Source organism: Rhinoderma darwinii, chromosome 1 (assembly GCF_050947455.1).
Source record: "Rhinoderma darwinii isolate aRhiDar2 chromosome 1, aRhiDar2.hap1, whole genome shotgun sequence".
Classification (NCBI taxonomy): Eukaryota; Metazoa; Chordata; class Amphibia; order Anura; family Rhinodermatidae; genus Rhinoderma; species Rhinoderma darwinii.
This window is the reverse complement of record NC_134687.1, coordinates 173809991-173954169: the sequence shown is the minus strand read 5'-3', so window position 1 is coordinate 173954169 and position 144179 is coordinate 173809991. Positions and strand designations below refer to the sequence as shown.

At 41.8% G+C, this 144179-nt stretch overlaps 1 protein-coding gene across 6 annotated transcripts; it reads left to right on the top strand.

Moving 5' to 3' along the window:
* Window positions 1-46455: 46455 nt before the first annotated feature.
* NPNT (nephronectin) lies at window positions 46456-142824 on the top strand. 6 transcript variants are annotated; one of them, XM_075849754.1, is made up of 15 exons: window positions 46456-46786; window positions 66518-66618; window positions 86926-86979; window positions 101299-101391; window positions 106542-106634; window positions 112097-112216; window positions 112774-112893; window positions 116100-116234; window positions 116494-116616; window positions 119027-119077; window positions 119207-119638; window positions 134415-134501; window positions 136276-136374; window positions 139132-139391; window positions 141788-142824. In XM_075849754.1, exons 1-15 carry the CDS (start codon window positions 46716-46718, stop codon window positions 141878-141880), a joined length of 1932 nt encoding a protein of 643 aa, XP_075705869.1. In that variant the 5' UTR covers window positions 46456-46715; the 3' UTR covers window positions 141881-142824. The 6 variants fall into 6 exon arrangements, with proteins under 6 accessions (XP_075705869.1, XP_075705871.1, XP_075705866.1 ...); XM_075849756.1 differs by lacking the exon at window positions 119027-119077; XM_075849751.1 differs by having other exon boundaries at window positions 119027-119638.
* Window positions 142825-144179: the final 1355 nt, after the last annotated feature.

The following is a 144179-nucleotide window of genomic DNA, read 5'->3' as shown; positions in this document are numbered from 1 at the left end:
TTTTATAGTTACATAGTTACATATAGTTACATAGTTAGTACGGCTGAAAAAAGACACATGTCCATCAAGTTCAACCAAGGGAAGGGAAAAGGGAAGGAAAAATTTCTACACATAGGAGCTAATATTTTTTTGTTCTAGGAAATTATCTAACCCTTTTTTAAAGCCATCTACTGTCCCTGCTGTGACCAGCTCCTGCGGTAGGCTATTCCATAGATTCACAGTTCTCACTGTAAAGAAGCCTTGTCGCCTCTGCAGCTTGAACCTTTTTTTCTCCAGACGGAGGGAGTGCCCCCTTGTTTTTTGAGGGGGTTTAACAATGACCAGGATTTCACCATATTTTTTGTATGTGCCATTAATATATTTATATAAGTTAATCATGTCCCCCCTTAGTCGTCTTTTTTCAAGGCTAAATAGGTTTAATTCTTTCAATCTTTCCTCATTACTTAAATTCTCCATGCCCCTAATTAGCTTCGTTGCTCTTCTTTGTATTTTTTCCAACTCCAGGGCATCCTTTCTATGAACTGGAGCCCAGAACTGAACTGCATATTCTAGATGAGGCCTCACTAATGCTTTGTAAAGTGGTAATATTACATCCCTGTCCCGCGAGTCCATGCCTCTTTTAATACACGACAATATCCTGCTGGCCTTTGAAGCAGCTGATTGACACTGCATGCTGTTATTGAGTTTATGATTTACAAGTACACCCAGATCCTTCTCAACAAGTGAATCCGCCAGTGTAGCTCCCCCTAGGACATATGATGCATGCAGGTTGTTGGTACCCAGGTGCATAACTTTACATTTATCTACATTAAACTTCATCTGCCAAGTGGACGCCCAAACACTTAGTTTGTTTAAATCTGCCTGTAATTCATGAACATCTTCCATAGACTGAACTATATTACATAGCTTGGTGTCATCTGCAAAAATAGAAATAGTGCTATTAATCCCATCCTCTATATCATTAATAAATAAGTTGAATAATAGTGGTCCCAGCACTGAACCCTGGATTACACCACTTATAACTGGGGACCATTGAGAGTAGGAATCATTGACCACAACTCTCTGGATACGGTCCTTGAGCCAATTCTCAATCCAATTACAAACTATATTTTCTAAACCTATAGTCCTTAATTTACCCATTAGGCGTCTATGGGGGACAGTGTCAAATGCCTTTGCAAAGTCCAAAAACACTAAATCCACAGCGGCCCCTCTGTCTAGACTTCTGCTCACCTCTTCATAAAAACAGATTAGGTTAGTTTGACAACTTCTGTCCTTAGTAAAACCATGCTGGCTGTCACTTATAATGCTATTTATTGTCACATAATCCTGTATGTAGTCCCTCAATAGCCCCTCAAACATTTTCCCCACGATGGATGTTAAGCTTACTGGTCTATAATTACCTGGGGAAGACCTAGAGCCCTTTTTGAAAATAGGCACCACATTTGCCCTGCGCCAGTCCCTTGGCACTATACCAGTCACTAGAGATTCTCTGAATATTATGAAAAGGGGGACAGAAATAACTGAACTAAGCTCTTTAAGAATTCTAGGGTGTAACCCATCTGGTCCCGGGGCCTTGTGCACATTTATTTTATTTAATTTAGCTTGGACCATCTCTACATTCATCCAATTCAGTATATCAACTGATATATTAACAGCACTGGCAGCGGCTACATCAGCTGCTCTTTCTTCAGTTGTATATACAGAGCTAAAGAACCCATTTAGTAACTCTGCCTTCTCTTGATCCCCTGTGATCAACTCCCCATTACCATTATCTAGGGGTCCTACATGTTCAGACCTTGGCTTTTTAGCATTTATATACTTGAAGAATTTTTTGGGATTTGTTTTACTATCCTTGGCCACCTGCCTTTCATTTTGTATTTTTGCTAATTTTATTACATTTTTACAGATTTTATTAAGCTCTTTATATTTTACAAAGGCTACAGCTGTACCCTCAGATTTGTATTTTTTAAATGCCCTTTTTTTGTCATGTATTGCCCCTTTCACAGAAGGTGTAAGCCATGTGGGGTTTAATTTGAGTCGTTTATACTTGTTACCTATAGGAATAAATTTTGCACTATAATAACTCAAAGTAGATTTGAAAATCTCCCATTTATCATTTGTTCCATTATTTGACATTAGTTCTTCCCAGTCCATATCCTGAATTGCAGCCCTCATCCTGGGGAAATTGGCTTTCTTAAAATTAAATGTTTTTGCCCTCCCAGCCTGCGTTTGTTTTTTACAGTATAGGTAAAATGTAACTATATTATGATCACTGTTACCGAGGTTTTCACGAACATTGACATTCCCAACAAGATCTGCATTATTAGAAATGACCAGATCCAACAGAGCTTCACCTCTAGTCGGGTCTTCCACAAACTGGCCCATAAAATTTTCCTGCAACAGGTTGAGGAAATGTCTCCCCTTTGCAGTTGAAGCCGAACCATGACACCAATTAATATCCCGGAAATTAAAATCTCCCATTATCACTACAGTACCCGCCTGTGCAGCCCGCTCCATCTGTTTATATAGCTGAACATCCATCTCCTCAGTTATATTGGGGGGTCTATAGATTACACCAAAAGTAATTTTTTCAGTGTTTACCTCCCTTTCTAGTTCCACCCACAAGGTTTCAACCTCCTCACAGTCTTCACCCACTATTGTCTCTTTCACACTCGCCTTCATATCATTTCTCACATACAGACATACACCACCACCTTTCCTATTTGTCCTGTCTTTCCGAAAAAGTGTAAAACTCTGTAGATTTACAGCCCAGTCATGTGAAGAGTCCAGCCATGTTTCAGCAACACCAACTATATCTATATTTTCTTCCAGTATCAAGGCCTCCAGCTCCCCCATTTTGCTTGCTAGACTTCTGGCATTTGTGAACATACACTTTAAGCATTCTGGACTGATTGCAGACTTCCTACAATTGTGCGCGCACTGGCCCTTTAAGGCCGTGCAGGTGCGGGTGCGCGCGTCCTGCAGATGACAGTCTCAGATCCAGGAAGTGAGTGCCGGAGGAAGGGAGACGCCGCAGAGAACCCACGTATCCATGGCCGTGGCCGTCGGAGAGTAAGTCAGAATGACTTTCTGGGATGCGTCAACTTCTACTGGCAGTTCATCCCAAACTTCTATTCACTGACAGCACCCATCTCTACCCTCACCAAAAAGGGCATGAACGCCAAGGTGTGGAGGCAGAATCTGCGTTTAATAGCCTGAAAAGTGCCTTCACGTCAGCCTCAACACTCCATCATCCTGATGTGTCGCGACAGTTTTCATTGGAGGTGGACGCCTCCTCGGTTGGTGCAGGCGCACTTCTGTTCCAGAGAGGTCCCAAAGGCAAGTCAGTGGTATGTGGCTATTATTCAAAAATGTTCTCTTCCGCAGAGCGGAACTACTTGATTGGGGATCGGGAGTTACTGGCCATCAAGTTGGCTCTGGAGGAGTGGAGACATCTACTGGAGGGTGCAGCTAACCCTATTCTGATATTTACCGACCACAAGAACCTCACCTTTCACCAGTCGGCCCAACAGCTGAATCCCCATCAAGCCATGTAGTCTCTGTTCTTTGCCCGGTTCCAGTTTGAGCTTCACTACCGACCTGCCGACAAAAATGTGAGGGCCAATGCCTTGTCCAGGTTGTTCGAGACTGAGGACGCCATGGATTTTCCGCAAAACATCATTGATCTGTCCTGCGTTGTCTCTGTCAACCCCCTGCAAGACATCCCTCCGGGGAGGACTTTTGTACGCCTGGTGGACAGAAGAAGAATTCTTCGCTGGGGACACACCTCCAAACTGGCAAGTCACGTGGGTGCCCGTAAAACCCGAGACTTGATTGCCCATAATTTTTGGTGGCCCACGCTACCCAAGACAATATGGACTTTGACTCGTCCTGCACGGTGTGCGCGGCTAACAAGGTTGCTCACGCCAAGCCTGCAGTCCTGCTTCAGCCACTACCGGTGCCCAATGCTCCCTGGCATCATATCGCAATCTACTTTGTCACGGATCTGTCCCCTTCTGCTGGATGCAGTACGGTCTGGGTGGTGGTGGACCCATTCTGAAAAGTGGCTCATTTTGTTCCACTGACTGATCTACCTTCTGCTTCTCGACTGGCCAAACTCTTCATCCAACACATCTTCTGCCTGCATGGTTTACCTCTGCATATCATGTCTGATTGGGGGGTTCACTTCACCTCAAAGTTCTGGAGAGCCCTCTGTAAACTCCTTGATGTGAAGTTGGACTTTTCCTCAGCCTACCATCCCCAGTCCAATGGTCAAGTCGAGAGGATCAATCAGATCATGGAGAACTATCTACGACACTTCATCTCCAGGCAGCATGATGTATGGGTGCAGCTTCTTCCTTGGGCCGAGTTCTCCTATAACAACCACACAAGCGAGTCCACTGCTGCCACACCGTTCTTCATTGTTTACGGCCAACACCCAGGAATTCCTCTCCCGGTGTCAGCTACGTCCCAGGTGCCCGCAGCTGACTCTGCATTCAGGGACTTCCTGCAGATCTGGCAGCAAACCCAAACCTCTATTCTGCTGGCGGTTGACCACATGAAACGAAAAGCAGACACAAGGAGAAGAGAGCTTCCTCAGTTTCTTCCGGGTTCCAAGGTCTGGCTGTCCTCTAGGAATATCCGGCTGAGGGTGCCATCATACAAGTTTGCTCCCAGGTTCCTCGGACCCTTCAAGATCCTACAGCAGATCATCCCTGTCTCCTACAAGCTTCCTGAAGCCTGTGGTCCTGAACCGCTACACCAAGACTCCAGGTCCTGCAGTTGCCCCCGGTGGTTCATCAGATTCATTCGAGGTTATGGAGATCTTGGACACCAAAAAAGTGGGAGGAAGAACTCTTTATTTGGTGGATTGGAAGGGGTTTGGTCCAGAAGAGAGGTCCTGGGAACCAGAGGAGAACCTCAATGCTCCTACCCTCGTGAAGAAGTTTCTCTTCCGCTCTGGCCCCAAGAAGAGGAGGTGTAAGACCGCAGACTCCTCTAATCCTGACGACACCTTCCTTCCCGGAGATGCCAGCACAAGCGGCCGTTCTGGCCTGCAGTGACCACTAGTGTGCGCGCACGAGCTCAGTCCCGGCCTTAAAGGAATTGTTTAATAACCCTGGACTATAAGAAGGGTCCTGCCCCTTCACACATTGCCTGAGCATTGTTGTGTTTACCCGTGTTAGTCTTGCAAATGGTCCCTTAGTGTTTTCCAGTTCCCGGTGTTCCCGTTCCTGCTAGCCGTATCCTGTATCCAGTGCTACCTTGTTCCTGCACCTTAGAGAGTTGGAGTCGTGTTGTGCCACCGATCACATCTGCTGTGTTACACCACTCCTGATGTCTGCTGCCAAGGTCCCATCCGAGCCTAACCATCGCTACTGTCTGAACTACCACAGGTACCCTTACTCGGACTATAGACTTTACTTGGTACACTGCGTGGCCAGCTGCTATCCCGCTACGGCGGTACGGCCCAGTGGGTCCTCATACCCACAGATCGTGACAGTCACAAGAGAACCCAGACGACCATCTGAAGAACTGCCGGCTTCACTTGCTTCAGTTAACAGGTTCCCGACCGCGGGCTGTATTTTTACGGCCAGCGGTCAGGGTCTCTGAAGTCCGCCCTATAGACTAATTACGGCGGCAATTCAGAGAGTGTGCGAGATCGCGTGCACACAGCCCTGTGCACTGGCTGTTGCTAACAGCCTTGGGCACTGGGCAGAGTGTCAGGGGCCAATCTTTTGGTCCCTGAACATATGATCGCTGTGACAACCAATCACAGCGATCACATGCTTTTCAATGCAAAATATAGTGTGCACGCAATCGCGTGCACACAGCCCTGTGCCCACACTGTTACTAACAGCTCTGGGCACTGGGCAGGGTATCAGGGACTAATCTGATGGTCCCTGAACATATGATCGCTGTAAAAACCTATCACAGCGATCACATTTGTTTTTATTTTGACATTTCTGGCAGCAAATCTCTTGCCTCTTTTCTTCTCCTCACACATTTTTTCAGTGTGAGGAGGAGAGATTCGAGAGAATTCCTGCCAGAAGAATACAGTGAAAAAAAAAGTGTTACACTAGAAAACATTCTCTGTATAGATAGATTTCTATCTATCTATACAATCTATCCATCTATCTTTTGTTCTATCTATCTACCTTTCTATCTTTTATTATATTAGAATAGGCGGTAGGGAATATATAATTATATATATATACATCCACATATATATACAATATATCAATAGCGGTTTATTTATTTGTTAGCGGTAGTGTAGATATATATATATATATATATATGTATATATATATATATATATATATATATATATATATATATATACCAGTTAGTTTGTGTGTTTATAAAAAAAAAAAACAATAAAAAATTGTTTGTTTAGTCAGTGTTAGTGACATTATGGCGAGGAAGTTATTTAGTGCTGAAGAGGCATACGCCATGCTGTGGTCAGAGTCAGAGTCTGAGACCGCGTCAGAGGCAGTGACGATGATAGCGTCACTTCAGGTTCATCTTCAGGGGACATTATCCCTGAATCAGTTGAAACTGCAGAACATGAAAGCGCAGGTCCTAGTAGCGCTGCAGCACAGGACAGCCTGGTCCCTCCAGCCCAGTCTCTTGTATGGGCACCTGCTTCATCTTTTGGGCCTAGAATCCACAGACTTAGTGCCACTCCTGGCATAACTGTGGACAATACAAATTTTGTCCAAATGGATTACTTCCATTTATTTATTACTGACGACATCCTTAATATGATTGTCCACGAAACTAATTTATATGCCGCTCAGTATATAAGGCAGAAACCTTCATCCACCCATAACAGAGATTGGACGCCCACCAATTTGCAGGAATTAAAAAAAATTTGGGCCTCACCCTAAATATGGGTATTGTAAAAAAGCCCTCCATTAGGTCTTACTGGACAACAAGACCCGCCCAAGCCACCCCAGTGTGTTCTGCAGTAATGCCCAGGTCTCGTTATGAGACAATAATGAGGTTCCTCCACTTCACTGACAAGGCACAGGCCCCCCCAAGTACCGATCCAAACCATGATCGGTTGGACCACTGATAAATTCCCTCAATAATTTATTTCTGCAACTCTACACCCCTGAGCAGAATGTAAGTGTGGACGAATCCCTCCTCAACTTCCATGGAAGAGCAAGATATTGTGTTAAGCTTTATAAATTGTGTGCTTGGAAAGAAAACAAAAAGGGAGACGGCGCTCCTCTAAGGTGATACCGTATAGACTGTTGGTATTTTGATGCAGAAATTAGTGAAGATAGACTCACCTGATTGTGTTGTGCAAGATCGTGTTGCTCCTCAGGTGTAATCTCAGGTACACTGTGCTGGCCTCCGGAGCAGACCCACAGTAGATAACTCCAATGCTGGGGTTTCTTTACCGTGGTCATTCGAAATCAAGAACCTGGAAAAAAATGCTCCTCATGTCGGGCGCTCTTGTGTAGCTGGTACGGTGATTACAATGGACCCATCGGATGGATTTTAAAACAATTTATTGGAGAACATGCTATAAAACAATAAAAATTGCTACTGCAACGCGTTTCAACCTCGTACTGAGGTTTTCATCAGGCATATAAATTTTGGACATACAACATCTTAAGTAGCCGTATCATATGGTTATGATACGGCTACTTAAGATGTTTTTTGTCCAAAATTTATATGCCTCACGAAGACCTCAGTACGAGGTTGAAACGCGTTTCAGTAGCAATTTTTATTGTTTTAAAGCATGTTCTCCAATAAATTGTTTTAAAATCCATCCGATGTGTCCACTGTAATCACCGTACCAGTTACACAAGAGCGCCCGACACGAGGAGCAATTTTTCCAGGTTCTTGATTTATAAATTGTGTGAAAGCGGGTCAAGATATACCACCGTGCCCCACTTATTCCAGTATGCCTCTGTTTAGACATTTGCATACTGCAAGGACTGGGGCATGTGGTACCATGCGCAAAAAATGAATTGGTTTTCCGCAGCAATTAGTAGGGAAGCGCATGGTAAAGGTGGACTCCTGTGATTATGCATCTGAAGAATTGCTTGCTGTCAAGTACAGGGATCGCAAAGATGTATATGTGCTAAGCACGATTCATACCGCAGGAACAGTGGCAGTGAGGGAAAGGGGGGCATCATCAGACAAGCACAAACCAGTGAGCGTGTCTGAATATAGCAAGTACATGGGGGGGGGGTAGATTTAAGCGACCAGGTTTTACAGCCCTATTTAGTGAAACACAAAACAAAAACCCGGTACAAAAAAGCGGCCATTTATCTTCTACAGATGGCAATCCACAATTGATTTGTGCTCTATAAAAAAAAACAGAGGCAGAGACAAATTCCTGGATTTCCAGGAGAAAATTATTGAAGGCCTCATTTTTGACGTTCAGGACACCAGAGAATGCCCCCAGTCTGAGGATATCAAACGACTGACTGAAAGACATTTCATCACTCGCATTCCCCCAACACCAACTAGAAGCAACCCCCAGAAAAAGTGCCGCGTCTGCAGAAAAGACGGGCACCGCAAAGATTCCCGATATTTCTGTCCCTCGCAGCCAGGCCTGTGCATTGACCCATGTTTTAAAAATTACCACACTGTTCTAAATGATTAGATTTTAGTTAATTAGTTGAAAATACTCTACATTACATTTTTATTTTTCCAATGATTTTACTCCAAGGGTGAGGAAGGGAATGGGTGGGGGGTGGATGTCATATTTGCATATTTTCTAAAGTTCATCTGCTGAATAGCTCCATTTGCATAAACTTGCAATTTCTTATTTTAAGAAACCCAGAAAAATAAATTCCCATTATACCCCTAGATTACTATTTTTGGGATTTCTGCTTCAAGAGAAGATATTTTGGAAGTGTTATAGAAACTCTGTTGAGTTTTGTAAAACCAGCTTTGAAAAAAGGTGATTTGTGAAATAAGCTTCTTCTATCGTCCGCCCTCCTACATCTCTATGTGATAAATAAGGCACACATATTTGGTATCCCCATGGACAGGAGAAGTGGGAGAATGTGACAGAAGGTGAATTTTGTCAGTTGTCTATACCGTTTGTGAAAAATGCTCACGTAAACTGACGCATTTGCTAAAAAATTGCTAATTTTATTTTGTTCCATCTTATTCAAGAAACTTTCAGAAGAAAACTGGACTTTCTAAAAATATGATAAACACCTTAAAGAAAACCTTAACTGGTTAAGGTAAATGTACATGATTCTACAGTAAGAAAGACACTTGGAGAGTTGCAAGCGCAAACCACTGCTGACCAAAAAGAACACAAAAGGCTTATCTTGTATTTGCCAAAAAACATCTAGATGACCCCCAAGACTTTTATGATAATATTCTGTGGACTGATAAGTCAAAGGTAAAACTTTTTGGTAGACATGGATCTCGTTACATCTGGTGTTAAAGCTAACACCACATAAGAACATCATACCAACAGTCAAACATGTCATTCTTTAAGACCATTCTGCAAAAGAAGAATGGGCCAAAATGTCTCCACAACTATGTAAAAGACTCATCGCAAGTAATCGCAAATGTTTGATGGCATTTGTTACTGCCAAGGGTGGAACAACCAGTTATTAGTTTAGGGGAGCAATTACATTTTCACAGCAATGTATGTGTAGGAAATTATTCTCGCTTTTAAAACTAATTCTAAAAATATAAAAGTTTTAAGTAAACCTTAAAGCCATGTATCAGTATAAAATGTTATTATTGTACCTCAAGGCAGCCTAAGCATACTTATATAATCACAACAAAATGTATGTTCACGGAAACAGGGGGTCCAAATTGATGGCTACTATGGCTAAGAAGAGACAGGAACAAACATACATTAAAGGTTTACATATTGAGGGAGGTCATTTAATTACAGAAACGGCTGACATTGCTAAAAAGTTTAATTCTTATTATGATCTACTTTATAACCTTAGAAATAATGAGCCCGAAACAGAATTGCATGAGAGGACATTAAAAATTGACACCTTTTTAAGAGATTTACAATTGCCTTCTCTTACTCCTTCCCAACAAGAACTTCTCTCTAAACCCTTTACTCTCTTAGAATTAGAGACTGCCCTGAAGAATACTCCCTTGGGGAGTCCTGGACCTGATGGTCTACCTTCTGTATATTACAAATCCTTTCCAGACATACTTTTGCCTCAGATGTTAAATACATTTAATTCCCTTCTTCACACTATGGGATTTACCAAACAATCTCTAGAGGCGCACATTTCTATACTACCCAAAGAAGGTAAAGATACCGCTGAATGAAGCAGCTATAGACCAATCTCTCTGTTAAATGTAGACATCAAGCTTTATGCGAAATTATTAGCCTATAGGCTCAAGCCTTTATTGCCGGACTTAATTCATCCAGAGCAAGTAGGATTTGTTTCCCGTAGGGAAGGCAAAGATAATACCCTGAGAATTCTAAATTTGATACATTATGCTAAGAAAACACATGTGCCAATGGCCTTGTTATCTACAGATGCAGGAAAGGCATTTGACAGAGTGGATTTGTTATTTATGAAGTTGGCTCTACAAAAATTTGGGTTACCATTAACGGCTATTATGCAAATTATGGCTTTATACACCTGTCCGTCGGCGCAAATACGGGTTAATGGCACTCTCTCGCCCTATTTTACTATCTCCAATGGTACCAGACAAGGGTGCCCTCTGTCCCCCCTATTGTTTGTACTCACTATCGAGACTCTAATCCAACATATTAGACAGAACAAACTTATAAAGGGCTTACGGATAAAGAATCACACTGATTGTACAGCTGCCTTCGCGGATGATCTCCTCATTATAACATCAAATCCTGATAGATCTTTCCCTATCTTATCAGAGATATTTGACCATTTTCATGACCTATCAAACTTCAAGATTAACCCAGTTAAATCTCAGACCCTCAATATCACATGTCCCTCTCAGATGATACTTGCAGCCCAGACTGTATCTCGGTTTCCCTGGTCTTCCTCATGTATAAAATATCTAGGTTTGCAGATTTCCGCGTTTCCGGATTCCTGGTTTGCACTCAACTATACCCCACTCTTAGACAACATCTCACTGATTATGAAATCCTGGAATCTCCCATATGTTTCTTGGATTGGATGGAGTAATTTACTAAAGATGCTCATTATGCCTAAACTGACATATTTTATGCAATATATGCCTATTTATTTGCCTCAGAGTTTTTTTCCGTAAAATCCAAAGGCTTTTATTGAATTATATGTGGAATGGCAAGCGGCATCGCTTATCCTTAAATACCTTGACTCGTCCGAAGCATCAAGGAGGGATTAATTTCACAGACTTACAGGTGTATTATCAAGCGATTCAGCTGGGTAGAGTTATTGAATGGCATAATCAATATCGACCTAAACTGTATGTACCGGTAGAGGAGGAAATTTGTGAATCTTCCTTGACGCAAGCACTCATTTGTTCTGATTATTTAGTGGGCACTGTACCTAGAGTCAATCTATTGACAAAAGCAGCCATATGTGTATGGAAAATGTTATCTGCCACAATGGCAATAAGTCCTTTGCCTTCTCCATTGATGAAGATGGGCGATTTACTGGGTATGTGTCACGAAGCGGGTTAGTGGACCCACTAGGCCATACCGCCGTAGCGGGGAGGCAGCTGGCCAAACAACAGGAAACCTCAGAATTACAATGTCCCGCACAAGGGTACCTGGATAGTCCAGACGGTGGCTGCAGCTCTGGCAGCAGATAACGCCAAACGTGGCGGATGACACAGGTGCAACAGGTTGCACCAGATGTGGCGGATTCCTCCAGACGTGGCAGATGACACAGGACGTGGCAGATTCCTCCGGACGTGGTAGATGACACACGACGTGGCGGATTCCTCCGGACGTGGCAGATGACACAGGACGTGGCGGATTCCTCCGGACGTGGAAGATGACACAGTACGTGGCACGACTTGATACTAAAGGCACAGCATGGGAAACAGGAACAGGGAACAAGGCACGGGTAACAACTGGAACGGGAAACACTAAGGGACCATTTGCAAGACAGACTGAGAAAACTAACAACGCTCAGGCAAGGATCAGAAGGCCTGGAGCCTTCTTATAGACCAGGAAATCATGGCCGTTGATGATGATGATTTCCTACGGGACACAGCAGAACGGAGCGGAAGTGAGCGCTGGCGTCTCCTAGGAAGGAGATGGGGACCAGTGCTCACAGATCCATGGCTGTGGGCGTCGGGAGGTGAGTAAACCCGACAGCCCGCGGCCATGGACGCTACAGTATCCCCTCTCTTACGCCCCCTCTTCTTGGGGCCAGAGCGAAAGAGGAATTTCTTAATAAAAGCAGGAGCACTGAGGTTCTCTTCTGGCTCCCAGGACCTCAGGACCAAACCCTCTCCAGTCCACCAAATAGAAAGTCCTTCCTCCTACAATTTTGCAGTCCAGGATCTCCTTTACCTCAAATACATCAGAAGGACCGCTGGGAGCAACTGTGGAACTAGAAGTCTTGCTGTAGCGGTTCAGGACCACTGGTTTCAGGAGGGACACATGGAAGGAGTTGGGTATTCTGAGGGTAGGAGGCAGCCGCAGCTTATAGTAGGCAGGGTTGATTTGTTGCAGAATCTCGAAAGGACCAAGGAACCTGGGAGCAAACTTGTATGAAGGCACCTTCAAGCGAATGTTTCGAGAGGACAGCCAGACTTTAGTCCCCGGAAGATACTGAAGTGGCTCTCTTCTCCTAGTATCTGCCTTTAGCTTCATGCGATCTACTGCCAGCAAAATAGAGGACCGGGTCTGTTGCCAGATTTGCAGGAAGTCCCCATATGCAGAGTCAGCCGCGGGTACCTGAGATGAAGTCGACACAGGAAGAGGGACTCTAGGATTTTGACAGTATACAATGTGAAATGGAGTGGAAGTGGTGGACTCACTTTTGTGGTAGTTGTATGAGAACTCGGCCCATGGAAGAAGCTGTACCCAGTTATCGTGCTGTGAAGAGATGAAGTGGTAGAGATAATTCTACATTATGTGGTTGATCCTCTCAACTTGCCCATTGGACTGGGGGTGATAAGCTGAGGAAAAGTCCAAACTCACATCCAGGAGTTTACAGAGGGCTCTCCAGAACTTTGAAGTAAACAACTCCCCGGTCAGACACAATGTGTAGAGGCAAGCTATGCAAATTAAAGATGTGTAGAATGAAGAGACTCGCCAGTCGAGGAGCAGAAGGTAGGCCTGTCAGCGGGATAAAATGTGCCATCTTAGAGAACCGGTCCACCACCACCACCCAGACAGTGTTGCATCCTGCTGATGGGGGAAGGTCTGTGACAAAGTCCATCGCAATGTGCTGCCCGGGGGCATTGGGTACAGGCAGAGGTTGAAGCAGGCCGGCAGGCTTGGAGTGAGTAACTTTATTAGAGGCACACACCGTGCAAGAAGAGTCAAAGTCCAGAACATCTTTAGGTAGCGTGGGCCACCAGAAGTGACGAGCAATCATGTCTCGGGTTTTACGGATACCAGCGTGCCCAGCCAGTCTAGAACTTTGTCCCCTTCTCCTGTCTGCCAACCGAACAAAAGTCCTCCCAGGAGGGATGTCTCTAACCTGTAGAGGATTAGCAGTGACAATGCAGGACGGGTCTATGATAGTCTGAAGGGACTCCACCGTGTCTTCCGTCTCAAGCGATCTGAACAGGGCATCGGCCCTCACATTCTTGTCCATGGGACGGTAGTGGAGCACAAACTGAAAACGGGTGAAGAACAGCGACCACCTGACTTGACGGGGATTCAGTCGGTGTGCAGACTTAAGGTAGGTAAGGTTTTTGTGGTCGGTGAAGATCAGGATGAGGTGTGCAGCGCCCTCTAGAAGATGTCTCCACTCCTCCAGAGCCAATTTGATGGCCAGCAGCTCCCGATCTCCATTAGAGTAATTGTGCTCAGCAGAAGAAAAAAGTCTTGAGTAGTAGCCACATACTACTGCCTTTCCTTTGGAGCTCCTCTGGAACAGAAGTGCACCTGCACCAACAGAGGAGGCGTCCACCTCCAGTGAGAACTGCCGAGATAAATCAGGATGATGGAGGATCGAAGCTGAAGTGAAGGCATTCTTGAGGCTAATAAATGCGGACTCTGGAGTCCACACCTTGGCGTTCGCACCCTTCTTGGTAAGGGTAGAGATGGGAGCCGTCAGAGCAGAGTAGTTAGGAATAAACTGCCGGTAGAAATTGGCGAATCCCAGGAACCGCTGTATGGCTCTTAAGCCTTGAGCACGTGGCCACTCCAGGACAGCTTTCACTTTCTCAGGATCCATCTTGAGGCCTTGATCCGAGATGATGTAGCCCAGGAAGGGCAGAGAACTCTTCTCATAGACGCACTTCTCCAGCTTGGCGAATAAATGAATCTCCCTTAATCGTAGTAGAACCTGATGGACATGCCTCCGATGAGTAGTCGGATCTGGGGAGAAAATCAAAATATCATCAAGATAAACAACAACACAGACATAGAGGAGATCTCGGAAGATATCATTAACAAACTCCTGAAACACTGCGGGAGCGTTGCACAGTCCTAAGGGCATCACTAGGTATTCGTAGTGCCCGTCCCGGTTGTTAAAAACCGTCTTTCATTCATCACCCCGGCGAATCCGGACTAGATTATAAGCCCCCCGCAGGTCTAGCTTAGAAAAATTTTTGGCTCCTTGTATGCGATCAAACAGCTCAGATATAAGTGGCAATGGGTATTTGTTCTTGACCGTGATATGGTTGAGACCACGGTAGTCAATGCAGGGTCAAAGGGATCCGTCCTTCTTTTTAACGAAGAAGAATCCAGCCCCGGCCGGGGAGGAAGACTTTCGTATGAAACCCCTCTCCAGATACTCCTTGATATAGGCCGACTCAGGCAAGGAGAGAGGATATACTCGGCCACGGGGAAGAGAGGCATTAGGAACCAGTTCAATGGGGCAGTCATAAGTCCGATGTGGAGGCAGCGTCTCAGCCTCCCTTTTGCTGAAAACATCTGCATACAGAGCAAACTGGGGGGGGGCAGTCCCGCCAATGACTGAGACAGAGGAGGCTTGACAGGATGGATTTGCAACAGACAACGACCATGGCACTCGGAGCTCCATTGGAGAACCTCTCCAGAATTCCAATCCAGGACTGGGGCATGCAGTCAAAGTCAAGGCAGGACAGGATTGATGGCCTTGGGCAAAACAAGGAAAGAAATTAGTTCAGAAGGAAGGACTCCAACCTGGAGCTTCAACGGTTTGGTTTTAGAAACGATGGGATCAGGCAGAGGCAGTCCATTACCTGAGGCAACAGCCAAAGACGTCTCTAGGGGGACAGTGGGCAACTGAAGATGATCCACAAGCTCTTTCTGGATGAAGTTTGCAGCAGAACCAGAGTCAAGGTAGGCAGAAACTTGTTGCGTCCTGTCGTCGGATACTAGGGTCACAAGAATAGTCAACTTGGAACAGAAGGCTTTATTAGGTACCGTTCCATCTAGGGTTGTCTCTCCAACCAATCCTAGGCAATGGAATCTCTCTGGCCTCTGGGGACAAAGACGCACAATATGGCCTCTGAGGCCGCAATACAGACAAAGTCCAGAAGTGCATCTGCGTTGTCTCTCCTGGATAGACAATTTGACAAGGTTACTCTGCATCGGATCCTCTGGTGGGACGACTGAGGAAGATTGCTGAAAAATAGAATCCAGCTTAGGAAATTCTCTCTCCCGGAGAACCTCTTGGGAATGCTCCCGGATCCTCATGTCAACCCGGGAGGAGAGTAGGATAAGATCATCCAGGGTAGATGGCAGATCGTGAGCAGCCAGCTCGTCCTTGATCCCTGAAGACAGTCCCTGCCAGAATGTGGCCACCAAAGCCTCGTTGTTCCAGGTCAATTCAGCAGCCAGGATACGGAACTGAATGGCATACTCGCCCACGGAGAGGTTTCCCTGATGTAGGGTCAGCAAGGATGCAGCAGCTGAAGAAACTCTCCCAGGTTCCTCAAAGATTGAGCGGAAGGTCTGTAAAAAGCACTGCAAGTCCCGGGTCTCTAGTCCCTGATGTTCCCACAGAGGATTAGCCCATGCCAGGGCTTTGCCAGTAAGGAGAGAGATGATGAAGGCGATCCTGACGTCATCCGAAGAGAAGGACCTGGCATGTAGTCTGAAGTGGATCAGGCACTGATTCAAAAATCCCCTGCAGGACCTCGGATCTCCGTCATAGCGTGGAGGTAGCGGCAAGAAACACAGGGGATTGGTACCGGTACAGGCAGGAAGTGTAGCAGGAGGAACTGCAGGAATGGGTACGGTGACGACTGTGGTGGGAGCAAGTAGCCGATGGGCTATGGCGTTCACCGACAGGAGGAGCTGGTCTTGTCGTGACTGGAGATCCTCCATCTCGGCCAGCATGGCTTGTGTCGTCAAAGTCTCAGGTTGACCAGCGGGGTCCATGGCCTGAGCGTACTATCACGAAGCGGGTTAGTGGACCCACTAGTCCGTACCGCCGTAGCGGGGAGGCAGCTGGCCAAACAACAGGGAACCCCAGAATTACATTGTCCCGCACAAGGATACCTGGATAGTCCAGACGGTGGCCGCAGCTCTGGCACTGATGTAGGTGGTTGCAGCATATAACGCCAAACGTGGCGGATGACACAGGTGCCGCAGGTTGCGTCAGACGTGGCGGATTCCTCCAGACATTGCAGATGACACAGGACGTGGCGGATTCCTCCGGATGTGGCAGATGACACAGGACGTGGTGGATTCCTCCGGACGTGGCAGATGACACAGGACGTGGCGGATTCCTCCGGACGTGGCAGGTGACACAGGACGTGGCAGATTCCTCCGGACGTGGCAGATGACAGGACGTGGCACGACTTGATACTAAAGGCACAGCACGGGAAACAGGAACAGGGAACAAGGCACGGGTAACAACTGGAACGGGAAACACTAAGGGACCATTTGCAAGACAGACTGGGAAAACTAACAACGCTCAGGCAAGGATCAGAAGGCCTGGAGCCTTCTTATAGATCAGGAAATCATGGCCGTTGATGATGATGATGACGATTTCCTAAGTGCGCGCACTGGCCCTTTAAGGCCGGGCACGAGCGTTTACATGCACCCTACGGGACACAGCAGAACGGAGCGGAAGTGAGCGCTGGCGTCTCCTAGGAAGGAGATGGGGACCAGCGCTCACAGATCCATGGCTGCGGGCGTCGGGAGGTGAGTAAACCCAACGGCTCGCGCCCATGGACGCTACAGTATGGAAGACCTAGACCCGAAATTATGGTCCTCCTTACAAAACTCTTTAAGACAGAAAGTGATTGGTGACATAATGCTAGATGGAACTTTTCCTCCGTTTTAACTATTTCGGCTTACATTTCCTAACACTCCTATTAATCACTTACATTATTCTCAATTGCTATTAAACTTTAAGAATCTTTCGAAACAGGGCTCTTTCCTACGAGATCTCACATGGTTTGAACGATTGATGGCTGTGATGCAACCTGTTTCTAAATTTACCTCCAAAATATCTAAAAATCTTATCCTGAATTCACACCTTCCTCAGCTGTCTTATATCCGGGCCTGGGAAAAAGATTTAGATACTACATTTAGTCCTACTGACATATCGCATATATTTAAAAATTGCTTTGGCCCCTCTAGGTGTGTAGCTATACAAGAGACGACTTACAAATTGGTGAGTAGGTGGTATAAAACACCGGCTCTCCTTCACAAATACGACAGCAGTATCCCCCAGACTTGTTGGAGATGTTTATCACATACAGGTACCTACACTCATATTTGGTGGGAGTGTCACCTTATTACACCTTTCTGGGCTAAAGTAGAGGACATATTGTTATCCATTTGCCCACAGGCTCCTAGGTTATCCATGAAACTTGTGTTTTTAAAGGGAATGTGTTGCCAGAAAAACATGTTTTTTTTAAAAAAATTAAACATTTAGTGTGTGGGTGATTAAACATTGTTCAAATTTTTTTTTTTTTTTTCACGAGTCAGGAAATAGTCAGGAAATATTATAAATTAATTCTAATTTATAATACTACCCATTTTTGGTCACTAGATGGAGCTATTCCCAAAATTGCAGCATTGCAACAATGGGTTAAAAGCCCTCGCTCTAGTGAGCTCTCAGCATCCCCCCCTCCTTTATCCTGGCTAGTGCCGGGATAAACGAGGGGTTTGAACGGTGTAACCTCCTACACTGTGTGTCGCCATTTTTTGAGCTAACACACAGTGTAGTAGGTTTACATACAGTAGTAAACACACACAAACACGAACATACATTGAAATCTCTTACCTGCTCCTGCCGCCGCGGCTCCCTCCGGCCCGTCCGCTCCGTTTGCTGCCGCTGGTCCAAGTGCACAAATCCGGAAGCCGCGACCGGAAGTAGTAATATTACTGTCCGGCCGCGACTTCCGGTCCACGGGAAAATGGAGCCGGACGGCGCCAATTTCGAATTGGACTGTGTGGGAGCGGCGCATGCGCAGTTCCCACACAGACGCCGTACACTGCAGTCAATGGGACGGGAGCCGTTCGCAGTCCCTATGGGACTGTGGCTGCCGTATTCCATGTCTGTATGTGTCGTTAATCGACACAGACAGAAATGGAACAAAAAATGGCAGCCCCCATAGGGAAGAAAAAGTGTAAAAATAAGAAAAAGTAAAACACAAACACACAAATGAATATAAACGTTTTTAATAAAGCACTAACATCTTTAACATATAAAAAAATAATTTGTGATGACACTGTTCCTTTAAATTTGTACCCGATTCTTCCCAGTTCGTTTAATAGGGTGTTGTGGTTACATATGCTATCAACTGCTAAAGCCATGATTCCACTTTACTGGAGGAAGGAGGATACTCCTCCAATCTCTCAATGGTTGAATAAAATTACCCAGATTTCTAGACTGGAGGAGTTATGTCATGTAGCTCAGAGAACCATAGGGAAATATAACCGGATTTGTTCCGCCTGGCATGCCTTTCTTCAAGATCCACAACAATACGGTAGACTCTCTTCATAATGTGTAGAATTGATAGTCCACTTGAGTACAACATCCTCCTCTACTCTTTATGTCACAAATTAGTCAATTCCTTTTAGACTGTCTAGTGTTATATGCTGGGGAAGTTAACTCACCTTTTACACATACTTGCATTCAGATGTGTCATTTACTTATTGCAGAAATTCCTTATAGATATACATGTACTGACTTTGTGGTTTGTTGATTAGAGATATTTCTCTGCAGTTTATTCCGTAATGGTTTAATGTGTTCTTGTAAACGTACAGTATGTTCACTTAAATATGTTATTGTATTGCAGTTTTTGCTACTGATGACTGTACCTTATTGAGTACGTTGTTGTAAAGTGACAAGACTAATAAAAATATATTTGAAACAAAATGTGTTTTTATTTCATTAAAGTATAAATAACAAACCTTAAAATACAAAGAGTTGCTCTACAGTAGTGTTTGGTCTAATATGACAGCTGTAATGTTCACTTTTATTCTGTGGCCAAACATCACAAGTTTAAGTGGAACAAGACCTGAAAAAATATTTGTGTGTGTCGCAGAGCGCAGTAAATGAGCTCATCTTACCTTTTGTCATATGTGACAGAAGATCAGTTTTCATCACAGTTTCTCCCTGTGTAATCCCATATTTCTGTAAAAGTCAGACTGACATGCCACTGATCACTCATCCATATACACAATGCCCTCTATAGCCTAGGGTAAAATGTACCTGTCTACATATCATGCATCAATGTACAATACGGACAAGGAGACCATTTCCATTGCAATATATGTACCATACATGTGTCGTACCTGTAAAAAAAGGAATGATCGGAACAGTCTATAGTCATATTTATATATTATATATAGGAAATCATGGGACTAAATGGATTGTACCGTTGGACAAATGAAACACCCTTACCATTCTGAACTATGGCCTATTCAGCCTCTGTCGAGGGATAACCACGCTCCTTAACTTGTTTAGACTTCGAAGTCTAGTTTCAGGTTTCGAGTTTAGAAACGATCCTCTTAACACCTCACTCCAATTGTATAACTAACTATCCCTGTCTGTTGAATACAAGACTATTTTTAGGTTACCAAACGAACTACCTACAGTATAAGACAATGTAAGGTGGATGAAGAACTCAGTTGCAGGCCAACCTCACAAAATCTATTACATTCCTAAGTAGGTTGAACCTGGTAATAAATATCTCCTCTAAAAACCTTTCCAAGTTACAACTTTTGTTATTGGAGAAAGGATTTTCATACTGCCCTCCATAACTAATTGAATCTTTTAGTCTAGGGAATAACTTACAACGGTTTTTATTTAATATTAGATTTAACAGCTTTGGGCACCTTATTACTCAAATTGTTTTTTATTGTCCATTTACTTGCTAAATGCAGAAAGAAAAAACATTTTGTTGCTGTAAATTTGGAGCAGCTCCTGTACATAGCTTGCTATGCTGTTGATTCTAGCAGAGATTCAACAGCAAACTGCTCCTGGCTCTGTTGGCTCTCTCTGCTCTCCCTTTTTCTTCTGTCAGTGTTAGATATAGCATCAGGGAGGGTAAGGCGGGACAGGGCAAATCAGAATGCGGAGAGGGGACAGAGCATCTAAGTCATCAGAGTAAAGATAAGGAGGCAAGCACACACGGCAGTCTTTAGGAGGAGGGAGGGGGAAATCACACATACTCCTCAGCATCAGTGTTTGTCAGCACAAAGGAGAAGAGATCACTCACGGGCTGTAGGAGGAGAAATCAGTAACAAATCAGGACAAAAGCTGTGCTAATACATGTGAGTTAGCGAAGGCAGCGGCATCCTGGGCACACAAAGAACTTACATACAGTATGTATTACCGGGAGCAGGGCCGATTATAGCTTTTCTGCTGCCTGAGGTGAAAATTGAAATAGCGCCCCAAGATCTTGATTAACATCCCCCTGGCTGCTCTACATCACTAGCAGCCTCCTTAAAATCTTGCGGATGCGCCGTTACCCTGCACTCCCCTGGCATGCACGGTGCAGCCATGAAGCCGGGCAGAGTACACCTATAGACGTAGATACAATTATAGTGCAAGAGGGGTGGTGGAGGTCAAAGAGGCAGCAGGCCGCCTGAGGCGAGACGCTCACCGCGCCTCATGGGCGGTGCGGCCTGACTTGGAGTGACACATCCACATGAGAAAAGACAAAACCCAGGAGCACAAAGTGAATATTAAGGAGTCTGAAAATTAATGGTGAAATAAAGATTACAGCCTTAAACGTTGCGCATTATTTTTAACTGCAGGTTACCATTGACATATGTAATAAAATATTTTTTTCCATGTCAAAATGTCCAAAGCCTTTTAGATATGCTCTGCTGAATCTACTATGTAGAGCCATACTGATAAATTGGCTCCAATTCCTATTTTCTCAATCTCTAACTGTAAGGGGTTTTCCGGCGAAGTAAAAAAAAAAAAAAAATACCTTAAAGAGGCTCTGTCACCACATTATAAGTACCCTATCTCCTACATAAGGAAATGGGCGCTATAATGTAGGTGACAGCAGTGCTTTTTATTTAAATCAACGATCTATTTTTACCACTTTATTAGCGTTTTTAGATTTATGCTAATGAGTTGCTTAATGCCCAAGTGGGTGTATTTTCACTTTAGACCAAGTGGACGTTGTACAGAGGAGTGTATGACGCTGACCAATCAGCATCATGCACTCCTCTCCATTCATTTACACAGCGCATAGGGATCCTGTTAGATCGCTATGCGCTGTCTTATACTTGTCTATTCACGATCTCGTTGTAACCTGTCATTTACCGCGTAATCTCGCGAGATTACGCATCCTCTGCTGTAACTACCACAGACAGAGTAACGAATGTCTGTGAAATGTCTATTCACTGTCTAAACACTTCAGTATCGTTAATGTGTAAGTATAAGACAGCACATAGCGATCTAACAGGATCCCTATGCGCTGTGTAAATGAATGGAGAGGAGTGCATGATGCTGATTGGTCAGCGTCATACACTCCCCTGTACAACGCCCTCTTGGTCTAAAGTGAAAATACGCCCACTTGGGCATTAAGCAACTCATTAGCATAAATCTAAAAACGCAAATATAGTGGTAAAAATAGATTGTTTTTTTTAAATAAAAAGCATTATTGTCACCTACATTATAGCGCCCATCTCCTTATCGAGGAGATAGGGCACTTATAATGTGGTGACAGAGCCTCTTTAAATCCATTTATAATCCGTTTCTTCTTCTCCCTGGTATGTTAGAGTTGCTAATTTTCCGTTTTTTTCACTATATAGTATGTTCCCGTTCCCGGACTGCAAACCAGCTGTACTTCCTGTGAAGTGTACAATTCCCATTAGACTTTGTCGCATATTGTCTGTATACCTACCTACCACCCTCATTCTCCATAGCTCCACCCCTTCATGTTATGTCTTCTTCCTACCAGCCTCATTGTCTGTACCAGTCGGTATCCTGCATCCTTTGTCCGTGACCAGTCGGTATCCTGCATCCTGTGTCCAGCCTGCTTCCAGTAATCCGGCACCAGCCTTCTTCCAGTAATCCAGGACACCAGCCTGCTTCCAGTATCCGGCACCAGCTTGTATCCGGTACCTGCAATCTGACTGTATCCAGCTGCCATCAAGGTACCTTCTACCAGTGACTGCTTAACACCTTTCTGGCCAGCAGCTACTCCGTTACGGCAGAGTAGCCCAGTGGATCCACAATGTCATTGGACATTACACACTTCTGATCCCAAGACTTCAAGAGATGCCTTAGCTTTTTAGGCTTTTTTATCCCTCGACCACACAGGTTTATACTACAGAGTCTGTATGGACCAATGCGCAGAGTGTTAAGCATGTTCTATTTGGCTAATGGTGCCATCCATTTAATCCCTAGTTTTCCCATAATATACAGATTCATTGGTTGGTGCTATGGAAAGCATACCCCAACATAGGGGAAGTTCATTCATTTACGCTGACATGTAAAAAACAAAGGAGGAACATATAAGACAGGGAATGCTTAGTATAGAAATCTACCCAGCTCTTCTCAATTCTTTCTCTCCACCTCCATATACGCATTCTCTATAATTTTTTTAATGGATTACACTTGGTGATTCAACATAGGAGCCTTATTGATTACAATTGTTTTGAGTGCCATGAATTTTATATTAATACGGATTGTAGAATCCTTTTACAAGAGCACCACGTTATATGGGTGTGCTATACCAAAAGCTTCACTTTATTTATTTGAGATACCATTATATTTGTCAACCACTTACCTATAACAACTTATAAGTTAGACAATAAATAAACAGCAATAAGCAATGTGAGAAAATGCTTCTAGATTTTTATTTTACTTTCCCAGTTCATTACAATGATTTATTAATTGTGTAAATCCTACATATGCTATGGTTTATTTCTGTTACCTAGATAAATCTGTAAGAATTATTACCAGTATTTCTGCCAAACTTGTCAAATATCTCTTGTATGTGTTACCAGATGGACACATGGGCTTATTTTAAATAGAGGCAGGCACATACGCAGATAGACATATATAGAACTGGAGAATCTTGTTGCAAAGTGAACTTAAAATACATAGTACAAAAATAAATTAGTTCATCCTAGTATCTTTCCATACTTAGCCGGCAATAACAACCCCCTGTAGAACTGCTGAAGTAACCTAGAGGAGTTAGGCTCTGTTCACACTTATTTTACACATTGTTCTCTTTTGTCAGGTTTGTTATTTTTCTTTCATGGCCAGAATAGCATAGCATGGTGCAATATTCTATCCACTATGAGTCAATGGGATCCATCATGATTTGTTAGTATCATAAAGGGTCGGTTACATACGTAAAAATGGAAGCCAATGTAAAAAGAGCTGTCGTCTGGTCCTCGGGCAATAAACACTGATCAGTTAATGGCAATGATTATACTCTAATTCAAGACATACAACAGGCATACTGTAAATATGGAACAAATTCAGTGCCTTGAAGAATATTTGTCCCACGCCAAATGCCCCTATTTTTAACAATGAATGGCTCATGCTTTATGGGCTTTTTCAAACATAACCTTTTTGTTATTAGAGATAGGAAAACATTAATAAAGGAGAAACATAGGATACATTGGGAAGGGGTAAATACTTTTTACGGCACTATATGTTTACTGTTTCCCCGAAAACTCTGCAGAATATGTTGTTTATATATAAATAGATTTTATTATCATTATTATTCCACCTGCCTTAGGCTTCGATCAGATCTGTGTCAGGGCTCTGTTCCGACGGAGCTCTCCGGCGGAACGGAGCCCTGACTGACACAAATGGAAATCATAGGTTTCCGTTTCCATCATCATTGATTTCAATGGTGACGGATCTGGTGCCAATGGTTTCTGTTTGTCTCCGTTGCGCAAGGGTTCCGTCATTTTGACGGAATCAATAGTGTAGTTGACTACGGTATTGATTCCATCAAAACGACAGAACCTTTGCACAATGGAAACTAAAGGAAACCATTGGCACCGGTGATGGAAATGGAAATCTATGGTTTCCGTTTGTGTCAGTCAGGGCTCCGTTCCGACGGAAAGCTCCGACGGAACGGAGCCCTGACGCAGATGTGAACGAAACTTTATCCAAAGTTAAACTAGTAAACAAGCCCATGACTTTGTAGTGGATATTTTATCCTAGACATTTTTAGGTCACAAATTAAGAGAGAATTCACATCTATTTATGAAATGCTTGGTTATTTTCAGGTCACCGTAATATATATTTGAGGACATTTTAGTTCTTTTAATTCTTGCAGCCACAGTATTGTGTGAGGCCATGTTCAAATACAAAGTATAGTATAATGTAAGTTAACGGCTTTTATAAAAACACAATATTAGTGCATGTTACAGATTTTAAGCATGTTTTGATAATATTTTTCCATAGCAAGTCAACAGTAAAGTCCGTAGAAATGTAGCTGATCTTATTTAGCCTACTGAAGAACCACCTGGCTTACTGTCTTGACTTGTAAAATTGGTGGATAAACACCTTCTAATTGCCTGACACCTTGGGGGTTATGCTTTCAGCTTCCCTTTTACATGTTTGAAGATGGGATCGAAGCTGTGGGCAATGCTGGACTGGTGTCATATGGGCCACCAGCGAAAACTTTCATAAAAGTGTATTATCAATAAGTGTCTTCTGTTTACTGTATCCTGAACTTTGAAATTATAATTTAAGGCACTCATATCACTAATAAATTCTAGGTTATTTTTGACGGAATGGGCTCCAAATCAGCTTCAAAAGGTGATGTCCTCTGCTGGATCTATGTTCGCTATTACTATGTCAGAACCTGGGTCCACCAGAGGATCCATTGATATTCTAGTGTGACTGTCCAGTCCTGATACTGCAGTGATTTGGAGAAGTGAACCAAATTACTGCTGGTGCTTCTTATACCCTATTCTGAATGTTATCCCCCATACTGGGGAAGAAGGAATTTAGGTAAACCGGTCTACAATCTGGTACGACTGATTTCTCAAGTAGGAAGGGTGGCTGATGATCACTGCTTGCATGGTTCAGGCACGGCAAACTTTGATCTTCTAGATGAAGTTGTTGTCATCGCATGTTTTCTCAATACATCCTGTTACAGGTTGAAAAGGTTATTTTGTATGATAGCTCAATGTGTTACACTCTAATAGTGTCTATGTACTTCGTTTCCACTCAGCATCTTATAAATCTATTATCTTTGTGCAAGTTGTACCGAACCTGAATTTGTTCTAAACTCTCTTGAAAAGGTAAAATGGGGTAATTTAATTATAAATTAATTATTTTAATGGTACTCTTGTAACGATACATCTCATAGAGTTGTTCAATGTGTGAATGATACTCAAAGTGATAATGATCATTAACTGACACTCAACATAATGACATTCATCAGATGGTACTTCTTTTTGTAGAGCTTGTTAAGAAATAAAACATTGAATTTTGCTTGAGGTTAAGAATGATCCACAGAAGAGTGTGGGTGAAGAGGTTTACATCACTTGAATCTTACAAAGTTACATCACTTGAATGTTGAATCCCATCTGGGCATCTTATGTGATGACTATAATGTTCATTTCTAAGAATGCGAGTAAAATACTGGGATCCAATCACAGTGAATTGTACTATGTTTCAGCACATACAATGAATTCCTGAATTGGGTTATGTCATTAACTTTGGATTATGAACAGTAGAAATGTATTATACCTCTTATGTATTTCACATACCCAGCATTACACAAAACCAGACTCACCAGCAGTATACAGACACTAGTGCCACTTAAGATTTCAAGGCAAGGAGGAACAGTGGAAGCCCTTTCTTTTTTTTTTTTTAGATTATCCTTCTCCAATTTCCAAATGTTAGAAAACGCCTATTCCTTTAATGATCTCCATGACTACTGTTCTGGCTTCTGGGCAGTTCTGTTTTTTCCTTGAGCCTATCTCTTCTCTCTATCTTTCAGCCGATCAGATTTGGTTTAGTATTTATACCTGTCCTTCTCACTATGTCTTTGTTTGTGATTTTCCTTACCTTCTGGTTTCTTGATCAAGCTTCTGACTAAACCCCATACCTCTGACTTTTGAACTTCTTGGAATACTGACCTTGGCTTGTCTCTCATAAACCCCTTCTTTGCTGATTTGGATTATCTGCTCCCGGCTGGCTCTGACCTATGCTTTACCTGGTATCCACTTGCTTATTGATTTGGAGCTTTTGTTTAACCTCTGGCTGTCTGGTTATCCTTTTTAGGTTTGCCTGTATTGCACCTCTTATCCAACATTAAACTGTGCTAAAACAACCTGGATTTTATTCAGCAAAAACCATCTCGCCATTGCGGTGGGCTCTGGCGAATACCATAGAGTAGCCTTAGACTCTGTTGATCAAAGTTGTGGCGGATTTGAAGTTGCGGATTTATATGAACGCACTGTCCAAGCAGTCTCCAGCAGCCTTTGGGGAATTGCTCTTCTAGCAATTCCATAACACCAGACTACAAAAATTTCTTCTTCTCTACTCAGATCACAAGTCATCACACTACTAAAATAGTAAATGCAGGATAGAGAGACAGGAGGTTCATGCTGGAAGATATAGGAGGAATAGATTGAGATTAACTATTTTTGAATGTTGCTTTTTGATGGGAGATTCCTATATCACTTCAATGGAAGAAGGAACTTGGAAAAGTTAGTTGTGTGTCAGGATCGACAGCACTAAACTGAATAGCTCAGCCTGCATATTATAGACAAAATAATAAACATGTCCTAAACCAGCAATGATAAATGTATCAACCACAATAAACTAAGAACAGAAGGGTAGTACAATGGAAGAACAACAAGGGAGGTGGTACAGAGCTGCACAATTTATATATTGACAAATGTTATCTTTCCTGCCTACCTAATGCAGTAATAATGCAGTGTATCTGTAATGTTCGATATGTATAAAGTGCAATGTGCATACAAACTATATTATTAATGTGACATCCATATAAGAAGACAAAGACTAGGGAATACCCAAAGAATGAATAAACAACTGTAAACAACTGTAGTGAACGAAAAACAATGCAAGGTTTTACATGACCATTGGTACTGCAGCTGTAATTCCAAAAGAACCTGGAAAATAGCCCCAGACAATTATCCCTGCCTGACCAAATTTCATAGCAGGCATTTCGGTAGGTAGTGTACTCCTGTCATCTACGTGGCTCAGATTTGTCTACCAGACTTCCAGACAGTGAAACATGATTCATCACTTCAGATAACACGTTTCTGCTGCTCCAGAGTACAGTGGCTTGTGTGCAGCTGCTCGACCATGGAAACCCATTTCATGAAGCTCCTGTCACTTCCAGAGGCAGTGTGGAACTCTGTAGTGAGTGATGCAAGAGGATATGTGATTTTAATGCGCCACTCACTTTAGCACTTGGTGGCACCACTCTGAGAACGTGCATGGTCTATGACTTTGTGGATGTGGATGAGATGTTGTTACTACTAGACGCTTCCACTTCACAATAAAAGCAATTATAGTTGACTGGTGCAAATCTAGCAGATCAGAAATTTCACAAACTGACTTGTGAAAAAGGTGGCAACCTATGACAGTGCCACGTTTAACGTTACTGAGCTCTTCAGTATGACCCATACTACTAACAATGTTTGTCTATGGAGATTGCATGTATTGGTTCTTGATTTTATGTATCTCTCTGCAATGGGTGTAGCTGAAACAAAATAATTCGGAGGGGTGTCCACATACTTTTGGCCATGGTGTATAACTTTCAAAGTTTGTATGCAGTTTCAGCTGTAATGTGTCAATAGAAATCTCCATATTTTAGAAAGCTATGATATTCATGAGTTGCAGTAACCAGAGTTATGCCCTGTATTTATTGATGGGTTACATTTCTGTTCCTCCTTTATTCTTAGCTTCTTATTACACATGCATCCAGTTGCTTCAATGTCTTGATGTAAGATATAAAATAATTAATATTTGTAATTTTGGCTCTAACTAAATGTCGTTACTGTTAACTAATGACAAGTTTCAAATACACTAAGTACATCGCTTGTTTTAATTTGTAATTTTTCCTTTCTAAATGTTTGAACAACAGCCGTGCCCCTCCCCCCCATTTGCTGAAAAAATATTATCACATTAAATTCACAGTTTAGATTTGGGAAATGTGTAGATTAAAGTAAAGATAATTGTGCTCTTTTAAAGCACGCAACCGTGGCTAATTACTTCCCAGGTTTCTTGAAAAATGCCACCAGGAGACTCACAACATTTTACATTTAATCTCAAAGCAACAGTTTTGCTTCTGTGTACTATAGGATATTTTCAAAACATACTTTTTCAGCTTTGTGAAGTCATTCCACAATCTTTGCGTAGTTGTATTATAAAAATACACCGTTCAGCCTTAAACATTAAATCCACCTGCCTAATGTAGTGTAGATCCCTCTCGCGCCGCTAAAACAGCTCTAAGGGTATGTGCACACGTAGTGACCAAAAACGTCTGAAAATACGGAGCTGTTTTCAAGGGAAAACAGCCTCTGATTTTCAGAAGTTTTTTGAGCAACTCGCGTTTTTCGCGGCGTTTTTAGCGGCGTTTTCGTCGCGTTTTTCACGTCCATTTTTTGAGCTGTTTTCATTGGAGTCTATGAGAAAACGGCTCCAAAAACGTCCAAAGAAGTGTCCTGCACTTCTTTTGACGAGGCTGTATTTTTACGCGTCGTCGTTTGACAGCTGTCAAACGACGACGCGTAAATTACAGGTCGTCGGCACAGTACGTCGGCAAGCCCATTCAAATGAATGGGCAGATGTTTGCCGACGTATTGGAGCCGTATTTTCAGGCGTAAATCGAGGCATAATACGCCTCGTTTACGCCTGAAAATACGTTGTATGAACCCAGCCTAAGCCATCGAGGCATGGACTCCACAAGAGCTCTGGTGTCCTGTGGTATCTGGCCAAAGACATTAGCCGCAGATTCTGTAAGGTGGGGCCTCCATGGATTAGACTTGTTTTTCTAGCACCTCTCACAGATGCTCAAAAAGATTGATATCTGGGACATGTTCCTCAAACCTTTCCTGAACAATTTTTGCAGTGTGGCAATATCCTGCTGAAAGAGGACACTGCTATTAGGAATTACTGTTGACACATATGGTGTACTTGGTCTGCAAAAATGTTAAGGTAGGTGAAATGTGTCAAAATCATATCCACGTGATGCTAGGACCTAAGGTTTCCTTTCAGAACATCATCCAGATAATCATACTGTCTCCACTGGCTTGCCTTTTTCCACAGTGCATCATAGTGCCATCTCTACCTCAGGTAACCAATGTACTTGCACCCGGCCATCCACATAATGTAAAAGAAAATGTAATGCATCCGACCAGGCCACCTTATTCCATTGCTCAATGGTCTAGTTCTGATGCTCATGTTCATATTTGGTTGCTCCCCAAGCGAATCAATGAGCCGTATCGCTGGTTCACCGGCTGTTCCTTCAACTAATTTTGGTAGGTACTAACCACTGCATACCAGGATCGCCACACAAGATCTTCTATTTTGGAGATGTTCAGACCTAGGTCATCTAGCCACCACAATTTGTCTATTGTCAAAGTCGATCAGATCCTTATGCTTGCCAATTTTTCATGCTTCCAACACTTTAAAGTGTATCTAAACGTTTGAGAAACTTCTGACCTGTCATAGTAACATGTCAGAAGTTTGGATTGGTGGGGGTCCAAGCACTGAGACCCCCACCAATCGTTAGAACGAAGCAGCTGAAGTGCTCGTGTGAGCGCTCAGCCGCTTTGTGTCCGTTTAGCTTTTTCCGGAAATAGCTAAACAGACACGAAGCAGCTGAGCGCTCACACGAGCACTTCAGCTGCTTCGTTCTAGCGATTGGTGGGAGTCTCAGTGCTCGGACCCCCACCAATCCAAACTTCTGACATGTCACTATGACATGTCAGAAGTTTGGCAAACATTTAACTACACTTCACATCGTGTTCCAAATTATTATGCACATTGGATTTAAGTGTCATAAACATTTAATTATTAGTTTTTCAATTAAACTCATGGATGGTATTGTGTCTTAGGGCTCTTTGGTTCGTTCAGATAAAGGCATAATGAGGAAGGTTTCTGCCAGACAAATTAATAGGATTAGGAGAGCAGCTGCTAAAATGCCATTGCAAAGCAGCAAACAGGTATTTGAAGCCGCTGGTGCCTCTGGAGTCCCGCGAACCTCAAGGTGTAGGATCCTCCAGAGGTTTGCAAGTGTGCATAAAGCTATTATTCGGCCACGCCTAAACAATGCTCACAAGCAGAAACGGTTGCAGTGGGCTCAGAAATACATGAAGACTAATTTTCAAACCGTGCTGTTTACTGATGAGTGCCGTGCAACCCTGGATGGTCCAGATGGATGGAGTAATGGATGGTTGGTGAATGGCCACCATGTCCCAACAAGGCTGCGACGTCAGCAAGGAGGTGGCGGAGTCATGTTTTGGGCTCAAATCATGGGGAGAGAGCTGGTAGGCCCCTTTAGGGTCCCTGACGGTGTGAAAATGACCTCTGCAAAGTACGTAGAGTTTATGACTGACCACTTTCTTCTGTGGTACAAAAAGAAGAACCGTGCCTTCCGTAGCAAAATTATCTTCATGCATGACAATGCACCATCTCCTGCTGCAAAGAATACCTCTGTGTCATTGGCTGCTATGGGCATAAAAGGAGAGAAACTCATGGTGCAGCTCCCATGTTCCCCTGACCTCAACCCTATTGAGAACCTTTGGAGCATCCTCAAGAAAAACATCTGAGGGTGGGAGGCAGTTCACATCAAAACAGAAGCTCTGGGAGGCTATTCTGACATCCTGCAAAGATATTCAAGTAGAAACTGTCCAAATACTCACAAATTCAATGGATGCAGGAATTGTGAAGGTGATATCAAGGAAGGGGTGATATGTTAACATGTAACTTGGCCTGTTAAGTTTTTTTTTGATTGAAAGAGCTTTTGATTTCTGTAAATATGACCTCCTGATGCTGCAAATTCAACCATTTTAGTTCTCTTTACAACCTTTAAAATGTTTTGATCTCTGTTGTGCATAATAATTTGAAACAGTGCATTTTGAGTTTTTTACTTTTAAAAAAAAATCTGTTATCATTAGGAGATTTGTTCAATAAAATTTGCATTATACTCCAACGGTTGATGGCTTGAAGTTTATACTGACTGTCATTTGCATCGACTATTTAGGAAAATCAGCGAAAAATAACATTTGCATAATAATTTGGAACGCGGTGTAACTTCAACAACTGACTGTCACTTGCGGTCTAACATATCCCACCCCTTGTCAGGCGCCATTGTAGTGAGATAATTAATGTTATTCACTTTCTCTGTCAGTGACTTTAACCTCTTCCCGCACCTTGACGTAACTGCACGTCGAGGTGTGCAGTAACTTCGCGCACCTCGACGTGCAGTTACGTCAGTGCTTTGACAGTTAACCGCCGCGTGGCACTACACCGCAGCGGCGCTTAACTGTGCAGGGTGTCTGCCCTGCATTCCCCGTTGCCGATCAGTGGCCCATCGACGCTGATTTTGGCAGTTAATCCCTTCGATGCGGCGTTCGATTGCGATCACCGGATTTAAGGTGTTTAGCGCAGATCGGCAGCCACCACGTGAAATCACGGGGGCTGGCGATGGTACCCATGGCAACCGGACGCCAGACAATGGTTTCCGGGCTGCCATGTACAGAAGCCTATTAGGACCAGCCGGAGGCTGGTCGTCGTAGGCTTCCTGTCAGAGTGACTGTCACAATGACAGTTGGAATGCATTACACTATGTAGGTAGTTAAATGTATTCCAGCAGCGATCAGAACTGTATGGGTATGTGCACACACACTAATTACGTCCGTAATTGACGGACGTATTTCGGCTGCAAGTACCGGACCGAACACAGTGCAGGGAGCCGGGCTCCTAGCATCATAGTTATATACGATGCTAGGAGTCCCTGCCTCTCTGCAGGACAACTGTCCCGTACTGTAATCATGTTTTCAGTACGGGACTGTAGATCCACGGAGAGGCAGGGACTCCTAGCATCGTACATAAGTATGATGCTAGGAGCCCGGCTCCCTGCACTGTGTTCGGTCCACTACTTGCGGCCGAAATACGTCCGTCAATTACGGACGTAATTAGTGTGTGTGCACATACCCTAAGGCCTCATTTACACGAACGTATTATACGCGCGTGCGACGCGCGTGCTTTGCACGCATGTCGTACGCACCTATATTAGTCAATGGGGCAGTTTAGACGATGCGTGAATTGCGCTCAGCGCGTGTGCGCAGAAAAAAACTCACGACATGTTCTATAATCGTGCGTTTTTCGCGCACTCACGCACCCATTGAAGTCAATGGGTGCGTGAAAACCACGCATGCCGCACGGAAGCACTTCCGTGCGAACTGCGTGATTCGCGCAAGAGCTGTCAAACTCCTGAATGTAAACAGAAAAGCACCACGTGCTTTTCTGTTTACAAACATCCAAACGGAGTGTCAAATTCGAGATGAGCGCACCGAACTTCACCGGGTTCGGCCAAACTCGTTTTGACCGAAACCGGTAAAAAATGTTCGGGTACGCGACGTCAGGAGACAGTCACTGTCCACGGTGCTGAAAGCGTTAAACTGGTTCAGCACCATGGACAGTGACTTCCGCTCCGAAAATCCATGAACCTGTAAAAAAAAAAAGACGTTCTGACTTACCGATAACTCCGGTCCGACCTCCCGGGATGACAGTTCAGTCAAAGTGACAGCTGCAGCCAATCACAGGCCAAGCACAGGCTGCAGCCAATCACAGGCTGCAGCGGTCTCATGGACTGCGGCGTCATCCTGGGAGGTGGGGCCGGATGACAAGAGAGGGACGCGTCACCAAGGCAACGGCCGGGAGCCCGGACTGGGGGAAGCAGGAAGTTCTTGGTAAGTATGAAAGTCTTTTTTTATTCACAGGTTGGTGTATATTGTGTTCGGCATTCACTGTCGAGGGTGCTGAAAGAGTTACTGCCGATCAGTTAGCTCTTTCAGCACCTTGGACAGTGACGGGCGTCGACTAGCCTCATCTCTATGATGGCGGCTGCGCGAAAATCACGCAGCCGCGCATCATACACGGATGACACACGGAGCTGCCAAGTGCCTTTTGCGCGCGCAAAACGCAGCGTTTTTTGCGCGCGAAAAACGCACACGCTCGTGTAAATGAGGCCTTAAGTCTAAGTGTCCTCTAGTGGAACAAGTAAAGAAAGTAAAAAAAAGAATAAAAATGTTTTAAAAAAAGTGTAAAAATAAAAGTTATAAGTGACATAAACAAGAACTGCTTTTTTTCCTATAATAAGTCTTTTATTATAGGAAAAAAATGAACACATAAAAAAAAGTACACATATTTGGTATCACCGCATTCGTAACGACCCCAACTATAAAACTGTAATATTATTTTTCCCGCACGGTGAACACCGCAAATAAAATAATGAAAAACAATGCCAGAATGACTATTTTTTGATCACCACCCGTCCCAAAATATACAATAAAAATTGGCCTACCACAAAAATTAAATGAATTGATGTGCCTCCACTTGTGACAACTCCACACTGTTTAGAGCAGGGGTCTCAAGCACGCGGCCCTCGGGCCGCATGCGGCCCCAGGGGCTGTCATCTGCGGCCCTCGGGACACAGAGCCGATAGTATCGGCTCTGCTCCGAGACTCTGGAATTCCCTGACATCGCTGTCCACATATGAACAGCGATGTCTGGGGCTTCACCAGAGCCGGAGTCCCGAGCAGAGCGCTGGTGTCGGCTCTGCTCCGGGACTCTGTGGAATTCCCTGACATCGCTGTCCACATATGAACAGCGATGTCTGGGGCTTCCCCAGAGCCGGAGTCCCGAGCAGAGCGCTGGTGTCGGCTCTGCTCCGGGACTCTGTGGAATTCCCTGACATCGCTGCCCATATATTGACAGTGTGTCAGGGTCTTGCCCAGAGCAGAGCAGAGCGCTGGTGTCGGCTCTGCTCCTGGACTGTGGAATTCCCTGACATCGCTGTCCACATATGAACAGCGATGTCTGGGGCTTCCCCAGAGCCGGAGTCCCGAGCAGAGCGCTGTTGTCGGCTCTGCTCCGGGACTCTGTGGAATTCCCTGACATCGCTGCCCATATATGGACAGTGTGTCAGGGTCTTCCCCAGAGCGGAGTCCCGGGCAGAGCGCTATTATCGGCTCTGCTCCGGGACTCTGGGGAAGCCTCTGACCATACATCGACAATGATGTCAGGGGCTTCCCCAGAGCAGGAGTCCCAGTGATGTCAGTAGCACAGCTGGAGTCCCAGGAAGAGCCTACTAGCGCTCTGCCTGGGACTCCAGCTCTGGGCAAGCCCCTGACTGGGGCAGCCTCTACAGAGGGCACTGGGGCAGCCTCTACAGAGGGCACTGGGGCAGTCTCTACAGAGGGCACTGGGGCAGCCTCTACAGAGGGCACTGGGGCAACCTCTACAGAGGGCACTGGGGCAGCCTCTACAGAGGGCACTGGGGCAGCCTCTACAGAGGGCACTTTGGCAGCCTCTACAGAGGGCACTGTGGCAGCCTCTACAGAGGGCACTGTGGCAGCCTCTACAGAGGGCACTGTGGCAGCCTCTACAGAGGGCACTGTGGCGTTATCTACAAGTGGGTGTGTGACAGTATCTGAAGAGGACACTGGCATTATCTAGGGATGTGTTGCATTATCTACAGAGGGCACTGTGGCCTTATCTACAGAGGGCACTGTGGCCTTATCTACAGAGGGCACTGTGGCCTTATCTACAGAGGGCACTGTGGCCTTATCTACAGAGGGCACTGTGGCCTTATCTACAGAGGGCAGTGTGGCCTTATCTACAGAGGGCACTGTGGCCTTATCTACAGAGGGCACTGTGGCCTTATCTACAGAGGGCACTGTAGCCTTATCTACAGAGGGCACTGTGGCCTTATCTACAGAGGGCACTGTGGCCTTCTCTACAGAGGGCACTGTGGCCTTCTCTACAGAGGGCACTGTGGTCTTATCTACAGAGGGCACTGTGGCCTTATCTAGGGGTGTGTTGCATTATCCACAGAGGGCACTGCGGCAGCATCCACAGAGGGCACTGCGGCACTATCTAAAAAGGGGCTGCCCAATCTTGACATGTGTGCTAACTGAGCCGCCGGACTGCATTTAGCGACACTTAAACTGGAAAGCTGGATTGTTGAAATAAGCACGTGGAGAAATATCTCAAATTTTAAACCTAGCGGTATTATTATAGTAATGTAGTATTATTATTCTAGTAATATAGTGTTATAGTAGTTCAAATAACTAATTGATTAACAATAATTTTGTATTGTATCAAATTTGAAAGTAATGCGGCCCGTCAACTTCCCATTTTTTCTATATGCAGCCCACTTACCCGGCCGAGTTTGAGACCCCTGGTTTAGAGTATACATACATTGTGAATGTAAAAAAAAAATATTAGTATAGCAAGATACTTGATTTTAGCCCGATTATATTATTGTCCAAATGTATCCTCCATTCAATGTTTCTAGTTATTGAGTTAATATAATTCAGTCTCTGGTGTCCAGTGGTTACATGTCTCGTCTCTATAGTTTAGTGTCATATCCTTGATGCCTGATAGTTTAGCAATTAGTGGTTAAAGTCCAGTCCCCAATAACCAGTACCCAGTCAGCAAATAAATGTCCAATGTCTCTAGTCTCTATTGTCCAATGGGTTAATATTTTATACCTGGCGTCTATTGACAGTCAGACATGAGTGGCTGACTTCTGATTGTCAGCCACTTTCATTTGTATGATCTCCAGGAACACTGAACACTCCTGGCAATTGTATTGGCCCGGAAAAGCAGCTAAACCTTAGGTAGTTCCCAATATCTTTTTTGCTCCATGCTGAGTCTGGAGGTTACTCTTACATCATCATCATCAGTCATACAATATTGGAGAATCCTTATATACTGTTATTAAATAACTGATTTAGCAATGTCAGAAGAAAGTTATAAATGTATTTTGCCTGTTTCATAGTTACAAGTCTGTTATACATTTGTGGATAGATTGGTGCACATATGTGCATGTAGTTATTAAAATATGTGCATTTTGATCACCATTCATACTACCATAACATCTTCTGTTCTGAATTCACTGGTCCCCATGGAGTACAAGTAAAAGTATTAGGAAACAACTCCATAACTTGGCACTACTCAGCCTACAGAAGAAGAGCAGACTGACAATTTTAAAAAGACTGTGCAGGACACCAGACTTACATACCACTTTTGGTGAGTAAAAGGTCTGTCAAGGTGGCACTTCCCTAAATACAAAAGGTATTATTATTTTTGTCTTCATAGCTATTGTAGTTTTGCTGCCGTCTGTAGACCAGTCATCTTCCTATGTCCTCCCAAGAGGACAAATTGCACATGGTTAGTCTTTAATAAATGAATAGCTGGTGTTTCTTCATAGGACAACAACATTATTTCCATGATGTGTTACTGCAGGATCCAATAAATAATACATCAAAGCACTGTTTTTGGCATCTATTTATTTTCTTTAATAATGTGATGCACAAATAGCAAAAAGCTTTAAAACAGAGTTATTAAAATATTAGAAGCCCATCATTTCTGGGACACAGACTTTTAGCAGCTGTATGACCCATTCTTTGGATCACAGCATTTAGTTTGTTTGAATAGCTATGAGATCTTTTTTATGTTTATGGTACTTAACAAAAAAGTAAATGCTTGGAGACAATAAATGTATTGAGAATATCTGCTTTTTCCCAAACCCATGTGACAGCAAGTCAAGTAGGAGAAGCCACATAGATGGCACAGGCAGCAATAATGGCATACAGTTATAAACATAAGGGTATGTACACACGCCCTATTTACGGACGTAATTTGATCGTTTTACGCCTCGAATTACATCCGAAAATACGGCTCCAAACCGCCGGCAAACATCTGCCCATTGAAATCAATGGGGTTACGATGTTCTGTGCACACTGGCTTTTTTTTTACGCGCCGCTGTCAAAAGACAGCGCGTAAAAAGACGCCCGCGTCAAAGAAGTGCATGTCACTTCTTGGGACGTAATTGGAGCCGTTTTTCATTGACTTCATTGAAAAACAGCTCCAATTACGTCCGTAATTGACGCAGCGAAAAACGCGAGTACGAGCAATTACGTCTGAAGTTCAGGAGCTGTTTTCGTCTGAAAACAGCTCCGTAATTTCAGGCGTATTGGACGCTGCCGTGTAAACATACCCAAAGTGTGCAAATGCAACCACCTCAACTTTAAAAAAATGTTCATCTGAACTTATACTGTACTCATGGTCACCAGTGATGACATATAGAATAGCTGAATATGTAATTTTACTGCTTTTTGCAAGCTGTGATATCTCATTGAATTAAAGGTGTTATACACTGCTAGGACCTTACAATAGGCTGGGAAATCTGTCAGCGAGTACGTTGTCCCATGCAGGAAAGCTTCAAGGAAAATGAAACATGAAATGGAGCCTATGGTCTTCCAGAGAGAGAAGCACTTTTTGCAGCAGCTCTTTGCCCTGGCTAGCAGAGAGGAGTCCTGATTGAGTAACCCCCTCTATTACATTGGCGTATGGAAAGGGAATTTCTAAAGCAGACTGCCCTCTTAAGATGATTCATAGGTTTCAAATCCACTAGCTGCTTTTACAGTGAATGCACCCTTGTGCCTGGCTGCTCCAACTACCAGCCCAACCTGCCGTAGACATTCAGGGAGAAAATTAATCCAGTCATTAGCAGTTGACATTTTCCAAAGAAAAGTTCTGGAGTAGTCAGAGCAATGTACTAAACTTATAACATGCACCTCTTCTCATGAATTACCTTTTTGAAAAGTGAAATGAGGAGTCTGATATAAGCTTCCCCCAAATAGTTGTCTGACATAAGCTTGCCCCAGCAGTTTGGAATTGTATTATAAGGAATTAGGCAGCCCCTACTAATGATTGTAAGGATCATTCAAGCATTGACATTACTAATATGATTTACCAACCTCTAATATACTGTATATATTCAGTTGTCCCTCAAGTTACAATACTAATTGGTTCCAGGACGACCATTGTGAGTTGTAGATATTGTATCTTGAGACCTTAACTCCATATAAAACAAGTAATTGGTTCCAAGGTCTCCAAAATGATAACCAAATATAAGTAAAAAAGATTGAGTAGATAACCCAAGATACAGATAAAACAAGTCCTCACATATAAAAGTGAGATTGAAGCTGATTGAAGCTGTAAATCACTTTTTATGATAATGACATGAGCTTCTTCAGGGTCATATACAGTACACACCGTGTATCAGGAAAATAAGATAGAGCCACCCTCATCTGATGTCTAAAGGAGAAACTCATCCTGGCACAGGTAAAGAGCAGTACAAGACATGTAGTACTGTACTGTATTGTAGAGAGGTGCTACTAGACAACCAATCAGTGCATGCACTTCCGTAACACAGATGTTTTGCCATTGAAAAATGCCCATGCTGATTGGCTGGATCTTCAGCCAATTGCACACACCATAGATCCAGCTGTTTGTGGCATTGTATGATAAATGTGGTTTAAAATTACAGTGGTCCCAGAAAGACCATAATAACTCTGCAGCAAGTGCAGAGAGGGTCAGAGCCTGGGCATTCATGCAAGCATAGTGTGAAAGCTTGATCTAAGGACCACTGTACTTATGCTTTATAATAGGTGAAAACTGCTGTTTCGTTCGAGCCCGCATCCTCCATCAATTGTCAGGATATGTACAAGTGGGGGGGGGGGGTTTGCTCTCAACAATGAAGATGTAGATACAGTACAAGTTTAAAGTTCACTCTTGTATTTATTACAGTCCAAAAATAAATAAGTTCTTATCCAGCATACAAGACTTGCAGCATATAAACAAAACAAACACCTGGCCTGTTTGAGCACTAACTAAATAGCAGGTTTTCTCACCAATTATAAAGCACGAGTGCAGTGTTCCTTGGATTAGGTTTACCACATTATCCTTGTGTGAATTTCCAGGCTCTGACCCTCACTGCACTTGTGGCAGACTTTTTATGGCTCAGTAATGACTAAGTAGCTTTAACTGTATTGACTTGGGCGTTTGCAAAAACTATGTATTGGAGTGGTGAGGGAATAGCAAGTCCCTCTATCAATCCTACCTGCCATTCCATGAAAATACAGGCCTGGAAAACAGACTTAACAGAAGCCTCAGAAAACTAAGTACACTCCCCCAGTACATTCCCAGCCACAGGCTTACTACATAGTCAGGTGTATACAGTAATTAAGCAATAATACCAAAAAGGTGATAATAATCATCATTTTCAAATGTAGGTTGAAACACAGAAACAGCTGTGTACGAGGCTTAAAACTGGATGAGGAACAGACAAACTCTGCTACAATGGTGAGGTTGTGGAAGACAGTTTCATGTCACAGGTCCACTATGGCAAGACTGAGAACAGCAACAAGACACAAGGTAGTTATACTGCATCAGCAAGGCCTCTAACAGGCAAAGATTTCAAAGCAGACTGCGGTTTCAAGATGTGCTGTTCAAGCTCTTTTGAAGAAGCACAAAGAAACGGGCAACGTTTAGGACCATTGACGCAGTGGTCGGCCAAGGAAACTTAGTGCAGCAGATCAAAGACACATCATGCTCACTTTCCTTCGAAATCAGAAGATGTCCAGCAGTGCCATCAGCTCAGAACTGGCAGAAACCAGTGGGATCCAAGTACACCTATCTAATGTTCGGAGAAGTATGGCCAGAAATGGTCTTTATGGAAGAATTGCAGCCAAAAAGCCATACCATCGATGTGGAAACAAGGCCAGAAACTATGCACGAAAACATAGGTACTGGGGTGCAGAAAAATGTCATGGAATGATAAGTCAAATAGTGAAATATTTGGCTGTAACAGAAGGCAGTTTGTTTGCTGAAGGGCTGCAGAGCGGTACAATAATGAGTGTCTGCAGGCAACAGTGAAGCATGGTGGAGGTTCCTTGCAAGTTTGGGGCTGCATCTCAACAAATGGAGTTGGGGATTTTGTCAGGATTAATGGTTTAATCAATGCTGAGAATTACAGGGAGATATTTATCCATCATGCAATACCATCAGTGAAGCGTCTGATTGGCTCAAAATTTATTCTGCAGCAGGACAACGACCCCAAACACAGCCAATGTCATTAAGAACTATCTTCAGCGTAATGAAGTACAAGGAGCCCTAGAAGTGCTGATATGGCCCCCACAGAGCCCTGATCTCAACATCATTTAGTTTGTCTGGGATTACATGAAGAGACAGAAGAATTTGAGGAAACCTACAACCAGAAAATATCTGTGGTTAGTTCTCCAAGATGTTTGGAACAACCTCCCTGCCGAGTTCCTAAAAAAACTGTGTGCAATGCAAGAATTGATGCTGTTTTGAAGGCAAAGAGTGGTCAGACAAAATATTGATTAGATTTAGATTCCACTTCTGTTCATTCACTTTGCATGTTGTCAAAAAAACAAATATTAACACATCCATTTTTGAATGCTTTCTTTTTACTTTGCAGCATTTTCCACAACTGCCTAAGACTTTTTCACAGTACTGTATGTATATCTATATATGTTCTATTACGATCATGTCACTGTAATGTATTAAGAAGTATAGAGATCGTTAGCTACTAATATTCTTTAGTTGTTTTAAAGTGTATGGCCTGATAAAGGAGTTCCCCTTAAACTCCAGCTCCTTGTCAATGCAACCTAAAAAATATAGCTGAGGGGTCATGTATGATCTTTATCGTCACACTCGAAATATCTTATGTACAGATAACAAGATGAGGAGGAAGGGGAGTTAAAACCAACGCTTCACTCTCTTGAAGTTTATGAAGGTAAATGTTTGCCTTGAAATCACCCTGGAAGTGGCTGAGCCACCATAATCTAATTTCTTAGATTACAGTGAAGACAGAGGGGAAGATTAATCAATGTGTCACCATTGCAAAAATTAAGTAAAAGGCCAAGTTCACACTTGGTGTTTTTCATCATTATCTTGCAGTGTGGCCGATAGTCGTCAAGATTTGGGCCTTGCAGCCACCTGTCCTAGATACAGCATTGGTACACCCACCTCCCATAGATTGATTTGCTACAGCAACTGGATCCAACCGATGTATGTTTAAACTTGCTCTACTCAGGCACTCATTGCGTGTCCTTTACCATGCCCTAACTCTTCTCTTATTTGCCTCCTGCACAGGATTTTATTTCTTGTCTTGGTGTCCACTTTACTTCCTGCTCCTCTGATTCAGTTAATGACTTTATATTCTGTCTACTTGTCTGTCTCAACCCTGGTACCTCTACTGTTTTGCTTCCTGCTTACAGCTTTGAATCCAGTTCCTCATCTGATCCCAGCTATGCAGTAATCGTGTTATCTGTCCTGCTGTTACCTTATCCACCAACCGGAGGCTATTCTTGAAATATCGATCTGAAAATTTATTTGCTTCCAAAAGAAACATGCAGGGTTTAAAGCTGAAAACCAGGGATTCCTTAAACTCCATGCCCCAGTCTATCCTGTGCCAATCCGATCAAGACACAGAAGGTCCACAGCCAGGTAAATAACACAAAATAACATTTCCAAAGAGTATGTAATGGAGTGTTGACACACAGACTAGAAAGTCTTCTATTTTCATTATGGGTTAATTCATCAAATGTGTCAAAACTTATGCTTTAAGATTATATCTGTAAACATGCGCAATCTCTCATCAACCACTCATAAAAAGGATTTAAAGTCTCTGTAGAATGGAAGAACCACAGGACACAACCCATTTCCAACATGACATTTGTCTGAGATCTGGTTTTGAAGCGTCTCCTTTAGGCACGCTTTGAGTATGAAACATTAAAGGTCTTCTTTTAACATTGGCTATTCTTGGGGAACTTCAAGCTTAGTGAACCATAGCTTAGTTTTTCAGAATACTTTAATTCAGAGGATTAGTCTTGCTTCTCTATCATGAGTAAGGAAATTTAAGAGATATATTTGACAGTTTTCTTTCCAATTTCTCAGATGCTAGAGAAAGAGACACTGGTCAACCTCGATGTTAAAGGGGTTATCCTTCAAAGAACATTGATCATCTATCCATACGATAGTTCATAAATTCCTGATCGCTGGTGACCCCACCACTGGAACCGCACTGATCACTAGAACAGGGGTCCCTCGACCAGTCATGCAGGGAGAAGGAGTTTGAATGGAGCAGTGGTCACGCATCTGTTCTACCGTTCCATTTGATGTCTGTGGGACTAATGGAAACAGCAAAGCACAGTGAGCTCGGCTCTTAAAGTAATTCTCAGCCACCTCTCCATTGATTCTCTGTCTGGACCCATATCTATCAGACATTTATGGGATTTCTTGTGGATATGCTATAAATGTCTAAGATGGGAACACCCTTTTAAGCCACCCTCTCAAGCCACCCTCTCAAAAGAGGAATCAGATAGTGGCACACAGGAGAAGGGGAAAATTTCCTAAAATTTCCTGAGGAAATGTTTCTTCTCTCTATTATGCTGAAATCGTCTTCTACTTTGGATTTAAAAAGATGTAAAAGATATATAGTAATTCAGTTACTTCTTGCAGTTCTCTAATATGGAATACAAGACACTGGGGAATTTCTTAGCAGCTTTTTGCCATTTTTGGTGACGTAAAAAATGTCACTAATTTTGGTACTCCATATTTGTGCTAAATACTTTGAATTTTCTCTCCTCTCCACTTTTGAAAAGTGAGCGTTGTTAACCAGCAAGTTTCCAACAAATTTATGATTTTTAAAGACAGGAAATGGTGCAAATTGTAACGCAAATCGAGGCTAGCTTATAGAAGTCGTAGATATAATTTTCTATCTTTTGGACTGCCCGAGATGCGCCTAATTTATTAAATTTGGGACATTTCACTCCGACGTACTTCAGTTTATGAAACGCCAGACTTAGTAAATTCTCCACACTGTGTGTAGATTTTATAATTTAAAAAGGATCTCTTCACTCAGACAAGAAGAAAAACTAGCAATATGCTTAGAGTATCCACTAGGGGACGCCTGGATTAACATACGTTCAATGAAAACTTATTTTCTGGCTTCTCTTTGTCTTCTGACTGTGGATGGAGGAATGTAGTTATGCAGTGTGGTTGCTGTTCTCTAGTGTTTTGGGCTAAAACTTGTTTGATTAACTGGAAGCCAATGGGATTTAATTATTTCAATTCTTTATTATCACCTCTACTATCTTAAGAACATCACGTTTTTAGCCTTCATTTAGCATGTACGTTGGGAAAGATCCCTACATACATGCTAAACTTGTCCATAGGGCGAGGTCAATAGGGTGTCCTTTTGTCATCCGTCGGGCTGGTATATGTTGGTATACCTGTTTTTTGAGGATGGACTAACATATTATACTATGATATTCCATCCTGAGGGATCCTGCAAAAAAAAATTTTATACTGTGCAGAATAAGTTTTTTACATGGGAGTCTATGTGTGACGAATGCCACTGTATGGCATCCGTCACTGGTTTATGTTAAACTTATATTTTGGGGAGCATCCCCAGGGCCGGAATCCCCAGGAAGAGAATCAGGTAATGCTTGGCCCAAGGGTTTCTGGCACTGGGGAAGCCACTGACGTCACTGTCCATATATGGACAGTGCTGTCAGGGGCTTTCAACTACGGAGTCTCTGGTCAGAGCATCGCTAGCGCTCTGGCCGGGGACTCTGGGACTGGAGAAGCCCCTGACATCACCGTCCCTATATGCACAGTGACGTCAGGGGCTTCCCCATTAGTGGAATTCCTGGCCAGAGCATTGCTGTCGCTCTGGCCAGGGATTCCAGAATCTTAAAGCTCCTAACGTCATTGTCCATATTTGATGGCAGGGGCTCCACCAGGAGCTGAATCCCTGGCCAGTGTGTTGCCGATGCTCTGTTCATGGATTCCATGTTTTCAAGGCTCCTAACCTCACTGTCCATATATGGATAGTGACGTCAAGGGCTTTTCCAAGACAGAAGTCCTCGGCCAGAGCGCTTGCGATGCTCTTGCCAGGGACTAATTGAAAGCCTGTGATAACACTGTCTATATAGGGACAGTGACATCAGGGGCTTCCCCGGGCACAGCGCTTCAAGTATACCATTGCATGCCTTTACAGTGGGATACGTTGATATCTTCCATCGGAGGTATATGTCGGGACTCCCTCTGATGTATACCTCCTACGGATGAAAAAAATTAGACATAAACAGGCCCTAACAAGTTGGATATCACCTCTAACCCTAAATGTCGCTTGTAGAACCTCCACCTCTTGTTTTTATCCACAAATCCTCTTATATCATAAACTGGTCTGGGCAGTGATTTTCCTCGTTGCGTCTTGTCATGTTTGAATCTGTTTTGCATTGATAATTGTTTTTTGATGTTCTCATCACTGTTTTGTTTCACATTGTACCATGGAGCCTAATAGTTCTGTATAAATGATGATAAAAATAATGTGGGCAATTGATTCTGTGATTTAATCTAGTTGCAATTTTCAGTCAACAGGATTCTTCCTGTGCTGTGAGGACAACTACCTCACATGGGTTTCTATGTTTTCTTTTTCACAAAAAGATTATATGTATTCACACATATATATATACATTAAACTTGATTGATGTGCGTGACTTTCTTTCAACTGTTTGTATAAGGATGGGTCCACACTGAGTTTTTTTACGAGTTTTTTGGCGTGGAAACTCGCCAAAAAACGTCCGAAAATGCCTCCCATTGATTTCAATGGGAGGCGTCAGCGGTTTTCTCCCGCGAACGGTTAAAACTGGCGTTTGCGGGAGAAAGAAGGGACATGCCCTATCTTCGTGCGATTACGCCTCTGACCTCCCATTGACATCAATGGGAGGCAGAGAAAGCGTGTTTCGCAGCGTTTTATGCCCGCACCGCTCAATGACCGCAGGTGAAAAACGCAGCAAAAATCGGCGTGCAGGCAGAGGAAAATCTGCCTCAAACTTACAAACGGAATTTTGAGGCAGATTTTCCGCCTGCAAAAAACCTAGTGTGAACCCAGCCTTGCTATATACTTGTTTATAAATGATATAAAACGACACACTAAAGTTTACTTGTTTTAACCGGATAAAATAAATATTTTGGCTTTTATTTTGTATCGAGTGCTGGACATTATCCTTTCTATTTTTCCATGTTTACTATTGTCTGCATAAATAAAACGGCACATAAAAAATTATTATAAAAAAATTAATGAAATTCATTACTTTATTTTTACAAGCCTAAGAAAAAGAAACGCCTCAAAAAAAAAATATATGTGAAGGAAGCCTTAGGGTATGTTCACACGACCTCGTTTCAGGCGTAATGGAGGCGTTTTACGCCTCAAATTACGCCTGAAAAGACGGCTCCAATACGTCGGCAAACATCTGCCCATTGCTTGAAATGGGTCTTACGATGTTCTGTGCAGACGAGCTGTCATTTTACGCGTCGCTGTCAAAAGACGGCGCGTAAAATTATGGCCGCGTCGAAGTGCAGGACACTTCTTGGAACGTAATTAGAGCCGTTTTTCATTGACTCCAAAGAAAACCAGCTCCAATACGTCCGTAAAAGATACCGCGAACAACGCGTGCACTTGTAAAAACGTCTGAAATTCAGGAGCTGTTTTCTTCTGAATACAGCTCCGTAATTTCAGACGTATTTGGCGTTGTCGTGTGAACATACCCTTACATAACCATTCCCATATCTCTCTATAACTAGACTGTGGCTCCTAATTTTTGGAAAGTTGGGTGACAACTGAGGAGCAATATCGGAGGCCATATTGGTTGTCAGCAAGCTTTTCTTCAGATACAGCTCCGTATTAACAGCTGCAGAGGATTCCTAACAGTCTGACAGGAGGTCACGACTCAGGATATTCGGTGTTTTCCATGTTAAGGGGAACGCACTTCATAGTAGCAGCAGCCGCCGCGCCCGGTGTGTGAGGAACCTGTATTATACGTATAGCTCCGGCCGGCGGGAAGGGTCCGGGAGTGTGAGGGGCACCGAGGGTCACTAAGAGAGATGGGGAGGGAGGATGAGGAAGAAAGTGAAGGTGACGTGCACTGGCACTGAGTGTGTAGTGGTGAGGCGGCTCCTCCTTACACACAGCCCAGGGAGGGAGCAGAGCAAGTGTCAGAGTACTGCTCCCAGCAGGGAACCGCACGCACACACGCTGCGGGCTGCCACAGAGAAGCCTGGGCTCCTCCACCTGTGTGCCCTCCACACCTGACCGACCTTACTGGGACTCCTTACGTAGCCATGGAACTAGCTGTAAAGTTACTCATTGCCTGCTCCCTGTACATGCATGCTGCCGGGGACTATGACGGAAGGTAAGCTCATACCATCACCTGTGAAGGACTACAATACTAAGCATGCTCTTCCTGCTAGAGGTTGTAGTGGAGCTTCAGATTACATGACCTTGATCTACAGGTCTCTAATGACTCGATCCGCCATGTGGGATTCTCTCGGGGGTATGCAAAGTTTAAAGGACTTAGCACCGATACATAGATAAAGTTTATGATCCATATTGGTAGACTGGCACTGTTCACCATATTTACATGAGGATGCCAAGTGAACTCTCTGGGTTTCAATGCTGAAGTGCAGCAATGATGATAACATTGTCAGTGATTTTTATGTATTCTTGTGAAAAATCTGACTGGAATCACTTTGGATACTGTTCAGACTGGTGTAAAACCTCTCCACAATCCCCAATCATGGTAACTAACAACAGTCAACCAAGAACTTCCTATCTAATAGAGAATTATTGGAACTTGTGCCAGAGTCAGAATCATTTGCTATGCAAACATTTTTCTTCGCATTGTAATATACTGTATCTTTCCATGCACGATGTTCTCAGGCGATTGTTCGATATTGGATCATCCATGTGATTTGTAGGAAAGTCTATTCTTCCACTTAGTTGTACAGGAGTTTCCACCTTTTCTGAACTCCCTTCTAGCCTGGTGATCGGAGCAGTTTTGTTTTCCCTACAGTGTAAAAGTAAGCAAGAGAAAGGAAAGTAATAGTCATATGAGTCCCTGGGCACGGCACCCTCTTCATAATGACAGGGGACCATGTTGTAGTATCCTGGGCACTCAGATGCCATGGCTTCAGGCGCTGGAATAATCACATAGAAGAGATTTCACCTATGTAGTAAAGATCAGGCTGAGGGCTGAAAGGTGTGTCTGAGTCCGTCCGCCCGGGGATAGTCATATCGTGTTACACCCAGCACTAGGAGACCCGATCTATTCGGACGCCTGTGCTTTATTTTGGGATTGTACTACTGATGTGCCCTGGATATATGCTGTTTCCAGACATAATATTGTTATAAACACCGAGTTAGATGTATCACAATGACTCAGTGTTTTTTGTTTAATACGTTTTTTAACAATCACGGTGGGGCTTATGTCACAGTGGTGTGTTACCCCTGTTTTTAACTAGTTACTAATTAAAAGGTATTTTTTACTTTATTGTTACTTCAGTGAACTATATAATTTACTCATATTGTGGGAGCACAATTAGATTTCTATCAAACTAGACAGTGAAATTACATTTAATCCATACAGTTAATAATTTCAGTTTATCTAGGTATGGCAGCCTTTGCACTTTCTGAATTAAACACAGATGGGTGGATGAGTGAGGCCAAAAGCGTCTTTTCAGAGTGTGAACTGACGTATACAGTTCAGGGTGCATCTCTCAAATCCACCTTTAAAAATCTTAATAGACTGCACAAAGATTATACTAGAAGTTGGTGGGAGATCCAGAGTCTGGAAAACTATTTAAAGAATAAGATAGTTCCCAGAGGTCTCAGGGTCCCCATTTTCCCAGCATTAAGATTAAAAACCGCTAATATTAAAGAAAGGTGGGAACAGGAGATTACAGGGAGCTCACTTAGGCTGATGCAGATCTTGGTAGAGGAAGAAAAAGTCCAGTTTGACTTTATTAGTGTTGAGCTTAAAAAAGAGATTGAGGCAGCCAAGTCCTTGGTAGATACCCCAGGTTTTGAAAAAAAGGACAAAATCCTCCAACAAACTTTGGAAAGGTTTACTAATCATCTTAAGGAACGAAAACACTTCCAATTCCAGAGAGACCTACAGGAATTTAGGGAGAAAAAAGCGTATGATTTTGTCACTACACAACAACAGCAATATCAACAGACCAATAGGGGGCCGAGGGAATCTGACCCTTCCACATCAGAGAGTGAAACTACAGACTCTGAAAGAGTGGGCCCATTCTTTGGCGGTAGTGGTGGGAAACATAAATTTAGGGGAGGAGCAAGAAGTAGAAATAGAGGCCGTGGGAGAGCCTCTTCTAATAGTGGCAATAATTTTTTAGCCAACAATCCTCCCATTTCCCGCTATATGCTGAGGGGTCAAAAGGATTAGTGAAGGGGAATAACATGGATAGGCTTCAAATCATTAACCTTTCTGAATATAATTTGAGTGCATCAGAGATTACACTATTAGAAAAGGGACTTTCCTTTGTCCCTACAGTTAAATTTGACTCATTTTCGTGGATAAAAGATCTCAATTTATTTGCTCGCAAACTTAAATGGATAAAATTTTTTAAACACCATAATAGAAAAAAATGCATGGAATTAGGCCTAGAGGAGTCTGATATGGAAGGTCTTTCGGTCCTTGAGGGGCTATTAGAGGAATCTGGACGCACTCCAGGTATAGGTCCCTTCACCAACCTTAAAATGAAGAGTAGGAAATTGCCACCTATAGGAGACTTTACCAATGTGGATTTATTTGTGGATATGGTGGGAGATGAGATCAAAAGTCTCAGTCAGGATAGCAGGGGAATGGATAATAATTTGTCTTGGTCTGAACGATTAGCTCTGACCACTTTAGAGAAAAAAGAGAATATTGTTCTCAAATCATCCGATAAAGGTGGGAACATTGTGGTCATGAGCAGGGATGGCTATAAGAAGATGTGTGAGGACATTTTATTTAACCATGACTGCTATACCATTTTAAAGGATAACCCCACGGCATTATTCAAGAAAGAGTTGCTGAGCATTTTGAGTGATGCAAAGAGCAGATCTTTGATTAGTGCAGGGGAATTTGGGTTTTTATACCCACAATTTCCTGTTATGGCGTGTTTCTATAGCCTGCCCAAAATCCACAAAGGTTATCCTCCTTTACGTGGCAGACCTATTGTTTCAGGCATAAATAATTTAACTCAAAATGTGAGCACGTATGTTGACCAAGTGTTGCGTCCCTTTGTTTTGAGTCTCACATCATATGTGCGTGACACAATGGATGTCCTGAAACAGATTGATGGCATTTCCCTGGAGAAAGATACAATTTTGGCGAGTCTGGATGTCGAGGCGTTGTATTCATCCATACCGCACAAATGTGGCTATAAAGCGGTCGAGTACTATTTGGGATCTAGAGGTACCCAGTTTGTAGCTCATAACCAGTTTGTCATGCAGTTATTACAGTTTGTTCTTGAAAGAAATATATTTATTTTTGAAGACAAAATTTTCCATCAGAAATGTGGTACTGCAATGGGGAGTCCTGCTGCTCCCACCTATGCAAATTTATTTCTTGGCTGGTGGGAGGAGACAATTGTCTTTGGGGACAAATTTGTCAATTGGACTTCATCTGTTGGATTATGGATTAGATATATTGATGACGTGTTGATCCTCTGGAACTCTACAGCGGATGAGTTCCATAATTTTGTAGCAGCCCTCAACAAGAATGATGTAGGACTTAAATTCACATGTGAGATCAGTGAGAAAGAATTGTCTTTTTTAGATTTGAAAATCACAAAAACATCAGATGGCACAATCCACACTAAGGTACATAGGAAAGAAACAGCAACAAATAGTTTCCTGCAATGGAATAGCTGTCATCCCCATTCCCTCAAAAGTGGCATACCAAAAGGCCAATTTATGAGAGTACGTAGGAATTGTAGTTCTATGGGTGATTTTGAGTTCCAGGCCAAGGAGCTCAAAACAAGATTGAAGGACAGAGGTTTCCCCGAGAGGGTTATCAGGAAGGCCTATGAGGGAGCAAGGGATGCTGATAGGCAATGTCTTCTGGTCCCTAAAAAACGGAAAGAAGAACAGGTCACAAGACTCATAGGTACCTATGATTCCAAACAAAATGATATTATGCAGATACTGAATAGGTATTGGCGTATTCTCAGTTCTGATACAGATCTGGTAGATCAAATCACACAGAGGCCGTCTGTCACCTATCGGAGAGGGAAAAATATAAGGGACAGAGTCATGCACAGCTGTTTTGACCCCATTTCACCTAGGGGCACGTGGCTGGACAGACAAATACCAGGCACCTTTAGGTGTGGTAGTTGTAAAGCCTGTGATTTCATTTTTAAAGGTAATAGCTTCACTAGCGTCACCACACAGAAACAATACACTATTCGGGATTATGTCAATTGCAAGACTGCGGGAGTGGTCTACCTAATCACATGTCCATGCCCCCTTAACTATGTGGGAAAAACAGCACGACAATTTCGTCGCCGTATTAGGGAGCATGTTGGAGATATTGTCCATGATAGGGACACCCCAATATCTAAGCATGTGCATGCCAAACACCAAGGCCAGGCAGCATGTTTAAAGTTTCAAGCTATTGAACTTGTTAGACCCCCCAAAAGAGGAGGTGATTGGGATAACCTGATTTTACGCAAAGAAGCACAATGGATCCACAGACTGGAATGCATACATCCAGCAGGTTTAAATGAGCAGACTAATTATACATGTTTTATTTAACACTCCGTATGGACGACCTATCTCCCTTGGGTTGCCCAGGGGGTGGGTGAGTTCATTTTTGCCTAACACATGTAGGTTTGAGATGGCCCTATTGGTCTGCCGTTTTTTAACGGCGATCGTCTCTCGGTCCCCCATGTCATGAGGGATCGTATTTCCTTCCACCCTACATGTGATTAATTACATTTTTAGTTGCTTTGTGAGGTAGCCTACTTGCGGTGTTTAACTGTCCCGCGAGATTTACTTACAATCCATTATCGTTAGCGCTTACCTTCTCCTATTTTGGCAGTCTGGGCGAATTGTCCCTGACTTCTACTGCGCCTGCGCGTGCGGTTTGATACGGCCGATGATGACCCCTGGTTGTCAGCTGACGGCGGGGGGTCACATGGGCAGGTGTCACTAATCGTGAGGGTGTGGGGATTGGTCAGTTCATGTTTGCCGCTAGAATACGAGGGGTGGAGTTTAGCGTTTATAGTAACGTAGCGCCTGCAATGAAGTATGCCGTTGACATCAATACGTGCATCTTTGCCGTGACGCACAGCAGAATATCTGCTGTTAAAGGATTCTATCGCTGGTGTGAAGGCCAGAGTTACCATTATACGGACCCCTGAGGATGAGTACCTGAAACGCGTAGGGTCGTTGTACTGTTTATGGAATGTTTGCATTGGGGATAGTCATATCGTGTTACACCCAGCACTAGGAGACCCGATCTATTCGGACGCCTGTGCTTTATTTTGGGATTGTACTACTGATGTGCCCTGGATATATGCTGTTTCCAGACATAATATTGTTATAAACACCGAGTTAGATGTATCACAATGACTCAGTGTTTTTTGTTTAATACGTTTTTTAACAATCACGGTGGGGCTTATGTCACAGTGGTGTGTTACCCCTGTTTTTAACTAGTTACTAATTAAAAGGTATTTTTTACTTTATTGTTACTTCAGTGAACTAAGCAAGAGAAAGGAAAGTAATAGTCATATGAGTCCCTGGGCACGGCACCCTCTTCATAATGACAGGGGACCATGTTGTAGTATCCTGGGCACTCAGATGCCATGGCTTCAGGCGCTGGAATAATCACATAGAAGAGATTTCACCTATGTAGTAAAGATCAGGCTGAGGGCTGAAAGGTGTGTCTGAGTCCGTCCGCCCGGCAGATGTGCGTGTGGGATGAGGCGTGCAGATGTGTTGACAGATAGGACACCTGCCGCTTCTAGGGGTTGTAGTCATTACTCCTTCTGGATATATTCTTGTGTTCTTTTTAAATGTTTTTTGTTTTGCTTTTGTTGAGATGGTTTTAGCTGACCGCATTGTTTTTTTTCTGATTCATAGCAGCAATGACTGCTGGCAAGTAAGCGTGACAACTATTTAGTAGAAGCGAGGACGGTAGAAAATGAATGGTTGCTGTGGTTCCCATGTATGTGCACCAATGCTTGTATCTATACAGTATCATTAAAGTACAACTCCATCCAAACCGGAAAGGTAAAGAAATCCACCCAAAACGAATCTTCTGACATTCCATGCACATCAAGTAGATCCACCGTCAATATTTTATTGGTGGGGATCTGAATTTCCGCCCCCCCCCCAAATATTCCCTAGACCAACATAGCTCAGAGTTGCAAGCGGCACTGTTTTGGAAAAAGAAGGGTAAAAGAGCCATTGCACTTTATCAAAGCCTATGCCCTTTCATTCTATGCATCGGTGGGAGTCCCAGCAGTCGACCCACTATTTCACAGACATTGATGTTGGTATATATATATATATATACTTTTAATGCTTATGGTAGGAAACACCCTTTTAAACCTATTCTTCCTCTTGACTTATTCCCCCAAGACTCCCTGTACTCGGGGAAGCTAAGATCTACCCTGTCCTACTTTATCTGTGTCTATCATGGAGGAAACAAGGTGGTCACTAATAATTGAATTTCCCGGTCTGTTTTGTTAGGTTAAACAAAGTGTGTCCACTTACTACTCCATATGATTTCTGTAGAGCATCTGTAAGGATATTCTAGATTAGATCTCCCAGATCTCCGCTTCCTTGACCCTGTGAGTATGACCAGGGGAAAGAGAGATTCTGGTTAGATCCAGCCAAACCTGGAGTTATCCATAAGGGTGCAGTCACACGTGGCGTAGTTGTCTTGCATTTCCGCAGCATATAAATAGGTTTAGGAAAACTTTAGAATGTAAGCCTATGGAAAAATATTCCACAACGCAAGAAATTTGAGTTGTGGAATATTTTTCCCATTGGACATTGCAATGTTTTCCGCAGCACATTTTTATGCTACGGAAATACCAGGAAAATGCGTCACGTGTGGCTGTACCCGTAAGCAGATGCCTAGCAGCCAGAGAATATATAAAATGTGTCCATATATTGTTACATAGTAGTTTTTCTATTTTCTGTGAAAAATGACTGACGTGCTAAACATTCGATGATTTACGGTAATTTATCTTTAATTTTCTTTTCTTTCTGAAGTTGTCACATACATAATATAATAACATCGGTTTATTGCAGGTGAAACTGTTATAATCTGTAAAGTCCCAAATATAAAGGATACATTTGTTAGGAAGCCTTAGCGGTTTGTCTGGGTGAGGTGCGTAGTCTGAGCAGTAAGCTTCTCAGTTTGCCTTGGCTTAGTATATTGTTACAGTGATCATCCGTAATAAGGACAGTATATTGTTTGCTGTCAGTCAAGTGGAAACCCAGGAAATTAGCTAAATATGATGGGACACTGATGTTCACGAGATAGCAAGTATTTCTGCTTTTCAGTAACCGTATCACATTAAATTGGACATTCGCCACTCTGTCTGGGTTTCTCTTAGTAAGTCCTTGGTAGTCAGTGAGAAGATCTCCAAAGAAGGGGTCACCACAAATGCAGGACATAAGAAACCTGATCTGAAAATTACAAAATAAATTCTGTATGTGTTTGAGAACAAATTCGTTGTCTAGTATCCGCTATAATAGTTTACGTTTTTGAAGCTAAATTATCATGGGGTTACCATACCTGACCCATTGGTTCTAGATGGGGACCGACATCATGTAAGCCACGTTTAAGTGAAACCCTACACTATCTGTAATGACATAGTACTGACACCTTACTTTATCATAATAATGTGACTCATCTGTAATAGTAATTCATCGGAAAGAAGTTCATTCAGAGGACACCCAGCCGGATAATGAGCCAAGGAGCCTCCGTGACATGGCCTAAAGTCCATCATTCTGTACACCCACCCAGCTTCCTTCCTGCACCTGGCTTGTGCACTCTCCATTTTCCAGCCAAGGTGAACCAATGGCTTCTGTTGGGCTTTTTCTTTAGGTCACAAGTTATTTTTACATATGCTTTACAGCACTTCCCTCTGCTTGATGTTTAAGTTGGCTTTAAGTTCTTGAACTGGGCCAATAAAGGAAATCCAGTGGAAGAGCGCTGACAGCACAATAATAAGTAATGATTGAAAAGGCAAAAATAAAGCATATAAATACTTTTGGGTCATAATATGTATTTACGCAACTCTGCATGTGGGGGACACCTAAGGATATTTCACATGCTACAGAGGAGTTCCATATCTAATAGTGATCGAATGTTGCACTTGAACATCTACATGTCGCTGCACAATGTAAGACCCCCATCACCACAGTCCAAAATATTGCCAGTCATTAGACCTGTGGAATCCTCTATATAACGTCCTACCCATGCCAAATGTCTGAAGTGAGGTCATCGGTCATTGGTTTCTTGGTAGCTCCTTTATCGATGTGTTGATACTGTAATACTTCAAACTACCATGACCTTTCTGATTACCGCGTACCCACAATATTAATATTAGTTCTAAGATCGCAGATAAAGGAACCTTTCTGGAAAAAATCAGATTCTTAAGTAAATCACACCTTTTCTTCATTTTATAAATAACTAAAGTAAAATCTAAACTTCGGGATTTGTAGACCTGGAGTGACCTTCATATTTTTGGTATAAAAGGCTTTATAAAGTTGTGTGAGAGGAGAATTGCATGTGCTTGGGTGGTCATCCTGTGGCCCCTGGCTCCCGACTTCCATATGTGTACTGTACAGAGTCGTACTCTGCAGAAGAACACACATGGAGCTATTTACTGTCTGTAAGATAAAACAGATCATTTTCCAACCCCAGATGATAAAACATTTTTAATGATGATGTTCTGGCCTGTGTTTTTGTGTGTGATAGTGTTATCACCATTTAGTAAATGGGCAGTCCCACTATATCAAAATGAATATCATAAACTATCTTGATATAAATTTTAGCTTGGTGGGAGTTCTGCTAAAAAAAACTGCCACCGATCTTTCTCAAAATAGGGGACCCTTTTTCCTTTTTTTGCAGCAGAGAGATTGCCACACATGCCCAGTTAACCTCCGTTATAGTAAACGCTTGATAATAAGACAACTGATTGTTCTCACTCTGCATTTACCGTGTCTCCCATAGACCATGGAAAGTAACCAAGTATGTGTGGCCACCTGTCTATTGAAAGTGAGGGACATGGGACATTGAATCGGATATGCGGTCCATAGATCACATCCGATACCGCAATCATGTGCACGGTTGATCACCACTGCTTCACTCATTATTTATGCTCAGGACCTACCACCCTATGTACCCCAAAGCCAACTGGGCATTTGTGACCAACAACCTACAGATATCACATGTCTGTGGCTACCTCTAAGTCTTACTTAATGAAACTTTCAGAGAAAATGGTCTTCTTGTCCAAATCAACCAATCGGACGTCCTAAAACCTGAACTCTGGTTATTATAGACAACAACACCAGTTTTAATATATGGGACCGATATTGTCCACTTAATACAACTATAAGTGATATGGGAAAAATGTTCTACAACTATTCCCCAGAAAACAGTAAGCCTGACCCTACTCCACACAACAAAAAAGTTTTTATCCTTAAAATATAGATGTTAATAAAAAGAAATAAAAGCCTTATTTTAGTGCAAGTGGATTTTACTCCAACCGGTAAACCATTTCGGAATTCTATTGATGCTTTAGTCATATGAAGCAAATATTTGTAGGTTAAAGAAACTTTGATATTGTAGTAATGATAACATTTCCTGCTTCATTTTTATTTTTTTTCTACAAAAGACTTCAAAATGTAAAGGAAACCTTTGGAGGTCATGAACCTGCACATACTTGTCATCTGAGCTTCCTAGGAGATAATATGGAATACTCTACATATAACAAATGTATGTGAAGCCAAGAGCCATTGAAATGTGTAAGTGACTGTGTAAGATAAGAACTGCAGTCCTGTTGAGACAGGTAGAACAGAGACTACTAGCGATGGCGGAAGCGAGGAATGCAGGTCCTGCCGTGATAGATTTTTATTCACGCCTCTTGAGTGGTATACTCGAATTGTTCTGTACTGTGCTCGATTTTCACATGTAGCCATTTGATGTGATTTTCTGTAGATATACGTGTATTCACAAAATTGTACGAAACGTGATGTAGTTGATGATGTGGAGAGTGAAAGATCTAAGACTGCTGCAGGGCTGTATATTGACTTGGACATACTTGGAGGAATATGCTGCCATGGGATTCTCTCTTGCAGGAATAAAAGGCCCTTATGACCGTGGAGTCTTGACAGGTGTCAGAGGTGGCCAACTTGACTAGAGGCACACGATCTTCCCATTGATTTACACTACAACAGGCTATTTAATGGGTCAAACTGTCGATGCTAGGGATTTCTGCACCAATGTATTTCATAGTTTGGAAGATTTATTGCAGAATTGTTCAGAATGTTTTCTCTCTCGATCATCTTTATCACTAGGCTCATAGCAGTTATGTGCATGGTATTTGTTATAGCTCATTCCTGGGTTTTTTTTCAGCATTATTTTCCCTGTTTAAGGCAGTGTGGACCCTCAAAAATATAGAGTGCCCCTTGATCTGACCTTGAGTTTATGCTATGTTTCAGCTAGTCTTCTTCTAGAATGTTACTAGACGGCCAACCAAGCCGGTGGAGATCCAGCGACTTAACTTCTCCAGACAAACCTAGAGATCTCCTGTCTATCTGGGTCCTGTTAATAACATTGAAATAAAGCCTCTAACAGAAGCCACTCTGTGATATTCTCTGAAATGCATTAAGTGTTGATTCAAATAAGGGCAACCTGATGGCAACTACTACAGGATGCACCGATTTCCCTGACATTGGTTTTATTTGTAATAACATATGGGTTCATACGATGACATGGCTATGGGGGATGCAGAGGTTGCAGCCGCACCCAGGCCTAGGGACAGTAAATGTAATTATTAGGTTAGTGTGTCATTCATTCATCTTTGGGACAACTTAGTCTTCTACACATTTTCACCTCTTCCACAATTTGACTCTGTGTGTGTTTTAAAGGAACAGTGTCACCACAAAATTTGTTTTAATATGTTAAAGATGTTAGTGCTTTATTAAAAACGTTTGGATTAATTTGTGTGTTTGTGTGTTACTTTTTCTTATTTTTACACTTTTTCTTCCCTATGGGGGCTGCCATTTTTTTTTCCATTTCTGTATGTGTCGATTAACGACACATACAGACATGGAATACGGCAGCTCCAGTCCCATAGGGACTGCGAACGGGGCCCGTTCCATCCACTTTCGTGTACGCCGCTGTGTGGGAACTGCGCATGCGCCGCTCCCACACAGTTCAATTTGAAATGCGCACCGTCCGGCGCCATTTTACTGTGGACCGGAAGTCGCGGCCGGACAGTAAGATTACTACTTCCGGTCGCGGCTTCCGGACTTGTGCACATGGAGCAGCAGCAGCAGACGGAGCGGATGGACCGGAGGGAGCGGCGGCGACTGGAGCAGGTAAGGGATTTCTATGTATGTTTGTGTTTCAGTGTGTTTACTACTGTATGTAAACCTTCTACACTGTGTGTTAGTTCAAAAAATGGCGACACACAGTGTAGGAGGTTAGACCGTTCAAACCCCTTGTTTATCCCGGCACTAGCCAGGATAAAGGAGGGGGGGATGCTGAGAGCTCACTAGAGCGAGGGCTTTTTACCCAATTTTGCAGCATAAAGCAATGTGGTTGCTTTACCACATGCAATGCTGCAATTTTGGGAATGGCTCCATCTAGTGACCAGCAATGGGAAATATTATAAATTAGAATCCAATTGAATCCAATTTATAATATTTCCTGACTCGTGAAAAAAAAAATAAAATTAGAACAATGTTTAATCACCTATACACTAATTGTTTAACTAAAAAAAAAACAAACATGTTTTGCTGGCAACACATTCCCTTTAAGAGCAAATTATGCGTAAGGCCCAAGACACCGTTGTGTAGGACAACAGATAGAAACGCAGTATAAAAATGTTCTTTAACGGGTTTCTTGGTTTAATGTTAATCCAAAGCTCAATCAGTCAACTGCCCTATTGACTCCGCCAAAACAACGGAACCCAGTCAACGGTGTCCAACGGAAACCATTAACAACGTTTCCGTCACCATTGAGATCAATGGTGACGGAACGCTGATGTGAACAGGCCTTGAGCAATTGCTGCAGGAAATATATAACGAAATAAGTACAAACTGTTAAATCCTTTGCTCTTGCATTTAAACTCTAGTGGTCCTGTGCTGGTCACTGCAGCCAATAACTGGCCTCAGCAGTCACGTTCCATACTTACTGGTATCACTGCTGCAGCCAATGATTGGACTCTTTTTCGGACTCTTGGACAACCCCTTTAAACACTGGGATTACTGCATGTAAAATGCACACAGGTGAGTCCATAGGGGGGCCCTGCAAAAATACCATGGACAGAGCATGCTGCAGTTGGAAAAAAAAAAATGAAGCAGGGACTATAAGGGTATGTTCACACGCAGTAGCAAAAATACGTCTGAAATTACAGAGCTGTTTTCAGGCGACGTTTTTGCAAGTACTCGCGTTTTTCGCGGCGTCTTTTACGGACGTTATTTCAATGGAGTCAATGAAAAATGGCCCAAGAAGTGACATGCACTTTGACGCAGGCATCTTTTTACGCTCCATCTTTTGACAGCGACGCGTAAAATTAAACCTCGTCTGATCAGAACATCGTAAAACCCATTGCAAGCAATGGGCAGATGTTTGCAGTCGTCATGGAACCGTCTTTTCAGGCGTAATTCGAGGCGTAAAATGCCCGAATTACGGCCGTGTGAACATACCCTTAGATGAAATACTGAACCTCTTCCTTACATGCATTTTGTGACTGCTGCTTTACTGTTGGTGCAGTTCTAAGGCTGGGTTCACACGACCTATTTTCAGACGTAAACGAGGCGTATTATGCCTCGTTTTACGTCTGAAAATAGGGCTACAATACGTCGGCAAACATCTGCCCATTCATTTGAATGGGTTTGCCGACGTACTGTGCAGACAACCTGTCATTTACGCGTTGTCGTTTGACAGCTGTCAAACGATGACGCGTAAAAATACAGCCTCGTCAAAAGAAGTGCAGGACACTTCTTTCAGACTTAATTTGAGCTGTTCTTCATTGAACTCAATGAAGCACAGCTCAAAATTTACGGCTGTCAGAGAAGCCTCGCAAAATGCGAGGAGGAGCATTTACGACTGAAACGAGGCAGCTGTTTTCTCCTGAAAACAGTCTGTCATTTCAGACGTAAATGCCTGCTATCGTGTGCACATACCCTAAAAGGTATAAAGAAAAAACTAATGCACCTCATTTTTTTTGTGTGCGGTCCTGTGATTGGCTCAAAAAACTGCACCAAAAACGGTGTATGTGATGCTGGCCTAAATGTTAAATAAATATACCAAACAATTGCCTTGGACGTGTCAACCATATTGACTTTCAATGAGTAATGTGTTCATGCACATTATTATTAAAGGTATTTTCATACATCCCTAATAAAGCATGAGCAGATGTTGTGCAATACTTCCGCCATGGCTACATTTAGATATTCTCCCACTTTAAATTAAGTTACAGCAGCTGCCTCTAGATGATCTGGGCAGTATTTTAGGCGTAATACAACCTCTATTATTATTTACAGATCTCATATGGTTGTTACTACTAGATACAAAGTGTGTTTGCTAAAAGAGTGAAACGCTTAGTAAAGCTGGGTTCACACAGAAAATCTGCCTCAAAATTTCGTTTGGAAGGTCCGCTTTCCTTTCCTTATTAGTGGTTATATGGACAGTTATTAAAAGCTTTGTCCAGTTTGTACAACCCCTTATACTTTCAATAGGTCCCTTGACGGGAAGTTTATTATCTGGTGGTCTCCTGATACGATGACCATAAACTGCTACTGTATCAGTAGGGAAATTTGGTGCTGAATACTTGTTTCCCTTGCAGGGTCACTATGCGGGAGAAGCATCATTAAACAGAAACCAGTCTTTCTGATAGAAGCCCACCCCCCTTTGCAGCTATTATCAGTGGAGGATACACAGGGGTCCCATTGCTGGGACTCCCACCATCAGCTGCTTATTGGAGGGGGAAACCAGCTTTTTATGCTATAATCTCCCTGCATCTTCATTGCAAGGGGAAAAGAGCATTATACAGTCTCTAATTTAAGGCCCCATGAACACGAACGTGCTTTTGCTGCCGCAATTCCCCCGAAAATCCATGGGAGAATTGCCGCCCCATTAATTTCTATGGGGCCATGCACATGACCGTAGTTTTTATGGTCCGTGCATGGCCCGGGAGCCCGCACCGCAGAAAGAACGGACATGTCTTATTACGGCCGTGTTCTGCGGTCCGGACTCCATGAAAATAATGGCCGCGGCCATGTGCATTGCCCGCGATTTGCAGGCGGCATGCGGCTGACAGTCCGCAGCCAGGCCGACCCGAAAAACACGGGCGTGCACATGGCTACGGTCGTGTGCATGAGGCCATAATCAATTGGCCATTGACTGATTTTTATGGACACACCGTGTCCTCCAGAGCAGTCAGTCCTTCTTGCTTATAGATGAGGACACTTGGGGAACAGGAGCTATACAACTTTAAAATGCCTTAGTAGGGCATTTTACAAGAGGTTGACTGAACCAAACAATCTGATCCATTTATTCTATGCATTAGTGGAATTGGACTCCGTATGATTAAACATTCATGGCATATCTAATCAAAATGCACCTTTAAAGGCTATGTACACCTTTTGAAATGTTTTTTGTTTTATATGTATATACCGTATATGTCGGCGTATAAGACGACTGGGCGTATAAGACGACCCCCAACTTTTACCCTTAAAATATAGAATTTAAGATATACTCACCATTTCGTGCAGCAGCGCTTCACTATGGCCATCGGCGGCAGGACCCAGGACTCTCTGTCTCTTTTAACTCGCGCATGCGCAGATAGGCTGCTTCATCGCGCGAGATCTGAGAGGCAGGGAATGAGAGGAAAGGGCGGGCCAGAGGATCTTACAGAGATGTTCCCTGGCGGCTAATACCGGCTTCCCTCAGATCCGTGGCGGATTCCGTGCATCCCGGGAGCCTGTGTACCGGACTGCAGGCTCACAAGGTAACACACAACCTGTGTGTAGACAATATGTAGACTAGGGATGTCACGATACCAGAATTTGGACTTCGATACCGATACTTCGTTTAGTATTGCGATTTCGATACCAATTTCGATACTTTTGCCAACAGTAATAAAAAAAAAATTCTTCCGTTTTCTGATGTGAGGCGCGACGTGTGATGAATTTTGAACGCGCCTCACATTAATAGTAATTAATCCCATCATGTTTCTCAGTCATATTGGGTTAATGTGCGAGGTACATGATGGGGTTAATTACTATTAATGTGAGGAACATGGAGGGTAAATTCATCGCACCTCGCGCCTCACATTAATAGTAATTAATCCCATCATGTTTCTCAGTCATATTGGGTTAATGTGCGAGGTACATGATGGGGTTAATTACTATTAATGTGAGGAACATGGAGGGTAAATTCATCGCACCTCGCGCCTCACATTAATAAGTGAATGAAAGCCGTGTTTATTTCATTTTTTTACAGCGTACACATCATAAATGATGCAAAAACATTGTTGTCCGCGCCATTACTGAATGTGTGTATTTTATGTATTGAGACTTATTTTAATGTTTATTGTAAAAAAGGTGAAGGTGTATTTTTTTTTAAATTTAACAATACTTTGTTTTTACTTTATTTTTAAACTTTAATGTACTGACATATATCAGATATGTGCCAGTACATTAGCCTGTGGACAGATAGCACACAGGCAGTTGTTAGGACATACTTGGGTATGTCCTAACAACATGAAATATGGTAAGACAGCCCTGGGGTCCGTCAATAGACCCTGGGCTGTCTGCCCATATATGGTATGGCCCTCGATCGCGTCACAGGAATTCCCTGTGACGCGATCCAGGGGCATCCCCCCTTCTCACTTTCCCCTGAATGCTGCAGTCAGCTGTGATCGCAGCATTCAGGGGAATAACGGCGGAGATGAGCGGTTTCTCTGATCTCCGCCGTTATAGAGCGGGACTGCGGCTGTGTAATACAGCCATTGCCCCGCTCCTGACAGGAAGTGCGCGCGCGGTCAGCATGAGGTGATGCGGCCGGCGCTGCACTAATGAGCGGCAGTTCAGGCACTGAAGACAGAACATGGGGGTGTTTTGTAGCGCGCCCGCCATGTTCTGTCTCAAGTGCCGCCGCTCATTAGTGCAGCGCTGGCCGCATTGCATCATCCTGACCCCGCGAACTTATCATGACTCAGGAGCGGGGCTGTGGCTGAATTACACAGCCGCAGCCCCGCTCTCATAGTCATGTGTACTATACTGAGCTGTGCGGCTGCAACGTGCATCCCTAATGTAGACAATATCCGGCATATAAGACGACCCCACACTTTTGACATTTTTTTAAGGGTGTAAAAAGTCGTCTTGTACGCCGATATATACGGTATATATATATATATAATATATATATCTCTAATATATATAGAGAGAGAGAGAAAAATTTGCAGTACTCCAGTATGAAGAAAATGGTGGTTTATTCAATCCCAATACAAAAGCAACGCTTTTGTATTGGGATTGAATAAACCACCATTTTCTTCACACCGGAGTGCTCCAAATTTTTCTTTCTCTGTGTTTTACATTTCGTCCGAGGATCAGGACGCTTTGCTGGGCACCCGTTCAAATGGTTCTTTTGTGAGTGCTACTGCTTTCTCCTTTCTATCTATATATATATATATATATATATATATATATATATATATATATATATATATATATATATATATATATATATATACAGTGAAGGAAATAAGTATTTGATCCCTTGCTGATTTTGTAAGTTTGCCCACTGTCAAAGACATGAACAGTCTAGAATTTTTAGGCTAGGTTAATTTTACTAGTGAGAGATAGATTATATAAAAAAAAAAAAAAACAATTATATTTATTTGCATTATGCACAGAGAAATAAGTATTTGATCCCCTACCAACCATTAAGAGTTCAGCCTCCTCCAGACCAGTTACACGCTCCAAATCAACTTGGTGCCTGCATTAAAGACAGCTGTCTTACATGGTCACCTGTATAAAAGACTCCTGTCCACAGACTCAATTAATCAGTCTGACTCTAACCTCTACAACATGGGCAAGACCAAAGAGCTTTCTAAGGATGTCAAGGACAAGATCATAGACCTGCACAAGACTGGAATGGGCTACAAAACCATAAGTAAGATGCTGGGCGACAAGGAGACAACTGTTGGTGCAATAGTAAGAAAATGGAAGACATACAAAATGACATCGATCTGGGGCTCCATGCAAAATCTCACCTCATGGGGTATCCTTGATCCTGAGGAAGGTGAGAGCTCAGCCGAAAACTACACGGGGGGAACTTGTTAATGATCTCAAGGCAGCTGGGACCACAGTCACCAAGAAAACCATTGGTAACACATTACGCCGTAATGGATTAAAATCCTGCAGTGCCCGCAAGGTCCCCCTGCTCAAGAAGGCACATGTACAGGCCCGTCTGAAGTTTGCAAATGAATCTGGATGATTCTGAGAGTGATTGGGAGAAGGTGCTGTGGTCAGATGATACTAAAATTGAGCTCTTTGGCATTAACTCTACTCGCCGTGTTTGGAGGAAGAGAAATGCTGCCTATGACCCAAAGAACACCGTCTCCACTGTCAAGCATGGAGGTGGAAACATTATGTTTTGGGGGTGTTTCTCTGCTAAGGGCACAGAACTACTTCACCGGGAGAATGGATGGAGCCATGTACCGTCAAATCCTGAGTGACTACCTCCTTCCCTCCACCAGGACATTAAAAATGGCTCGTGGCTGGGTCTTCCAGCACGACAATGACCCGAAACATACAGCCAAGGCAACAAAGGAGTGTCTCAAAAAGAAGCACATTAAGGTCATGGAGTGGCCTAGCCAGTCTCCAGACCTTAATCCCATCGAAAACTTATGGAGGGAGCTGAAGATCCGAGTTGCCAAGCGACCGCCTCGAAATCTTAATGATTTACAGATGATCTGCAAAGAGGAGTGGGCCAAAATTCCATCTAACATGTGTGCAAACCTCATCATCAACTACACAAAACGTCTGACTGCTGTGCTTGCCAACAAGGGTTTTGCCACCAAGTATTAAGTCTTGACTGTTTCTGTAACTCCTATAGAAATCAATGAAGAAAGCCGCACACATGCCCGGCCACCTCTTCATCCGTTCGATGCCTGGAATAGCCACATGTGTATAAAATCTAGCACTTTGCCATGCAGTCTGTATTTACAAACATTTGTGAAAGAATGGGTCGTCCTAAAGAGCTCACTGGTACTGTAATAGGATGCCACCTTTGCACAAAGTCAGTTCATGAAATGTCTTCCCTCCTAGATAATCCACGATCAACTTTGAGTGGTATTATTGCAAAGTAGAAGCGTTTGGGAACCACAGCAAACCAGCCATGAAGTGGTAGACCATGTAAAGTTACAGAGCGGGGTCGCCGAGTACTGAGGCGCAGAGTGCATGAAGTCGCCAACGCTCTGCTGACTTAATAACTGCAGAGTTCAAACTTGCTCTGGCATTAATGTTTGCACAAAAAAATGTGCCCCCCCCCCCCGATAGCATCATGGCATGGGTTTTCATGGCCAAGCATCTGGATGGCAGCCTTATATCACCAACCACAATGCAAAGCATTGGAAGCACCGCACCATGGACTCTGGATCAGTGGAAACTTATTCTGTGGAGTGACAGATAACCTTTCTCTATCTGAAAGTCTGATGGACGAGCCTGAGTTTGGTGAATGCCAGGAGAACATTACCTGCCTACTACATTGTGCCAACTGTAAAGTTTGGTGGAGGGGGATAATGCTGTTTTCAGGGGGTGACCTAAGTCCCTTACTTCCAGTGAAGGGAAATCTTAATGCTTCAACATACCAAGACATTTTGGACAATTTTATTCTTCCATCTTTGTGGGAACAGTTTGGGGAAGGCTCTTTTCTGTTCCAGCATGAATGTACCCCAGTGCACAAAGCAAAGTCCATAAAGGCATGATTGGGTGAAGAACATGGTGTGGAAGAACTTGAGTGGCCCGCACAGAGCCCTGACCTCAACCCCATCATACACCTTTGGGATGAACTAGAATGGAGATTGCAAGCCAGGCCCTCTCATCCAACATCAGTATCTGACCTCACAAATGCTATTCTCGATTAATGGGCAAAAATTCCCAAAAATACAAAATCTTGTAGAAATCCTGACCAGAAGAGTGGAAGCTGTGTTTGCTGCAAAGGAGGGACCAACTCCATAGTAATGCCTATAGATTTAGAATGGGATGTCCTAAAAGCTTCTGTAGGTGTCCCAATACTTTTGTCCATATAGTGTTGGTGCGGTTCTCAGAGCAGGGATTCATGTCTATCTTACATTTATGGCATATCCATGGATATGACATAATGTCTAAGATGGGAATAACCCTTTTAACTGTAATAAAAATATATATGGGACAAACGATAGAAACGCCCAAACATTTCACTCCAGCCTTAGAGCCTGAGCCACTCGGGTAAAGAAATGCTCTTCCTTTTTCTAGGGAAAAACACAGTGGAGTCTTTTTGTTCTCTAGCTATACTGCGTGGGTCCTCCTTTTTTTCAGAAGGTCTGATGTATGACACTACTACTCATCATTTGGTTGCTACTTCAGTTAAAGTAGTTACACTGTTGTTTCCATTACTACAGTTCGCTTTACTGTCAACATGGTGAGACGGGGGAGTTCTACCGATGCTATAGATTTTACTGCAGTAATTACATTAAGACATAGGCATTTTGGCATTGTATGTATAGGACTGATGTACAGAATAAAAAAAGCAGTTAATGCAAAACTAAGGCCATGCTTACACGAGTGCAATAAAGTATTTTCCAGCGTCAAAATAATGACCTATCTTTTTACACAGGTGGCCCACACAGGTTGCCTCTTCTACAGGACTCTGCCGATTTGGTAACAGGATTGATTGCTGCTGGGGATGGGCCCGACAGTCTTGGGGGCAATGTCAACGTGAGTATTAAAATGGCTGGGGCTTTGCAATCTAGGAGGGGCTTCTACAGATCTAATCATAGCTTCATACATCATAGCAGGGCTTAATACTGGGGGCTTTTGCACGTGCAGTCTTAATATGGTGACTCTAATTGACCAATATTTTATTACCAGAAATGCTTTATGAATCTAGCTATCATATAAAATAACATCTGTGGATTCCCAGACTCTAAAGAGATTAACTAACAGTACAATTCCCATTCCCAAGAGCCTTATAATGTAGATTTTTCTGTTTGGTTTAAGAGAGTGCCTTCTGGAATAGCGTGGCCTAGTATGAGGCAGAACTTGAAGTACTTATGAGTGGGCCCGGCTCAGCCTAAAGTTCCACTCGATTTTAGATACATGTTGCCTTAATAATAACATTTACATTTGCATATATGACTGTTTTTAATCTAGACGTGAGCTGTTTTTTCTATTCAGTTTTGAAGAGTAACGTATATTTTTGTAATTCTAATTAAATAGCCATTTATGTAAGGCAGCATGTATCGTCTGTTAAATGCTACTTTACCACCTCTGTTGCCAAAGGGTATGTGGTGTATACTACTGAATTTATTGAGTCTTCTGTGAAAACTCAATCGATTCAAGGCCTTTTTGGGGCTGTGTTACATGGTTGCACAAAGCACTCAGTATATTTACAATATAGGAACCTCTAGTTCCATACTGGGTACCCTTGTACCTGCCAGCTATGCACAGTGTTCTTGTGTCATGTGACGGAACCAAAATGAATACCACCTACAATGTGTAGACATACCTAGTATCTAAACCCTGCTCTCCATGATATGTGACATCATATGGATTCCCACAATGACCAGCTTTGTTAATGTTTCTTCATAGCAACTTGTTTCTTGACAAAGAGATAAAACTGGAGAAATAATCTATAACAATTGGCATGAATTGTATATAAGTATATATACACATTATAAGTTTAATGTGTGTTCAAGGTGTGCTGCCAAGATGGTTCACGTGGGCATTTAAAGACCCATAAAACGTGATTCTGTTCAGCGGTCTGATAGTTAAGAGTGAGATGCCATGCACAGAGATGTTGGTGTAAAGCATATAAAATATATAGAAGTCCGCTATAGAGCTTGTGTCAGCGCTCAGCCGCTTCGTTTCTGTTCGTTTTTTTCCGGAAATCCGATGTATCGGAGTACGGGCTCATAGACTTTCTATTGAGCCCGTCCTCCGATACATTCATTTCCGGAAAAAGCCGAACAGAAACTAATCGGCTCAGCACTCTCACACGAGCGCTTCAGCTGCTTAGTTCTAGCGATTGGTGGGGATCTCCGTTCTCGGACCCCCGCCAATCAAAACTTCTGACCTGTCACTATGACATGTCAAAGTGTAGCTAAACGTTTAACAAACTTCTAAGTGTTATCTGCCACAATAACTACCACATACTTTAAGACAGGGTAACTCGTAGTTCAGTGAGGAAGACATGAGATGGCTTTGTCATAGCTATCGTGTTTATGTGAGTTACATGGATGCAAATTAGTGCAATACATTTGGACATAGCGACAATTCAATTCTTGCGCTTGCTTTTCATGTAGTCATGCATAGAAATATGCTTCTATTTATAAATGTACTATTAAAGACAATTTTAAAAAGTTCTCCCTAAAATATTTTTTTATTCTCCTAAAGTGCGGAAATATTATGCTTTATGGTCAGTGCCAGTTTCAGTCTTTTCCTATCCTGGATGAGTTCTCAGCCTGGTCTTTTAGCCTTCAGTGCTATGTATACAAAGGACAGACTCATTGAGCTCTATTTTATATCCAACCAAGCCCTGGAGATTAAGGGGGAGCAAAAGGTCCCACTGCCCCATATGAGAAGACCTATACTACAGACGACGCCCTGGTACAGAGTTTGCCTTTGGGCCCAGGAGGTTCAAGTTACACCTCTGCTTTTTGTTCAGATTATCCAAATCTGCAGCTGAAATTTCGTTTTCTGACACAGATTGTCGTGCAAACCCGTACAGGGATTAGCTCAATTGAGGTTAAATGGAGCTAATCTGCAGCTTTTTAGCATGTAATCCAAGTCAATAATGAGCATGCTGTGGATTTTAAAATCCACAGCGCTATCATTATTCTCATTTACATGCAGTGCCGGCAGAATTAATTCAGAGTGTGCGGAAACCGTGCCTAAATTTTGACAAAATCCATATCCTGTGGACATGGCCTAAGTAGGAGTTCTAGACAGGAATAAAACAGCTGTCAAAGCGGTCATCTCTATAACTGCTGGATTATGCCTGCTACAAATAGAGATGTCATATTCCTATATCTGTCCATTGGTGATAAAAGGGGAAAATAAAATACTTAGGGAACTAGAATGACACTGTGCATTTTATTACTTGACCTTAATAAAGGCAGCATAGAGAATGCATGACCTATTGATACAGAGCTGCATACCACTAATAAAACACATTGGGTAATATGATCCACAGATTCCTGTCATTTGAGGACTCTTCTTCCACTATAAAGTCACTGCAGAGATAACAATATGTTGATCTATTTGGGCCCCATGCCCACTTCAGTTTTTTCCTTCAGGGTGCTATCCGTTGTTGTCACGGATAGCACCCTGAACCCATTCATTTCAATGGGGCCATGCACACTTCCGTTGTTTTAACGGAACCGTGCGGCCGTTCCGTCAAAAGTAGGGCAGGTCCTACTCCTGCCCGTTTTTGACCGAACAGTCTCGGCCTTCTCATTGAATTTGGTCCGGGAAACAACGGGCTGCACACGGAAGCCATCCATGTGAAGCCCGTCCGTGTGTGACGGGACCGTCCATAACGGCCGTTCAACAGCTGACGGAAGTGTGCATGAGGCCTTATGCTCACTTAATTTCAGGATGAGATAAACTCTCTTTTAAATCGATGGTGTAAAATCCTGCGCAGCAGGGGACATGACTTTTGAAAGAGTCCTATAAAAAGTAATGTACATGAGTTTCTGCTTTCATAAAACCCCTGGTTAATATGATATTATTGACCTGACTTCATACAGTCATGATGCCAAGGTGAACAATATTCTAATTCTAGATTTAGAATCATACTATCAGACCTCCATAATTTAATGGACATTTAATAAAGAGCAATCATTTAGTATATTTGACCCCTCTATGTATGAAAGGCCTATACATGTCTTGGACATCTTTTGACCCAATGTAATTTCCTATAGCATTGCTGTTTTGTTCCCCTTATTTTTTTGCTAGCATGTTATAACTATTCTCTGATTCGTAGAATAAGGATTTTTAGCACTGCTTATAGTATTCTGTGAATGAAAGTCTCACATTTACAGTAAAAGAAATTTGAGCATTGAGCGTTACATTAACAGCAACTTTCTATTATAATATTTTTATTATAATTATTTTCTACATGTTGAAGACAGAGGCTGTTGTAACACACAGATCGTTGCATTGTCAGCCTGTGTCTGTAGTTCAATGACAGGATTTAAGGTGCTGCATACGGCTGTCTGTGTTCTGCTGACAGGTCTACAAGGCAAAACTCAGAACTTAAAATCCTCGGTCATTACTGTAATACTCTTAAAGATAATGGGTGTGCTTCCAATAATACCATTATATTAGGGAATTGCAGTGTACTAAATACTGAAGCTTCAGCAGAATTTTGCTGCCTGGGGTTTCTGGATATTTTGCACCTCTTCTAGGTGGAATAATTTTCATTATTTTGACGTATACAAATAAAATCTGAATTGTAAAATGAAAACTTTATACTAAACGCCCTATTTTCTAAGAGTAGACTCCCAGCACATAGTCATAATGTCACTCGGTACTTCTTACACACCGATGACTTCATGCCAATTTTGCCTCAAATTCATGTTTGTGGCAAAAAATATAACCCAAGCAGAAACAGACAAATAACACTTTCTAAACATAAAAGTTCAAGATGTGCAGAGTTCATACATGCCACTGTTTGTCTACATAAAAATATCTTCACAAAATCACCAGAACTGACCACAAATCTTGTTTTAAGATGGAAATGTAAAAAAAAGGACCACATTGAAAAGTGCACCCCAGACACTTTATATTTCCTAAAAGCAGACAACCGGACAATTGGAGTTGTCTTAACATGCAGTTTACAGCCATGACCGTCTTCATGTATCTCTGTGACAAATAGATTATTTTTTTTAATGCATTAAATCTTACATTTGCACCTAAAACCCACATCAACAATATAAAAAGAAGAAATTTAAGGTGTACAAAGTTTGCATATATCCCAAGTGTCTATATTCACAATGGCTTAAGCTTTAAAAAAAGGCTGAAACCGAGGCCATGCTACATTCGGCCTTCAGCCACAACTGTGATAAAAATATATAGTGCACCACCCAAACTGCTACTATGCTACCAAAATCATGATTTTTGGAGAAAACAATTTATATGCAAAACCACATTCACACAACTTTGAATCAGTGATTATAAGCAAAAAGTGTACGTAAATTCTACATTGCTACTAAAACGCTTACTCAAGCAGACCCCTTACGCAAACCAAATGTACTTTGAAAAAAACTGTAAGATATGAGGAGTTCATACATGTCTACATTCAGTGATGCGTGTCTTACAGAAATGCCAAAAAACGCTGGAATGCACCATCCGATTTTTGCATTAACGACTGCCATATATAGTTTTTACGGCGGCCACTCAGGGTAGTTCTTCTGAAGTGCCGCCTCTTCACGGCGGGACTTCAGAAGAACTTTTCCCACATGTGGCTAGGTGCGCCTGAAGCCCAGGCTGTTGCTAACAGCCTCGGCATTCAGGGTTAATGATCGGAGACCACTAGCAGTGGTCTCTGATCATATTTAATCCCTCAGATGCGGCGCTCAATAGTGACCGTCGCATCAGAGTGGTTTTAGAGGGAGGGAGCGTCCTATCTCAGCCCACTGGCACCCCGTGTGCATTGCAGGGTGCCGATGGTTTCTATGGCAGCCTTTATGGTGATTGCCTGTTATGGCCTAACAGATGCCTGTCAGTTTTACACTGACAGGCATAATACACTGCGATACAGCAGTATTGCAGTGTATTATAAAAGCGATCAAAAGATCGCACAGTGAAGTCCCCTAGTGGGACTAAAAAGAAGGTTAAAAAATTTTTAAATAAAGTTTGAAATAAATAAATGAAAATCCCAAGTAAAAATAAGTAAATTAATAACCCACTTTTTCCCCTTTACGAAATACTTTATTATGAAAAAAAGTTAAAATGTACTCATGTTTGGCATTGTCGCATCCGTAACGACCCTAACTATAAAAGGATTACATTGTTTAACCCACACGGCGAAAGCCGTAAAAAAGAAAATAAAAAAACCATGCCAGAATTGCTGTTTTCTGTTCATCCTACCTTCAAAAAAATTTGATAGAAACTGATCAAAAAGTCGCATGTACAAAATGGTACATGCAACTACAGGTCGTTCCGCAAAAAAAATCCCTCATACAGCTACATCGGAGGAAAAATAGAAAAGTTATGACTCTTAAAACATGGCAACACACAAATAAATAATTTTGAATTTAAGTGTTTTTACTGTGTAAAAGTAGTAAAACATAGAAAACTTATAAATATGGTATCGCCGCAATCGTAAGGTCCAGCTGAAAAAAGATATGTTTTTTATACCACGTGGTAAACGGCATAAAAAAATTAAGACGCAAAATATTATGTCGCAATTTCAGTTTGTTTTTTTCCAGTGCCCCACTAAAAAAAGTAATAAAAAGTTAATCAATATTTTATATGTACCCCAAAATGATGCCTAGTTCTAGCTCTTTGAATGCGAGGATGGACAAACTTAAAAAATTGTTCGGTCATTAAGGTTTAAAATACCTTCGGTATTAAGGGGTTAAATTAAATTGAGATCATATTTGTAAATTTCCCATCCCCATTCATATATGACCTCTAACCCTAATCAATGATCACAAATCCCTAAACCTAATCCACTGTGTTAACAAATACCTTTTTATTATGTTGTAACTACTTGGAAAACGGTAGTTTATGGCAACAGTCAGTTGGTGAAAATGTCAGAAATATATTAGACAATCTTCTTTATTGATAATCGTTATCGCTATGACTGTAGTGTGTAACGGATATCGCTAGAGAAGCGTTCAGAAGACTTTCCTCTAAAGATCAGGTACGGATAGGATAGGGACAGTGTAAAAAATAAACTTTATTGATGTTTGTGTGTGTGTGTGGTGCAACATTCTTGACACTGGTAAATGTCCAAGTCAATAAGTCAATTAATAGCCAAATTGGGCTCAGAGAGGGTGATTAAAAGAACAACTGCTCATCATCTAACTCCTTTTCTTGAAAATAAAAAAACCCTGTGACACTCAGAGCAAATTTGAAGTCTGATTGATAAGAAGAGGTGATAACTTGAACAAAAGTTTGTTACGTTCGCTCGAGGGGTCATCTAAAGCCATACGGGGATAGGAGGATCAGAGATCCTCCTCCTCTCCCTGAATGCTGTCACCACTGCCCCCACTCGCCCCCCTCTGCACAATTACACAGACTTTAGTGGGAGATGCAGCCTCATTATTTTTTTAATCTATTTTCCATGTCATCTATATTTAACCCCTTGCCACCGCGGCTATTTTTCATTTAAATTTTTTTTCTCGCTGCCTACCAAATGCCATGACTTTTTTTTTTTTTCCCTCGACGTAGCCGTGTGAGGGCTTGTTTTTTTGCCGGGCGAGTTGTAGTTTTAAATAGCACCATTTATTGTACCATGCAGTACACTGAAAAACGTAAAGAAAAAATTATTTGTGGGGTAGGATATAGATGATATATTCCCTTTAAGTGATGACGTGCCTTACCAACCAATGTAACCGACATCTATTGGAGGTCGCTAAATACAATTAGATGGACCAATGTAGTATGGCAAGATGTGGCCTTCCCCCGACAGCTGATTGATCGGTTAGAAACGAAAAAACTGTCGATTGCATGTTTACATAGCCAAACCGTTTGAATCAATAAAGTTTTAGCACAATTGTCACAAACTCCACATCGTTCTGAATAAACCTGCTCTAGCTCGGACTGGATTGCGGCTGGAGCCCCCATCTTGGTCTTGTTTTAAAGCCCAGATTCTAGCCGTGATCTAGCCTGAACTTCGTCCATTTGTAGGGAGGACATAACAGATACTTCCTTGGCTACTAAACTTCTTTTTTGTCTGATGTACAAGATACGTCCTTGTCAAGGAAAGGGTTAAAGCTATGTCCACTTTCGCAACATTTTTTTTTTACTGTCCTAATGCCTCTAAAACAAAAAAAAAATGAATCAACTTTTGCAATAGTTGCAAATTTACTATTGTTTTGTTTCTACAATTCCTATACAGACAATGGCTCTCCCTGGTAACCGATAACAAACAAACCCCATAAAATCAGATCCTGCAGTCACACTTTTTTCATTTGTCTTGTGTTTTATGCTAACAAACATTCTGTAGATTAGCAAGAAGTAAAAGAGAGAAGGTAATATGACTGCAGGATCAGACTATACAGGGTTTGTTTGTTTGTTTGTTGTGTAGACACCTACAGTGCTGTGAAAAGGTTTTTGCCCGCTTCCCAATTTCTTCTATTTCTCCATATTTGTTACAGTTAAATGTTTCAGATCCTCAAACCACTTTTATTTAGACAAAGATAACCCAAGTAATCACAAAATGCTGTTTTTAAATGATTTTATTTATTGAAAGGAAAATGCTCTTTAGTCCTACCTGGCCCTAATGTGAAAAAGTAATTTCCCCCTCCGCTACTAAATCAAACAGTTAACCAAATTCAATTGACAATTGGGTTTAATTTCACTAGCCACATCCAGGCAGGATTACTGCCAGACATGTGGAATCCAAAGATCACTTAAATAGAAACTGTCCGGCAATGTGAAACAGACTAGAAGGTCTCAAAAAGCAGCACATAATGCCACGTTCTAAAGAGATTCAATATAGATGCAAAACAAATTTCACCAAGAGTTCATCGACTACTCATTCAGTGGGTCACAAAAGAACCCAGACAAATATATAAAGAACTGCAGACCTCCGTTGAGGTCAATGTACCCAATTTCACAATAAGAGGGACACTGGGTGAAAATGGCATCCATGGGAGAATTGCAGGGCACAAACCATATCCCATTTGACAAAAACATCTAAATGACCCCCAAGACTTTGGGATAATCTTCTGTGGACTTATGAGTCAAAGGTGGAACGCCTGAACGGAGCCCTGACGCAGAAGTGGATGAAGCCTAACACCGCTTTCCACCATAACAACATCATACCATCAGTCAAACGTGGTGGTGGTGGTGGTTTGGTGATCTGGGGCTGCTTTGCTTCTGCAGAACCTTGACATCTTGTCATAATTGATGGAACCTTGAATTCTCGTAAACCATCCAATGTAGCCGGATTAAAACAATTCTGCAAAGAGTGTGCCATAATTCTTCCACAACGATCTAAAGACTCATCACAAGTTATCACAAACGTTTCATTGCAGTTGTTACTGCCAAGAGTGGCATAACCAGTTATTAGTTTTAGGGGGGCAATTTTTCACATAGGTGATATAGGTTTTGAATAAATCTTTATCCTGCGTGAATGTAATGATCATATAAAAGCTGCATTTTTTGTTTACTCGTGTTGTTTTTATCTTACATTAAAATTAGTTGAATGATCTGAAATCTTGAAATGTGACAAATTACAAAAAAAATAGAAGAAATCTTCTTTTTCACAGCACTGTAGGGGTATGTGCACACGATAACTGGATTTACATCTGGAATTACGGAGCTGTTTTCAGGAGAAAACCACTCATGAATTTCAGACGTAAATGCATGTACTGGCGTTTTTCGCCACGTCTTTTACAGACTTAAAATTGAAGTCAATGAAAAACGGCTCCAATTACGCCCTAAGAAGTGTCCTGCACTTCTTTGACGAGGCTGTTATTTTACGCGCCGTCTTTTGACAGCGACGCGTAAAATGACAGGTCGTCGGCACAGTACATCGTAAGACCCATTGAAAGTAATGGGCAGATGTTTGCCGACGTATTGGAGGCGGTTTTTTCAGAAGTAATTCCAGGCGTAAAACGCCTCCAATACGTCTGAAAATAGGTCGTGTGAACCCAGCCTAGTAGTTGTAGAAAAAAATGGTAGGAACTTTATTTTTTTCTGCAACCTATTGCAAAGTTCCTAATGTTATGTCGGATGCATTGGGACAATAAAATTAGGACAAAAAAAAAGGGTGTAAAGATGGACAGTATTTACTTTAGTTTTATTCATGTTTGTTTTTAATGATCTATATGTGTGTGTGTGTGTGTGTGTGTGTGTGTGTGTGTGTGTGTGTGTGTATAGGTAATGGCTTGAAACAATTTCCGTACAGTTGCAATTAAATATTTATCTAAACGATGCTAAATTTAAGATCTGGAACAAAAATGTAAACCCTCTAGGCCATAAATAGCATGTGGAATATGAATGCAGCTGACACGATACATGACACAGCACGCTGAAGACGCAGGCGAGCTGTGCTATAGTCCTTTCCCGGCTGCATATAGCTAGCACATAACTGGACTCTTAATACTAATCAAAAATAAAGATAAATGGAAACACTTTCTTCTGCCAAACTCTGCTGATATTACTTTGACAAATACAGTTTCACAATTTACCTTTCGGTGTAGTCTATCCGAAGGAGAAATGCGGGAGCTCTGTTCTATATGGTACATCACACATTATATATCATATAGCACTCCTAGTGATATCACTTCTGCTAACTGCCAGAGATTAAACATCATTACATTAACATTTAGTTCAATCTCACCTCCCTGTGTGGCTGAGAAAGTCCATGCAGATTCATTGGAAAGTTTTGTAACACCAATAAACATTGTAATTCCAGTGTTCAGTCTAGTTTAATCTGTAATTCTTATTAGAGTGTTGCTGTATAATGTAATACCCTCGTGAGAGTCTTCTGGGGCCCTACGTCAGGGGGTTCTCCAAACTGACCGTCTGGTTGCTATGGATACACTGCCTAACAAGCAGTCTTTTCAGATCTGAACAGATCTGTCCGTATACTGCTATGAACAAAATGCAATGATCTATTATTTGGATATTCAGAATGGCATACTGACATGATATTAGGCTGTATAAATGCGTACTTTTCGCAAATGTCCACGATTTTGTTTTTAGGCCCATAATTCTGTGCTGATTAATTTAATAATATATTTTTAAAGGGGTTGAAACGTTTTACGTATGGAGCGCTTCAAATCTTTTGTATAATCAGGATTTATTATTGCATTTAGTAGGAGCTGTATGCACTACCCCCCCCCCCCCCTAGTGGCAGCTGTAATCAGCCTAAATTGTATAATTTAACTCTATGCGCATTAGAAGGCAAGCAAGGGATTTGGAGATCTGTAGGAGATGTGACTTTTAGGCTCTGTTTATATCGATGTTGGAGGCTTCGTTCGGATCCTCCGTCCAAGATACCATCGCATTTGACAGAAAAAATAGTGTAGCAAGCATCACTATTTTTAAAGTAAAATGCTGCACATCAGAATGGAACCTGACGGACCCTATTATGTCAATGCGGTCAGTTGGGCGCCATTGATGTAAGACGGGCAATGGATCCAACAATCCGTCAATTTCATTACTCTAAGCAGAAGAATAAAACTGACTAACGCAGATGTGAACAGAGCCTCTTAAAGATATATTATGAAAAATTATCAGTACAGAAATTTGGATCTCTTTATATAAAAAGAAAAAAAAATTGTGATCAAAGCAATCGTTTGCAATGACTTCACACTATACATAATAGACAGACAGATATATTCTAAAAGTGAATTGTAATGTGAGATAGGTTATGGCTGTCCTCTTATGTGGCAAAAGAGCGCTTGGTACACCTTAAAGAGTAAGGGTAAGTTTACACGTTGTGTAAATACTGCAGATATTCCGCAATGGATTTACAATACCAGCAAAGTGGATGATATTTCAACAAATCTTATCCACACGCTGCGTAAATGCTGAGCGGAAAAAACTCTCCGAAATTGACCTGCGGTGCGTTTTTGTAATCTGTAGCATGTCAATTGTTTTTATGTAAACGCTGCTTATTTGTTGTGGGATTTCCCCATAAAATTCATTGGGGAGGTAAAACCTGCAACAAATAGATGTTGCGTTTTTTTGCGGCCGAATCGCAGAATTCGGCTGCAAGAAAACGCAACTCAGAAAAAAAAATAAATTATCTTATACTTACCCAGAAGTCTGTGTTTCTTTGTCCAGGCCGGCCTCCTGGGATGACGTTTCATCCCGTGTGACCACTGCAGCCAATCCCAGGCTGTAGCTGTCACATGAGATGAAACGTCATCCCAGGAAGCCAAGCTGCAGGACGGCGGAGGGGAGCGTTGCCATGGCTACGTAAGTATGAAGCTTTTGGTTTTTTCTGGTGCCAGTTTTCCGCAGCTGATTTGGGTGCATTTTTTGGGCCGGAATTCCCTGCGGTGCACAGGGTGGATACGCTGTTAGCTTTTACGCAGCATGTCCGCCCTGTGTGAACATAGCCTAATTGTACCTTTTATCAAACTTTTCATTTATCTCTGTGACATATCAAAAGTGGCACTCTTTAAGTGTCCCAGGTGGGAATGAGACCGAATGTAGCTGAACCACTGCATAGATACATTGCACACAGATCTTATGAACGAGTACATCTCAAATGTACATCACCAGAAATGTTTATGTTCTTCTTTTCCGAAGATAAGCAAAACAATTTAACATAGTTCCAATCGAGATTGATTTGTAAAACATATCAGTAAATTTTTCCAAATCTATTTATCTTCTCAAATCTCTGCACATGTTCCCTCAAATTAGTTAGGCGATGGAAGTGACTGCAGCTCGTTCCCAAAGTTTTGATTCTACAACGTATTTGCTACATTATATAACCTAAGAAAGACAGATGCTCAGAAGACAAGAGAATATGCAAAAATGAAAACTCTTTATTAAGTCACATGATAAAAGACAATAGATAAAATGAGAAATCCATAAACCAACAGATAAAAAGGACGTTCGCTGTGTCTCTTCCTGCATCCATTATGGGTATGATATATCGCTTTGATATCCCTCAGTATTTTTATGCATAATTGCTTTCCTTGACGTTTATATGGACTTCATACATGTTTAATTACTCTTCATATTTTTTTGTGCCTATACAGCACATCATTGTATGTATATACGGTCTTCTCACTTTAGTCATTGGTATAGACTCTTTGAAAGGTGTGTCATTGGTACAACTTTGCACCTTTTGTTCACTTGTTAGACACACAGCTTATCGTCCTTTTTATCTGTTGGTTTATGGATTTCTCATTTTATCTATTGTCTTTTATCATGTGACTTAATAAAGATTTTTGCATATTCTCTTGTCTTCTGAGCATCTGTCTTTCTTAGGTTATATGTATTTATTCTTGATGCTTTTTGGGTATACACCCTAGGATCAGCCCACATAGTTTACATTCATTTACCATTGAATCATATATTTGGGCCAATAGATCCATGCTGTATTTTTGGTTAGGGTATGTGCACACGAGAAGTGGCTTTTACGTCTGAAAAGACAGACTGTTTTCAGGAGAAAACAGCTGCGTCGTTTCAGACGTAAATGCTCCTCCTTGCATTATGTGAGGCGTCTTTGACGCCCGTAATCTTGAGCTGTTCTTCATTGACTTCAATGAAGAACGGCTCAAATTACGTTGCAAAGAAGTGTCCTGCACTTCTTTGCCGAGGCAGTCATTTTACGCGTCGTCGTTTGACAGCTGTCAAACGACGACGCGTAAATGACAGGTCGTCGGCACAGTACGTCGGCAAACCCATTCAAATGACTGGGCAGATGTTTGCCGACGTATTGTAGCCCTATTTTCAGACGTAAAACGAGGCATAATACGCCTCATTTACGTCTGAAAATAGGTCATGTGAACCCAGCCTTAGGGTATTAGCTACATTGTATAGTTCTAAATAACTGCAATACCATTATAACGCTATAAAATTAGGCTTCTCTTTAGTTTGAGGTTTGTTATAAAACAAATGTAGTATGGCTATCAATTGTTTAAACCTCACAAGGGCTCATGAACACGATTATGCTAGGTGCACGGGCCCTGGTACATCACAACTCTGCAGCTCTGTATTACGGAATCATAGGCACTCTGTGGGCCACCATAGAATGCTTCTAGGGGACAGTGGCTCTGTAATATGGGAACCAATGGAGGATGCCACAATTTATTTTTCTTATGGATTCAGTATGAATGTGAGAAAAAAACTGTATAAAATCTAACTTCAGACTATATATTGTGGTGTCACTCAAAGGCACAACACAACTGCAAAGTTAAAACGGTAGCAAGGAACAGTGGAGAAACCTAAGGGTGGTCACAGTTACCAATTGGCCCCATAGCAAGTGTTACAATAGTCCCCCACTCTACCACTGTCTAGTTCCTATAGGGTGTTGTCACCTAGAAAAATCTGCCTAGTTTTTTCATTTGATTTTAATTTTGGTTGTCACCCAGAGACATGCATAACTAAAAATCAGCTAAATAGAATTTGAAAGTAAAGAAGCAAAGGAAGAGCATGTGGCACTCACCAATTCAATAAAACTTTGTTTCTTTATTATGGCATCTTTAAAATCGGACTCTTCTTAGGGAGGACATTGCAGACGGCAAATAAGTAACAGCATGTTTCACGCTAAAGAGGGCTTCTTCTGAGGTCAGAAACGCTATTTAGCGTGAAACATGCTGTTACTTATTTGCCGTCTGCAATGTCCTCCCTAAGAAGAGTCCGATTTTAAAGAGGCCATAATAAAGAAACAAAGTTTTATTGAATTGGTGAGTGCCGCATGTTCTTCCCTTCCCTCTCTGATTTCACATTGCAAATACTATTGTGTATGCTGAGCACAACCAAAGTGATATGGAGTGGAACCCCTGATTAGAAAAACGCTGGTGAAATTATTATCCTACGGTAATGCCAACTTTTTATTTCTCTGTACGAAAATAAATAAAATTTGACAACTCAAAATAAAATTCCAATCACTTTGAAATATAATTTTTAATGGTAAATGTTCTTTAATAATTTTTGCCTGCCCAGACATGGTAATTTTTCAGGGACCGAGAGTAAATTCCTAAAATTGGGGATGATCATGGCAAGCCTCTTTGTAGATGCCCATTTTCATGCTAAGAATGCATTCTGTTTTGGTTGATGAACTTCCATTGAGAGACATGGGAGTTTATCTACCAAAACAAAAAAAATGCCTGCTAAAAACACACCATGTGAACCCAGCCTTCGTGTCATCATTTATAATATGTCATTTATGAGCCATAGTAAACTTGGAATGATATTCATTATGTGTGCGATTATATTAAAACCTCCTTTTGTTGCACATTGTACTTTTGGATACTATAACAAGTGCATGTAAAGAATGTTGGAGCACCGATATTGTTGGTATGGGCATGATGGTATGATTTATTTAAGGACACTATCCTGTTAAAAGCACAGTCACATGTTACACAGTATAGGCCAAGGCATCATAGTGACCCAAAAGCAGAGACGGTGTGTGGGCGTTTTAAGCGGAACCTAGATTGCTGCATGCGGCTGCTGGCTTCTCACAATTGCTTCTCCATGTGATGGTATTAAATTGCTTGTGCTGCTGTTTTTAAATGCATATTCGATACCTTGCACCTTTTCGTTCACAGGCACTGTAACGCTTTCACTGTCAATGGTGCTGTACTGAATCCAATGGCATAGCACTGCTTGCACAAAGTTCTGTCCATACAATGGCATCATAGAGTACTGTACTTATATTTGCTGCTCTTCTGTCTATTGGCAAGTTGTAATTGATGTATTCATAGTAAAATAATAATAATTAATAATTTAAAAAAGGCTGTGTTTGGATACCCTGCATAGAAGAACACTATTTTGGAAATGTTCAAAGATTTCTGCATCAGAGGGTTTGGAGGGTCGCCAAAGTGTTATCTAATGGTATGAAAAAAAAGGATCATAAAGTGTACAGTGAATTCCCTGGCCAATGTGGGGGATCGTTTTATCCTGCAAAATGGTCTGTTTACATGCATGATCTGCCCAAGCTAGAGAATGCGAGTTGTCCTCTTGTTTTCTTGGAACAGGTCTCGCACATACCAGAATAATTTTTTGTAATTTTTTTTAGCACTTTTCTTGGCATATTGACACGTGATGAATACATCAGATTATTTGGATTTTTTTGTAACATTTATTTTTACTGCATTCTACGAAAGTTTCTGTGCATAAAACTTCTGTTAAAATCTGTTCAGCACTAATCCTTGTGACTGTAGAGGAAGAACACCACCGTTTGCGCACATCTATGTGACCATATAGGCCGCTATATTGATACAATTTTTACAAAAGAGATCAATGTACTATTGTATTTATATAATTCATATGGTCATGCACACTAACTCTAGGCTAAAAATTACGCTATGGAAACAGCCTTAAAACCCAAAATGTGCAATGAAATCCACGTGTTACATGCGGGTTTTGTCGTTGATTTTGGTGTGGAATTTAGCAGCACATTTCGCACATTGCAATAATTTAAATTAGAGGTGAAAATGAGCGTATTTGGGCAGCATGCCTAAAATTCCCAGAATATTTTTACGCTATGAGTAAATGGAGTTTATTAAAACTGCATTCACTAACGTTGTACTATACTTTGTTGCGGATTTCAGTGTGGATTTGACAATCGAAATTCCACAACAAGTACTCGATGTGCAAATCCACCCTAACAGTAATGCCTTCTAGCTGTGGCCTCCAATATCACTGTAGTTTTTATATACATACAACAGCCTGTATTGACAAATGTATGTACACTAAGGCTACAATCACACGAGCGTGACAGAATCTGCCCGTGTGCGTTGCATTAGTGTGCTTTGAGAGCGGCATGTGTTTTTCACGCAATCGCAAGCGCTTCTCTTTTTTTTTTTTTTCGTCAATGTAATTGATGTGTAAAACACGGACAGCACACGGATGTGTGCATCCGTGTGCTGTCCTTGGTTTTCACGCAGCCATTGGTTTAAATGCACTGCACACAGACGAGAATCATGCTCGTCTGAATGAGCCCTAACAGTAGTGCCCTCCTGCTGTGGTCTCCAAAATCAGTGCTGAGTGAACAGATTTAGCAGGGTTAGGCTGTGCTCAGGTAAGTATTCAGAAGATTCATTTTCCCAAGTATCCGTAACGGATCCCACAACACCAAGATGGTTTCCTCCTTCCATGTGCTGGGATCTGTTACACATTTTGGTATATAAAGACAGAATGGAGAATAGATTTCCGGCACATCAGTATATAGAGCTCCTGGTAACTAGGTGTCCTTTAGAGCTGGGCTGGCTATATTTAAACCTCCTTGGCAGCAATTGCTGTGTGTCTGCTATATTAAATGTTACTATTCTGCTTTAATATGAAAATATTGGCAGATGTTTACAGCATTAGCTTCTGTAATTGGCTGTGTAATGATCACTTTATGTCATTTACTGTTTGATTGTTAATGTGTAGCATGCTATTGTTGTTTCTGTTGTAACTAATGTAGTTGACATACATGGGAACATTACAAAGTATAAAAATAAACGATGGCCCATGCAATACCGTATAAGACAGCTGGATAGTTGCATAAGATAACCCCTTTAAATCCATAAGTAAGGAATTCTCATTACTGTCATTTAAATAGGTTGTTTCTTTGCATGGACAATGTTCATGATGTTGACCAAATAGAAGATTGTCCATTTGGGATGTTATCCACTATTTGATGAATAGGATTAGCCATTGGAGAGACTTTTGTCATTCACATACAGTACTACTTATTGACAAGTGGAATTGATATCCATACTGCATACCCATTGTAAGATTTTTAATACATTGAGAGTTCCCATGTATTATAGTTAAATTCAATTTAACCTCGAACTGAATCTTGTTGTCAAGTGTTAAAGGGGTCTTTCCATCATGGACATTTATGGCATATCCACAGGATGCGGGTCCCCACCCTGACCACTCGTCCTATTTTCTTATGCTTCTCTCTGGCCACTAACAGACGATGGGGTTGGGAGTTTCAGAATCAGAGTAGCACAGAGAGCTATCGGTTTCCAGAACGCGGGAGCTACAGAAACAGCGTAGACACTGTGCTACGCAGTTTCAAGAACTCCCATTCATTTCTATGGTAGTTACAGAAACAGCACAGCTCAGCAGACTCGGCTGTTTCTGTACTCCCAAACACCTTGTCAGTCAGTGGCCGGAGAGCAGCTAAAGCAAGAGAATGTAGGAGTGGGGTCAGTGGGCCCCCGTTGTAGAGAGAGGTGCACGTCACTGAGGTGTCACCTGCATCTATCGGACATTTATGCTGTATTTTGTGGATATGCCATAACTGTCCAATATGAAAAAACCCTTAAAGAGGCTCTGTTACCAGATTATAAGTGCCCTATCTCTTACATAATCTGATCGGCGCTGTAATGTAGATAACAGCAGTGTGTTTTATTTTTTAGCAAGTTATGAGCAATTTTAGATTTATGCTAATTCGTTTCTTAATAAACAACTTGGCGTGTTTTTACTTTTGACCAAGTGGGCGTTGTACAGAGGAGTGTATGACGCTGACCAATCATACACTCCTCATTGTTCCAGCCCAGCTTCTTTCACTGCACAATCACGCTGGGTTGGAACAATGAGACGTGTATGATGCTGATTGGTCAGCGTCACACACTTCTCTGTACAACGCCCAGTTGGTCAAAAGTAAAAACACACCCAGTTGTCTATTAAGAAACTAATTAGCATAAATCTAAAATTGCTCATAACTTGCTAAAAAATTATCGTTTTTCAAAATAAAAACCACTGTTATCTACATTACAGCGCCAATCAGATTATGTAGGAGATAGGGCACTTATAATCTGGTGACAGAGCCTCTTTAAAGTTTTACATTTTTTTATATGCTTTCTAAAAAGAGCATTTATCAGTCGTCTTTAGACCAGAGAAACTTGAAAAGCTTATTCTGAACTATAATTGTATTTTTCTAAATGACAAATTAACTTTATTGGCACTCGTAAATTTTCCTTATAAAAATATAATTATATGTTTTAGTGTTAATAGTCTGACACTGAACAAAGCAACAATGAAACACCGTACTAATATTACAGAGTAGGGTCCCTGTCAATGTCTCTGGTTGTAAACCTCATCACATAGAAGAGCTCTGTTTACACTAAAAAATTTAAATCATTATGCAAGGATTAATGCTGAATATGACAGATTTGTCTAATTGATTAATTAAGAGTTTATAATGTTTTTTTGTTTTTTTTGGTAGAATAGCATAGCAGATTATGGCATTCTGCCTATTAGGAGTATTGGAAACGTGGTTTAATGGAACCATGTTAGTCTGAACAGAGCCAATGGCTCAATGTTCTGCGAAATTAATAAAAAAATAATAATAATAATTACATAACAAGCCTCTGCTGCATCCTATGAAAGTCAATCAGCATCTTATGTGAATATACAATATCATGGTCATGGATCTGGTCTCCGCTTGGGATCATAATTTGGTTCAGCAAAACACTGAACTGCTGACTTCAAACATCTACTAGCATGTGTTGGTCTTCAGCAAAGTCTAGTAGTTCTGACGGCAAAGGAAAGAGGCAACCTACGTGCACCCAAGAGGAACCCATGCTGCAGTTTAGAAATGGTTGGGAAGATCACTTTCGCTCCAGACTTTACATCTGCTTGCATGCAGATTGTCCAGTGTGAAAGCCATGACAGGTGGAGTTATTCTCTAGTCCTATATTTATTCACATGAGTGCTTTACTACTAGTGTAGTATTGTTAGAAGTATTTCCTGCAGAATCCCTTATTTAAAGTTGCTCTTAATTTTTAACTACTTTTTTTAGATTGTTGGTGATAAGATCATGGGGTATTACACTGGTGAAATCTCTTCAGGGGGTAGGCAAACTTTTTTTGTATGGCGTGCCGATAGAAAAAGAATCAAAGATAAAGTACCCCATGAGCCAAGCAGACATGAAAGTCATATAAGACAAACGGTTACCACATATGTGACAAACTCCTTAATTAGTTAATTAAACTTACATTTCAGTGTGATCCTTGGCCTTGACTTTATTTGCAAAGATGACCCATCTGTGGTCATACGGGGCTACTGAACACCAGCTGGGGGGGGGGGTCACATTGAAGAGACTGCGGCTACTGATTACCTGATTGGGGGGCTGCACACAGGAGAGAGCGACTACTGAATATTCGCTTTGGGGATGCACATAGGAGAGACTGTGGCTACTAAACACCAGCTTGGTGGAGCAGATAGAAAGGAGCGGTTAACTTTTGCCAACTTTTTCTTTTATACAGCGGTGACTGAACTCCGTCCTTGCAGCGTTGATCACCAGTAGAGTGCAGCACTGCATTATGTGCTTGGCAACGCTGCACACCAGGAGAAAGAGCAGTGCTGCATTGTGTTCTTGCCAAATGTTCTGCAGCAATAAACACAATGAAGCCCTGCTCTCTCTCTCCTGGTGATCAGCGCCACTCTCTCTCCCTGTATTCAGCGTCGCCAAGCACACAACACTGCTAGACACTGGGAGAGGGAAGGTTGCCAGCGAACCAAGCCTCACGTTCCAGCTGTGGCACCGGTGCCACAGGTTGCTGGACCCCTGCTCTACTATGTAGATGCTAACCAGTAAGCATTGTGAAAGACACATTGAATTCAGTGAGTATCCACTGATTTCTGTAGACAACTGTTGTCCACCTCGTGTTCGCTAAAAGAGGGTGGTTTCAAGCAGGGCACCACTTCTATCAGCTTTTTTTTTAACTTACATTAATAAGGCATATAACAAAAAAACATAAAATACACTAAATTGCTTTTTATTTCGCTCCTGGTCATTTAAGAGACCAATTAAAAATAAAGGGCATATTGTTTGCAACCATGAGAGCTTGAGAGCGACCTCTACAGCAGTTTGTACCATTATGGTCCTTTGTGTTCATAATGACGCGTAGCAGCAGTGCGATGCCATGTACAGTACCACGTTACTAATTTGTTTTACCTTTCAGCATGCATTGTGCCTTACAATAACAATCTTTTTTTGTGCTATTAAATTTACTTTAAACTACTTTTAAATTTAATTTTAAACCTGTCCCAGATTTTGTTTTCTTCTTGCAGACTTTCTCTGAAAGTTGAATGTGTTTAAGGCTGCCGGAATGTAGCATGTTGATTAGGACCCAAGTCCAGCCTACCCAAAAGGAACAAAAAAAATATAAAAATAAAGATCTACAATTCCTTTTTTGGACATTTGTTTTGCAGCTTTCTACTACGTCTTAAGGCAGAGAATAGCCAGCGTAAGGTGCCGTACACAAGGTTAGCTAAACATTTCTTACAAATCATTTTGGCAGAATACAATATGTGTCTGGGGAGAACAGACTCTAGATATAATACTAAATATATATACTCATTTCCAATGCTTTTCACTGACCAATATAAATACAATTGTGATTATCACCAACATGTTTTTTGTTACATGCACGTCCATTGCACAAAGTTCATCAGGTACAAAGTGCACAGAAGATTATAGTCCGAAAACGCAACTGCAGACAAAGTTGTGGCTGAAAATGGGTCACTGCATGTTTTGTTTTTGTATGACCTAATTCTTGTCTTGTCTTTCTTATTATTTTGGAATATTGGCATGTTTTACTTTATATGTGCATGTAGGTGTCTGAAAATATTTCCTGTGCTTCAGAGGAGGTATACAGTGTTTTATTGTGCCCTGAAGATACTGGATTATATACCTATCGCACAAAATAACTGGAATTCCAGTGTGTCACGCGTCGACTGTATTCTCACGTCACATATCTATCCTGAGCACTATAACAGAGTATAAAGGTCTTCTGTGTTTTACTATGTGTATTACTGTTATCAACAACCAAATGTAGAACTCTCAATGCATACCACAGTCATTGGATTGTTACTCTTTATGAAGTAATGTGAAATAATCCTATTCCAGTCTCCAGGGGAATTGTGGGTAGAGCACTGGACTGTCTTTAAAGGATTGTCTGAGAAACAACAAAACTCTTATTCATGGGCTGTGACTAGTATTTCAGCTTAGCCACTTTCACTTGAATGGAGTTGAACTGCAATATCAGACACAGCCCATGGACAAGAGTGGCGCTGTTTCATGGGAAAAAAAACCATATTTTTTCTACTGTCGGACAACCCACTTAATAATTGTATGACCGTAATTTCAATGTCGTTATCTAAGGACGTATATTGAACAAATTGTTTATTTTTTCAGCAGAGAATCTTTATTATTATGACCGGTTTTATATTAACACAAACTATTAGTATTCAGCCCTAATCGATACCGATGGTGCTCATAGATATAAATGCTGTTCGCTCCTCCAACCAAACACCGACTATGTATGGACACCCTAGCTCCTAATGTTTGTTATACTGCCAATACATTTGGCAATAATTTGAAGATTTTCTTCACGTTATTTATGAGTATAAAATGTCAATAACCAATTCTGCACTTTTCTCTATACTATTTGGGGAATGCACATGGCTGCTGCCCAATCATACTGCGTTAGGGGTAAAAAAAAAACTCTGATGTGGCCAGCAACATTGATTGTGACATCTACAACTCCCCTAAATACACTAGAAAAACTAAAATTAAGGCCGGATTCAAACAAGCGTGTGCGTTTTGCGCTCGCAAAAAACGCTGCGTGTTGCGTGCGCAAAAGGTCCGTGTGTCATCAGCATATGGTGCGCGTCTGCGTGATTTTCGCGCAGCCGGCATCATTATGACACTCTGTTTTTATGTTTACAAACAGAAAAGCACGTGGTGCTTTTCTGTTTTCATTCATTGTTTTTACTGCTGTTGCGCAAATCACGCGCGGCACCCGGAAGTGCTTCTGTGTGCCGAGCGCGATTTTCCCGCACCCATTGACTTCATTGGGTGCGTGCAGCGCGAAACACAGCCAAATGTAGGACATCTCATGAGTTTCACGCAGCGCACATACGCTGCGTGAAATTCACTGACAGTCTGACATCGGTCTGTGCGACGCGCGTGAAAATCACGTGCGTATCACGGACGTATTATACGTTTGTGTGAATAAGCCCTACCTTTCAGACCACAGAGTTCATGCTCTGTGGCCAATCCTGCTGAAGGATGTAACTTCTGCAAATAAAAATGTGCAAAAGTGCTAATCCTTGTTCATCAGTCTGTTTATGATCTGTATAATCTACCCGATCAAATCTCATTCCACATCACAGGGAAAACATCTGTTCCAGCACAAAAATAGTTCTTTAGATTCCTCTTTTGTCTTAGCTTCTTTGTAATACTGCCAGTACAACCGGACTGACGACAGCTGACTACAACTCTGTCGTTTTGCTCAGCAAATGGCGAACAAGTGACCCTGTACTATTTAGGCCAGATATCCTGGATTGTCACATCAAGCTTTTACCCTGCCAAAGCCTTATTCCAGGGTGAAATAATTTTGTCTGGCTCAAAAAATATATATATAATTAAAAATAGATTACACCTTTTCTTATGTTGAAGAAAGAAAAACTTACATTGGCATCATTTTGCCAATTTATTTTTATACAGGTGTATATATTTGAGATTGGTTTCCGGTACTACTTCGAACAATGGTTTAACATAGATTTGACTGCATCTCAAAATCAAACCACATATATATATATATATATATATATATATATATCATCCAATAATAGGCAGCACTCCAATGTCAAGGTGAAAAAATTGCTTTAATAGCCCTCGTGCGACGTTTCGGCTCTGGGCAATGAGCCTTTCTCAAGCATGCTTGAGAAAGGCTCATTGCACAGAGCCGAAACGTCGCATGAGGGCTATTAAAGCTATTTTTTACCTTGACATTGGAGTGCTGCCTATCATTGGATGTTTATTGGATATGGGACTGTGATCGGGTTCCCAAGGCGTGCACCCATCTATACTTTTAAAGCTGGTGCTGCTGGACGGTGGACTTTATTTTTTTTTATATATATATATATATATATAACGTCTGTTACATAACTTTAGATTTACGCCACCTACAATACCGTTCAAAAGTTTGGGGTCACCCAGACAATTTTGTGTTTTCCATGAAAATTCACACTTATATTTATCAACTGAGTTGCAAAATGACTAGAAAATATAGTTAAGACATTGACAAGGTTAGAAATAATGATTTTTATTTGAAATAATAATTTTCTCCTTCAAACTTTGCTTTCGTCAAAGAATGCTCCATTTGCAGCAATTACAGCATTGCAGACCTTTGGCATTCTAGCTGTTAATTTGCTGAGGTAATCGGGAGAAATTTCACCCCATGCTTCCAGAAGCCCCTCCCACAAGTTGGATTGGCTTGATGGGCACTTCTTGCGTACCATACGGTCAAGCTGCTCCCACAACAGCTCTATGGGGTTGAGATCTGGTGACTGCGCTGGCCACTCCATTACAGATAGAATACCAGCTGCCTGCTTCTTCCCTAAATAGTTCTTGCATAATTTGGAGGTGTGCTTTGGGTCATTGTCCTGTTGTAGGATGAAATTGGCTCCAATCAAGCGCTGTTCACAGGGTATGACTTGGTGTTGCAAAATGGAGTGATAGGCTTCTTATTCAAAATCCCTTTTACCTTGTACAAATCTCCCACTTTACCAGCACCAAAGCAACCCCAGACCATCACATTACCTCCACCATGCTTGACAGATGGCGTCAGGCACTCTTCCAGCATCTTTTCAGTTGTTCTGCGTCTCACAAATGTTCTTCTGTGTGATCCAAACGCCTCAAACTTCGATTCGTCTGTCCATAACACTTTTTTCCAATCTTCCTCTGTCCAATGTCTGTGTGCTTTTGCCCATATTAATCTTTTCCTTTTATTAGCCAGTCTCAGATATGGCTTTTTCTTTGCCACTCTGCCCTGAAGGCCAGCATCGCGGAGTCGCCTCTTCACTGTAGACGTTGACACTGGCGTTTTGCGGGTGCTATTTAATGAACCTGCCAGTTGAGGACCTGTGAGGCGTCTATTTCTAAAACTAGAGACTCTAATGTACTTGTCTTGTTGCTCAGTTGTGCAGCGGGGCCTCCCACTTCTCTTTCTACTCTGGTTAGAGCCTGTTTGTGCTGTCCTCTGAAGGGAGTAGTACACACCGTTGTAGGAAATCTTCAGTTTCTTGGCAATTTCTCGCATGGAATAGCCTTCATTTCTAAGAACAAGAATAGACTGTCGAGTTTCACATGAAAGCTCTCTTTTTCTAGCCATTTTGAGAGTTTAATCGAACCCACAAATGTAATGCTCCAGATTCTTAACTAGCTCAAAGGAAGGTCAGTTTTATAGCTCCTCTAAACAGCAAAACTATTTACAGCGGTGCTAACATAATTGCACAAGGGTTTTCAAGTGTTTTCTAATCATCCATTAGCCTTCTAACACAGTTAGCAAACACAACGTACCATTAGAACACTGGAGTGATGGTTGCTAGAAATGGGCCTCTATACACCTATGTAGATATTGCATTAAAAAACAGACGTTTGCAGCTAGAATAGTGTATAGTGTATAGAGTGTATTTCTGATTAATTTAATGTTATCTTCATTGAAAAAAACTGTGCTTTTCTTTAAAAAATAAGGAAATTTCTAAGTGACCCTAAACTTTTGAACGGTAGTGTATGTCCGCCGTAAACTATACATTGAATTATGAACTGCTAGTATAAGGGCAGGTCTGCATTCTGTACAACCCACTGCCCCATTGTTTACACTGCTGAGTAGCTCACTCCAGGTGGGATAGCAGTTTAGACCGTGTGACTGACAGCTGCAGCTCTGAAATTACAGGTCCTGTTATTCCACAGTCTGTGTGCTATCCGTACTAAAGGAATTTTCACAGATCTAACAGCTCAATACACACACACACACACACACACACACACACACACACACACACACACACACACACAATTCATCAAGGTCGTGTTGCATCTAGTGTTGGTGAGCCAAAATCAACTGGACTTGTTTTAAAAAATGTGAAGACATTTCATAAATCTGAGTGGTAGGACCCTTTATTGATTTGTAAAGACGTTCTATAATAAGAATAATTTATACCTTTGTGGGCAACTTGGTCCAAACTCCAGATTGGCACCTTTATTCAATAAGGTTTTTTGCCACTTTTACTGATTCTATTGATGAAATTACCTAGAAGTAAATAAAGAAATATTTTCCTGAGGAAGCCTCTTGGTTGAATGGTGAAACATTAAGTCTATTCTCGGATATTGCTGTTTTGAGAAAAAAAAGACATGTCAAATATAATTTGGATTAAAATATTGGCATATATATTGTTTTTACAAAAATACTATTAATCAGACGGTAAGTACTAAGGGACAGATTTACTAAGACTGCCATTTTATACACCAGTCTTATTATTCAAAAAAGCTTTATTAACCCCTTCTCTCTTTGGCCACTTTTCGCCTTCCTGACAGAGCCTCATTTTTCCAATCTGACATGTTTCACTTTATTTGGTAATAACTTCGTAATGCTTTTACCTATCCAAGTGTTGTGGAAATTGTTTTCTCGTGACACATTGGACTTTATGTTACTGGCAAAATTTGCTCGATACATTCAGTATTTAATTGTAAAAAACCCCAAAATTTAGCGAAAAATTGCAAAGATTAGCATTTTTCGAAATTTAAATGTATCTGCTTGTAAGGGTATGTTCACACGTAGTCAACAAAAACGTCTGAAAATCCAGAGCTGTTTTCAAGGGAAAACAGACCCTGCTTTTCAGAAGTTTTTTTACCAACTCGCATTTTTCGCTGCGTTTTCACGCCGTTTTCGCGGCGTTTTTTACGTCCGTTTTTGGAGCTGTTTTCATTGGAGTCTATGAGAAAACAGCTCCAAAAACGTCCAAAGAAGTGTCCTGCACTTCTTTTGACGAGGCTGTATTTTTACGCGTCGTCGTTTGACAGCTGTCAAACGACGACGCGTAAATAACAGGTCGTCTGCACAGTACGTCGGCAAACCCATTCAAATGAATGGGCAGATGTTTGCCGACGTATTGGAGCCGTATTTTCAGACGTAAAACGAGGCATAATACGCCTCGTATACGTCTGAAATTTGGCCGTGTGAACATACCCTTAGACATACAATTATACCACACAAAATAGTTACTAATTAACATCCCCATATGTCTACTTTTAGATTGGCATTGTTTTTTGAACATACTTTTATTTTCCTAGGACGTTACAAGGCATAGAACTTTAGCTGAAATTTCTCACATTTTCAAGAAAATTTCAAAAGGCGCTATTTTCAGGGGCCAGTTCAGTTGTGAAGTGGCTTTGAGGGCCTTATATATTAGAAACCCCCAAAAAGTCACCCAATTTTAAAAACTGCACCCCTCAAAATATTCAAAACAGCATTTAGAAAGTTTCTTAACCCTTTAGACATTTAGATCCGGAGTTTTATGTATAAAATATAACTTGTTTTTCGTATAAAATTGCTTTAGAAGAAAAAACGAACATGTACAGACATGTCTTTGGGAGACTTGATCTACATTGAGGAGATCCTTTATCTATACCAAGTGAGGCTTCCTGACCCACCGGACACTAAGCTTAAAAGGTTGCCAAGAAACGGATGACATCTATACGGGTAGGGGGGCGTTGAGCCCCGTTCTTTCATACCTGTTGGTCACTTATAAGGAAGGAGCTCTATAAAAATTGATGAACACTCTTTATTTATTACAAATACGCATGGACTGCTGTTAATATCGAATTACCTCATTATACTGGATATAGGCTATGAATGAGTGCAAAAATTCAGTACATTTGCTACTTTTTATATATACTGTCTGTACATGTTCGTTTTTTCTTCTAAATCAATTTTATACGAAAAACAAGTAAAAGTTATATTTTATACATAAAACTCCGGATCTACTTTTCTTTCTATATATATTACGGAGAATCATATCAAATAAGTCTGGATGGTGGACTTTACATTGCATCATCATTCATTACTCTTTAGACATTTCACAGGAATTTAAGGCAATGTAGAGGTGAAATTTACAAATTTCATTATTTTTTTTTTGCAGAAATTAATTTTGTATCCATTTTTTTTGTAACACAGAAGGTTTTACAAAAAAAAAAACACAACTCAATATTTATTGCCCAGATTCTGCAGTTTTTAGAAATACCCCACATGTGGCCCTAGTGTGGTAATGGACTGAAGCACCTCAGAAGCAAAGGAGCACCTAGTGAATTTTGGGGCCTCCTTTTTATGAAAATGTATTTTAGGCACCATATCAGGTTTGAAGAGGTCTTGTTATGCCAAAACAGTGGAAACCCCCCACAAGTGACCCCATTTTGGAGACTACACCCCTTTAGGAAATTATCTAGCGGTATAGTGAGCATTTTGACCCCACAGGTATTTTGCAGAAATTATTTGATTTAGACTGTGAACATTTTTTTCTTCTTTCCACAAGGACTAAAGGAGAAAAAGCACCACAGCACTTGTAAAGCAATTTCTCCCGAGTAAAACCGTACTCTACATGTGGTCATAAACAGCTGTTTGGACACACGGCAGGGCTCAGAAGGGAAAGAGCGCTATTTGGCTTTTGGAGCTCAAATTTAGCAGGAATGGTTTGCAGAGGCCATATCGCATTTGCAAGGCCCCTGAGGGACCAAAACCGTGAAAACGCCCAAAAAGTGATACATTTAGGAAACTACACCCCTTGAGGAATTCATCTAGGGGTGTAGTGAGCATTTTGACCCCGCAGGTATTTCATAGACTTTATTCGAATTGGGCAGTGAAAATAAAAAAAATACCTTTTCTTCAATAAGACGTATCTTTAGCTAAAAAATTTTCATTTTCTCAAAAAATAAAGAATAAAAGAACCAAAACATTTGTAAAGCAATTTCTCCCGAGTACGGCAATACCCCATATGTGGTCATAAGCTGCTGTTTGGACACACGGCAGGGCTCAGAAGGGAAGAAGCCATTTGGCTTTTGGAGTGCAGATTTTGCTGGATTGGTTTCTGGGTGCTGTCGCATTTTATGCCGTGTTTCCGGTTTTAGAAACACCCTACGTGTGTCCCTAATCTTTTGCCTGGACATTCGACCATGCTCAGGAGTGAAAGAGTACCGTGCGAAGTTGAGGCCTAATTTGACGATTTACAAAGTATTGGTTCACAATTCCAAGGCTCTGATGTGAAATAATAAAAGAAACCTCTGAGAAGTGACCCCATTTTGGAAACTACACCCCTCAAGGCATTTATTAAGGCGTGTAGTGAGCATTTTCACCCCACAGGTCTTTTCCATAAATGATTGCGCTGCGGATGGTGTAAAGTAAAAAATCTAAATTTTTCCCTAGATTTGCCATTTCAGTGGCAAATATGTCGTGCCCAGTTTGTGCCACTGGAGACACACACCCCAATAATTGTTAAAAGGGTTCTCCTGGGTATGGTGATGCCATATATGTGGAAGTAAACTGGTGTTTGGGCACACTGTAGGGCTCAGAAGGGAGGGAGCACCATTTGGCTTTTGGAGCGTGGATTTGCTTTGTAGTAGTTTTGTTTGGAGTTTTACTGGTATTTTAGTTTAGAATGTGGGGGCATATGTAAGCTGGGCAGAGCACATCAGGGACATAGTTAGGTAGTATAATAATGGGGTAAGAGAATCCATAGATGTGTGTTACGCTGTGAAGCAATTTATGCACAGGCCAGTGTCACACTGATAAATGTCTTTCCTTTTCCCCATTTTGTACACTCTGCACCTTTTGTAGTTTGGGGAATTTTGCTGGGAAAGTGTTGTCCTGGTATATTATGGACACCCTCGCATCCAGCAGATATGTTTTGGGTCTTACCCTTCCTTGTTCCCTAATTTTAGGGCCTTGATAAATCGCCTCTTGAAATGTTCCCCTCGGGCCTGCACAACTGCATATTTTTCTTTCCTGACTTATTGGAGCCTTAACTAATTTCTTTTTTCATAGACGCAGTGGTATGAGGGCTGTTTATTTGTCGGACGAGCTGTAGTTATTAGTGGTACCATTTTGAGGTACATCCGGCTTTTCTCATCACTTTTTATCCTTTTTTTTTTTTGGGAGGCAAGGTGACCAAAAACTAGCAATTCTGCCATAGTCTTTTAAGGGTTTTTTTTACGCCGTTCACCATGCCTTATTAATCACATGTTAACTTTATTCTGCGGGTTAGTACGATTTCGGCAATACCAAATTTATAGCACTTTTTTATGTTTTACAATAAAATTATTTGTTGTAAGAACCATAACTTTTTAATTTTTTAGTTGACGGAGCTGTATCAGGGCTTGATTTTTGCGAGACGAGCTATAGGTTTTATAGGTACCGTTTTTGGATACATGCAACTTTTTGATCACTCTTTATTCCAATTTTTGTAGGTCCCCAGGGCTGACTGCAGAGGGATTCCCCGGTGTTTGATCGCATCACCGGAATCCCGGTGATGCGATCAAAGAGGGGAGTGCCCATTGATCATGCCGCGGTCACGGACCGCGGCGATCAAAGGGTTAAACAGCTGGGGTTCGAATGTTTTCCGACCCCAGCTGTGTTCAGGAGGCTGCTCTGAGATCAGGAGCTGTAAGTAACCGCTCCTGCTTAGAGGATGAGCGCTCACACGAGCACTCATCCGCCTCATCTACAGTGACTCCAAAAGACGTCATTGTAGACTGGGGACCTGCACCGCCTGACGTCAAAAGACGGTGAGCAGTCGGGAAGGATTTAAGTATTCGTTCCTGGTGTCGGCTACAATAAACCCATGAACCAAAGAATCAGTCTTGTAGAAACCTGCTAGAGAAGGGGCCTTTAAAACCAATGTTATATCCATGCTTCGGCTAGTGTATCCAACAAGGGAGAGAGAAGAACCTGGACCGCACATCCACTTGTTATACATTGATCTATTGCAACTAGGCAAAATGTATAACTATGAACATGAGGTTATTGGTAAACATTTTGATGAAACTGTATAGGCCCACTTTATGGCAATCTGAGTCTACTAATAACCTCGTGTACATAGTAATAAACTTGACTTCATTGCAATAGATCAATGTATAACAAGTGGAAGTGCGGTCCAGGTTTTTCTCTCTCACATTGTTATATATATATATATATATAGATATATATATATAGATATATCTCTATCTCGATGCTTCGGATAGTTTTCCATAGAGTTGTATAGAGCTTCAGCACATGCACGGCCGCGTTTTCATACAAATTCTCCTCATCGTGGCTGTCCTAGTGAGGATGGATAGCTGATTTGGGGTAACCCATTCTAGCTACCGATGAGGTTTCAATAGCTGTGACCTCTACCAATCTGACCTGTGGGTAGGTGATAAATGTTTTTGGTGGGGAAACCCAGGAGCTTTTAGCCAGTCATTATTTACACCCCCCAACACCCAAGTTTACCATATCTAATTGATCTAGGCTCCTGTGAAATGGCATTCCTCATAAAATAGTCTTGTCACCATGTTGTAAAAGAATAGAAGGCAGTGTTTAGACTGAGTAGACTTCATGTCTGCTGATTTGCTACACTGTCTTACCTGTCATTTGACATCCGTTCACACACGAGAGCGTGACCACTTATCTTAAAACCTGACATTAAGCTAGAAAATGTGTACTGATGCTGTCAAATAATAGTCTGGAGAACTATGCACACTTCTACTACTTTCAGGTGAGACTCTAAGACTTCGTATCAAAACATATCAAGCATACAGTAAATGTATAAAGGGCACCGAGTTTCCTCATGGGAAGCTAACGTCTGAGCTGAACATATGCCAGGAAGTCCTTCTGAGTCATGAGATCTATTACTGTTGGGCAATGTTTCCATTAACAGAAAAGATAATGTTTGCTTTCAGCTGTAATAATAATTTCTACAAAGACAGAAGGGAACAGTCTTGTGTAGTGACGCTTTGGGTGCTTTTTAAAGATAAACACATGCACTTCTGAGCGTGTGAAAGATTTGCTAGTAGGAGTCATAATTGCAAATTTATATATATATATATATATATATATATCTCAACAATAAACTAACAGGAAGCTTGGATGACTGGTATAGGTAGTATACTATGGATATATTGCCGTTTGTACACAAAGGTAAGTATTAGTCACTGAGTAAAACACTTCGGCTAGATGGGGCGGCCGCAGTGCGGTCAAAAACAGCGCTGGCATGTGTTTATACCACAAATTGGCGCAGTTTTTAAATTGATTGTTAATGGCTGCACAATTTTGCAACTGAACCGCAGTTTTACCCGAGAAACCGTGCTGCCATTAACAATTAAACTGCTGTTTAGCTGCAAAATCTTGCGGCTATTAACAATCACTTCAAAAACCGCTCCAATTTGCAATAAAACTGCATGCTGGGCCAGTTTTTGGCTGCATCAATGCTGCATTTCGGCCGCCCGGCAGCTGCCTTGTGTTGCCCTACACTTAGGCTTTGTACACAGTGTGCAGAGTTTGCATGCAGAGTTTTTTGCAGGCAAAAGAATCTGCCCCAAATTTCCTTTAGGGATTTAGGGGCAGATTTTGACCTGCCTTCATTTTCTTTGCCACATTTTTCGCTGCGTTTTTCGGCCGCAGCCATTGAGTGCCGGGGGCAAAAAACGCAGCACAAAATGCTTTCCGTGCCACTCATTGATTTCAATCGGAAGTCAGAGACGGAAGCGCCCGAAGAAAGCGCATGTAATTTCTTTTTCATTCAAGCATTTTTTTCCACTGGCGGGAAAAAACGCCTCCGCCTCCCATTGAAATGGGATTTCAGACGTTTTTTGACGCGGTGTCTGACGCGGTTTCCGTGGCAAAAAGCTCTGCGTGAGCAGGGCCTAAACAAGAAAAAGTATAAAGGATGGACTTGGGCATCTGCTCTTTCCTGGATACAATACTTGTTTTGGCTTAACGTCTTCCCGCGCTACGCAGCGATAAAAGCTGAAAGTCCTCAAGTCCCCTAGTGGGACAAAAAAAAAAAGTTTAAAAAATTACGTGTAAAAATAAAAGTTATGTTAAAAAAAATAAAAAAATTTTCCTATAATAAGTCTTTTATTATAGGAAAAAAATTAAAACGTTAAAAAAAAGAAAGTACACATATTTGGTATCACCGCGTTCGTAACGACCCAAACTAATGTTATTTTTCCGACCCGATGAACACGGCAAAAAAAAAAAACTATCGAAAAATATACCAGAGTCGCTATTTTTTGGTCACCACCCATCACAAAATAAAGAATAAAAAGTGATCAAAAAGTCGCATTTACCGCAAAATAGTACCAATAAAAACTACAACCCGTCCCGCAAAAAACAAGCCCTTACACAACTTTTTTGACTGAAAAATAAAAAAGTTATGGCTCTCAGAATATGGTGACAGAAAATTAATTAATTTATTTAAAAAAAAGTGATGTTATTGTACAAATGCTGCAAAACATAAACGAAACACATAAAGTATCGTACCGACCCGCAGAATAAAGTAAAATTTTCATTTATAGCGCACGGTGAGTACTGTAAAAAATAAATAAACTAAAAAAACATTGCCAGAATTGATGGTTTTTGGTCACCTTGCTTGCAAAAAAATGGAATAAAAAGTGATAAAAAAAATCGCATGTACCCCAAATGGTACCAATGAATCTACAGATTGTCCCGCAATAAATAAGCCCTCACACGGCTCCGGTGGAGAAAAAATAAAGTTCTGGCTCTCAGAATCTGACGATGCAAAATGTGCAGAGTGTTCCAAATGCGGATAAGATCGGGCGCCATTTATCAGTGCGACACCAGCCACATATCTGTGAATTATTATTTATTTACTCCATTATTATACCCTCTTATTATTCCCTGATGTACTCCGCACAGATTACATATGCCCTGATGTACTCCGCACATATTACATATGCCCTGATGTACTCCGCACAGATTACATATACCCTGATGTACTCCGCACAGATTACATATACCCTGATGTACTCCTCACAGCTTACATATACCCTGATGTACTCCGCCCAGTTTACATATACCCTGATGTACTCCGCACAGATTACATATACCCTGATGTACTCCGCACAGATTACATATGCCCTGATGTACTCCGCACAGATTACATATGCCCTGATGAACTCCGCACAGATTACATATGCCCTGATGTACTCCGCACAGATTACATATACCCTGATGTACTCCGCACAGATTACATATGCCCCCACATTATAAACTGAAATACCAGCAATACCCCAAACAACTACTACCAAGCAAAATCTGTGCTCCAAAAGCAAAACGGTGCTACTTCCCTTCTGAGCCCTGCAGCGTGCCCAAGCAGCAGTTTGCGCCCACATATATGGCATCCCCATACCGGGGAGAACCCGCTTAACGTTTTATGAGGTATTTGTCTTTAGTGGCACAAACTGGGCACAACATATTATGCACTAAAATGGCATGTCAGTGGAAAATTGCAATTTTCACTTTGAACCATCCGCTGTGCATTAACCCCTTTGCGCACTATGACTTAATAGCACGTCATTGTGCCGGGGTTTATGTATGGAGCCAGAAGCACTTCCGTGTGACGCGCGTGATTCGCGCAACAGCAGTAAAAACTGAATGAAAACAGAAAAGCACCACGTGCTTTTCTGTTTACAGACATACAAACAGAGTGTCATAATGATGGCGGCTGCGCGAAAAACATGCAGCCGCGCATCATATGCTGCTGACACACAGAGCTGTTAAGTGCCTTTTGTGCGCACAAAACGACGCATTTTTTGCGCGTGCAATACACACACGCTTGTGTAAATCCGGCCTAAATGATACAGATAAACTAAAAAAAAGTACAATTATTTATTTGTTTGGAACAATATATTTTATTGCTTTACTTTGGAAGTTTTGGGGGGGAAGGGTTATTAGGTTTGTAACATACATTGATCGTTGTACGTTTAAGAAAAATCTTGAAACTGTTGTATAAAAAGATGTGAATGATGTATCACACCTGTACAATGGAAACATAACAATCTTCTTCTTATTGATATAGCTGAACTTGCAGATTTCTGAGTTTATAAATACTAATCTTCATCACCATATAAACATCAGATGCTGTAATGGGGATGGCAGCCTCAAGTCATTTATGTTACAATTTCTCTCCCTGTTTTTTCTTTGCTCCCTTTTCCGGATATTTGATTTTTATAAAATTCAAATAAAAACTCAGAATGCAAAACAAGTCATATATGTTACTCAAATGCATAGTATCAATCCAGGCATAAAAGTCTTCGTTTATGAAAAATTACAGTCTAGAAAAAAACAAAACAGTAGACCGCCACTTCAAACCATTATACAGCAAATCTTTACTTGGGCCTAGTGAATCTGATTCTATACTACATCGTCCGCAATATGAGTATAAAGTCAACTAGTGTCTCCTTAGATACTACACTATTGTGGCTGCTTATGTCATTTTCCTGAAATGGTAGTATGATGGAAGTTACCAAATTCTCATTACTGTCCTGTGCAGACATCTTTGCTCTGTACTTACAGATCTCAGTGGCATTGTAAGAATTCCCTCCTGTTATCCAACTATTTCCACTGCGTGACGTTATTGATTCTTTCGCACCATCTTAAGAAACAAGTAAAAATAGTGGGTAATAGAATATTTAAAAATGCATCAGTGACTGGTCAATGTTAATCTTTTCTATTTCTGTTTCTATAGCCGTTTGCCAACCAGGATGTAAACATGGGGAGTGTATAGGCCCCAATAAGTGCAAATGTCACGCTGGATACACTGGAAAAACCTGCAATCAAGGTACGAGTGTTCTTGTAAACTTGCTTTGATGTTTTTTTAGAAGTGCCCATTTTCATGTCTTTGTACTTATTGACATCATGTTACTAGGGATGAGCGAACTGATCGTAAACTAATCAAATTCGTTATGAATTTACCAAAAGTTTCGGGTTTTAGCGAATTCGAAACATTTGGTGCTGTTGCAATACAAGTCCCACGTTAATTTTTGAACCACCAATCGTCATCACATCATTCATAAATCTTCTTCAATAATATTAATCCTGGTGAAAGTCGTGGATAATATATATATTTTTTTCTTTAAAATAACACCAAACCTGTTGCTACACCCCAAAAAGGGATCATTTTTTGACGGCTTGTTAAAAGCCGTTGCTTCTTCCGATACCAGCGTGTGTGTGTGTGTGTGTGTATATAAACACTGGCAGGCATCTACCCATAAAAAGGCATAATATTTGGATTGCTTGTTTTGTAACAAGCCATTGCTGCTTCCAATACCACTGTGTATATACACCAGAAGGCATCTGCCACCAAAAAGGGATCATTTTTGGACCCCTTTTTTAATTTTAAAAACCATCAAAAATCAGAGAGTGCAGTGTATTTTTAAACCGAATCTTTGTTTCCACCGGCTACCATCCATATAACCATAGCCTAATATGTTGCTGTCACTAATGCTGTTTTGGCATTAAGAGCTTGAAATGGGTTGGATACAGTCTTAGAAGACCTCAGAGAGTTATAAACAAATTTTCAGGGTAATCGGGGAACTTTTGATTTGCAACAAATTTATTTGGATCAAATCTGATGGCCGGTTTTACCGAATGGAACCCAAATCGAATTTCGGGCGATTTGCTCATCTCTATTACACAAGTAAAAAAAATAAAACATAATTGTATTGTGTTATTTAAAACTACAGTGTGAAACCAATATCATATATCAAGAATATTTGTAGGTCCTGTTTCCAAACTTGTAATGTAATCTCTTGGTTACTACTTAGACATTTTGGGTTGAAATCTTAGGCTATGTTCACACGGGGTCTTTTGCCGAGTTTTTTGACGCGGAAACCGCGTCGCAAAACTCGGCAGAAACGGCCCGAGAACGCCTCCCATTGATTTCAATGGGAGGCGTCGGCGGCTTTTTCCCGCGAGCAGTAAAACTGCCTCGCGGGAAAAAGAAGCGACATGCCCTATCTTCGGGCGCTTCCGCCTCCGACCTCCCATTGACTTCAATGGGAGGCAGGAGAAAGCGTATATCTCGCTGTTTTATGCCCGCGGCACTCAATGGCCGCGGGCGAAAAACGGCGCGATAATTGCCGCGAAAATCGGCGTGCAGGGAGAGGAATATCTGCCTCAAAGTTCCAAATGGAATTTTGAGGCAGATATTCCTCCCCCAAAATACCCCGTGTGAACATAGCCTTAGTAAAACGAAATGTTGCAAGTATTATTTTAGCCGTAGTGCTTTTAGGTGCCATTGTACATTGAAAAATATGCCAGGCCGCGGCCTTTGTACTGTGCATGTACATTTTGGCACATGTGCAGTGCAAAGTTCCGGGGGAATAAAGAAAAATCCTGGAAGGCGCTTTTTTTCTGCCGGACGCTACGGACGGCAGAAAAAAAACACCTATTTTTTGCGGACTATCCATGAATTTATGGACGGTTGGAAACCCTGACGGTGACAAATGGAAACCCTTTTAGCAACGTTTCCGTCACCATGGAGATCAATGGCGAGGGAAACAGAAGCTGAGGTTTCAGTTTGCCTTTCCGTTGAGGGGTTACCCGACGGAAACATTTGACGGAACCCCTCAACGGAAGGGCAACACTGATGTGAACACAGCCTAACACATATGGTAGGCTTAAATACAGTGCCCAAGTGCATGTGTGATACTGTTTGTTGGACCCTGTATCTAAGCCTAAGGTAGGCTTAGATACAGGGTCCAGCAGACTGTAATCTTATAAAGTATAAGATTACTGTCTGCTGGGGCCCTGTATCTAAGCCTACCACATGGTAGGCTTAAAAAGGGTTGTCCAGTCCCTAAACATTGATGGCCTCAGGATAGGCCATCAATTTCTGATGGGTCGGGGTTCAACTCCCGGGACTCCCGCCAATCAGCTGTTTTGAAGGGGATACGAGCGCTGCTTCCCCTTCATTTTCCTTACTTTCTCACACTGAATCACTGACACGTCCATGTTGGCGATTCAGTGTGAGAAAGTGACCGGAATGAAGGGGAAGTAGCGCTCGTACGAGCGCTGCACCCCCTTCAAAACAGCTGATTGGCGGGGGTCCTGGGAGTTGGACCCTGACCCATCAGCTCCAGCAGACAGTGGCATTAAACTTACCCTCCTCTTCAGCCGCAGCGGATGTCCTGACTCCATCCAGGATCGGGATGTTAAGCAGATGTGACGTCATGCGCTGCGCACAGTGAAAGTACTGTATAGTAACAGGTGCCTGTGTCATTTATTACATAGGCCCCAGTTACTATAGTAACTTTTCATTGATGTGGTGCGGGTGGCTGTGGGCTCCCCTGGCTTCGGGGCCCGGTCGCAACTGCAACCGCTGCGACCCCTATAGTTACAGTTATAGTGACTAATGATCTTTTAACTGCCAAAGCCTCATGACATTACTCTGTGCTCCTCCTTGTAGACCTGTTCTCTGCCTACGACACATTTGACCACTCCCTCCTGTTACAAATTATCTCATTCCTTGGAATCACAGACTTGGCCCTTTCTGGATCTCCTCACACCTAGCCAGCCGGACATTTAGTGTCTAGTATTTGCACACCATCTCCTCATCTCCTCCTTTCTCTGTTGGAGTCCCTCAAGGCTCTGTCCTGGGATCCTTGTTCTTTTCCATCTACACCTTTGGCCTGGGACAGCTCCTAAAATCCCATGGCTTTCAATACCAATTCTATGCTAACGCCACCTCACTTAACCCTCTTATCAGAACTTTCCCCTTATCTGCTCCTCATATAATTGCCTCCAAGATTTCTGCTGTGCATCCCTCATATTCTGGAGCTCTCTACCCAAACACATCAGACTCTCCCACCAAGAAATCCTGCAAAACAAACCTGAAAACCCACATTTTCGGAAAAGCTTACAACCTGCAAAAACCCTGCTGCCACTAAACTATCAAATGAACAGATTCTAACCTAACCTACTGTCTACTTCCCCCTTCTCTTGTAACTTGTAAGGCCTCGAGGGCAGGGTTCTCTCGCCTTCTGTACCCGTCTGTCATTTATTAAGCTCGCGTTCATTGTACTTAAACCCCTTTTCATATGTACAGAGCCCTGGAATTAATGGCGCTTTAAAATAAATAATAATTTATAATAGTTTATCCTTCAGCCATTAATTGACGTAAAGTACTTGTTTACACAAATGTTTACAACCAATTCAAAAAGGGTAATAATTGTATTATTCCATTTTTACAAAGCTGGTGTCTAACAAGCTGTTTCTAGAGAACAGGAAAACCATCCTTCTAAAAACACTGCATAAAATGTTCTATAAGTCTGATGTCTAAGCAGGGAGCCCAGTTGAAATGAGTGAGATGATTTGGGAGCACATCACTTTCTAATGTTGTATAAGGTGTTTGATTTACAAGAAACTACACTCAGAGTCAGTTCACACAGAGTTTTTTGACACGTTTTTTGACACGGAAACCACTTCGGAAAACGTCCGAAAATAGCTCCCATTGATTTCAATGGGTGGCGGAGAAGTTTTTTTCCCGCGAGCAGAATAAGGCTGGATTCACACGAGCACATTACGTCCGTAATGGACGGAACGTATTTCGGCCGCAAGTCCCGGACCGAACTAGCCGGGGTCCTCGTACATAACTATGATGCTAGAAGCCCGGCTCCCTTCAGTGTGTTCGGTCCGGGACTTGAGGCCAAAATACGTTCCGTCCATTACGGACTTAATGTGCTCGCGTGAATCCAGCCTTACAGTCTCGCGGTAAAAAGAAGCGACATGCCCTATCTTCGGGCGTTTACATCTCTGATCTCCCATTGACATCAATGAGAGGCAGAGAAAGTGTGTTTCACTGCGTTTTTGCCCGTGGCGCTCAAACGGCAAATGGCGTGCAGGCAGATCAAAATCTGCCTGCAAAAACCTGTGTGAATATACCCTTAGGCCAGATTCACATGAGCACTGCACATCTCGGGCGTGAAAAACTGCAGTTTTTCACGTCCGTGGTGCATCCGCGCTCAGCGCTGCGGGACGCGATGTCACGCTTCCACCATAGTTGAGAGTCTATGGAGGGTTGCGTGATGCGTGAAAAGATAGGACATGTTCTATTTTCCCACGGACCATTCACACGGTCCGTTGAAACAACGGCTGTGTGAACGGCCACATTGAATTATATAGGTCCGTGGGATGGCCGCTGTTTCCACGGCCGTCCCACGGACGTTTAACACGTTCGTATGAATCAGGCCTTACAATCAGAGACTTTGTTCTTTCCTCTGAAAAATCCTAATTGTATATAAAGTGGTCTCTCAAGTTACAATGGCCTCCGGTTACAATATTTTCAACATACAATGGTTTGTCCTGGGCCATTGTAACTTGAAACCACATTCAACATACATTGCCACAAAATGTCTGGCTCTCCGGCGCGTGTAATTGGCTGGAAGATCCAGCCAATCAGCATGTGCGTTTTACTGGCACACAACACCTGCTGTAATGTTTCGCCTCTCTACAGTACTACATGTCGTGTACTGCTCTATACCTGCGTCAGAATGAGTTGCTCCTTTGGACACCAGGTGAGGGTGCTTCATGTTATATTTCTGGTACACGGTGTAGAAAGTGATTTACATCTTCCAGCAGCTACAGTATTTCTGACTTTTGTATGTGAGAACTTGCTTTATCTGTATTAGTTATCTGATTAATCATAATTTTTTTCTATCTGTGACATTTTGTGGGATTTGGAACCAATTCCTTGTTTTCTATAGAGATATGGTCTCTAGTTACAATATTTTCAACTTACAATCGTCACCCCGAAACCAATTAATATTGTAACTTGAGGGACCACTGTATACTGAAATGATTCAGTCCACTTTTTCCTCCTAGGCAGTATATGTAAATTAGCCCTGCTGTGTCATAGTCTGTTGGTTTTCTTATGTATTTCAAAATCCACAAGAAAGAATTGTTGACCATATCTTCCTCCTTCACATGAAGATGAGCGTCTATTGACCATCCAGCCTGACTGGTATCATGAAGTGCCTGTTTTCTATGCTGTGGATAATCCAACTACAGAGCTCCCTCCCAGGGGTGAGAATGTCTACTGTCTACTACGCCAGTGCACACCTTATTACAGCATGGCTGTAGAAGAATGAGCAGGCTCTTTGGCAGAAGCTGCCCTTGTGATGTTGTACTGATGGCTCTGACCTGAACACCAGGCTTTCAAAGGCATGAAAATCAAATGTTTAATGCAAGAACCTTCCTTTTCTGAGAATGAATACCTGTTCTGTCTATTTCTAGAGCACATTCTGTTTTTCATATTCACACTAATAGGGATTAACTTTCGTATAGGCATGAAATTAATTACTTTACTATTAATGTATTGTAATTTAGATCAGCAGTATATTAGACAACCATAATCACATACTCTGTACAGTGGCACCTTGTGCCGCTATGTGGTGCTGCCACACCATTGCTTTTAGTGAAGTATACCGCCGTCATTTACACATAATACAGCATACAAGCATGTCATTTTTTTTCTTCACGGGTTCACACGGAATAGAAAAAATACATATACCTGTGGTACAATTGTAGTGCATGAATCGGTCTGTGTTTACCGATTTATCTCCCTGACATTCACAGACCAAAAGTTTACTTCATTTCAGAATTGTTAGGTTCTCACTTGAACGAGCCAGCAAATTACTTTACTTCTTGAAACCCTATTAAAGCTGTCCATGAGGGTATGTTCACACGGCCTATTTTCAGTGGTTTTTTGAGGCTGCAAACACCCCGAAATACGGCTGAAAATACGGGGGCGGAATGCCTCCAAACATCTGTCCGTTGATTCCAATGGGAAAAACGGCGTTCCGTTCCACGGGGCGTTTTTTTACGCTGCCGTTTTAAAAACGGCGCGTAAAAAAAAAGCGATGTAAAAAAGAAGTGCATGTCACTTCTTGAGTTGTTTTTTGGAGCCGTTTTTCATTGTGTCAATAGAAAAACTGCTGCAAAAACAGCCGTAAAAAATGCATCAAAAAACGCTTGATGCTTAAAAAACGTCTGAATATCAGAGGCTGTTTTCCCTTGGAAACAGCTCCGTATTTTACAGCCGTTTTTCGTTTGCCGTGTGAACATACCCTAACAGATCCTCTTCTGGCCTCACAGACGTTGCTGTTTTCGTGCAAGTTTTTTCAGTATGATGAAGATCTCTTTGTATTGCTACTAATACACATGCTAGATCTTGATTTCTCAGCAAATCCAACTGCAGGCTACAGAATAATTTTGGGGAAGATTTCCAGGGTTTTAAGTAAACTTTGGATTTAAGTCTTTCCATAAAGAGGACCATATCACTATTAAAACACAATGATTTTGGTGTAAAATTTGCATTATATTGTTCATAGAATAATGTTGTTCAGCCGAATCTGTGGCATGTTTTATAGGGCTGTGGGCATTCACTTGTCTTCTGGGAGGGAGCTGGGCAGATCATGACATATGTTTTCAAGTATCACACACGATTTCTACAGGAGATAAACCCATACTTCTATATACGATCCGTTTAGCCTCTCCTCTTTGTACACAATGTACTTCTTGTATGTGCCTGTGCTTTTCATCTGTCTTCACCTAAAGCACCTCTTTCAGACTTCTGGCTGAACACCAAACTTTATGGAAGAATCTTGTCTCCCAAAGCTGTTTTCTGTGCATTTCCCATGTGCAGCATGCTAATCTGCTCTAATGAGAAATCGTATATTTACCTGACATTTTCTAATATCAATTAGTTTTGGATAGAGAATAGTAACGCAGGTTGTTAAATGTCATGATGCCTGATATCTTGCTTGTAAACAGATGCTCCTGGGAAATGAAACAATAATCCCGTGCAAAAATACAATTGTTCAGTTGAAGTTCCTGGTTGTATTTTTCTTTGATTAGGTTTTACTATTTTTGACTGAGAATCATGACAATAGGCACAGATGTAACCTGGGTTTTCTACTTGCATAGATAAATGACCGCCAAACCATCATTCTGCCAACAGCTATGCCCCCCAACTCCTCCGTGCACTTGCCGTGCATTCTTGTTGTTTTAAAAGAGGGGATAAGTTACACATCTAATGCCACTTATCTCAAGGTGAAACGAAGGTTAAAATTCAACTTGTCCTATCTTTGTTTCTCATGATGGGAGCCATCTTATGGTATGATGGCATGAATGCATTCCTATCGGTGTGACACATGGATGACTTCAGATGCTGATAAATATACATCTATTTGTATTCAGTTATTTTACTGACCGACCTAATGGGTTTGAAACATTTTTTTTTATTGTATTTTTTTTATTGCTTCAGGGCCTTTAAAATAAAATCTGCAGATAGTCTTGATTAAAAAGACCCTTCTGTTTTGTGTTTACAGCTCCTATATAGACCTAATGTTTCTCTATGATTGCAGACTACAAAAGGACCCTGTGTAGTCAGATTCTGCAGTCCTACTTCTTTCCAGCTCTCCTCTACTCCTTGCCAAAGGCAATGTAGGCTATTAAGAAGTGGGGTACAGATGGATGGATGACTGCAGGATCAGACTGCACATAGTTTATTGAAGTGTGTAACTGTGAGGTGGGAGCCTACAGCCCTTGCAGGTTTGTTGCGGAAGAGATGGAGCAGAGACCAAGTGCTCTTGGAAACTTTACTAGGCTGGTGTTGATAGCACACCCAACCACAGCAGGGAAATGAACACGTCGCACTTGGAGACGCACAGTCTTTTGGAACAACTGTGGTTCAGGCTAGTGGTTGATGGCTGGCTGGGTGATTTTTCTGTCAGCCCGAGTCAAGGGCACTCCTCCCTGATGCATGGAATTTCTGGTATATTCAGGCCTATCAGGCCACAATTGGCTTGCTCCACTTGCTGCTCTGCTCTACTGTGTCACGTGGGGAACCTCCTGCCCGTCACCCACTGACTACAGCTCACAAGATACTGAATACACATGGGGAGGCTCCTACCCATTACCCACAATCAACTACAGGACCCACAATCTCTGGACACATAGACAGCAGCATAACATAACATGTCGCCTCCATGGCAGCTGCCTCCTGCATGGGAAAAACAACATTAACCTCTTAACGCCGAAGGACGGATATATCCGTCCTCAGCAGCTGCTAGTTCGCGCAGGAGGAGGGATATATCCGTCCTGTGATGGCGCGGGTACTGACACTGTACCCACGCGATCAGCGGCAGGAGCACGGCTGTTCTACACAGCCTGGCTCCTGCTGCAACTGCCGGAATCGAAGCGCGCTCCGATTCCGGCAGTTTAACCCATTAAATGCTGCTGTCAATAGTGACAGCGACATCTAATGCGTTTGACAGAGGGAGGGAGCTACCTCTGTCACCCCATCTGCGCCCCCGCAAAGAAATCGCGGGTCGCCGTCGGGTTTCCATGGCAGCGGGGGTCTAACAAAGACCCCCAGGTCTGCCTTCAGCATCTGCCTGTTAGGCGATGCCGGAGGCATGACTTAATAGATTGCCTGTCAGTTTTACACTGACAGGCAATAATGCTTTGGTATACTAAGTATACCAAAGCATTATATATGCGATCAGCAGATCGCATAGTGAAGTCCCCTGGTGGGACTAAAAAAAAAAATGTCAATCAGTTAAATAAAGTTGGTGAAAAAAAAAATAATAATAATTACAGTGAAAATCAAATAAAACAACTTTTTTGCCCAAAAAGTGGTTTTATTTTGTAAAAGTGTCAAAACAAATAACACATAGACATATATGGTATCCCCGCGATCGTAACAACTTGACCAATAAAATGAACACATTAATTAAACCGCCGGATGAACGGCGTCCAAAAAAAACGCAAAAAACAACGGCAAAATTCTCTCTCTTCTCCCATTCCCCCCATAAAAAATTAAATAAAAGTTAATCTATAAGTCCTATGTACCCCAAAATAGTACTAATGAAAACTACACATTGGCCCGCAAAAATCAAGCCCACATATGGCCACATCGACGGAAAAATAAAAACTTTACGGCTCTTGGAATGCGGCGACGCAAAAACAAGTAATTTTTTTCTAAAAGACTTTTTATTGTGCAAACGTAGGAAAACATATAAAACCTCTACATATTTGGTATCTCCGTAATCGTGCCGACCCATAGAATAAAGTGAACATGTTATTTACACTGCATAGTAAACGGCGTAAATTTATAACGTGAAAATCAATGCTGGAATAGCTGCTTATTTTCAATTCTCTCCTAAAATAAAGTTAATAAAAGTTAATCGATATATTATAAGCATCTAAAAATGGTACAATTACAAAATACAACTCGTCTCGCAAAAAACAAGCCCTTATACGGCTATATAGACGGAATACAAAAACAGTTACGACTCTTGGAATGTGACCGTGAAGAAACAAAAAATAATCCTTGGTCATTAACGTGCAAAATGGCCCGGTCATTAAGGGGTTAAAGGCCCAGCAAACATAAATAGACGCCATTACTGATCACATCACTGCAGTAAAAAAAAAAAAGTTCCCTTTTATGGGTTGGCGTTCTCCCCCCATATCTTAGATAATCATAGAAACACATAGGTCTGCATTGGAGCCGTAGATGGAAAATTGAACATTTGTATCAAGACTCTTTGTAAAGTTGTTTAATTTTGTTTTTAGAGAAGTTATAGAACAATTGGTTGCAAAACTATACATATCTTTCAAACGAATATTCCATGTTACTTGTTTTTTTTAATCTAGCTCTCTTATTCATGAAGAAAAAGAAGGCTTTCCCATTATATATATTTTTTTAAATGTGCCCTGCCTACCAATGGCGCCTGGTGACCTGAGCACCGCTGCATGTAAACATTGCAGCGGTACTCAGGTCTGTACTTGGGCTCCTCCTGCTCTCATTCACTTTTATGTCTCACATATGTGACACGGCTGGGACGCTTACATTGCACAGAGAAAGAGAGGGGAAGGGACCATATACACCCGTCCCTGCTAACATTTTGATTGAATTATAATATCCATTATATTTTGCAATAAAAAATGCTTCTCATTTTATAAGACCGGATTTTAAGATTTTTGTATTTAAAAATGTGCGATCGAACAAGTCCTCATGTACGTTTAAAGTGATGAGTGGAGGACATGACAGTGCTACAGATTTGTTGGTTCTATCGGAAAATATTCACAAGAAATCATGTGTTTTAATCTTTATGATCAAAGCAGAGTAGGGCTGTTTTTAATTCTCAAGATCTACATATAAAGTGTGGTTAATCTACTAGCTCAATACTGATAGTTCTATAGTAATGTTTTCACTTCATGTGATAATTATTTATAGATAACATAAATACTTTACTATCATAATATGTTTTGATTAAAAAAACAAAACCCAAAAAAACTGGAAAATCTTGGTGATTTATCCATTAACTACTTAGATGGTCGTGAGCTATATTTCGTGAGACCATGGTCGTCATTTGTTAATTGTTCGTAGGCTACTGTCCCATACACGTATGTAGTTTAAAACATTTGCAGAACTATTTAACATTTCCAGACTATAATTAGTATTTTTTCATTCCATATAGATCAAAATGAATGTGGACTAAAGCCTCGACCGTGCAAGTACCGCTGCATGAATACTTATGGGAGCTACAAGTGCTATTGTCTGAATGGATACATGATGATGCCCGATGGAACGTGTTCAAGTATGTCCATGCTCTGCAACTTGACTGCCTCAAATTGTTATTCCCTCATTAGTGGCTGCTGATGTATTGAAATGTATGATTGCTGGCATTGATCTCTGTTCTTCTTGTTCCCATTTCCCAAACACTGTAAGTGGGTTTGTTTTGTTTACTGCTCACTTTTGTTTATTCTTGTATCCAAGAAAATGGTAGCAATAATGTTCCTGAAATTGGTGAGAATTCTATATGGGCTGAATATCTGACAAGTTGTTACGGGTACAGGTTTCAAATAATACGAGATATCATTCACTGTTTTTTTTTTTTTCATGTATTCCTTAGTAGCCTGCTTAAGATTTAACTGATGTCCATTAGATCTTCCAATACAGAAGCCACTGACATGCCCCATGCCTATAATTTTACAGAAAAAAATATCATAACCCCTAATGTTTATGTAAAAAGAACCAGGACTAGCACTAGTCAACACCATAGTACTGAATCTTCGAATATTCCATTTACGATGAATAGTTGTCAGTACTAATAATTCTACAAGTCATAAACATTCTATATATATCGTCCAACAGATGCACTTACCTGTTCCATGGCAAATTGCCAATATGGATGTGATATTGTCAAAGGAGAGGTCCGATGTCGTTGTCCATCTCCTGGTTTGCAGTTAGGATCAGATGGCAGAACATGTGTCGGTAAGTGGTACCTTAAATTCATTCTTTCATTTAGAGGAATCTTCACATTTCTATGTGGATTTTCTCCAGGCTCTGCTCTTCTAACATGGGGAAAAAGAAAATCCAATAATTTAGAATATTAAATTATTTCCATTTTGTGTGTTAGGCTTAGGGTAACTAACAATAGTCTTAAATAAATCATAATAATAATCATTAGACTCATCATACTAAATTGACATGTTATCGTTACATTTGTAGTACTATCTTTTGGACCTCATAGCAATAAATAAAGCTACGTAGCAAAACATGACCTCATTTTACAGTCTGTTATGGCAATTGATCTAGACTAGTACATAGGAGATATTGAGCGCTTCTTCCAGCTAGAAGTGCACAAGAAGGACATTGTTCACTCCTAAGGGTGTCTGAAGACTAGACCATGAGTATAGGCAATAAATGAGACTGACTGTGGCCATTCTAAGAATTATTGTTTTCAGTAATCTTATTGTTACAACCAAAATTCTCATTGGTTTTTACATATGACACGTTTGGCCTGTCTGTTCTAGGTTTAAGTTACTTGAATTGAGTCTGATAAGAACATTTTCTGTGGTTATGAGCATTTGAGAGTTATGTCTTACCATATAGTCGCTCATTGACGCTCACTGTGGCCAGGGGCGTAACTAGGAAAGACTGGGACCCATAGCAAACTTTTGACTGGGGCCCCCCCCTCCCCTGGGAGTCACACAACCCCCCTCCCCCTTGTAGATAGTGCCTTTTTTACAGTCCCCCTGTAGATAACTCCATACAGCCCCCCTGTAGATAACGCCATACAGCCCCCTTTGTAGATATCTACAGAGGGGGACTGTATGGCGTTATCTATAGGGGGGACTGTATGGCGTTATCTACAGGGGGGACTGTATGGCGTTATCTACAGGGGGGACTGTATGGCGTTATCTACAGGGGGGACTGTATGGCGTTATCTACAGGGGGGACTGTATGGCGTTATCTACAGGGGGGACTGTATGGCGTTATCTACAGGGGGGACTGTATGGCGTTATCTACAGGGGGGTCTGTATGGCGTTATCTACAGGGGGGTCTGTATGGCGTTATCTACAGGGTGGGCTGTGTGGCGTTATCTACAGGGGGGACTGTGTGGCGTTATCTACAGGGGGGACTGTGTGGCGTTATCTACAGGGGGGACTGTGTGGCGTTATCTACAGGGGGGACTGTGTGGCGTTATCTACAGGGGGGACTGTGTGGTGTTATCTACAGGGGGGACTGTGTGGCGTTCTCTAACGCCATACAGCCCCCCCTGTAGAGAACGCCATACAGCCCCCCCTGTAGAGTACGCCATACAGCCCCCCCTGTAGAGAACGCCATACAGCCCCCTTCAGGGAACGCCATACAGCCCCCCCTGTAGATAACGCCATACAGCGCCCCCCCCTGCAGGGAACGCCATACAGCGCCCCCCCCTGCAGGGAACGCCATACAGCGCCCCCCCCTGCAGGGAACGCCATACAGCGCCCCCCCCTGCAGGGAACGCCATACAGCGCCCCCCCCTGCAGGGAACGCCATACAGCGCCCCCCCCTGCAGGGAACGCCATACAGCGCCCCCCCCCTGCAGGGAACGCCATACAGCGCCCCCCCCCTGCAGGGAACGCCATACAGCGCCCCCCCCCTGCAGGGAACGCCATACAGCGCCCCCCCCCTGCAGGGAACGCCATACAGCGCCCCCCCCTGCAGGGAACGCCATACAGCGCCCCCCCCTGCAGGGAACGCCATACAGCGCCCCCCCCCCTGCAGGGAACGCCATACAGCGCCCCCCCTCTGCAGGGAACGCCATACAGCGCCCCCCCCTTGCAGGGAACGCCATACAGCGCCCCCCCTTTGCAGGGAACGCCATACAGCGCCCCCCCCTGCAGGGAACGCCATACAGCGCCCACCCCTTGCAGGGAACGCCATACAGCGCCCACCCCTTGCAGGGAACGCCATACAGCGCCCCCCCCCCCCTTGCAGGGAACGCCATACAGTGCCCCCCCTGCAGGGAACGCCATACAGTGCCCCCCCTGCAGGGAACGCCATACAGCGTCTCCCCCCCCCAAAAAAATGCGACCTACAGTGTTGTTGTGTCCTACAAATAACATGCATCCCCTATCCACAGGATAGGGGATACATGTGTGATCGCTGGCAGCGATAGGGAGAACGGGGGACAAAGTCCCCCCAAGTTCTCCATGACTAACCTCTGACTTCCGGCGTCTGCGCAGCTCAATAAAAATGAAAGGAGCGCTGGTCACGCATGCGACCGGCGCTCCATTCATTTCTACGGAGAAGCCGACACAGAACCCGGAAGTTCGAGGTTTGTGATGGAGAACTTTCAGTCCCCCTTTCTCCTTATCGCTGCCAGCGATCACACATGTATCCCCTCTCCTGTGGATAGGGGATACATGTATTTTGTTTAATGGCAGAGCGGGGAGATACCTCCCTGCTCTGCCGTAGTGATCAGTGGCGTCCCGCTGTAGCAGCTATAGCGGCTGCTAGCGGAGCCTGCGGCCATGGTGGGGGCCCGTGCCGGCGGGCGACACGGGCCCCCTCATGCCGCGGGCCCCGTAGCAGCCGCTACTGCTGCTACGGCGGTAGTTACGCCACTGACTGTGGCCTCACATCACTGGGGGCTCTAGGTTTGAATTCATACAAGCGCAACATCTGCATGGAGTTTGTATGTTGTTCTTGTGTTTGCATGGGTATCCTCTGATGCAGTCCAAAAACGTAGTTGTAGGTTAATTGACTTTCTATGAAATTGAGGCTAGTATGTGGGTCTGGGACTGATGTGAAGGATGACAATGATGATAATTTTTGTACAGTGCTGCGGAATATGTAGGTGCTACATAAGCAATGGGACATAATGATTTATGGTAGTTTTAACTTTGTTTGAGGTCTTTATATTTGGTAAACCATGAGTTTGTTTCCTTTCACCAATTTTGCTTAAGTGGAACGTGTAAAATTATTCTAAGTAATTTATGATATTATTTTCAGGTATGCATGCGTACATTGTGTTGTCACTTCACCGCAAACACTTTTCTAAATTGCTAAATCGCTAAAAAAATATTTTATTAAATAATGGGTTTTATTTTTTTTTATTTTTTCTGCAAATAATAAGAACATTGATGTTTCGTTCCGGTATTTAGGTGTAAGTCACTTAATCACACTTCTTAATAATCTCTCTTTGCTAGATGTTGATGAGTGCACAACAGGAAAGGCTGTGTGTCCAAGATTTAGGAAATGTGTAAACACGTTTGGAAGCTACATCTGCAAGTGCTATCCTGGATATGACTTAATCCATGCTCATGGGAAATACCAATGCTTTGGTAAGTATACCCTTTTTATATTGGTTAATATAACTCAAACGGTGGATTTAATAATATATTATCATCCATATGTTATACAGCAATAGCATTCATTTACAGAATAGATTTCCAAGGTTAGTAATTGTAAAATATCACAGAGAATTAGATGATGACATACACTTTAAAGAAAACGATTTCTCTAGGTTATTGTGGTTTTTGTGACGCTTTCATCTATTTTTCTAATGTGATTCTTATATACACATTCTCTTTCTATGGATAGATATTGATGAGTGTTACAATGGGGAGTATCAATGCAGTAACTATGCAAGATGCTACAATACGCCAGGATCCTACAAGTGCAAATGTAATGAAGGCTACCGGGGAAATGGAGCGGACTGCACACGTATGTTTTATTTATCAATTATATCAACCCTTATGTAGAAGTACCGTACAATGCATTAAAGGTAAATTCCAAGAATAGACTCATTCAATTCGCATCAACAAAACAGTAATCTTTTCCAATGCATATATTTTGGCGATATAAACCTTATCCATGCAATCCCACCCTAAACTACCCTACCAAGAACGCATATTTACCCCTGGTTTCTATTCGAGATGTACTCCGGTAGTTCTATTGTCCGGAGGGTGAGCATGCGCAGTTGAATGCCGCTATAGCTGTATAGCAGTGTTCTATATTTTCATGTGCTTTGCTCCACATGAGAAGAGTGGGAGGGACAGGGAGAACAAGTGCAATAGATGATGGGAAATGTAGTATTGAAGAGTTTTTAAAGGCAGTCACGTGATGACGGCTAAAGGACCATGCAGTTTGTACAACGAGCATCGGGAAAACAATGGTGGAAATGGAGTGCGAAAATACTAAACTAAAGCATATAGTAAGGGTAAGAGGGCATTGGGGATTAAGTCCTCATATGTCTAGCATTGAACAGGCTTTTCAAAAAAACGCTGGATTCTGGTCCAACCCCTTCAAAGAGAACCTTTCACCAGCCCATACATGTGCACCATGTAATAGGCACTGCTGCACAAACCTTGTGTCACTTTAAACTATGGTTCTAGCCTCCTTCGTTATGTAGATATTGGTGCCATTATATTTGGCGCCCAATATGTAAATAACCCCTTGGACGGTCAATGGCGTGTTTCTTTTATTGTAAATGGCAGGGGGCGTGATACTTAGCGCTCTGACACTGTCCAATCAGCTACAGACAGTATCAGAGCGGCTTGTGCCGTGTGAGCTCTCTCACAAGATCAAACAGTCTTGTCGTCCTTGTCTGCCGAGAGCCAATGAGATCATGCGTGCGAGCGTTAAGTATCACAGCCCCCCCCCCCTCCCTCCCATTTACAATAAAAGAAACAATTGACAGATCAGGGGGTTATTTACATGCGCTAAATATAACAGCACTGATATCTAAATAATGGTGGAGGCTAGAAACATAGTTTATAGTGACACAAGTTTTGTGCAGCCCTGCCTATTACATGGTGCTATCAGCTGTACATGTATGGGCTGGTGAAAGGTTCTCTTTAAGAGCTAGGCAAGGTCATCAGATTCATGGTTTAACTATTACAGGAAGACTTGCAGTATGGGCTGCTATGGACACTGCACTATTGCCTTGAGTCAGAGATGGACAGTACACTTTACCTGCATGATCATATACAGCATTGTTCCCCAACCAGTGGCTAGGGAACCGCATATTGCTCCTGGGTGCCCTGCTGTTGACAACTGCAGATATTATTGTTCACTAGTGGTACCGGGAGGTGGGGGGGGGGGGGGTGTCATAACCTTACTTGGTACCAGGGTCAAAATCATATCACTGAAAGTTAACAGTAGGATATCAATTAACTAAGTTTAATAGGCTCTTTTACATTTTTATATTTGCTGCCGCTCCACACCATCTGGTGTATTTGAAAGTGGATTGCACCCTACAAAGGTTTCGGGACCTTTTTGATACGGCATCACTTGTCTTCTTTTCAGAAATTACTTCAGGGAGCCCCAAAGCCACCTTTCCCTCAGAATAACGGCCTTATTGCTTCAATAATGACAGTCACAGGGATAAAATAGCATGCATTCACCAATAATACAAATTCAAATCATTAAATCTAGTGTTAAATCATTTGTCTACTGAGTTTGTCATAGTAGTAGTGGTATAACCGAAAGCTGCACTACTACGGCACCACAAAAAATGAGGTGAAAACCACATACAGCTTTACTTCTAAATAGTCAGGGTCGACCTCCCATCCTGTGCCTTGATTGGCACTTCGTGGAGAATTGAGTGGGTGCAAGTATAGATACCTTAACTTATGCTTCATTAAAATTCCTGTCCAGAAAATAGTTGATTATCTAGTTAACCTTTCTTTGAAGAGCTAAAGATTACCTTCTGATGTACTACAAGTTCCATCAAACCTTATAAAATTCCCTGTATTTAAATGATTACTAGTTCTCTTTAATTATCTCTACATTGAAATTGAATGAATAGGAAAACTTTGGACTTATTTTTGGTTTTAAGATTTTACTAAGTTTTGTATCTAAAGTTTACAACTAGATTTCATTAACAAATGTCAGTTGCATTGTCTTCTCGTGTATCTATTGTATTTTTTGTACACAGTGTAGAGTTTTTCAAAAGATACATATTTCTATCATAATTATTTTGCACACTGGATAAAAAAAGTCACTTTTTTTCCCTTTTATTTTACTAAATATTGTCTATTATGGATAAAAAAAAAAAATGCCCCCACAGAAACACAACACTACATTAGTAACATACAGATGTGAGATAATTCTATGTTGGATTTCCTTACAGCAATTCCCCGAGTGATGATTGATCCACTAGGCCCACATAATTTTCTACCAGGTAAAGATAATGGGAGAAACATAATTAAAGGAAATGGCAGCACATTAAGTGGTAGTGAAGGAAGCAGCAACAGGATCCCAGAGTTTGGCTCCAGACATCCTAAGTGGCATCCTTCACCCTCTATTACAGCAAAGCCGCATCCAAGGACACCCAAGACCACAACCAGGCCAGCTCAACCTGTAACACGGCCAGCACCAAATCCTGTAACAAGGCCAGCACCAAAACCAGTAACTAGGCCCCCACAGCCGGCAACCAGGGCACCACAACCAGCCACAAGGCCACCGCAACCTGCAACAAGGCCACCGCAACCTGCAACAAGGCCACCGCAACCTGCAACAAGGCCACCGCAACCTGCAACAAGGCCACCGCAACCAGCAACAAGACCACCCCAGCCAGCGACAAGACCCCCTCAACCTGTCACAAGAGGACCCCAACCATCAACCAAGCCATCAACACCTAAATCAACCACAGTTGTTACAACAGCACTTCCACAGCTCTCTACCAGGATACCAGACAATAACAAGATTGAGGACCAAGGAAAACAGAGAGGAGATGTGTTCAGTAAGTATTCGGAGGACAAATAGTCTTCTAAAGTATTAATTCATATAAAAACCTGTTATTTGTCATATGCACCTCAAGGCTTCTTCTGGTTAGTCATTGAGACAAAAGATAGCATTGGTGGGGATCTATAAGCTGTGATACCACGAATCACTAAAAAGAATGGGTGTACCTCTCTATTGTTTACCATGTCCCCCTGCGCTCCCCCTGACCTACATGAATTTCTTTGATTTCGGTGGGAGCACTGTCCGTATAGCTCTGAGATTTAGAATTCTCTGAGTTAAGGCAGAGTTAAGGCAGAGTTAAGGCAGAGTTAAGGCAGAGTTAAGGCAGAGTTAAGGCAGAGTTAAGGCAGAGTTAAGGCAGAGTTAAGGCAGAGTTAAGGCAGAGTTAAGGCAGAGTTAAGGCAGAGTTAAGGCAGAGTTAAGGCAGAGTTAAGGCAGAGTTAAGGCAGAGTTAAGGCAGAGTTAAGGCAGAGGGGCGTGACTCTGCACTTCTTTCTTGTGAGCAGTGGTGATACCAGCTGAAAGACCCCCACCAATGCGATCTATACTTTTTAACGGCATGTAGAGATAAAACACATATGGCTATTAAAACATATATATATATAAGATTTAAGCTTTTTCTCACAAATTGTTAAAGGGGTTGTCTAGTTTAAAAAATAAATTTCCATATACCCTATTAGGGAATTATGATTTGCTAGAGGGTGTCCCCTGTTCAGGATCCCCATCTCTTTGCTACAGTGGAGAGCGGTTAGAGCAAGTGTTTCTTGCTCTGGATGACCCGTCAAACAACACATTGATGGGTAACGGGCACTATCTAAAGCTTCATTTTCCCTGTGGTGGTGCTGCAGGGAAAATGATCACTAACTAAGGCCTCATGCACACTTCCATTGGCCGTTGTACGCCCGTTAATGACGGGTCTGTGAAACACGGACCGCACACGGATGTGCAGTCCGTTGTTTCACGGACCAAATCAATGGAAAGGCCGAGACTGTTCCATTAAAAAGGGACAGGAGTAGGACCTGTCCTATTTTTGACGGAATGGCCACACGGTTCCGTTAAAACAATGGAAGTGTGCATTTCCCCATTGAAATGGATGTGTCAGGGTGCTATCAGTTAAAAAAATGGATAGCACCCTGACGAAAATAACTGAAGTGGGCATGAGGCCTAACAGGTTTCCCTAAAGATTACAGTTGATAACTGTGGGTCCCATCAGGGAGACTCTTTGTGGTCTGCTTGTTGTCAAGGGACCATTCCAACAAATACGGATTGTCCAAAACAGACAATCCCTTTAAGTTCTTTCCCATTAGGTTTCGATTTCTGCTGAATGGCGAGAATAGTGTAGCATACTTCCAATTTTATCTAGTAAAAAACAGAAGCCTTATGGAAGTCAAGGGGATACGTTATATTTTTCATGACTAAATAGAAGCTAAAACGCCAGAGTGAACAGAGTCTGAACTAACTTCAATCCAAAAACCGTCATCTGTCCTTCAAAAAGTGCGCTTTTCTATTTAATGTACAAAGATTTTAACTTTTTTTTCACTGGTAACTTAATACACAAATTTATACTTACAAAAGGATAAGGCTGTTGATATCTATCAACTACAGTTCATGGTGTTTTGCGTAGGAAAATTCCTGTAAATACAGAGTGACAAGAATAGTTAGGGTATGTTCACACGCTTAATACAAAACGTCTGAAAATATGGAGCTGTTTTCAAGCGAAAACCGCTCCTGATTTTCAGCTATTTTTTAAGCAACTCGTGTTTTTTGCTGTGTTTTTTATGGCCGTTTTTGGGTCAATAAAAAATGGCTCAAGTAGTGACATGCACTTCTTTTTACGAGGCGTTTTTTTACGCGGTCATTTTGAAAAACGGCTGCGTAAATAACACCCCGCCGGAACAGAACGCTGTATTTCCCATTAAAATCAATGGGCAGATGTTTGGAGGCATTCTGCTTCCGATTTTTCAGCCGTTTTTCGGGCCGAAAATAGGCCGTCTGAACATACTCTTAGACATCCTTTTTATAAAAAAGTTTGTCACTTGGCAAAACAATACATTTTTAAAAAATACTTTGATCAATGTTTAATATAAACAACCAGAGCCATAAATCTACATGTGCTGTCACAGCAGCAACTACCACATTATTTACAGAAATATTCATATAAAATAACCTACCCCAAACAAATCCATGCGCCCTAATACCCCCGTGGAGGAGAGGGATCAAACACCCCCCCCCCCAAAAAAAAATATAAAAAGTTTATATTGTTATAATATATATGATCACATAAATTACTGCTATGATTCAAGCCTTTCATAAATATAATTAAAAAACAACAACCTTTAATTTAAAACTAAGTAAAAGCCAACATGATAGGGCAGATGTTTAGAGCATCAGGAAGAACCAATTTTAAATAGACCATTAATCGACATTTCTCTGGTGGTGTGCCAGTCCCACTTGGTACATACCAGGAATTCCATTCTCATTCAGCCTTGAGCTAGATTGCTTTACAGGCAATTCAATCTCCTCTTATTAATTATTATTGCTGGCTACAGTAGCAAGAACCACTTTGAATTGCATAACATTGCAAAGTAATCGTCAATCGACTGTGACCAGGCGTTAACCTAGAGTTTCTGCTGCTTGAGGCAAACTCTGACATAGCGCCCCTCCGCTAAGAGTTATTTACTTTAGGCCATGTTCACACACAGCAGAAAATGTAAACTGTGAAAATGGCCTTCAAATCCGTAGCCACACCTAGCAGATTATGTGGGGATTTTGGCAGCAGATTTCATTATTTGCATCCTCGAAAGAACTCCACCACATGTAGGGCATGCTGTGGATTTGAAAATCAGAAACTTCCTGCAAAAAGACTCCCAAGGATCTACATATTGGTGCAGAACAGGTATGTGAAACTTTTGCGGCGTTTAGTGCCTCTACTCTTGGACAGGGTGTCACTCTAATGACCAGACACTTTTTTTTAATGAATTTAGACTATTCAAAAGATTTTTGCATGTTTTATTTTTATAAAATAATAGTAATTTTTAATATTGCAAAGTCACATTAAAGTAGATTATTACATTGGATTCCCCTTTCAGCTACTGTCATTTTGATGTTTGGTGTTTAAAGTTGGGTCGGGTAATTTACACAGGCTGTGAGCACATAGTTACATAGTTTGTACGGTTAAAAAAAGACCCATGTCCATCAAGTTCAACCAAGGGGTGGGAATGGTGAAGTAAAACATTGCTACACATAGGAGCTAATACTTTTTTGTTCTAGGAAATTATCTAAGCCTTTTTTAAAGCCATCTACTGTCCCTGCTGTGACCAGCTCCTGCGGTAGGCTATTCCATAGATTCACAGTTCCCACAGTAAAGAAGGCTTGTCGTCTCTGCAGGTTGAACCTTTCTTTTTCCAGATGGAGGGTGTGCCCTCTTGTTTTTTTTTTAGGGGGTTTTACATGGAACAGGATTTCACCATATTTTTTGTATGTGCCATTAATATATTTATATAAGTTAATCATGTCCCCCCTTAGGCTGGGTTCACATGACCTATTTTCAGTCGTAAACGAGGCGTATTATGCCTCGATTTACGCCTGAAAATAGGGCTACAATACGTCGGCAAACATCTGCCCATTCATTTGAATGGGTTTGCCGACGTACTGTGCCGACGACCTGTAATTTACGCTTCGTCGTTTGACAGCTGTCAAACGACGACGCGTAAATTGACTGCCTCGGCAAAGAAGTGCAGGGCACTTCTTTGCAACGTAATTTGAGCCGTTCTTCAATGAAGAGCAGCTCAAGATTTACGAGCGTCACAGACGCCTCGCATAATACGAGGAGGAGCTTTTACGTCTGAAACGAGGCAGCTGTTTTCTCCTGAAAACAGTCTGTCTTTTCAAACGTAAAAGGGTATGTGCACACACACTAATTACGTCCGTAATATACGGACGTATTTCGGCCGCAAGTTCCGGACCGAACACAGTGCAGGCAGCCGGGCTCCTAGCATCATAGTTATGTACGACGCTAGGAGTCCCTGCCTCGCTGCCGGACAACTGTCCCGTACTGTAATCATGTTTTCAGTACGTGACAGTTGTCCTGCAGCGAGGCAGGGACTCCTAGCATCGTACATAATTATGATGCTTGGAGCCCGGCTCCCTGCACTGTGTTCGGTCCGGTACTTGCGGCCGAAATACGTCCGTATAATACGGACGTAATTAGTGTGTGTGCACATACCCAAAGCCTCTCATCGTGTGCACATACCCTAAGTCGTCTATTCTCTAGGCTAAATAGGTTTAATTCTTTTAATCTTTCCTCATAACTTAAATTCTCCATGCCCCTAATTTTGGAACGTTTGGTGTTTTTTTTTTTTTTTTGTTTTTTTTTAAACTTATGTAGTGTTTTTCTATTCCTATTGCTTCATATATGTTTTAAGTTTTTCTTTTATGCAATGTCTTTATAAAATACCTTTTGAAAGCATTCAAACGTAATATTTATGTTGTACAATACGGGTTTTACCGGAAATCTTCACATTCGTGCTTATGTTGTTTCTTCTAACATTTTCAATGTGTTTTTAAAATGCTGAAACCTCTAGTATTCACACAGAACCCTGCTGCTTGCTTGCAAGTTCTGGCTGACTTTTCTATTCACTCACAGCACTGCAGGAAGCTAGGCAGGGGTTGGAGTTTGTGGCTAGAACTGCTAAGGGATCAAGTTAATACTTACCGTAGCTTTGTGTCCTGACTCTTCCAACTCATCAAACTAAACATAGAAAGGAGCTGCCTGAACTTCCCCAGCACTTTCATAAGTAAAATACAGCACTGGTACAGCACAGTAGAAGTAGTGCTGTTGAAATACTGTGCCTTTTCATAATGTTATTCAGTGCAGGGATGGCTGGCACAGCTATCAAAGTGCAGCCCAGGGCTGGCCATAAGATAGATGGCGAAATAACCTTTCGGCGCCCCACCCCATCATAAAAAAAATGCCCCATAAAAAAGTATAATGCCCTATATAGTGCCCCGACACAGTATAATGCCCCTTTAGTGCCCCCTATACAGTATAATAATAATATTTAATAATATAATATATTATAACCCCTTTAAGGACACAGAATTTTGTCCTCTAATTGTGCCCACAAAGTATTATGCCCCCTAAGTGCCACACAGTATATTGCCCCTGCAGTGCCCCTACACAGTATGATGTCCGCTTAGTGGCCTCCATACAGTATAATGCCCCCCTCCCCTGGCTGCCACAAACAGCCCCCACTTGTAGATAGTTCCCCCCTGTAGATTATGCCCTACAGCCTCCCTGTAGACCGTGCCATAATCCCCCACCTCCTCCTTGTAGACAGTGCCATACAGCCCCCACCTCCTCCTTGTAGACAGTGCCATACAGCCCCCACCTCCCCCATGTAGACATTGCCATACAGCCCCTCACCTCCCCCTTGTAGACAGTGCCCCCAAAACTTTTCTTTTTTACTCACCTAGGCCCTGTTCCCATGACAAAATGAGCTGCTCCACAACGCCGATGACGGGATTCTTGCATTGGCTGGCGTGATCCTGTAGCCTAGTACAGAGTTTCCTAACCTTTTCGGACTGTATGCATTCCTGGAAAAAAAAATTCCCCAGGGCACCCCTACCAAAAATAGTTTAGAGAAAGACAGAAAATAGCTAAAAACAAGCACTACACTCTTAGGGTATGTTCACACGGCGTTTTCTGTAAGGCAGAAAAAATCTGCCTCAAATTTCCTTCAGGAATTTTGAGGCAGATTTTGAATTCACAGCGTTATTTGAAGTTTTTTTGTGTTTTTTTTTTTTAAGCCGTTGAGGCTAATGAAAAAGACGCAGGCAAAAAAGCACTCCAAACGAGCGCCACAGGTATCTTCTGCCTCCTATTAATTTCAATTGGAGGTCCGAGGTGGAAACCACTTGAAGACCATCAGCCCCCCACGCACAGTAAAAGGACCATCAGCCCGCCAATCACAGTAAAATAACCATCAGTCCACCACTCACAGATGCCACCTGTAAATAGTGCCACACAGTCTATTGTAGGTAGTGCCACATAGCCCCCTTGTAGGTAGTGCCACATAGCCCCCTTGTAGGTAGTGCCACACAGCCCCCTTGTAGGTAGTGCCACACAGCCCCCTTGTGGATATCACCCCCCTTCGTGTAGATAGTGACACTGTAGCTCCCTGAGGGAGCGGAATCCCCCTGTGGCTCCTGGACGGAGCTCTTGATGTCTCTGTCCAGGAGCGGAATGTTACCAACGCGGTGGTCGGTGATTCGGCTCCAGGAGAACCACCTGACTTCACTGTCTATAAATGGACAGAGATGTCAGTTGGCAACGCTTTGGATGCGGATTCCGCTTCAGGAGTTGCCCCTGATGTCACTGTCCATACATCAAGCGCTCCGTAAAGGAGCGGAATCCCCAGCCACAGGGGGATTCCGCTCCTTCAGGGAGCTACAGTGGCGCTAGCAGATGGCAGAACCGGGAGATACCTCCCTGATCTGCTATAGTGTTCAATAGTATCTGCGTCCTAAGGACGCAGATACTAATGAATGTGGCGACGCTTCCGGTGCTAGAGGCGCTGTTGGTAATGGGGGGGTGGTGGGCGCCCTGATGCCTGGTGTCGCTGCTAGCAGCGGTAGCAACTCTCTCTTCCTCTCTCTTCCTCTCTCTTCCTCTCTCTTCCTCTCTCTTCCTCTCTCTTCCTCTCTCTTCCTCTCTCTTCCTCTCTCTTCCTCTCTCTTCCTCTCTCTTCCTCTCTCTTCCTCTCTCTTCCTCTCTCTTCCTCTCTCTTCCTCTCTCTTCCTCTCTCTTCCTCTCTCTCCTCCCTCCCTCCTCCACAGTTCTGTTTCAAACATGCATTGATTTGAATGGCGAAGTTCAATAGATTTTTTTCATGGAAGCCAATCACTTAATGTCAGAATGATTCTCAAACCTTGGCTGTCCTCTTTGACCTCATCATTCAGTGACTGCAGAAGTTAACAGTGCATGTAAATGGTCAAGTGTAGGGTTCATGTCAGGATGCAGAGATTTACAATCCTAACAAACTGAGAAGGAGGGGTCTCCTTATCTATACTGCCATGCTACTGCGGAGGCTCTGCTCCTTCCCTGACAAGCAGGACAGCAATCTATTTCTATTGGCTGCTCTGCAGTAAACTGGCTGTGTGAGGACTGACTGAGCATGCGAGTCCACCAGCACTCAGCTCCTTAGATGAACGTGCACAGTGCTATACACTTCGAAATCCAGTTGGCGCCATACTATGTAAGTAAATGTCATTAATCCTTACTAGATCGCAGACCTAGAACAGCATGTAAAAGGCAAACATTGTTATTTTTTTATGATCTAAACAAAGAATATGATATTTAATACTGGGACAACCCCTTTAAGGGGATCTAGCAGGTACCGTAACGAAACCATTCTGACCACCGCATCTCGCTAGGTTGGTTGGCATCCATGGCACTTTGTCTGAATCTTACCTGAATAATTAGATGTTAATGAAAACTCAAAGTTTCTTGCACACCCTATAAACATACTTTGGGATGTTGGCTTCCCATAAATGTGACCCAAAAATGAGGTAAAGTGTGCATGTGCTTACTATAGGGGAATTAGACTTTAAGCTGCACTGGGAACAGAGACCAATGTTTATTGTTCAATGTTCATTTTCTGTAAAGCATTATATAAACTTCAGATAATAATTGCATAATGAATTAAGTTATGTACTGACCAGTATATTTAGGCTTAATAAACTTATCTTTTGGAATTCTAGCTTCTTCCATAAGAAAAAAATTACTTGGCCAATTCTCTTTCTTGTTTATAACCCCAATGTAAATCTGAAATTAGAATTTCCTGAGCATACAAATAGTTGTAAATATTTGGCGCTTACTGCAAGTGGTTAGCTGATGGATGCCAGTGACTCAAATGACTGACATTTTCAAACAATCAATGACTTACCAGTATATTTGTACATTCCTCTCTGAGCTGCTGGAAATCTATCTGTAACTTCTTGTTGACTGCGATCTTCATACAAAATGCTGTTATGTTGTAAGAGTGAATTGTAGAGCTGGTCATAGACGTACAGTATCTGTTATCAATTATTAATATTATAATCATATCCTAGTAATGATTTAAAGTTTTTGAGATGATTAACTATAATTACATTGCTACGGTTCTAAAAATTATCAGTTCTGACCAATAGAAATCTTCATCAGTGGTCAGAACACTTATTCAAAATTTACTCTATTGTCTTCTGCGAAAATTGCAATGTGGGGTAATCACAAGTGCACGTTCCACTGTAAAAAAAAAAAAAGTGGCTTGAACTTTTCTCTCTTTGCCCACCAGTCCACTAACTCTGCTAAACTTAAAGGAATAGATCCTTTAGTGGGCCGCAGTGCAGCCAGACTCTCTTTGTGTGCTATACACTCCAACTTTGGGCTGGCACTCTCACAGCCCATGCTTGATCAGGCAACGACTCCTTAAAGTCTCTCAGTCTCGGCCATCAGCCCACCGGCTTGTTTCACGGCAGCTGTTCAGTCTCTGTCACCAGCCCACTTCTTGTCTCATGGTGGCTATATATTGTCCTGCTGCTTAGTACACACACACACAGCAGGTCCCTCTGGCTCTACATGCGGTTATTACCCGTTCTCCCCGCACTTCTCTCATTCTCCTCTTTATAAACCTTACCATTGGCCCCTTCCTACACAGCAATGCCACGGCAACACATTGCGCCAGCATATTGCTTCCAATGTCGGCATCGAGCCCTGCATGGGCCTGTGTTAATGCTGGACTTCTCCTCCTGCAAGCTGGGAGCCAGAAGATTCCTTATTTCATTGACCAGAGTGACACTGGCAGAGTTTTGTGGCGCTGCCACACACAGCGCGCCACCAGACCCCACAAGACAAAGGGGCAAACAGGCTTACAAAAAAAAGTGGCATCAGTAGGGACAAATGAAACGTGGCAATAACAAATTTAAAGGGGTGTACACAAATACTGTAAGGGGGTGACATGAAGGTTTATCATCCCATTACACTCTCCTGTGTTCTGCTCTAGGGTCTTTGGAGGAAGGGACAAAGCCTAGGTTGGTTTTACATCACACCCACGTGAGTGGTGCTAAAATGCTCAGCATTAGGACATATTTACACTGGCACATGTTAGTTCATTCTGTATTCTGCTTTGCATTCTGTTTTTTGTACTTGTGAAGGAAAGGTCCACAATATAAAGCCAATACATATATACGGGCATATTTTAACGTGCCCATTTTTCTGGCTAACGTTACTGATCTTTATCAATTGGACTTAGGGCCCATTCACACGAATGTGAATCTTGTCCGTGTGCTGTGCGTTGAAACAACGCACAGCACACGGCCCTATTGATTTCAATGAGGCTGTTCACAAATGCGTGAGTTTTCCTGCAGCGAGAGTCCGTTGCGTGAAACTCACTGCATGTCCTATATTGGTACGTTTTCATGCCCCTATGCGCCCATTGAAGTCAATGGGTGCCCGAAAACCACGCACAGCACACGGATGCATATCCGCGTGCGGTGCGTGATTTGCGCATCAATTCCTTTGAAAAAAGAAAAGTGCTTTGCGACTGTGTCAAGAACGCATGCCACTCGCAAAGCACACTGATACAATAACGCAACGCACACGGACAGATTTACGCGCGTTTATTACGTTCGTAAATCTGTCATGCTCGTGTGAATGTAGCCTTAGATTAATATTTATATACTAAAGGCAAAGGTCCCGTATTGATAAATATTCAATACGTTAGTTGTCGGGCACAGAGCATCTCCATGGACTGGCTTGCTGCAAGCCTGCGATACCTTTTTCGTTGTATCACCATTACTGCTCGTTTTCTGCATTGATGCACATTGTTCATAGCTGATAGTCTAAATGTCCAAAACTATAGAAAGTATTTGATAATTACTCTGGTAAATGTTGACATACATGTTACAACTGTATAGTAAAAAAAAGTTGTGTAGTAAATAATTTCAATGTGCCACAGTCTTGTGAGCATTCAAGGGCATAGTTATTAACAGCTTCATGTTTTCCTGTTACGGGTTCAAGGCTGATCTAAATCAATGTGTTTGGTATTTGGACAGCAGACAGGAACATTGATTCCTTGTCACTGAGTGCAATATTTCACGTCGGTAGAATGAGTAATTCTTTGTTCCCACATTTGTTCTTAATGTCGTGTGACCAGATTTGCCAGCAACCTGAAGGATGGTTTCAGAGATCTGCATTTTTTAGACCTGTTTTGTATACACATCCTTTTTCTTAGGAATTGTTTCCATGGAAATAAGCATTCTGTCATCAAAGACCTCCATTTACAATATAATGCAGCATAGGTGTTCATGTGCAGTTTTCTTATTATGCTTTAATATTAATGAAATCATTCACATATAAGCACAAAACCTCCAAGGCTCTGTTCACACTGGTGTTTATATGCTTACCATCAGCTTTTCATTACTCATACGTTAAACGAATGCCATAATAGCCTACAAGTGATGGATGCCTGTGACGGATGCTAGCGGGGGGTGGGGCAGAGGGCCCACCGCGTACCCACCGAGATGGTGAGGCCCAGGGGCGGGCTTGGCTGCAATGGCATATCCCGGTTTCAACTGTATCTGCATCCTCAGGATGCAGATACAGTTGAATCCAATGCTGGAGCCGCTCGGCACAGGCCGGGGAAGCATAGGAGTCTCTTCATCTCGTAGTGGCAATGGAGATAGGTGTGTATTTGTTTTAATATTTTTTTTTCATACTGTATGGGGGGCACTGTAGGGGCAGCTATTTGGGCATTCAACTGTGTGGGGGCAGCTATGGTGCATTATACTGTATGGGGACATTATATTGTGGGGAGCAGCTATATGGGCATTATACTATGGGGGTATTATACTGTGTTGGAAGGCACAATAGGGGAATTATCCTTTGTGAGGACCGCTATATGGCTGTATACTTTGTGGGGAGGCACTATAGGGGCATTCTATTGTGTGGGGACAGGTATGAGGGCATTATACTGTGTGGGAGGCACTATAGGTACATTATCCTGTGGGGCCAGTTATAGGGGCATTATACTGTGTAGGAAAGCGTTATAAGGGCATTGTACTATGTGGGGGCAGCTATAGGGGAATTATACTTTGTAGAGAGCAGGTATAAGGGCATTATCCTGTGTGGGGGCAGCTATGGGGGCTTTATACTGTGTGGGTGGCAGATAAGGGGGCATTATACTGTGTGGGGGCAGCTATAGGCGCATTATCCTGTGTGGGTGGCAACTAAGGGTGCATTATACTGTATGGGGCTGCTAAGAGGTCATTATACCGTGGGGGCCACTATGGGGGCATTATACTGTATGTGGGGCTACTATGGGGGCACTATACCGTGTGAGGAGGCACTATAGGGGCATTATACTGTGTGGGGAGGCACTATTCTGTGAATGGAAACCGTGCAGCTCGCTATGCTGTTTCCATTCACTTCTATGGAAGTTTACAGAAACAGAATGGCACAACAAGCCACACTGTTTACGTAAGCCTGACCCCCTGGATAGGCATCTGCAGTTGGAAATATGCATTGGGGGGGCATACTGAGTTGGGGCCCACTCAGATGCGTTACGTCCCCCTGTTCTAAACCCTTAGCTACGCCTCTGTATGGATGCCTAACAGTGGCATACATCATATGCTATTATGGCATGCGTTAAAAGTATGTCATGACAAGGCCATGGGAGTTCATGACGTAAACGTTAAACGAATACCATTATAGTATATGGCTGATGAATGCCACTATTCGGCATTCTTCACAGCCTACGGTAATGTATACGTCGGGAGCTTTTCCCAGAATATATGTTAAATGTAGGCTAAGAATGTGATGTGAATGGGGCCTTACATAGTGCAATGTAATGTAAAAATTATTTTTAGAAATATGATCATAAGAGGTTGAAAATTTAATTGCTTGGTAATTCCAAATAACCTGTTATGTATTTGTGTACTCAGTCATCATTATGCAATCTCTTTTCTTGACAATGTATAGAGATTAGCAGAATTAGCCTACATGCACACTATGTTCCAGTTCATAGTTTCAACGGGTCTTATTTTGCAGTAGAAGTAAACTAGTCACATCCTTAATCTTTTCTATCTTCTAAGACCCAACCTGGCACATTACTCAGAATTTAAGATCAGATTTTCCATTTGGCACAATAGGCCCATGTCCTGCAGATAAGAGCGCTTCGTACTCTGCTCAGGACTATTTTATGGTTCATGTATTTAGAATCTCAATTCAATTTTTATATATAATCTATTTAGCTTTTTCCTGTAAGTGCTGGTAGAAAAATACTTACTGTACTGCACTTTTCCATTTTCTCTTCTAGTGTGCTTACAGGCTCCTGATATGTAAATCCAATAATGCTCGTAATTGTACTAAAATTGCTTCTAGAAACACTTGACATATTGTGTTGTATTGTGGGAATGGTCTTGTCACCTGTCCACTTGTATTCACGCACAGAAGGTGCGGACTGCTTTGACATTCCTTCATTCATTATGTAAGAGGGTATATTCTTTTACTAGGATTAATTGCAGACTTTATTGTGGGAATCGCACATTTTGTGGCTTTGAAAGCTTGTCCGTCTGTGCACCTGCAGGTGAGAAGTACTATACGCAGACCTCCCAGATTAAATGGAACTCGTCTAGAATGTCTGATGATTTTAGAACTCTTTCTTAAGCGTAGTGTCTGTGGAATGAGAAGTCTTCTCATACAGGATTAGTGCTATGTATAGTGAAATAGGAGGTCCAAGATTAAATAACATGGAACATAACGCAATCAAAATTGTTTAGATAGTTTAGCTGTAACAACTTTGTAAAAATTCATTATCACATTCTGTGCTGATTTTAGAGAAATAATGAGAACAGCATTTCTTTCTTTGTTACTTTTAAGATCCAAAATTCTCTCCAGTGAGGTAAATCCTAATATTCAACCTCCCCCTCCAGCTGTTATAAATCTACATATATTTTCAATTTTTTTAATTTTGGAGGGTTGTAAAGTCTGTTAGGGAATATATGGCATATAGCGATATGAGGGTTATCCCACACAAGCAGTGTAAGTAGTATAAAATAAGGGCCTGTTCACATCAACGTTGCCCTTCCGTTGAGAGGTTCCGTCTGAGGTTTCCGTTGGCTTAACCCCTCAACGGAAAGGCAAACTAAAACCTTAGCTTCCATTTCCCTCACCATTGATCTCAATGGTGACGGAAACATTGCTAATGGTTTCCGTTTGTCACCGTTGTGACAGGGTTCTGTTTGTTCTTGACGGAACCAATAGCACAGTCTACTGCACTATTGATTCCGTCAGAACAACGGAACCCTGTCACAACGGTGACAAACGTAAACCATTAGCTAAGTTTCCGTCACCATTGAGTTCAATGGTGAGGGAAATGGAAGTTAAGGTTTCTGTTTGCCTTTCCATTAAGGGGTTAACCACGACGGAAACCTCAGATGGAACCCCTCAACGGGAGGGCAACGCTAATGTGAACACAGCCTAAGGGATAATATATTCTTAGAATAAAAAACAGCAATGAAGCTGTACATAACATGGAGTCCAAAAAAGCTTATAATAAAATGACCCTGTTCTCCGCATGTAAAGTGATTAATGTGCACATTTGTGTTTGCTTTCTAAAGGTGGTCATACACCTTAGATAGCTATCGGCTGAACGGTCCCATACACATGCACACTCGGCCAAACATGCATGTGTACATAATGGGAAAAGGAGGATCTCCCATAAAAACAAAAGATCAGGTATGTTGAAATCCAACATGCCCGATCCTGCTTTCCCTTGACATTTGTCGTAGGGGGAGAGGTGGGACTGAAATAGTCAGGGTTTGGCGACTCATCTGAACTGTATGGTCACCTTTATTTATACGTAAAGTACAAGGGTCCCTGGTTTGTCCATAGGAATAGCAAAACAGAATTTGAGTCCTGATTTCCAAAGATGGAAACCACTAATGGCAGCCATTGCAAGGCAAAATATGTTGTCACAAAACGGAGTACAGATCCTGAATGCCATCTAGAGGGGGTTTCTGACAATCAGAAAACCCCTTAAAGCACCCTTATAAGTATAAACTCCCTAATATACTTATAAAAAGTTTCCCAAACCAACTTTGCTCCCTGCTACACGGATATTTACAGTTTCAACCGCGAGATGTTAAAATCTATGGACAAAAGTTACCACAGCCAGTGGCAGTCACATGATGTAATGAACATTGCTGTAGATACATTCCTGTTAGGGTAGTCATACTTTTCATGGAATTGAAGAACGCAGTTCAATTGAATATAATGATAAAAATATTGTGCATATTTACCTGCCATCTATGAGGGCTCCTAGAAGCTAGCTTATTTTGGATCTTTCTCCACACAAAAAGTACATACAGCTTTATGCATTATTGTGAATCTCTAAAGAGAACCCGTCAATAGATTTGGTGCCACTAAACCACCAGCATATCGTTATGCAGCTGGGGTTTAGTGTTCCAAACATGCCCACGTCAAAACGTCCATTTCGGCAATAGTTAGTAAAAAAAACTGTAATGGCCCGAGAGATGAGTCCAGCGGCATCGGGTGCATGTGCATTGCGCACATGAAGCATAGGACAGCATATAGAGCAAGGGCAGTGAAGCGAGGACTATTGCTTGAGGTTGAGCGGCTCCAAATCTAGTGACCGGTTCCCTATAAAGCATTATCCGAAAATAATTGTATTTTTAATTTAGACTCAGAATTATCAGAACATCTCTTTAAATTACAGTTCCACGGCATGAAAACAATATATTTTACCACTTTGACGTTGAGAGGGGGCTGAGTGCTGACGAATATGAAGAAAATGATGATCCAGGTAAGAATTTATGATTATGTGGAAATCTTTTTCAGTGTATCTTACTGTGTAATGTTTCTATCGGCTGGTATTTGTTAGGTACTTTATTGTGAATACAGCCCATGAAATCTTTCTTTTGTTCCTCATTCTATTTACTTCCAGGTTATTTTTTAATTTGTGTTCAGTCCATCAGCATATTAACAGAACAGGAATATTACGCTCTTTACAGAAACAATTGGACACCCTTTTTTTTTATTTGTAACCTGGTGTATGGCGTAACATGTTTTTGTGTGCATTGGCTTTTATTTACTGTATATTCGAAGTCTTACCTCTTTCAACATAACCTCAAAATTCCTATCTCCCCATGTCACCTCAAATAAGAATACATCTAGTTTGGTGGTGTTCTCACACCTCTCACATGGAATTTTTATCACTTTGTATAAAATGCTGTTTACCTTACAGCGACCATCTTTGGTAATTCTAAAATCTTCAGGGAAAATCCAGAAATTTAAGTGTACAATAAAAGTCTATTAATCCAGTATTCAATAGTCCGGCAATAAAACAGTTATTATGCTGGAAACAAATACAAAACTTTTTTTGGCAATCAAGAATCTTGCAAAACTGAAAGTATAACTGAGGGAAATTAGAAGCAGTTATAGCATTTACAATTTCATAATTGCTATAGTGTGGGCTGTATACACATTTTAATTGGGTTGTATTCATTCATGGAGATTTTTGTTATCTTTATATATTTTTACATAAGTGAAGTGGTTATCTTGAGTTGAAAGAGTTGGCTCCAATCTTCATTACTTTATTCATTTTCAGACCATAGCTTGCAACCTGCTCCTAGTTGCATACTTTTCTCAAGTTGATGTGTCCCCCCCCCCCCCCCCCCCCAGTAATACATACTGAATGTGATCTCTGTGAGTCCAGGATGCTGCTGCTTTCACTAGCTCTCATAGATCGGCACAGCTTTATCCCTGTACTGCTTTCTCCTTTTACAGCCCATGTGGGATCTCCTGTTTCTTGTGCTGTCCGTAACTGATAAGTCTGTGATTCCTCCCCTGCAGTCTGCCATGGGAGTCTTCCTTTCTCTCTACACAGCATGTGTTATCTCTCCCTCCTCACCCTGCAGAGTCAGTTGCGGGTGCTCTCCTTTCTCTCTTCACTTATACACAGCCTGTGTAATCTCCCACTCCTCCCCCTGCAGAATGCCATGTGTGCTTTACTCCCTATCTTCACTCTGATACGGACATCCTGTGTGATCTTCTCTCCTTAAAAAAATGGATGCTTTCCATCTCTTCATAATAATATGCCATATACATCCTCCTCCCCGTTCCTAATCTATCTATAACCCTGAAAGAAGGGAGAGCAGAAAAAGCAACATGTTTATTTACTTCTGTATGTCCATCTGATAATCTGGCACCTGTCAGGACACATTGATTCTGGATTAAAGGAGATTTATTTGCACAGCCTTTCTATATTACTATCACATTTTTAATTACTTATAAAGGTGGCATTACTTAAGTTTAGTCATAACCTGGAAGCTGTCACATACGGCTTGATCTCAGCTACATATATATCAGAGCTGAGTTTGCCACAAGAAGTTGTGTGATATCAGGATATATTGGGGTGAGTATGGAAGTAGCACTGAGCTCAGCATGTATGTTCGTTGTTGATGTATATCCATCATGTGTTACTTGGATGACCCTGTTTATTTCATCTGTATATCTAGTGACATTTTTATTTTAGCTCTGTGTCTTTGAACTCAATATTAACACTAATTTTTTTACAGGAGTTTTGGTTCATAGCTGTAATTTTGACAATGGATTGTGTGGCTGGATTAGAGATAGAGAAAATGATTTGCATTGGGAACTGGTCAAAGATGAATCAGGTAAAATGTCACTTTGTCCACTGGACTTACCATCATGAATTTACCATATCATGTGAACAGCATAAATATCCATTAGTCCGACAGTCTGTTCAGCTCATTTATACCAGATAGCTAGCACACTATACCCTTACCCTTTACTTATATTTACCCATACAGTCCATAAAAGTCGTCTTTATTACAAAATGTTAAAAACAATACTGAAAAGATGACTGTTTTTTGGATAGAGTCCTTTATTATAGTAACACAGAAAACAGAAGATGCTGTATTTGCATGGTATCACTTTACTCTACTCCTCATTTTAGAATAGTAATGGAAATCATCATTTTTTCCTGTTTCTCAAAGTATGCATTCAGATAACAGAAAAATGTCTTCTCTTTTACAATATGCACACACTTCAGATAGCACTGTGTCACGTAGGGTTCGTGGACCCACAGGGCCGTACCGCCTTGGCGGTATGGCAGCTGGCCAACAGGGCGCAGTCTATAGTTCATATAGGGTACCTGTGGCAGCTCTTACAGTAGCAAGGCAGGCTTAGCTCGGACTAAGCAGCATGTAGATGTCAGGCGTGGTATACAGCACAGCACGGCAACAGCTCAACACGGCACTAGATCAGGATACAGGGAACACTGGGAGCAGGAAACACTATGGGACCATTTGCAAGACAAACTTAGGATACAACAACAATGCTCAGGCGTGGGAGGAAGGGGCTGAGACCTTCTTATAGCCCAGGGTGCTCTGGGAGCAATCAGCTAAATCTCCCACATGCGTACGCTCTGGCTTCTTGAGTCTGGACTGAGCTCGCGAGCGCACCGTGTTGGTCCCTGTGGAACAAGACGGTCGTATGTGCAGACATCTCTGGAGAGAAGGGCGTCTACTCGATGGAAGGAGTTCTTGGTCAGGGACCACGGACGTTACACACTGTATATTTATCCTTGTTACTTCCCAAGCTCTCCTCCATAGAGCCATAGTTTCTAGTTCTTGCACTGATGAGGGCTAACAAGCTTGAGACAGTTGCAGGCATGTAGGAATAAATGGCTTTACGATTTGGCTAGATTTGTGGATACAGTTAATCACAGCAGTAAACGGGATTCATATGCATTTTATACAATTAGAACCCATTTATGTTTGGTGTCTGATAAGATTTGTTTCATACATTGTGGCCGCCGTGCATTTGCTGCAAAATAGCCAATCAACCAGGATGAAACTGGAAAGAAAGACGGAGTATAGAGTATTTCTTTTATATGTCTCCTTCTTAGAGTCCAAGCCAGGTGTAGGCTAATACAATTTTGGGAACAGTTTAATGAATATCTGCCATTGTTATATGACGAAACTATAATTTATTAGGAGAAAATACCACTCTCCGAGTGCCACATATCTATATTTATTAAATTATTCTAAATAATCTGTGCTCAATTATAGAAAAACAACATTCTTATGACAGATGCTCTGTAAGGTATCAGAACATGTACCTGCAAAATCCACACCAAAATAGTTAAGAAGCTATGATAAAGACTTAGTGGTATAGATACATTAACATCTCATACTTGACAGTTACAGATCAGCGGTTTTTAACCTAATTTTCAGGAATCAAATTATGGGTTATAAAGACATTTAGAGGAGGCCCCTGCCATTTCATCACCACAGATGAACTATGTACTGCTACCTCATAAATGCTATACTAATCATATTATAATGAAATTATTTGACAAGTTCCCAATTTCCATGTCATTATTTTTGCAGCAAAACACTTATTTTACAGAGTTAATAAAGACTAGTGCATTGTTAATGGGTTGCCTAGCATAAAGGCCCTATTGTACGGGCCAATTATCGGGCAAACGAGCGTTCAGATCAGCGCTCGTTCTCTATCATTGCCCTGTGTAAACTGGGCAACGATCAGCTGATAGCCAAGCATTTGCTCGTTCATCGGCTGATCTGCTCGTTTAAAAATCATTGAATATCATCGTTGTCAGCAGCACATCTTCCTGTGTAAACAGGGAGATGTGCTGCGACATGATGAAAATGCATGGGGTCAAACGATCGGAGTAACGAGCGCTTGTCCCCATACATAACCAATCATTGCATTGAAAAGGGCAAAAGAGAGCCGATCAATGAGCTGTCTCGCTGATCAGCGCTCAATTTCATGGCCCATATCGGGCCGTATAATAGAACCTTTAGTCGCTGACATGATTTAGGTTTTGGATAGCATCAGACTGGTGTTCCTTGGGCCCACCAGAGGAGATGATTCTGAAGGCCCACCATCCATCTATATAAAACATGTACATGTCCACTTTTAATTTCATTATGGTACTTGTTGTTATCATTGTACACCGGACATATCAATAATGTCTTATAGGTCATTTGTGAATCATCCCATAATTAATAGACCCTAGTGGTATGTGATTGGCTCCAAATGAGGTAGTATTCTGCTGGACCTTCAAAGCCCATTATTGTGTAAGGGCCTGGGCCCACCAGAGGATCTGGTTCTCTGGTGGGCCATTCCGACCCTGATTCTGGATGAAAAAGAACAACCCGTATTGTTTATTTAGGTTGCTACCAAGTTACTGACGGATGAATCAGTCCATACTCAATAGTCTTAGTCAGAACTCAGGATGCTTTTCTTAGTACCGCCATATATTACATAAAATATTGGAATTAAATGTATAGTATAATGTGATTTTATTAGATGGTTCTGATTTACTGCTCTTTTTGGCAGGTAAATGTCGCTATATGTCACACTTATCATTGCTCTATGTTTAGGGGGAAGATATTTAACAGTCATGGAACCCAAGGCAACCTCTGGAAAAGTAGCCCGGCTGGTCCTTCCACTTGGACACCTTTCGCATTCTGGAGACCTCTGCCTGTCATTTAGACACTTAGTGTCTGGAGAAAATTCTGGTAAACTTCAGGTCTTTGTAAGAAGATCAGGTTCTCATGGTCCTGCTGTGTGGGGAAGAAATGGAGGTAGTCATGGGTGGGGCGCAACACACATCACATTGCCTGGAACAGGTGTCAGAAGTGTAAGTAGATCATTAAATAATGTTTCTATTGCTACTTTTGTTTGCATGCTCTACTACTAACAGTCCAAATATTATATCCAGGTCTTTTCAAAAACATTTGTTTAATTCGTTGCTACCCATCAAGGTAACATTTTTCAAGCTCCATGGTATTAAATGTTGGGATAAAAGTAAAGTTAAGAAAGATAAGATAATGTCTAGAAATGAGAGATCAGTTCTAAACAACTTAAGTTAGAGTAAGCTGTATGGCTGCTTATTAAAATACAATGATTTTTCCAAACGTCTCTTTATTGTACCTAGAATAAAAAGCTTATTTATTCAGAACCTGCTATAGGCATTCTATATCTACTTCTCTGTTTTGCTTATTCTACCATATGAGGGCCTATAAAAAGGGGTGTTTAAACCTGGCTGTCCCTTTAAGGAGTGTTGAGACTGATCTACAGAGCTTTTCTCTGTAATATTTTATTATTAAACTTACAATCCTAATTTCCCAATGAAAGTGCACAAGAGAATGATATAGCACCTAAATAATGAACACTACCTCTACATCCTAAACTCAAAAAGTACATACAAATTTTAGACTTTATAACACAAATTAGGGCAAACTACTAGATGGTTAAAAACATGAAAAATATAGAATACTCCTAAAACTGAATGTATGAGTTATTCCAGTATATATACATATCATCCCTGTTTATACAGTTCCCAAAGAATAATACAATAAAACTGAGAAAACAAATATAACAGTATCCAAATGGGTAAGACTAAATCTATGAAACATAGTGGAGCAGTTTTACTAAGCTATCTTAGAATATTTTTTTGTTTCTTATACCAACTCTTGGTTTGCTTACGTTTTCTGTTGCTCACTTTAGCACATTTTAAGCCATGTCTCTTCCCCTCTATGTCCCGACCCCCTTTACAGACACTTAAATAATGACATTTTTGACTAATTTTGACAACACAAAATCTGCCCCATTATGTCTATCTATGGGGAAAAGACTAGCAGCACTAAAAATAATTTATATAAAAGCACACTACTACATATGTCAAATACCTAACTAAACCTGTTCGTGCTTGTAAAATAGAGCTATAACCCCAATGCAAGAAACGCCCGCCACATGGTTCACACTTAGGGCATTTATAATTTGGTGACAGAGCCTCTATCTTGTACATAATGTGATCGGCGCTGTAATGTGGATTACAGCAGTGTTTTTATTTAGAAAAACGATCATTTTTGATGGAGTTATGACCTATATTAGCTTTATGCTAATGACTTTCTTAATGGACAACTGGGCGTGTTTTACTTTTTGACCAAGTGGGCCTTGTACAGAGGAGTGTATGACGCTGACCAATCAGTGACCAATCAGCGTCATACACTTCTCTCCATTCATTTACACAGCACATAGTAGTCTTACTAGATCACTATGTGCAGCCAGATACACACTAACGTTACTCAAGTGTTCTGACAGTGAATATACATTACCTCCAGCCAGGATATGATGTCTATTCAGAATCCTGACACCTCGGAAACGTTTGTGTGAGATTTACAGCAAGGCAAGCGTAATCTCGTGAGATTACGCTGTAAACGGTCATTTAAAACGAGATTACGCTTGCTGCGCTGTAAATCTCACACAAACGTTACCGAGGTGTCAGGATTCTGAATAGACATCACGTCCTGGCTGGAGGTAATGTATATTCACGATCAGGACACTTCAGTAACGTTAATGTGTGTTTATGTGGCTACACATAGTGATGTAATAAGATGGCTATATGCTGTGTAAATGAATGGGGAGAAGTGTATGATGCGGATTGGTCACTGATTGGTCCGCGTCATACACTTCTCTCCACAACGCCCACTTGGTTATAGAGTAAAACACGCCCAGTTGTCTATTCAGTAACTCATTAGCATAAAGCTAAAATAGGTCATAACTCCGTCAAAAATGATTGTTTTTCTAAATAAAAAAAACACTGCTGTAATCTAAATTACAGCGCCGATCACATTATGTAGAAGATAGGGCATTTATAATGTGGTGACAGAGCCTCTTTAAGCGACATTCTGGGGCCTACATACTTTTCTTTTGCATAGATCTTTTCATGCTCTTTTCCACATTATTCTGAATCAAGGCTGGCATGCTATACTTAAAGGATATGCACACTTTTGCTACAAATATTTTTTTCCCTCCAATGCATCTAAAATTAAAATTAAACCAACTTTGCAAATAGTCTTTATTAAAAATATCCTACATATTTTGGGTATACAGCTCCTATTTAAATCTGTGTCTCCTTTGTTACAGATTACAAACAAATCCTGTGTAGTCTGATCCTTGAGTCATGTGTAACTCTGTCATCTGCCCCTTTTTTCTTGCTAACCGACTGTCTGATTTATTTTTCTTTCACAGATTGTCTTCAAAGCAGAAAGAGGGAAAGATCGTTCAGGACATGTTGGTCTTGATGATGTCAGTTTAAAGAGAGGGCACTGTGCGAAATCTTAAAACTCATCATAGTTGTAGCTACAGTATTTGACAACCCACTATGCGAGAGGGTCGGGGAAACCTGTTGTGGGACTTCAAGACAAAAAAAATCACACAAAGAAGAGCTGAGAACTCCTGCACTGTTTTTTTTCGCCTCTTATAAGATAACAACGGGCACAAAAACTTTCTCCTAGAATTCTTTCCAGGCATTATTTCTTCCTTCCTAAAACTCAAGAACCAAAGAACTTTACCTAAGAAAATGACTTGAAGAAAATCAAATGGAACATGTCTGGTCTGGTGAAATATGTGTGCTCGAGCTTCTGAGAATTAAGAAACCTCAAACGTTAAATTACTTTTTGCCAAGTCAAACTCTACTTCTAATGAAGCTGAAAGCTTTGTAAATGCGTATTGTGTACCTATGTATTTATCGGAAGATTTGAACTCCACAACTTTTTATAATGGGTATAGCATCTTATTTAATTATGTTGAATAGCTCTTAAGGTCAAACACCTAGACACGTCCCTGAATTCTTATTAAGAACACATAATTGGTGCTGATTTACTAGGCTTTGTTGGCCATAGTAAACATTTTTGAAGTCGCATTAAATATATTAGTTTTGTTCTTTTAGCTGAAACATATGTACATTCTTACCTACAAAAAGTGTTTCAATTATATTTTTGTATCATATAATAATGGGTCAATGCTGCAACTTTTTTTTATTGTCTTTACTTCAAAGACTAAAGGTTTTCCATGCAAGAAGACGTTGAGCTTGTGTATATATATATATGACTGTGGCCTTAATGTATTGTGACTGAAACTTGGTTGAAATACAACTGAATAACCTCTAAGGGTATGTGCACACGCTAGCTGTCATTTACGTGTGAAAAGGCAGACTGTTTTCAAGAGAAAACAGCTGCCTCGTTTCACACGTAAATGCTCCTCCTCGCATTTTGCGAGCCGTCTGAGACGCTCGTAAATCTTGAGCTGTGCTTCATTGAGTTCAATGAAGAACAGCTCAAATTACGTGGCAAAGAAGTGCCCTGCACTTCTTTGCCGAGGCAGTCCATTTACGCGTCGTCGTTTGACAGCTGTCAAACGACGACGCGTAAATGACAGGTTGTCTGCACAGTACGTCGGCAAACCCATTCAAATGAATGGGCAGATGTTTGCCGACGTATTGCAGCCCAATTTTCAGGCGTAAAACGAGGCATAATACGCCTCGTTTACGTCTGAAAATAGGTCGTGTGAACCCAGCCTAAGGCTAATAGATGTATACATTAACATTGTTCAGTAACCTTTTCATGACCGCTATTACAACAGTATTGATTACAGTTATTATTATTAAGATTCTTAAAAAATTTATTAAATTGTTTTTTCTATTTAGTTTTCATATTAGTTTGAGTCAAATGAGATAACTAAATAGTCAACTACGATGAGCTCTAAGTAATATAACAGCACAGAAGCTATAACTCATATTAGTTAGTAGGTATTGTATATTTCGAATTAAATCCTGTAGCAGCAGTAGATATGAAATACTAATGCAATTTAAAAAATATCTTGAGATTCTAATCTGTAAATGTAGATACTATACAAATGAGTGGATGTACACTATGTGTGTTATGCAGTCCATTATAGAACTCTACCTAGGCATAAAATTATTCGATGGCAGGCACTCCCACAAATATTAGAATTTAAGGATTTCTCATTTTAGTGTTTGTAATGGCTCAAGCATTGTCAAGGAGTTTGAATTCTCTGAAGATGCTGAGGAAAAAAATGCAGTCAGGCTCTGTTCACACTGTCCCATTTTTTCCTTCTGTTGAGGTTTCAGTGTTTTTTATGGCAGTATCGTAGTTTGCAGCGTTATTCTTGACATCAGAACCCCATCAGAAATCTGATGAAACTCCATTATAAGTCAATGGGATCCATCTAGATTCATTGGGAACCCAAACAAACCAGTCATGGCTCTGTTAGAACGAAAGCCATGACAATAGTGCAAACCGAGCCCTGGTGAATCATATGGGGACATGGAAAAATAGGTCCTTCCATTTCACACAATAAGGCCTCATGCACATTTAGAATCCCTATTACTCCGATACAGAATATGGCATTAATAGCCTGCTATTGGCTCACATTGTACCTACAATTGCCTCTGATTTTATATATGCTCACATACCATATTATGGAGGAACTCCCCCCCCTTAGAAGCATTGTTTCTAGAGGAAAATATGGTGGTTTAAAGAGGCCCATAGCCACTCCATATGTAGACATACGGGATCCATGAATACTGGCATTGACATAAGCATGAACCCTAAAGTTAAGG

What these genes read in the sequence shown, in the direction of transcription:
- NPNT (XM_075849751.1), top strand. Translation starts at nt 46,716, where the DNA reads ATGGAACTAGCTGTAAAGTTACTCATTGCCTGCTCCCTGTACATGCAT. An exon ending in TACAGAGCTCCCTCCCAGGG is followed by an intron (nt 106,635 to 112,096) that starts GTGAGAATGTCT and finishes CATTCCATATAG; the next exon opens with ATCAAAATGAATGTGGACTA. An exon ending in AGATGGCAGAACATGTGTCG is followed by an intron (nt 112,894 to 116,099) that starts GTAAGTGGTACC and finishes TCTCTTTGCTAG; the next exon opens with ATGTTGATGAGTGCACAACA.